The sequence below is a fragment of the Sander vitreus genome, chromosome 3, assembly GCF_031162955.1.
Source record: "Sander vitreus isolate 19-12246 chromosome 3, sanVit1, whole genome shotgun sequence".
Taxonomy (NCBI): Eukaryota; Metazoa; Chordata; class Actinopteri; order Perciformes; family Percidae; genus Sander; species Sander vitreus.
Window position 1 is genome coordinate 22456253 of NC_135857.1, and position 140579 is coordinate 22596831.

The 140579-nt window shown below is 40.7% G+C and overlaps 11 protein-coding genes and 1 long non-coding RNA gene across 17 annotated transcripts in view; 4 read left to right on the forward strand and 8 right to left on the reverse strand.

Annotated features, from left to right (window-relative positions):
• Nucleotides 1-469: 469 nt before the first annotated feature.
• cfap45 (cilia and flagella associated protein 45) lies at nucleotides 470-4780 on the forward strand. The gene is made up of 12 exons (XM_078246550.1): nucleotides 470-765; nucleotides 959-1069; nucleotides 1630-1748; nucleotides 2068-2212; nucleotides 2315-2485; nucleotides 2623-2801; nucleotides 2990-3119; nucleotides 3268-3414; nucleotides 3547-3660; nucleotides 3814-4007; nucleotides 4252-4476; nucleotides 4573-4780. Exons 1-12 carry the CDS (start codon nucleotides 763-765, stop codon nucleotides 4637-4639), a joined length of 1605 nt encoding a protein of 534 aa, XP_078102676.1. The 5' UTR covers nucleotides 470-762; the 3' UTR covers nucleotides 4640-4780.
• A 116-nt stretch (nucleotides 4781-4896) lies between these two features.
• On the reverse strand, nucleotides 4897-34762 carry LOC144515568 (clathrin heavy chain 1-like). 2 transcript variants are annotated; one of them, XM_078246548.1, is made up of 33 exons: nucleotides 34395-34762; nucleotides 32063-32270; nucleotides 26484-26752; nucleotides 25664-25825; nucleotides 25390-25503; nucleotides 24057-24230; nucleotides 22909-23106; nucleotides 22324-22524; nucleotides 21444-21596; nucleotides 21114-21236; nucleotides 20818-20955; nucleotides 20285-20449; nucleotides 19980-20160; nucleotides 19698-19861; nucleotides 19441-19566; nucleotides 18993-19135; nucleotides 18624-18858; nucleotides 18053-18175; nucleotides 17626-17771; nucleotides 17124-17307; nucleotides 16718-16910; nucleotides 16370-16527; nucleotides 16075-16239; nucleotides 15757-15864; nucleotides 14695-14862; nucleotides 13629-13778; nucleotides 13335-13466; nucleotides 12966-13076; nucleotides 12663-12833; nucleotides 12261-12482; nucleotides 10923-10943; nucleotides 6771-6846; nucleotides 4897-6650 (listed from the first exon to the last, which is right to left on the reverse strand). In XM_078246548.1, exons 1-33 carry the CDS (start codon nucleotides 34434-34436, stop codon nucleotides 6520-6522), a joined length of 5055 nt encoding a protein of 1684 aa, XP_078102674.1. In that variant the 5' UTR covers nucleotides 34437-34762; the 3' UTR covers nucleotides 4897-6519. The 2 variants fall into 2 exon arrangements, with proteins under 2 accessions (XP_078102674.1, XP_078102675.1); XM_078246549.1 differs by lacking the exon at nucleotides 10923-10943.
• Nucleotides 34763-35335: 573 nt separating this feature from the next.
• On the reverse strand, nucleotides 35336-68940 carry vaspb (vasodilator stimulated phosphoprotein b). Of its 2 annotated transcripts, XM_078246551.1 has the most exons (14): nucleotides 68482-68939; nucleotides 49327-49498; nucleotides 44554-44734; nucleotides 43692-43758; nucleotides 42179-42291; nucleotides 40620-40918; nucleotides 40203-40342; nucleotides 39956-40007; nucleotides 39752-39779; nucleotides 39596-39635; nucleotides 39312-39368; nucleotides 37336-37408; nucleotides 36887-36944; nucleotides 35336-36806 (listed from the first exon to the last, which is right to left on the reverse strand). In XM_078246551.1, the coding sequence occupies exons 1-14, from the start codon at nucleotides 68484-68486 to the stop codon at nucleotides 36772-36774; spliced, it is 1320 nt and encodes a 439-aa protein (XP_078102677.1). In that variant the 5' UTR covers nucleotides 68487-68939; the 3' UTR covers nucleotides 35336-36771. The 2 variants fall into 2 exon arrangements, with proteins under 2 accessions (XP_078102677.1, XP_078102678.1); XM_078246552.1 differs by lacking the exon at nucleotides 39312-39368 and having other exon boundaries at nucleotides 68482-68940.
• Nucleotides 68941-70861: 1921 nt separating this feature from the next.
• LOC144513115 (uncharacterized) lies at nucleotides 70862-75713 on the forward strand. Its single transcript, XR_013501085.1, has 3 exons — nucleotides 70862-71005; nucleotides 71455-71521; nucleotides 74503-75713. It is a non-coding gene; the product is annotated as an uncharacterized LOC144513115 (long non-coding RNA).
• Nucleotides 75714-77606: 1893 nt separating this feature from the next.
• Nucleotides 77607-80041, reverse strand: snrpd2 (small nuclear ribonucleoprotein D2 polypeptide). The gene is made up of 3 exons (XM_078246553.1): nucleotides 79924-80041; nucleotides 78989-79168; nucleotides 77607-78042 (listed from the first exon to the last, which is right to left on the reverse strand). Coding segments are annotated over exons 1-3 (357 nt in total). The 5' UTR covers nucleotides 79926-80041; the 3' UTR covers nucleotides 77607-77867.
• Nucleotides 80042-83128: 3087 nt separating this feature from the next.
• Nucleotides 83129-85454, reverse strand: foxg1c (forkhead box G1c). Its single transcript, XM_078246554.1, has one exon. The coding sequence runs from the start codon at nucleotides 85279-85281 to the stop codon at nucleotides 84073-84075; it is 1209 nt and encodes a 402-aa protein (XP_078102680.1). The 5' UTR covers nucleotides 85282-85454; the 3' UTR covers nucleotides 83129-84072.
• A 2631-nt stretch (nucleotides 85455-88085) lies between these two features.
• Nucleotides 88086-90025, reverse strand: pglyrp5 (peptidoglycan recognition protein 5). Its single transcript, XM_078246555.1, has 4 exons — nucleotides 89832-90025; nucleotides 89495-89690; nucleotides 89133-89251; nucleotides 88086-88973 (listed from the first exon to the last, which is right to left on the reverse strand). The coding sequence occupies exons 1-4, from the start codon at nucleotides 89842-89844 to the stop codon at nucleotides 88798-88800; spliced, it is 504 nt and encodes a 167-aa protein (XP_078102681.1). The 5' UTR covers nucleotides 89845-90025; the 3' UTR covers nucleotides 88086-88797.
• Nucleotides 90026-90400: 375 nt separating this feature from the next.
• On the reverse strand, nucleotides 90401-97421 carry polr2i (RNA polymerase II subunit I). Its single transcript, XM_078246556.1, has 6 exons — nucleotides 97242-97421; nucleotides 96994-97048; nucleotides 96549-96622; nucleotides 91664-91738; nucleotides 90941-90992; nucleotides 90401-90743 (listed from the first exon to the last, which is right to left on the reverse strand). The coding sequence occupies exons 1-6, from the start codon at nucleotides 97301-97303 to the stop codon at nucleotides 90681-90683; spliced, it is 381 nt and encodes a 126-aa protein (XP_078102682.1). The 5' UTR covers nucleotides 97304-97421; the 3' UTR covers nucleotides 90401-90680.
• Nucleotides 97422-101771: 4350 nt separating this feature from the next.
• On the forward strand, nucleotides 101772-108729 carry lbhl (LBH regulator of WNT signaling pathway, like). Its single transcript, XM_078246557.1, has 4 exons — nucleotides 101772-102145; nucleotides 105127-105199; nucleotides 105702-105999; nucleotides 107773-108729. The coding sequence occupies exons 2-4, from the start codon at nucleotides 105131-105133 to the stop codon at nucleotides 107841-107843; spliced, it is 438 nt and encodes a 145-aa protein (XP_078102683.1). The 5' UTR covers nucleotides 101772-102145; nucleotides 105127-105130; the 3' UTR covers nucleotides 107844-108729.
• Nucleotides 108730-109384: 655 nt separating this feature from the next.
• On the forward strand, nucleotides 109385-111343 carry c5ar1 (complement C5a receptor 1). Its single transcript, XM_078246560.1, has 2 exons — nucleotides 109385-109494; nucleotides 109809-111343. The coding sequence occupies exon 2, from the start codon at nucleotides 109821-109823 to the stop codon at nucleotides 110883-110885; it is 1065 nt and encodes a 354-aa protein (XP_078102686.1). The 5' UTR covers nucleotides 109385-109494; nucleotides 109809-109820; the 3' UTR covers nucleotides 110886-111343.
• A 359-nt stretch (nucleotides 111344-111702) lies between these two features.
• Nucleotides 111703-121138, reverse strand: dact3b (dishevelled-binding antagonist of beta-catenin 3b). The gene is made up of 4 exons (XM_078246559.1): nucleotides 120725-121138; nucleotides 115270-115402; nucleotides 114791-114901; nucleotides 111703-114614 (listed from the first exon to the last, which is right to left on the reverse strand). The coding sequence occupies exons 1-4, from the start codon at nucleotides 120953-120955 to the stop codon at nucleotides 113080-113082; spliced, it is 2010 nt and encodes a 669-aa protein (XP_078102685.1). The 5' UTR covers nucleotides 120956-121138; the 3' UTR covers nucleotides 111703-113079.
• Nucleotides 121139-122584: 1446 nt separating this feature from the next.
• The window catches only part of gramd1bb (GRAM domain containing 1Bb), a 91800-nt gene continuing 73805 nt past the window's right edge, over nucleotides 122585-140579 (reverse strand). The window contains exons 9-24 of one of the 4 annotated variants that reach the window (XM_078246562.1): nucleotides 137052-137136; nucleotides 136303-136406; nucleotides 135518-135613; nucleotides 135182-135262; nucleotides 134943-135058; nucleotides 133688-133850; nucleotides 133364-133553; nucleotides 132648-132791; nucleotides 132412-132530; nucleotides 132171-132313; nucleotides 131854-131957; nucleotides 131321-131612; nucleotides 131032-131043; nucleotides 130061-130168; nucleotides 129520-129640; nucleotides 122585-127311 (exon numbers count right to left, since the gene is read on the reverse strand). In XM_078246562.1, coding sequence (XP_078102688.1) covers nucleotides 127222-127311; nucleotides 129520-129640; nucleotides 130061-130168; nucleotides 131032-131043; nucleotides 131321-131612; nucleotides 131854-131957; nucleotides 132171-132313; nucleotides 132412-132530; nucleotides 132648-132791; nucleotides 133364-133553; nucleotides 133688-133850; nucleotides 134943-135058; nucleotides 135182-135262; nucleotides 135518-135613; nucleotides 136303-136406; nucleotides 137052-137136 — 1968 coding nt within the window. In that variant the 3' untranslated portion in view covers nucleotides 122585-127221. Of the gene's footprint in view, nucleotides 127312-129519; nucleotides 129645-129995; nucleotides 130169-131031; nucleotides 131044-131320; nucleotides 131613-131853; nucleotides 131958-132170; nucleotides 132314-132411; nucleotides 132531-132647; nucleotides 132792-133363; nucleotides 133554-133687; nucleotides 133851-134942; nucleotides 135059-135181; nucleotides 135263-135517; nucleotides 135614-136302; nucleotides 136407-137051; nucleotides 137137-138564; nucleotides 138969-140579 lie in introns of those variants that run through there. The other 3 variants (XM_078246563.1, XM_078246561.1, XM_078246564.1) reach the window with 3 other exon arrangements.

The window sequence follows — 140579 nt, forward strand, 5'->3', positions numbered from 1 at the left end:
TGTGCCTGGTAAGAGGCACAAAGGCACTCTGAAACTTGCCCCGACTACTGCCGTTTTAGCTCAGGGGACGCTTGTAGTACATAGCTACAGCTTCTCTGTGTTACCTGCACTGATTCGGGTCGGGGTTTTTTCTATCGAAAGTACTCGCGTAGCTATAGCGATCAAGATTAACGTAAAAATTGGCCGGAATTCTCCTTTAACTAGCATTTTAGTTAGCAATAATTAGCCTGTGCCTATGTTATCTCCTTACATATACCTACGCTCTCCGTCTCTGCAAGATTCGGAATGATTGAGATTTCTCTTGGCACAGCTACCAGAAGACTTACAACTTTCAGGCACGTTGCTCACGGCACATTTACGTCGTTTCTCTCAGTTGGAGGCTGCGCAGTTACGCTCAGCCATCACCGGAAAAGTGCTTCTCATGGCCTTCACTGGTCTCCGTCCAGAGCAACGGGATCTGTTGGTCCATTGGGAGAAGCTTACCCCCTTGAGGTCGTTACGCTACTTGTGCGTGTAACGTAAAAAAACGTTATCATGCCCCGCCTCCCTTTAGCCCTAACATCTGTTACCGTGGCAACAGACAACAAACATTTCCACATTTTGAACGGATGTCGCGAAGCTGTCAAGTTTATTAGTAAGCTAGAGACATTTAGATATTATTAGTCTTTGGAGCTTGTTAACAATAGACTAGAAACGCTAGCGTTTAGATAGCTAAAACGTTAATTCATTCTCATTTGCTTTGGACACCAATAACCGAGGACCATGGTAAGAAGCTAACGTTAACGTTATTAGGGTTAAAATAAGTAGCAATGCCACTCTTCATAATTTGTATGCTATAATGTTAGTTGCTAAATCCTAGTTTTCAAAGGACTCTCAATTTAGGAGACCTCTGTAATTCAATGGGAACGGAGCTATGTATTCACACATAATATGGTAACGTTAATGTTACTCCCTGTAGAGACTGGGATCCAGCTCCACGAGTTCAAGGAGCAGCTCGGACACCCGCCGGTACCGCATGCGAGCCCCAACCTCTCAGGTAGATGAAACCCTGTTTGGGAGCCAAAAACCGGTGAGTGAGGCGCGTTACATGTTGTAACCGACCTTAGACAATGAAACTGCTAGCTAGCTACGTATTTCACATTTCTAATGACATCACTAGCTAATTTTCCTGGCCTCATAGCATCAGTTTATGGCTATGGTGTAACTGTTAGCTATGTATTGCACGGGTGGTACAGGAGAATCATATAACTCATCTTCCTCTACTGTTGTACATGCTAACGTTACTTCACCATGATCCCTGTCACCAACAGGAACAAACTCCTCAAAATCACACACAGCGCCTCTAAAATCATTGGTCTCCCAACTAGCAACCTCCCACCCCTTTACTGACACTGCCATCACACGCAAGGCACTCAACATAGCACACGACCCCATCCGCCCCCTGAACTCATACTTCACTCTACCCCCATCCGGCTGCAAATACAGACTTCTGATCCGTCAAAAAGAACGCTACAGCAAGAATTTCATGCCCTGTGCTGTTACTGTCCTCAGCAAACTGAAACAATAATACTCAATGTTCTATCTATCTATCTATCTATATTTGAGTTGTTGCTAACAAACTCTGTCCAGATATCATCACAGTTAGACAAACGTGGAAACTCAGCCTCCAAGGCCAAGAATCCGTCCCAAAAGAACCAAGGAGAGACTGTTGTTCAAATCGTCACCAAGGACCTCATTCGCAATCTCAGGTAGGCTACACTCATTGATAACCTCCAAAAATGGCCTGTCAGTTTGCCTGTGGTTATGAAAAGCACAATGCACATTTTAGATGGAAATTTAAGTAGCTAAATTGAATTTCCAAATAATTTAAAAGCGGGTGCTATGCTAAGCAAGTAATGAATACTAACTTTATAATCAAACCCTATAATTCAGAGCTATTGTATATCATATGTACAGATTCAAATAAATAAATGTCACAATATTGTAAAGGTGCTTACATTTCAGTGATTATGCAGTACTGAAACACACAAAGCACATATAACAAACCACCACTTGTCATTATGCCAGGATTCCATTTAAGGATCCTTCAGGAGAGTCCATTATTCTACCATCAGCTGAGTTTGAGCGGATCGCCTCAACGTCCCGGGTTGTCACCAAGGAGGAGAGGGAGGCCCTGAGGGAGGCTTATCACAGAAAGAAAGAAGAGGAAATTGTAGGAAACGTGAAAAACTTCAACCAAAATGATCCATTAACTTGGAGATTTACAATAAGACAATACTCCCTTAACTCTTTTTCAAATATACCTCTCATCCAGAAAGCTGCAGAGGAAAGGAAGCGTCAAATCTATGAGGCAGACTTGTCCCGTAAGGAGAACCAGGCACTGACGGAGCTGGAGCGTGAGGCCCGGGACCGTGCTCAGCGCTTAGTGGAGCGGGCCAACGCCTTAAGGATGGAGCAAGAGGATGAGATCAAAAAGCTCAACAACGTAGGAAGCAGCTGTAGACATGTTGACCACGGAAGTTTAAAAATGTGCCTGAAAGTGAACCCGTCAAAGACGGGCAGTACTGCTGATTTTTTGTATTTCTGTGTGTGTGTGTGTGTGTGTGTGTGTTATCCCCTCAGCTGATTATGGGTGCTCAGTGTCAAGCCACTCGTGACACCCAGATCCAGGAGAAGAAACAGATCCAGGCAGAGTTGTCAGAGGAGGAGAGGCGTCTGGATGCCATGATGGAAGTGGAGCGCCGCAAGGCCTTGGAGACTGTGGAGCAGATTGATGAGCTGCGCAAACAGCAGAGGATCGGGTAACACACAAAATCATTTATCAATTGATTTGCACATAAATAAAGTTGTAAAAAGAATAAATTCTTATACTACACTGTAGAGATTTAAAAAAAACACATCCTTCTAAAGAGATCCATTTTCTAACCAGTCAAGGCAAAGGGCTTTAGTGTAGTTATCACGTGTGCGATGTGCCCTTGTTATATTCCAGGGGAATGCAAAAAATCTACGACCAGATCCGGCAACATTTGGAGGAGAAGCAAGTGCAAGAAGTGATGAAAGAGCTGGAGAGACAGCAGATACGAGAGAACCAAGAGAAAATGAACCTGGAAGACCTGAAGGTGCAGACACAGACCATGCAGAGAAAACAGTGAACACAAGCACTAGAAATGAACATTTACAGAGTCACATACAGGGGGCTAGGCAACCACATGTACAGTACACTTGCATTGGAGTTTGTTTCTTCTCTGATTGGTTGTCTTCTTCCAGGCCCTAGAGAAGAAGAGGGATGAGCAGCAGCGTCTGCTGGAAGAGATCAAGTGTATCAACAGGGAGACTTTGCGGGCCAAGGAGCAGCGGAGAGAGGAGGAGAAGCTGGCTGACATGAGAGATTTGGAATACATACGAAAGAAAATGGTCAGAAAATACAATTAGACAAACAGCAACGAGAGACAGTTTATACCCATAAAGTTCAGTTACATAACTGACTCAACATATCTTTGATTTATTCTATCATTAAGATATTATTTTTCTTCATGACCTCCGCAGGAGCGAGAGGCAGAATATGAAGCAGAGCAGAGACGAATCAAGAAAGAGAAGGAGTTGGAGATTGCCAGGCTGAGGGCCCGTCAAGAAAAAGAAAAAGACTACAAGGCAGAGCAGGTCAGGAATAAAACTACCAGCTGACCACCACCATGAAGGTGGTACCTGCTGAATTTAATATAACTTTAATAACTGTTAATATCACTTTTTAAAGGCACTACAGTACCTTCCGTAGAAATTCATGGAAGTTTTGTGTGTCTGTGCATTTGAAAGGATGAGCTCCGTGCCCGGAGGAACCAAGAAATCGCAGACAGAGAATGGAGGAGAAAACAGAAAGAGCTTGGTGAAAAGAAAGCGAAGGAGGAAGTGATGCTGAGGGCGGCTCGCTTGGAGCAGGTTCACGGCAAAGAGCACTTCCTGTCGATTGAGGCAGGCCGGGAGAAGGCGGAGTTTGAGAGACTGCTGAAGTAAGAAAGTTGATTCTAATTATTTTTTTTTTTACATCAAATCGCGTTACCTTAAGATTCTGAGTAAAAGTAGAATACAACTTACAACCTAGTGTAGGTACTACAAATGCAAGTTCAAGTACACATGCACCTAGAATTAAGGCTTTAATATTTGTTTCCATTTCTTCATACTCATTTTACACATTCAGCTGTACCATTTTATTAAAATTAGTTTTCACCGCCACTTTTACCTTTCTCCACACAGGGTGCAACAGGAAGCAATCATCAAACAGAAGGAGGAGGAGGAGAGGCAGCGTCAGAAAGCACACCGTCACGCAGAGGTAATCCGAAATCAGGTGAAGGAGCGTGAACTCTCAGCCGTAGCTAAGCGCAGAGAGATCTTCAAGGAGGCCGATCGGTTGATCGAGGATGCCCGGCAGAGGCGTGTGCGCCTCGATGAGATCAAAGAGAAGAAGCTGAAGGAGCTCAAGTAAGTACAGGCGGGTTAATGGGCCTCTCTTGTGGCTGATATTTTTGACAGGACTGTCTTTAACTAAATAAATCTGACGTGTTTGTCAATGTGCAGGGCTACAGGGCTCTCTGAACAGTACTGCAATGAAGTGGAAAGGAAGGCCCGGGCCTGTGCACTCTAATTCACTCACAACTGGATTCAAATGGTGCGAAGGCATCACATATTCTGTCGTCTCATTTAAGCAGAAAGAACACGTTTCAAGTACTAATGTAATTTGAACATATATAAGAATGTACCAATAAAGGTTTCTACTGCACTTTAATTGCTTTTGACCATTGGTATGTACTGTACACATTTTAGTAGTTGGTGTTTTAGGATGGCTTCTTTTTGAGGCATTACTACTTCCTCTCACACAGACTGACTCCACAGGAGACTGGGTACAATTTTTAGTTTTTATTTAGGCTAGTATTTCCCTTTCAGTTGAGTCATATTCTTCCACTTATCAATGACAGATCACCTTTATTATTAATATGCATGACAACAGAAAGGAATTCAACTTATGTTAGGGTTAGGATGACACTTTACACACAGCTTAAAGCATGTAGGGAAGTTAAGTACATCAAGGTAAATACAGGCTCTTATTTCAGACAATTCTTGACAAAGAATTGGATGTACTGAGACCTAATTTCTTCATCATACCCATCTAAACACACAACCTACAGGAGTGTTCATGGATCTAACCAAGCTGTCAGAACACCAAAGTTTCCACCAGCCTGTCTTCTTCTGCCTCCTTGTTTGTTCTTGCTGCTAAGCATTAAAAGGAGGAGGAAACAGGACAGGAGTGGGTGGAGGACAGATGGGTGGGGTATCCATCTAAAAGTTTTCAATTCTTCATGTTCACATCCGTACACGCAAAAAAAGTAATGGTGACCGAGGGAAACACTACAACACCTGGCATACTCGGACCTCAGCACAAGGAGGGTTTCGAGTAAATACACACACACACACACACACACACACACACACACACACACACACACACACACACACACAGTACTGTTAAGGGGTAAGGGCCCTGGGGTTTGGTAGCAGTGGTCCCGTCCTTGCACATACACAGATACAGTCTCACACAAGCACTGTACACGGCACAAGAGGTCACCTAAATACATGGAGCCAATGAAGGAGAGCTAACATCTAAGAGGGTGGATTGGATAGCCCAGTACAGGCTGAGAGGGGGTTAAAATTCTTATTAAGACCATCAGGTCACTCACACACACACACACACACACACACACACACACACACACACACACACACACACACACACACACACACACACACACACACACACACACACACACACACACACACACACACACACACACACACCCTCATCCACACAGTGACATACGTCTGTATGCATTTAAAACTCCATAAAGCTACACGCCTGTGCAGAATATACTATCATTACTTAGTGTTGCTAGCTATAGCCATTTAAATGGCAATATATGTTCAAATATTATATGTAACCTTTTTTCCTCAGAATATACAACGATGAAATGCATTATACAGACAAACGAGACAATGTAAGCTGTTCACATGTTCAGTACATCAAAAGTAAGAGCTTCTCTACGTTAATTTCTTCACGAGTGCAAAATCCAATGCTCCTCCACCTACTTCAAAGGTTCGTTGCTGAGCTTTAGCAAGTCCACTTCTGCAAAAACCATAAACCAATAAAAAAAACAAAAAAACAACAACCTGACAATAACAAACACAAAAAAAATATTCTAAATAAGTAGTCATAAATATGGAATGTGAAAAAAACAAACGTGGTCCAATTTCTTTCCAAACAATACAAATAAAAGTCCTTCAATGCAGTTAAATGTTTTTTCTTGTAACGGGACAACATAATAAAAAAGTAGTACTCAAAACGAGAGTGGGCTGTTGCTTGCTTGTGGCCCCTGTTGTGAGTAGAAGACCATGGGAAGCTGGTGAGGAACACAAAGAGAGAAGGACAGATGAAGGGAAGGTTTTGGGTCAAGTGGTGGTGGTGGTGGTTGTTCACATGCTATAACCGAAGCTGGGCTGTGGGGGCTGGCCGTAGCCTGGTGCTGCTGTGTAACCGTAGCCATAGGGCTGCTGAGGAGGCACGGCCACGTTGGGCCCTGCTGTGAGCATGAGCTGGGGTGTGCCTGCAACAGAAACAGTAGTGAAGACCATGGCTGTAGTCATATTGTTCAAAAAATGTTTCCTTAACAGCAACACAATTATCATCTATGAGTGATCCTTTTTAAAAAAAAAATTTTTTTTACCGTAAACAATGGGTTGAGACTCCGTAGCTTGCTCCTCCTGTTTCCTCAGGGACTCTGAGGCTTCGAGTTTGTCCACCTGTGGAAAACACAACAGTGGCGGTGTCAGACTTCAGTTGCACTGTGGCCGACGGGGCTCTTGAAGAGCAAGGGCTGTGTGGCCGAGTTTGTAAAAACTGACCTCTGGGTTATTTCACTGGCTGACGGATGGGACCATTCCTGACTGGCGAAGACGAATATAGTCCAGATTTAAATAAAAACAGGCTGCTAATGGGTTGGGAGGCCCTCTATAAGAGCAAAAGGAGTAACTACAACTAGAGAGCTACTGGCAACTATCAGGCTTGGCTACAGCACTATCGGATAGAAATCCACTTTTGTGGAAAGTATTAGGGGGGGAAGACAAAGACAAACAGCTACTGGGCAATAATGGTCCCACCATCCAGCCACCCAAATCATCTACTCTAACATGTTGGAGTATGTAGAGAACCGACCCCTCACCAGTACAAATAGACTTACTAAGACCAACATTTCTGTTTTTCACCTGTTAGCTCGTGTCCATCTCTCTCTGCACATTTTTTTGTGTTAGGCTGCATTCACGTACAGTCAGGCGGTCGTAAGGTGTTCTGGCGAAAACGCAACTCTTCCCAATCATTTTGAATGGGGCTAGTGCGTTTAGGCTGCGGCGGCCGCAGGAGGGAGCTGGAAAAAACGCAGTGGCCTGCGGTGAAAAGTTGAGACAGATTCAACTTTTGGAGAAACGCAGCCCGTCATCCTGGAGGGGCCAATCATGTAACCGGCGGCCAGACTTGGCAGTCCGTTTTGAGGCGGTGTGAGAGTCCCGTACAGTAAACATCACTGTCTCTACCGTCCGTTTTCTTTTTCGCATTGAAATAAAGCTGCCTTCAAGTGCATTTGGAAATGTCGAGATCTATAAACGATCTGACGGACAACAATAAGTGTGAAATATAAAGTCTACTTGTGCTACACTGGATGGGACAAATAACACAATATGACATCACACAAATGGGCCATTTAAGTGACACTCCCACTGCCGCACAACCCTGTGGCGAAACCCTGTGGTTTGAACGCATCCTTAAAGTTGGTGGACAGAGGACACAACTTGATTAGCCTTTGGTAGCCATCAGGATTTGGCATTTCTGTCAGTAATACTTATAATACATTTTAAAGCTATGAGCCTAATAGAGGTTACGACTTGATTCTGAAAGACTTAGCTCTGAAGATGCCTTGGTACTAATAAAATAGTTAAGGAAAACTTGAGGCTGAAACATGCTTCATGTGCCTGTGTGTATGCTACCTTGTCTGTAGACTTGTGTGTGCCATCCACAAACATTAATGAGCACTCAAAGAAATGCTTTGAACTCTTTTATAACCTTTTATAGTCTATGTTTGGGTTATAGGAATAAACACAAACTGATATCAAGTGTATTTATTTGAAAATGCACTGAATTACACACATTTACCAAGTATCTACAGTATAGTGTTAATGATTAATGTTAAATATAGGGCTGCATCTAACAATTATGTTATTAATGAATGGATAATTCCTATGGTCTAAAGAATGTCATAAAATAGTGAGAAAAAATAAATAAATCACAATTTCCTATAGTTCGAGGTGATGTCATCAAAAGACTTGTTTTGTCCGACCAACAGTCCAAAACCTAAATATATTCAATTTATTATCACATAAGAAAAATAACATGATCAATTATTTAACAAAACAGCATTTGATTTATGTATTTATATAATTAGTTGACTAATTGTTTTGCAGTGGAAACTATCAAAAACTTAAATACTTGCAGAATAAACATTTGTTGTCCCATTTGCCCATTCTATGATTACCAATTGCCACTATTTGGAAAGAAATAATCACCAACAATTTATGGAGTACTCTCGGTGTGTTAGCAAGTTTAAAAATGTTAAGCGGCATGCTCCCGGGCCATACACATGGCCCAATTAAGTCATTGCCTGCGTACAAACGGCTACAAGAAGCATGTAGCAGCATTGACAATCAACTTGCTAAAACTGCCTGGTTTCTCTTTGGTGCTTTAGTATTTGCTAAGCAGCTCAGATGCAGACAATGATGGGGGGGGAGAAGAGCTAAAAACAATTCAAAGAGTTAAGCAGCCAGCAAAAAGCTTCAGATATTACCCTCAGTTATGACAGTGTGCAGCTTAAATACTAAAGAATTCAGTTAAGGACAATGCAACAGGATAGCTTTCCTCTTACAGTGGTTTTGGGTTCAGTTCTCTACATACTATCTGGTTTATTACGATTACAGTCAGTCAATCTAGTTAAGCAGGCTGTTTTGAGGAAAGACAGGCTCTTGTTTCGTTTCAGAAGAGAAGGGTTGACAGACATGCTGAAGCGGCAGTTGAGTTATTTTCTTCTTGAAGAGTGCATGACAGAGAAAGACAGAGAAGCAGAAAGTGGAGGGAGTGTGAAAGAGGGTGGAGGGGATGGATCTGTACAGCCAGTTCAAGGTTTCCAGAAGCAGGCACAGCCAACAACGATGTCTCCTAGCCTGGCCTGAGTGCTGCTGATGCTACCAATGAAGGGGGGTAATGCATGCTTGTCGCTCTACATGTACACATTTGTTACCCCCAAAGAACACACCCAAACAGCTTATTTGCTCTCATAAACTCAAGCTGTTTGTTGCTTAAAGAGACCACACTTTACAGTAGCAAAGAATACTCAAGAGACCTATACTGTAGAAAAATACCCCTCTCAAATACCTGTCCTAATGTTTATGGTTTTTATTGTCTGTGTTCTTTTATGGCATTGAGATGAATTCAGTACAAACATGGAGAAAAATAATAGAAAGGCTCTGTAAGAATAGTCACTTAAAATGAAAATAATGGCACTCACTGGCTCTTTTATTACTGAAATTAGGTCTGACACTTAGCTGCGCTCTATGCTACTACACCACCTTCCAAATACAGTTATAAATATGCACTCACCTCTCTCAACATAAAGATGTAATCAAGAATTATTAAAGTGATATGTCTTAAAAATCCCTTAATGTCTAGAAAAACATACTATTCCTGAAAGGGTCCTGAACCAAGTCAGTATGATGGAGAGCAGCAGACGGCAGCTGAGTGGTGTTACAAGACAGATCAAAATTAGCATTAATCTACAAGTCTGGTGAGAAAAGGACCTGACCACAGCAGGTGAGTTTGCTATCCAGAGTGGCGCTCTTCACCCATGCCTAAGGAGAGCTGATGGGCATGCAGGCTTAAGTAGATGGCTCAGTGTGTTTGAGGAGAAAGGCTGTGATGGGGCACAGACAATTATCACTGGAGCTGGCTGTTCCCCCTCGGCTCTGCGGGGCTTTATAGCATCTTTCAGCTCATTGTTTCGGTGTTCTGGCCCGTAACTTATCGTTTTTGTTTACACTCATTGCTCTCATATTGTCGTTGGCAGCTGTTTTCAGCGAACAAGCTCTAGTTCGCCATGCCGACTTAAAATGTCTGGGTTGTGTTTACTGTGTCTTTCCTGCTGACAAAAAAACTGTTGCAGGTTTGAGGTGAGGCTTGGAACAAGAACAATTAGCAATGGTCTCATCAGCAAAACGTCAGTGTTTAACTGCTGTTAGCAAAGTACAAGTATATTGTGTTTGTAACTAATCCTGCAAATTAGAAGTATATAAATATAGATCCTGCTTTAGTTAGGATCAAAGCTAATGGTTACTGTATTGACATGCCTGACCAAGTCTGGCGACCTGACAGCAAAATGTCACCACTTTAACAAAAACAAATGTTTACAGTGATCTCTGTTACATTTCTCAATAGGTGAATATTATCAGCACTTATTAATAATTAGATGTAATGTCAAGTAAGGAATAGAATTGTCACATCTTAAACCGGTCTAATTAAATAATGGTTTGATCCAGAGCCATCACTGACGACAGCAAACCTAGCAAAGGGACCCTGAGGGATGGGTGTGAAGAGCCCCGCTCTGGAGTCTCGTGGGTTGGTAGGTGGTCTAGTGGAGATCTGTTTACAATCAGAAGCAGCGGAGTGACATGGGGGGAGAGGGGTCATGCGGTTTCTGCTAATTTCACTCCTCCAAACTACAGACTACAGGGTACGGGAGAGGGGTCAAAAAGAATGATTAGAAAATGGATTCGACTTTCACCTTTTCCTTTATCGCATCAACCTGGAAAGGAAATTCAGAGAGGCAACTTAAAGAGGAAAAAAAACAAATGGAAGTCTCCCAAAATAGAAATTGAGAGAGAGAGAGAGAGAAGAGCAAACACAGGGCTGGTCACTTAAAGAAAACACAAAAATCCTAAGACACAGATGCGGATAATAACACCACTTTTGATACAAATGCAGACTTGAGATCTCGCCGATACTGTGAATTTCCCCTCGTTGCTTACAACATTGTAACAAACAATAAAATACATGTGGGCCTACAGTAAGTTTGAACACAAATAGTACTATGTAGAGAGTGTTTAACATATAATGCAAATACTTAGGAAAATTATTTATTGTCACTATACAAATGTTTCCTTGTTTTTATCCATTTCAAGTAACCAACTGGTGGGGTTTTCCACAACAAGCACCAAAAATAAGTCAGCCACGAGAAAACTCACTAAAATATGTTTGTGTAGTTAACAGCTTATATGACAAACTGAAGTATTTTTGATTCAGTAAAATCCACCAAGTTGGCATTTCAAGTTAGGCAAATAAATGCAATAGTATTTTTATTTATTTATTTATTTATTTTTACAAATGATTCACTCGGGTCCGCTGTCTGTTATGAAAGCAATAGGTGGGTCATTTTGTATGCCATGTAACAGAGACAAATGGCAGGACGAGCAACACAGCAGTTATGAATCGCCTCTGGAACACATTTGTATGGAAAAGTAGCTTGAATGGATGGAAGCCAAAATGAAAAGGAGAACAACAGTGATGACACATAACTGATAGAAGCATAGAAAGATGAGCATGAATGGAGTAAAGAATAGGCAGTACTGGGGGAGGTTTATCTTCGATACGGTCTGGGGAAAACTGTGCGACACTGCCTATAGTTGAATAGTATTTGCAAACATTTTATTTTTTAGAAGCTGCTGGTGCTTTTTGAGGTGTCAGTTGGGTTGAAACCGATCCGGGAAAAAGTATTTAAAGATTCAATTGAATATTTTGTTTCTTTTCGTGGTACACCCATCTGAACAGGTCTGACATTTCCTCAAGACATGTGGGTCTCACAGATAGGCACAGGTTTGCAAATACTAGTTCACAAATACTAGTTCACAAGTATTAGCAACACCTGACAGCAGGAGAAAAAACCCATAGTCAATATCCTGCCCATCTACCTTGCTATTACCTTCGTTCACTGTAGTTACCTTAGAATTGCAAAAGGTATCTATAGATTGATGCAATATACTTTTCTCTCTTAAGAAACCTTCTCACAAAGCCATCTAACTTGTCCTGATACACCACACACACTGGTTACCTCTGGCCAACCCACCTTAGAGAGATACTCCCTCATGACCTGGATGAAGTATGGCATGGAGAAGTCCATGATGTTGTGTCGCCAGGCGGTCTCCAGCACCACGTCGGGCCGCAGCAGGTCGTAGCAGGTGAATAGGCAGGCTGCAAAACATTCCTTCTTGTCCTCATTCAGGAACCAAGCCAGGAGCTCCTCTGCAAGCTCGATGTCTTTGGACTCTGATGCGTACTGCATGGCATCCTGCAGAGCAGAAAACACAATTACAGTTCAATAAATTGACTTGGGGCAAGTGACCACATCTGCCATTTTACATTTCAGCAGTTGGTTTCAAGGTTGAAATGTAATGCTGTGATTTAGACTACTTGGAAGAACTGCAGTATATAGGGAGAGTTATTGTTATTTGTTTTAGTAGCCATCCACCTTGTAGAGCTTGTCCTTCTTGCAGAGCTCCACACTCTGTTTCCAGCGGTTGTTGCCCTTGAAAAGGTAGGCTGCGATCCTCCTAAACTCAATCAACTCATGCTTCTCCAGGCCCTGGGCCAGTGTGATGTTGTCAAAGTTGTCATAGGCATCGATGGAAGCACGCAACGCCTAGATAAATGAGAGAGGAGATAATAAGATACAACTGAAAATCCATTTTGTTCTCACTTCAACCAACATAAAACATCTAAAACACAGATTATCATACTAGTCCTTATGATACACAGTATCAAAATATCATACCGCATAGTCTTCCTCAATGATGAAGAGGTTGTTGAGTGCCTCATTTACTGACTTGTTGTTATGATTCTGGACAGACCTTAGGTAAGGTTTAACCAGAGGCAGCTGTTTCACCTAAACAAAGAATCAGAAAAATAAATCATCAATGTCCATTTTCATGTGATCTCTTATTTAAAAATTATTTTTGTAGGTCACCATCACATATCATTCTCTACCAAAAACCTACCTAAACTACTTCAATCGGGAACAGTCACTCATAACTTTGTTTTGATCCACAACAGCATTATTTTTTTTTTTATATATATATTTTGTGAATGCATACAACCTAACACTTTTGAGAATTGTTTACAGAAAGCAACAACGGCTCAGGACCTTGCTGAAGAAGTTGACAGCGCGCGAGTGGTCCAGTCTTGGAGAGAGGACGATGAGCAGGTCGTTCAGCAACAATGGTTTGAACTCCAGATAAAACTGGACGGCCTTGTAGTACAACTCCACATTGGCCACCTAAGATGAAAAAAACACACATATACTCAAATTGAAAATACACAAATAATTTCTACCACAGTACCAAGCTCAGTATTGTGCTTTGGCACTGTTGTTAATAGTATAACTTGTTACCAGAATGAATACTAGCATCACTAATCAAGTACATGTTTTTTTTTTTACCTTGGTGACAATGTCCTTGAACTGGCCCTCCTTCCAGGCATTAGATGGGTGGTTCATCATAGTGATGATGGCGTTGTCGTACTCCTCGTACTTGTCGTAGAGGAACACCAGCTCCCCCCAGAGGTGGGCCTGCTCTGCTGCCCTGAGAACCTGATATAAACACCCAGGTTACTTCATGAACTTATATTTAAATTGGTAAACAGATCAGGAACTAGAGAGAGGCTAGTAAAACTGGATCATATCAGTTACCATAAAGTCTAACTAAAACTGTTAATAGGGATGGAACAAATCCAAACCGTTTGGGCCACTAGTCACGATTCGGGGCATGTATGTATTGTTTGGTTCATGTTAGCCTCACAGATTTCAATCAAAAGGCTTGTGAAATCCCGTTCTATAGCTGGATTTAAGTAACTTTACTTGAGAAATTACATCCCCATTAAATCCCGTTCTATAATATCCGCCAACATTTCATCAAGTGTTCTTTTGAAAACAGTGTGCAGTGTGTATTTGGGTTATGTTGCTTTTAATGCGTTTTTAATAACAAGTCTGCACTTTCATTCAAAGTGGAAAAATTTATATTTCCATTAAGAACTGACGTGTCATAGGCCACTGTTTAAAAAAGTGCTAGTGCTGGTTGAGTTTATGCTTCTCTTTATGTTGATGGGCTTAGTCTATAATCTGGCCATTTCTATATAAAATAACAAAGCGGAAGGAGGAAAACCTATTCTTTTAATAAAGATTGGACAATGAATAAGTTTATGTTCCTTATGTTCTTAGCCAGTACTTTGTTAAGGTAAACAGTTAACTTTGTTTTGCCAAATACATAAATGAAAAGCCTGTTGAAAATTGTCAATGTACCAAAGACGTACCGAACTGAACCGAAAACTGTGACCCCAAAAACAGTGATATGAACCGAACCGGGAATTTTGTAAACCGTTCCACACCTAGTTGTTAATCAAGCTGTGCTTCTACAAAAGAGTATGAGGGGAAGTTACATCTTTATGCTGTAAAGATTATTATAAGTAAATTTTTGTTTAAAGATGTTACCGTTGTTCCCCTAGCCTACCTTTGGAATGTTGACACGGGACCAGAAGAGCTCCAGGTGCTCCCTCATCTTCTGGGGCTTGAATTTGGAGTAGAGGATGGCCAGCTCAGTGAACATACCCATGTGAGCACGCTCCAGTCCAAGGGCAGCCTCCAGCATGGTGATCAACTCCTCAAAGTAACCGCGGTCCTGAAGGTACAGACGGACTTAATGACACTAACCATTAAACCAGTAATACAAACAAAATAAACAGTGCAAAACCTTACATTTTAAGACTTAAGTTCAGGGGAGAAAGAATATTTAATTGGAGACTTTGAGAAGTTGGCTTAAATCCTGGGTAAAGCAAAATCAGTGATTTCCACTAACGTACCTTTCAGTCTTCAGCCCGAATTGGCTACCTGGCCCGCCAGCAGTTACTGCTCACTGCTGTGGGTGTCTGCTTTGTGCTAACGTTAGCTGCTGTTAGCTGCTAACGAGTCTGTCACCGTAAGGCAGCACTCTTCTTCGGCTCGGGGGTTGTGTGCTGTGCTACCGTGTGTGTGGTACTTTTTTTTAGTAAATGTGCTAGCAAACTAACAAAGCTGCAAACGAGACTCTCGATGCCAGCGGCTCGTTCTTCGGCTCAGTGCCTTCAGTAGACACTCCCTCATCTTCTCAGAGCAGAGAATACTGCTTATTTTTCCCCTGATTTTGAAACCTAATTTAATATATGTTCCGGATCAGATTTGGCTGGGCAGTTAAAAACCCATTTTCCTTTGGTGTGCCAGATTTAGAACACATTTATTTTGGCTTTACCAGGACTTTAAATATATCACTTGAGCCAAGGAATGGTGGTTGTGCTGAACCAGCACCAACAAAACTTTTTTTTCTTTCAGATTTACTGCCATAAAAGGTGCAACATAAAGAAATTTCATCTGTAAGCTTTGACAATTGATATTTAAGTGTAAGACAAAGGCAACAGAAAACACTACTGTCCTGTGCACTGTATGTCTGATACCAGATATGTGGTATATGAGTAGTTACTCAGCATTTATAATAAGTGTAACAGGTGAGTTTTACACTGGCCCCAGTTACCCCCGTTACCTGGTAGTAGTTGATGAGTTCCTCCAGTTCATCGGCGTGGACGACAATATGCAGGCCACACATTTGGGCAAGACGGAACTCTTTCCCATCTACACACGCAAAACACACCTGGAAGAGAAGATAATCAAATCAAACAATGTGTTAAATAAAGGCTAGTGGACAGTAACTGGCTTTTCTTTACGGACACTATAAAAGGAAGGCTTAGTGTTTAGCTTCAACTCAGTACAAGCTCTGAAGTGCTACATCTGACTCTTTACTATTCAAAAGGACTTTTTCTCCATAAAGAGTTAAAGATGAAACTGTATCGTAATTCCTCACCTCCTTCCAGGTGCGGGTGCTGTTGGCCTTGCGAGCTCCGTCCACAGCTGCCTGGTACTCTCCCAGGTGCACCAGAGTGGAGGCCAGACGGCCAAAGTTGGACACATTGTTGTAGAGCAGTTTGGCTGCCTCATACATCTTGTCGTCATAACAACGGTCACCCACCTGAAGGAAAATTGACAAAAAAGGAGCGCATTAGCAAAGTAGCAACTGTTAAAAAGGTGAAAGAGAATTAAGTGGTAACAACTTTGTATGCGAGTGTGTGCTGTAAGTCTGTATGCTTCCCAGGACCTACTTGCTGAATGTGAGCATTATTGGGTCCATTAATGAACTCTTCCAGCTCAGCCAGGCGGTTGGTCTTGGCCAGGGCAAAGATCAACTCTGTTTCAACGTACGACTCGCGGGCCTTCTTACGGGCCATCTGCAGAAACTTGACCAGGTCCTCCCAGTTCCCTGCACACATCAATCAACTCGGATCAATTTCATGAGCACATCAATCTACAGTATATTTACCAAAACACTATTAAAGTGTCTTCATTAAAGAAAACAATAAATGACAAATCACACTAAATTTTGCATTTATCCAAAATTCTTCAGATCTAGGCACCAAATGAGCCGATACGATGGACATTTTTCATCTTACCGCTTTGGGCTGCAGCTTGTCCCACCTCCATGTAAGCAGAAGGGTCATCCGCCTTAATGTAAGAGTCAATGGCTTCTTTGACCAGGCCCTTCTGAAGCTGGGCCTTTGCCAGCTGACTCCACACTGGTGGCTCATTGCAGCGCTCAGCAAACTCATAAGCTCTGTCCAGGTTACCAATGTGCTCAATCAGAACCTGGTCAAAATGAGACAACATTCAGATCATGTTACATCAAGCTCATAACACAATTCTGGTGGCCATTATAATCAGGGTTTAGGTCAAGTATGTGATTCCTGAATAACACGCCTGGCTTAAAACTGTACATACAGTACAAAAGCTTTTTTGGGTTCATGTCTCTAGATTTTAGACCCCTTACAGTCGAGCAGTAATGAGCACTAATCCACTGACCTGCACAGCAGAGGTGTTGACATCAAATTTTCTAAAAATAGCAAAGGCCTCCTCAAACAGCTCATTACTGATGGCGATGTTCGCAATGTCTGGGGCATCGTAGTTGTCCAGACGGTTAATGTACTCCATAACACGTGTCCGGTCAGCTTTAATAGCTGTCAGGATGAGCAGATTCTGGAGGTTTCTGAAAAACAAAAGCCAGAATTAGTGAGGGTCTAATTTTGTATGTGGCTAAAAAACCAAAATACATTTTTCAGTGTTTTTCAATATGATCACAATTCAAGGCGCTTCTACAAAACTGAAAGCAGTTCATCAGTGAAAAAATAAGTCTTGACGGACTTGTGTCCAAAACTTTAAAAATTAGGCTTAAAGAGACTTGCTTCTTACGTTCTTACAAATACCTTTATTGTTGGAGATTGCTGCATCTTTCAGAAACACAATCACAAACATGCAGCCAGCCATAAACACTTGGGATATACAGGTAACATCAAGCCTCGCTCACCTGTGCTCGCTAAAGACAGAGTTATCCAGGACAATCTTCTCCAGAAGCTCGATGAGCTCATTGGGAAGGTCGGCGGTCATAAAGGCCTTGACTGTGACGGACACCTCCTCTGGATCCTGGGTCTCAGACAAGGCTGTCTGGACCACCTTCAGCAGAGAGGGACAATAGATTTGATACACTTCAGCTTCAGATGTTTTAAGTCAATATAAAAAAAATATCCTAGATTACAATTTGATAAGCCTATAAAAAAATAAAACAGATAAAAAAGACACAAATTGTTAAATGGATCCAATATGAATGCTTATTTTGTTTCACAGACCAAATGCGAAAGCCATGTCTGTAATGCCATCAGCTTTTTGCATTTACAATTTAAGTAAATTAGTTAATGTGACATAATTTAGTATCAGAGACGCCAAGGGGGACGGACCTGGTCGATGAGTGGTCTTCTGTAATTGTTGGTCTCCAGCAGCACGCTCGCCCACAGCTCAGGGTTCTTGCGCTTCACAAGGTAGCGGGACAGACTCTTGAACAGCGAGTTCTCATTGCACACCTGAAGCATAATATACAAAAACAGTTAACACGAAAGGAAACAACTGTTCAAAATGTCACGAAAGTAACGTAGCACAGTAGAACAACTAAAACAGGTAACATTAATAAACAAAAAGAGCAACAGGACATGCAACATATTGCATTTGTCACAAAGCATGGCTAACAAGGCTTCCCATGTAAACATGTTATGTAAACATGTTATTTTAATTTGTCATATTGTATTTTAGGATGCCTATTGTCAGCTGGCCGGGGACTACAGCTGGAAATTAGCCATGGAGGCTAAAGCTGCACCTTTTACTGTGCAGTTAATTAAAGGGGACTGTCCACAACATTATAAACTAATAAAGTAATCTAAACTAAACAACAGAGAATAGGAATTAGCACATCACTCATAAAATTACCCATATTTTTTTGCCTTTCACGAAAGAAGGATTTCAGTTTAAACTCACATGAATCAGTTCCTGGTCACACTGTCCTCTTTCATAGGCCACACAGGCCAGGTGGGGGTCTCTTTTCTCACAGTACTTGCCGACCACGCGGCTGTCGTAGTAGGGGTTCTCCCTCAGGAAGCGCTCAGGGTTGTTGTTGCTGTCAATGTAGATCTTGGCCAGGGCGTTGTGGGTAGCAGGCTCCTCACAACCTTCATGAATACGAGCCTCTAACCAAGGCAGCAGCAGCTTCAGCCTGGTGAAAAGTACACAGTACAGATTTTACAGCACTCTAGCAAGGTTTGAGCAGAAAAGCAACTCATGACTCTATAAGGCCAAGTGTTGACTCAGTGATTCCGCTCTTGCTATGCAGTTCAATTAGTTCCTTACCGATTTCTTTTCTCCACTTCAGCCACCAGTTCGTCTGTGGAGAACTGCCCTCTAACCACCAAAATCAGGTTCTTAATCACATCCTCAGCACAATCTACATCCAGTAACCCTCCAATGACCACCGGCAGACGGCTTGGGTTCACCTGGAATAAATTATCTCAAAGTTACAACATATTCAAGGGCAAATGCACAACAATAGCTTATTTCAAGTGGAGTGAGGCCATCTGATGTCTAAAGCATTCCTTGCATCAATGACAAAGTATAAAACGTATATAAAGCATAGAGGGATAGGGAGAGAGTGAACAAGATACAGGATGCAGTTTTCAGTCAGACTGAGCGAAACCCTTTTAATGTAGGTTGAGTTAAATGTTACTTTATTTACTGTTCTGGATTAAAAAAAATATATATATATGTACCATTTCCACCAGGCTAAGAAGTGTAAGTGTACCTTCTGCACGTAGATCTCAATGTATTTCTGCAGGCTGTTGCGGTACAGGTACAGGACCAGATCGTGGACAAAATCAAAGCGGTCACACACAATGATCAAAGGCAGCTGGTCAGTCAGCTTGGCTTCCTGTAGACATAAATATTTAAAAAATGTATTGGCCATTAAAAGCTAGCTTTGCTGAATGATAGTTTGCATAAATTAATGGCAGACAGGTTAGACTATTTTAAAGTTTTATTTTGCACTGGTCCGTTCCTGACCTTGAGGAAGTTCTTCACACGTTCAGGGTCGTAGCAGTTACTCTCTCGGCAGATTCTCTCCACCTCTTTGATCTGGCCTGTCTTGCAGGCAGCCTGGATATATTTGAAGTGGACCTCTGGATCCTGGCTGAAGTTCACAATGGAACCCAAGAAGTAGAACAAACCTGAAAGACAAAAAAAGTCAAAATCAAGAGGAGAACCAACGACAGCTTCTTTTAAAACGTGCCGTTTTCTCAAAGGGCAAAGTGCTCGACACTTGGTGTCCGTGTATTCCCAGCATACCTTCAAAGCTCTTGAACGACTCAAACAGTTCAGTGAGGGACTGAGTAGTGAGCTGCTCATGGTACTTGGAGGCGACCTGGACACAGATCTGCAGGTTCTGGCGGATGTTTGCAGAAAGCATGGCCCTCAGACACTCCAGAGAGTCCTCCACTGACAAGGAGCCAAAGAAATTCACCAACCACTGCAGAGACAAACAGAAAACAATCAGCAATCTAAAAGCAAATCTAGAAAACAGGATTACAGTCATGTTTTATCCATTTCTGTTAGTGTTAGTATTTTCTTGTGTTGCATGGTCTGTGTTGTACCTCTGGGTTGAGAAGGTGTGTGTGCACCACAGCGCGCTTAATATCATACAGGTCAGTATAATGCTCCAGTGCCCTCTGCAGGAGGCCGGCCTTCTCACACAGCTGTGCCACGTGAGCACGGTCATAGTGGGTGAACATCTGATTGCCCAGGATTGCGTCTGCAACCTGCAAGACATGACACATGGACAAAGACATTTCAACATTGTTTGAAGCTTTGTTTGAAGCTGTGTTAACAGGAAACTTTGCAAACAGGCAACAGGAAATTAGATTGTTGGTAAAAGGGAACATAGTGAGACACTGTCTAAAGCAGAAAACAACCTTAATCGTCAGTTTCTAATGCATGATAAAACAATAAGTCTAACTGATCTGGATGAAGGCTGAACGCAAAGTTTAAAGTTATATAAATTAAAGTTACATAAAACTTACAATCATGAATTTGTAACTTAACAAGATAATAATTCATTTTGGCATTTGGACTTCTGTCGGCCAAATAAACCATGGTGTTTCAATTCTAGATCAGGTAATCTATGTACCTGTGGTGCATGCACCAAATTCATTTCCAGCAAGCGTGTCTGCAGTGGCCCCTCCGTGGGTCGGTTATTCTTCAGGGCATCTAGTAGGAAGGATGTGCACTGCTGGATCAGGTTGTACTCCATGAACACATCAACAATCTGGAGACACAAAAGAAAAATAATCATAGATGTCAAACTCCTCTCAAAAAGACTATGTTTGGATTTCTCTTTAATCAAATAACAGCTTCCAGATATGACATGTAGGTGCTTATGGTACTTATACATGGTAAAGATGTGTTGTGTTTTTTTCTTTTTACCTGTGTAATGTCAGCAAGTGGCTCTTCGTCCTGTACCAGCATCTGGGAGAACTGAAGTCCCTGCTCTGGACTGATCCGCATTACGTTCCTTAGCAGGAAGATCCAGTCTGGAGTGTAGCCCACCTACAGGGACAACAGATCTTTAAGCATAATAGCCCTACATCTAAGGTGCGACATAGCCAAGATGGAACCATATAAAAACACAGAAATGTAAAGACAACAGAGGAACACAGATTACAACATAGCAAAATAGTCCCCTTCTCTGTACAACAATTGTCTAATGTTATATATGATAAACTTGGAATAACAAAGTCAGGCATTGTCACAAACCTTCTTGGCATAGAGGACAATCTTCTGGAACTGTCCAGTCTCTGCAAAGCACTGAATGACCTTATTGGGGACGTTGGCTCTGAGGTAGACACTGAGGGCAAGAGTAGGATCTACAGACTTCACCAAGTCTCCAAGCTCCTCAGAGCACTCCAGCTGTGCACGCACACACACACACACACACACACACACACACACACTTTAAGGTTTAGAATAGATACAAGTACTCTAAATCCTTTTTTTAAAGCAAACAAAATGACCAAACTGGAATTTATTTGTAATCCTCAAGCCACAGCACTGATGTGTTTGAAAGAATAGGAATATAGGAATTGGTCAGATTGAATGAAAGCACCATACTGGCTTTAACATTTTGATTCCAATCACACTATTTCACAAAATTGCTCAGTTCTTCCAAAAAAAACCCAGATGATTCAAAAACACACACATAACTGAAACCAGCAGTACAGTGGTATTTGTAGAAGTGGAGGAGCCAACTAACTTAAATGTGCTTTACCTTCGTGGCACTAAAAGTGTAGACTAGATAATCTGTTTTTCTTCCCAACAAATAATGGATGTCTTGCTTTGGAATACATTGTTAAAGCAACACTATGTAACTTTTCCCGCTTCGGTCCCCCTACAGCTCGTGTTACGTGCCACTTCGGTCCCCCTACAGGTTGTCTCATTGGAACTACAGCTGCAGCTAAAAGTTACATAGTGTTGCTTTAATGTTGTGCGTACTTATAGTCAGTCAGTCCAGCACTCAAGCTCTATGGTGAATATTTCCCAAAGAGCAGATGTGTTATTGAATAATTATTTTTCATGGCATGATTGGAGAAAATAAAAATCTGAAGATACACTATAAAATCAACTACTGGAGACATACCTTGTCCTCTTTCAACCATTTCTCTAACAGTTGCTTGCGGCCCTGCTGGAGGACAGGCCTGCACAGCTCCAGAGACTCAAACTTATTAAGTTGGCCTTGGTCCAGCAAGATGCCAAAGTATTGGAGCAAGGGAGACGTCTGGCCTGGTTGGGCTGGAACACTCTGGAACCGACGGATGGTGTCTGGGGTCCGCAGGATACCCTGGAAAAGAAAAATGAATGGATACACAAAGTAATTAAGTAACAGTGTGAAGATTCAGTTTGAGAAAAGTCACCTTTGAGCATTGCATAGAGAATGATGGTGTACAGTTATGTTAGGTGAACATTAGTAACCATAAGATTCAAAAGATTACTTTTAGAAACTTTAGAAAACACTGAAAAACTGCATTCCCAGTTGATCTGTCTAATTGTCTAACTATTTTGGGATGCAAATCTAAACTTGTTTTACATAAAGCTGGTGTTTATTGTCATACTAAGCTACAGAAATCTGCTTAGTCTTAACAGTCGGAGCTTGTATTAGTTGAACTGAGAATAACGTCACGTTGTTTGACCCCTCTCTGAGTGCACGGTGGCACACTGGCAGTACCTTGGGTGCATTGGCCGCCACCTTGGCAGCTTCTGAGTAATTCCCTGCTGCAAAGAGGGTGTTGAATTTGCGGGCAAACAGCTCCTCGGCACCGGCAAGGTTGTTGCGGACAGCCATGCGGAGTGCCAGGTCTGGGTTCTGGAGCACATTGGTGATATAGGGAATGATGTTTTCCTCCTCCACGCATACCGACAACACCTGGAAAAGCACATTTGCATGCTTTATTATCCGTACATTCAATTTTTATGTATTTTATTCCTCAGTCCATTAAAAAAAACATTTACCACTGCAGCAGAAGAAAAAAAACAAACATATGTAGTAATATAACTTCACATAAGGAATAATTTTTTACCCAGAGTACCTACAGTAATCTTGGGTTGAGCACCACACATTCTACTCCATGCAAAGTGAACAAAAATACTAAGATTATTTGCAACACTTTGACACCTGTCTGTATTAACTTTAACAGTGCACTCTTAAATGACAGTGAAATGTTGGCATGTTCTTTGTGCACACCCCCATATGCAAAAATAGATTTAAGGGAATTAAATCCTAAAATGTGTACTTGTCACATTCCTAAATTACACAGAGGGATTGTCGCGTATAGTGTCACATTTTGTGTGTGTGTGTGTGCAGTACACTGAGCTGCACATGGTAGACCTGCAGGTAAGAACCAAGAGCAATAACAAGATTAGATTGTGTAGTCTGCTCGGCCAAGCTTAGCCCTCCTGCTGTGACTGTCACATGCTGCCTGACACCAAAGATGCTGCTACAGTCTGTTATTATCAGAGATTTCATCGGTCAAGGTCACCCGACAACACCCAGGGACCTACGCTGATAAGACAAAAGCGCTGACATACCACAAGGAGAGTGAATTATCATCAATTATTAACATCAACAAATGTCAGCAATAACAGACCAATTTAGGTAAGAATCTATTATGAGGCCATCAGTCAATTCAAAAAAGAAGCAATCTGCAAGATGTCATTTCTTTTGACTGTCAGATCTTGAAGGGCCTTTGCTAGCGTCTGTCAAACGCTGCTTATTTTTAACATTTATTAATTAGAATTTCACACTATTAGATAAATGAAAAGGCCAGAGTAAGTGACATGATTGAAAATAATTAGAGAACCACTGCATTATAGTACCTGTCCTTTCCTGTTGACTCCAATGATACCCGCAGTAGGCTCATGGGGGGCAGTGACAAAAATGGTCTCCCCACTGATCCTGTTCATGTAGATACAAGTTCCAGTCTCCAGGTCATAGAGGTGGATGTAACCATATTTGGTGATGAGAAAGACTACATCTTGCTTGGAACTGATCTAGGTGTACAGAAAGAGAAATCTGGTTACAATGTGTAAATGATAAACAAAAAGATCATTATCAAAATGCCCTTCAGCAAGACACTGAACCCAAAGCTAATGAAGTATTGCCAAGTCCCAGTCTGATGTCACACACTGAGGGGCAGTTCAGAAGGGCCTTTTTAAAAAAAAGATTTTTTTTAAATAAATGGTGCAATTTCAACACATCGACAATAAAGTCAAACAGTGAGTCGAACAGCTTCCTGTTTTAACAGCTCTTAAATCAGGGTTTCTGCAGGTTTCACCACATCAAATTTAAGACTTTTTAAAAGACCTTTTTTAAACCATTATGAATGAAATTTAAGACCTATATCACGACATATATAAATATTTGCGGAGCTGTTGTGTGGGTCTCGCCTAGGCAGTGTGGAGGTAGTGCTGGGGCCGGGGCTGGAGACCCTCACAGCAGTTAGATGTTTCTCACTGTTTAATCGCTTTCTTGCATAAGAAGCCCTAAATTCAGTTTGTTTCAAGCCAAGTATTGCTAAACTTGCACTTCCCCATAGCTGAAGAATAAAATCGTTTTTACACCTGTGGTACAATCCGTAAGAGACTTGTGCCAATAACACGAAAGCTGATTGGCTGCAATATGAGTTGCATAGTGGTCTTATTTGTAGTTGTAATACAGCCAATTATATTTGGACTAGCAAAAGAGAGAACTACAACACCATGGAATATAAAAAAAATTAAAAAAAAAAAAAAATCATATTCTAAGGTGCAGCAGGAGCATTTCAATGAGCATTAGAGGTAGTGCTACATGGACGTAGGAAAATTAAGACCTGTTTAAAATTACTTAAGACCTAAAACACAATACTTCAGCGAATTTAAGACTTTTAAGGTCTTACATTTTGATTTTGAAATTTAAGTTTTTTATTTTTTATTTTAAGACCCCTGCGGAATCCCTGTTAATACCTCAATAACTAAATCCACCCCAAGTCTAGACAATTCTTGTTTCTGATAACACCCCTTATATACCTCAAAACACCCCTCATCTCAATCTTAAAGGCAGTGATGAACCAGTGGGGAGTACGGTTTCCAATCAGGAGGAAAGGTTGTTTACACAACAAAAACAGGCATCAAGTACAGGCTCTAAATGTCTTCTCTTAAGTAGTTTGTGTACCTGCATGGCAACAGGGAAGTCATTCTGAGCTTCTGGAGGGAAAAAAACGTCCACAGCTTTCTTTGGAAATGGCTGGTTCCCAGTCGGCGGAGTTCCTACTTCAATGATATGCAGCTAGAAGCAAAAAGACATTGAGATAAAATCAGCTTGCAAGGGTCCGTGGAAAATAATTTTAAAATGTAGTAAATTTGATTCTGAATGCTCCTGAATGCTTATTGATTTTCACTTTTCAAATGAGTGTATCCTGAGACTTTGCAGTGCTAGTAAATCTTACCTTTCCTCCTGCCTGTCCTCGCACTGCAAAGCAGAACAGGGTTGACTCTTCAGTGTTTCCCTCCATCTTGAACTGTGCAAAGCCGGCGGCATGCCCCTCAATGGGCTGAGACACTTTCCTGTCCACTGAGTACAGCTGCATGGCTCCGACAACACGGTTTTGCTAAAGAGGAGAGAAAGCCCACAAGTTAGGCCAAAAGCATCTGTGATTTATAGTCGCATTAGGATTTCTTGGGGTTTTATTGGTCATTTAACACCTCTGCTTACAGCATCACTAAGACCATTGAAGTCTCTGATGAAATCTGCTGTTTTATAACACAAACTTAACCAGCAATATTTAATACAAATATATCTTTACATTATACACATCCCTGACATTGAAAAAAATGTTGTATTACACTTTATGGTAGGTGAAACTATATATACAGTACACTACCGTTACGTTTAGAATTGCCTGTCACAAAAGCTTGATTCGGTACAGTCAATGGCTGAGAGGACTACTCTATATATAGTCTTTAATGCTTTATGATTTTAGAAAGTCCTCTTTACAAGTAGATGCTATTTTGTATAAAGGGTTTGCAAAAAAGGAATGTTTTGTTTTGTACTAGAACTACACAGTGTTGGAAATAAAATATATAGATTTACTTTTTATTTAATGTAGCACAATAAACGGTAAACAGTCAGTTTCACCAGAACTCGTTAGTAGTCCTATATCTCTTTTTAATGGACACCCTGCAGCCAATCAGAATCGAGTATTCACCCAGCCCATGGTTCGATAGTATTTAGTGAATGTGTTAACAATATTTTGTCAAAATGATTACCTGTGCTGAAATGCCAATAAGCAGCAACCACTTCTGTTTGGCATCAGTGCGGTAGTTGATGATCTGGCAGCCTGCCAGGCTGGAGTGACGGTCAAAGACTTTGATTGGCTGAGAATCACCCTCCATGCTCCAATGGTAGACTGCATTGTCGGTGACAAGGGCAACGGTGTTGAGGGAGATCCACTTCCAGAAGGTCACGTCATCGGTCATCGTGTGAGCCTTCATCTTGCTCTTCATCTCAATGTTAAAGATCTGCAGGGTTTTTGCCGCTGAAAATATTCAGAGCTAAGGTTAACGTACAGTGATGAACGCTGTGACCCCCCCCCTACCCAAAACATTCCAATAATGATAGTAAAAGAAGAAAGAAGAAGCAAAATCAGTTAGTGACTAAAGCTACCACGCACAAACCACAGCAAACTTTGGGAGTAAACATACGATTTGAGCATACCAACTTCCAATTGCTGGAGAGATGTTGGTAGTCAGGGTTTGGTTTAAGTAATGCCAAAGGACCATACAAAAAGCCAGTATCAGTGACAAAACAAGAGACAAGACCAACAATAGGGCAACCACTGTTTGATCTGCATTCAGTTAGGTCTGATGCAACAAACGTCAGTGAGAAATGAAATCTATTTAGTTGAGGCTGAATATGGAAACCTCTTGGGATAATGTGAAAACTCCTCTATAAAAAGAGATTGTTTTTAAATTTGAGAAACTCAAACAAACGGTCTAGACTGTGTTTAGACTGACATTAGCAATGCATCAAAAAATGCAGTCCTTTCATTCATTTCAATGAGGGCAGTGTGTTGACACACCGAGGAAGGGCGACAAAAAAGTTGAATGTGGCTCAACTTTTTCCACAACGCTATGCAACAGCATAAGGCAAAGCACTACTTTGGCTAAATCTGTGCAGATGCAGAGTCCAGGTAAATTAATTTGCAATGTGAACGGGATATCGCTACAGTTGCCCTTGTATCATTGCAATGGATGCTAAAATGATTGTCACTGTAATAATTTTCCAAAATTATAAAATCCTGTCTTGTAGGATATACAATATGCAGCATTTGGTGTCCGATTAGCCTTTAAACTCATGGATCTATTACTTAAACTGGATATCCTGGATCCAATTTCATAATCCCACTTGTAAAAAGACACCTGCATCAATAACACCGTGCTATTTTCGGTCTGGATGCACGCTTTAAGATATTACAACTACTACTACGCTTTCTGTGCTTCTCAACTGGATCAACAATGGCTTTCCATGTTGTTTTGGTATAATGGTCCAATTCTCTACTGATCTTCAACCAGATCAATTAGGAACCAACGTCTGCAAGAAAACATGGTGCCGAATGCAAGTCAAAATGAGGCTTTATGGCCCGTGTCCAGCCCTCCACCACCTTCACCTACTAGAGAAATAAAACTACAGGCATGTTGTTATAGCTCTTAAGGGATTCACTTCAAAATGTAATCCTAAAATGGGGGATGTGGGAATTTGGGTTGGGTCTGAATGCAGATTAGCGAAAGACGACCACAAAGCACACAAACAGATGTGATGATGAGAAGGATGCTGGACGGATGCACTCACACGCCTAGGGCTGGGCTATATATCGATATCGTGATATGAGACTAGATATCGTCTTAGATTTTGGATATCGTAATAATGACATAAGTGTTGCCTTTTACTGGTTTTAAAGGCTGCATTACAGTAAAGTGATGTACTTTTCTGAACTTACCAGACTGTTGTAGCTGTTCTATTATTTGCCTTTTCCCCACTTAGACATAATGTCCACATTACTGATGATTATTTATCTAAAATCTAAAAAGTGTGAAGATATTTTGTTAAAGCACAAATTGTCAACCCTAGAATATCGCCGCAATATCTACATTGAGGTATTTGGTCACAAATATTGTGATATCTGATTTTCTCCCTATCGCCCAGCCCTACGACACGCCCATTCTATTTTTTTTCTCTAGTCTCACTGGAAGAAACGCAAGCCAATTCTTTGGACCCAAGACACATTTTAGATTAATCAGGCAAGCCTCAACCACACTAAACCCCACAAATAACTGTTAATACAGCATATGAGTGACAATGCATACAGTGACATTTCTGAACAAATGCTTTGGTAATACTGCATGTATAGTACATTGAAAAAAAGACTGTCTACATAAAATGCAGTGACAAGAAGCTAAGTGAAAATCAGCAGTATGTCTAGAGCACATATACTGCACTTGAAACAGAGGTTATTCAACAGCAACATTCAACATCCAAGCAGTTCTATAAGCCACCTAAGAAGACTCCTTTGACATAATGTAAACGGTAGTAGGTCCAGATAGCAGTATCTTGCAAAAACAGGCCAAAAGGAGGAAAGTAACCAAAAGAAAGCACCACATTTGGCTTTGATCTCTGCAGTATCCTGGGTCTGGCCAGTCAAGATTGTCCCTGCACATTCATTTGATCTCTGAGACTGGTGTCACAGGTTAATCCATGACCATCATCATTCTCAAAACCTTGCACATCTAGTTGAATATATGACAATGATAAACTACCACCAAATAAAGTTAAGTTTCAGCTCAGTTTCACTCTCTTGCATGCTTGCTCGTTTTCTTTCTCATACTGGAAGCTGGAATAGATAGACCCAAGCAAGACAAACTATTGATATGCATTTCAGCTTGCTCTGTAATTGATACATTATGTATAATTAACATTCATTACATGCATCTTCCTATGTCATTATTCTGTGCTTTGCTATATGTGACAGTCTCATCATAACTCTACATATAGTAACTTAATGGAAAATTGGGCATATATAATATAAATTATATCACAACAAAGCCAAGGCTAGATTAGCACTTGAACGAAGTAGAGAAACAAACAAAAAACAAACCAATGTACCAGCCAATACCCTGCTAACAGGTAGGAATAAACTGTCCTCTGCTGACCGATAGATAGATAGATAGATATTTGAAACTGGTAAACTACAGCCTCGTGGTGCATTTGAAGTTATTGTAAATGTCCTTTTCCTATCTGGTTGTTGTTTTTGTCGTTCAACAGCAATTTACTAGTGAAATAAGTTATTGTTATTGTTATACATTATTATTAAATCATTTAATTTTGACCATATGGCCTTAGCAATAAACAAGCCGTTCTTTAATGTCACCAACTGCTGTTTAGTACCCTTTTTTTCTTCTTTTCTTTTATTACTTTCTTAAAAAGTATCGGTTCAGGCACCGTTAATTATGTATGCGATTAATTTCGATTAATTAATCAGAGTATGTAATTAATTAGATTTTAATCGATTGACAGCCCTATATTAGGGCTGTCAATCGATTAAAAATGATTTCATTAGTAAATTGCTGTTGAACGACAAAAACAACAACAACCAGATAGGAAAAGGACATTTACAATAACTTCAAATGCACCACGAAGCTGTAGTTTACCAGTTTCATTGAACGCACCGGCTGTGTTTCTCCGATGGCAGCTGCAGATTGTTACATACCGGTGTTGAATCCTCTACAGTAAAACACAGTCAAACTTTACACCGTTTAGCTGTCAGCATTTTAACCGTGTTTAATCCAGCTACTAGCTAGCGGTAGGCTAACGTTAGCTGCTGTTGAGTATAGTGTTAACTAGCGTCACGTGCAGCGGTGTTTGTGTTTCCTGTAACGTCTGTTTCAGAGCAGCAGAGAGAAGCGCAGAAATATCAGTGGAACCAGATTTTTCGTCTGTATGCAAAGCGTCAATATGGAATGGATTAATCTGCGTTATTTTTTTTAGCAGCGTTATTTTTTCTCAGATTAATTATCAAATTAGCGGCGTTAAAAAAACGCAAATTATCCATTATCCCCATAAGCGTTATTTTTTTAGCAGATTATTCTCAGATTAATCATCGAAAATAGCAGCGTTATTTTGACAGCCCATATATATATATATATATATATATATATATATATATATTTATATATATATGACTATGACATCACAGGCCAGTGGAACACAATTCTAATGAGAACTAGTATTACCGTTGTGCTTTGTACATCAGGAACACTAAATAACGCCAACTTCATAGGAACATGTCCACAAGACAGCAATATAGAATGACTTACAATTTATTCAAGACTAGCCTAAATGTCACTGCTTGCTTGGTTTTCCCATTGTTTAAATGACCTTTTTCTGCATGTTTTAGCCCTTTTACTACATACACTACCGGTCAAAAGTTTGGGGTCACTTAGAAATGTCCATTCCACTCCATTATAGACAGAATACCAGCTGAGATCAGTTGCATTGTTTTTTTAACCAGGGCAGCAGTTTTCAGATTACATTATGTGCTTACATAATTGCAAAAGGGTTCTCCAATGTTTTCTCAGTTAGCCTTTTAAAATGATATCAGATTAGTAAACCTTTGGAACATTGGATGAATGGTTGCTGATAATGGTCAATGTAGATATTGCATTAAAGATCAGCTTCTTTCTACAACAGTCGACAACCCTTTTGCAATTATGTAAGCACGTGACCCCAAACTTTTGACCGGTAATGTACATACATATACATTACTACCAACTATTTTCCAAGGCACATATTTTGTAACATTTCTAAATATTCAACTGATTCTACATTAATGCCGGGGTTTGTTTAAATTCAATTAATATAAGATTTTTTTCTTCAAAGACCATTTTCTGGCAGAGCTGTGTATTATGTTACGTGGGTGCCTTGAAATTTTGACTGACAACTTAAAAGTAAAAGAGAAACTCATTTTTTTTTTTTTTTTATGAAGAGGCAGCCAGATTTACATGATTATCACACTGCCTATGTTAGCCCTGAGGTTTGCTACTTGTGAGTCAACCTCTGGGAGGTTTTCGCCTCCAAGTCAGTGCATTCATTAAACTATGTTTAATGGATTCTGATGTTTCAAAAAACGGTCAGTTGTAATATAAAATATATGTAGCGCAAATGGGACAAACACACACACACACGAAAAAAGATACAGTCCTTTAAGCTGCCCTCTTACTTTTGCTATGCTTGTTTGTGTTGTTATTGTAAATCCAAGCATTCATTAAAATGACCAAGTGTGCAAACATTTCAAGACAGTGCAAACAGGATTACACTTTGACGACTCATGATATGTAAAATTCAACTCACCGTCTGCAAACATAAGAAAGCAGTAGGAAATGAAAAAAGAGCAAAAACAAGCAAAATAGACAAAGCATTCATGACAGCATGACATTTTACTACCACTAGTACTACGGCTACCTTTCCTAAAATATCAATGCCTTGTACATTTAAATTTGTTACACTATACCTTAGCTACTGAAACCTTTTTGACAAACAGAAATGGGGTGGTCTACATATGAACATCAAAATGAAAAGCAGACTGTGACAGCTACAGAACTGACTGACAACACAATTTTTTTTTACACAAATGACCCAATGTATTAGAAAAGCACCATACCAAGGTATGTGACCGGGCAAAACTGTTTACTTTTTAGTCTATGTGCTTCCAGAAACCTAGCACACTCCTATCTTGGTGGCACACAAAGCTATGTGCTAACAGCGCTAGATATGCATTTCAGCTAGAGCTTACCTTTAAGGGCAATAACCTTGCTGGCAGGGTTCATGATGGCGCTGTCTGCAGAGATGGGCCTGCGGATGGGATTATTGGGGTCGGCCATATCGATGATGACAACCTGGGCCTGCTCTCCCACTTTCTCTCTTATACAGATGAACTTGTCGGACTCCATAGTAAGAGTGCTGAATCCAATGTTGGCTGGGTTGATTCCCAGGTTCTGGAGCTGAGATATGAACACATGACCTGTTTTAGTAGCAGCCCATGGCCAACATAGTTTACTTTAAAAAATGTCTCAAGGATGATACAAATTAAGTACAATACTTATTTACATTATGGTCCTTTATGTAAAGATAACAGATATGTAGGAGTCCAAGTAAGGAGGGAACACCATATCAACACCTAAGGCATCATTATCCATAAAATCATTTCAAGTCACACTTTATAATAAATTATAACTAGGATGATGAGCTTACACATTTAAGTCATAATTTTACCTTCTTTTTTTGTTTTAATAAATTGTAGTGGTTACTTTGTTTATTTTAGGCTAAATGGCAACTTCTGCTGCAAATTCCTGGCACAACAGAATCTAAAGGAACAAGTAGCTCTGATGGTATTAAACCCTGTCAAGCACATGTCAAAAAGACTACCTCAAGTCTTGTTTTCTGTAAATGTGTCCTTGGGTTACATGAAAGATGCTTAAAATTGAATTTATTATTAGCCTGGTTTGAGGATGTCATTACCGACAGAATGGGTGGACTACCTGGTTCACCTCCGACAGCTGGATGAGGAGGTAACATTTCACGTATAGAAACTTCTACAGAATAACATTCTCTCCTCAGCTGTATAAATGGCCTGCTGTCACACAACCTTAAGCTTGATTTATGGTTCTGTGTTTAATCTACGCTAAAGGTAAATACGTACCCTACTCCGGAGCCTAATGACTGAGATTGGCCTGCTTGGCCATGTCTTGGTAGCATCGCATTTTCCTCTACTTATTTCTGGGTTCTCCTTCTCCGTAAGCAACATGAAATCAAGGCGAGGGATAACTTTTCCTGCTACAGCTTTCCGATTATGGTCAGAAAGCACAGGGGAGAAAGTGTTTCTCTCCTGCCGGAGTCGGTACTTGCTCCGAACCTAACCCCTGTGACACTCACTTGCTCTACCACACACTCACTACGCACACACACATACAGGCTCTGCTATTCTCTTAAATAAATACGCTAGAACGACGTGGACGTGCCAGGGCACAAGTATAAATCCTCACAACGGCGTAAGCCACTTACGTAGGCTCGGCATAGTCTCTACGTAAAGCCTACGTACAACCAGAAATAAGCCTTTACTGTAGGGCATAGGCTCCAGTCAGTCTGTCGCTAACCACAGTTTTACAGCTACTAGCTAGGTTAAGTACATCACTTGTAGGGCTGGGTACCAAACTTTGATCATTTTAAGCACCACGAAATTGCCTCCATAGTATGGAGTATTGAAAAATGCCTTGTCATTCAATGCCAAAATCCAATACCTAATGAGTATGTCTCAGTGAGCCAATAAGTATGCAGCATGCTTGTACCAAGATCTAATAATGCTTGTGATTGGCTGTCTAATATTACACAGCATGCAGGAAAAACACTACATTATGCACAGAGATGGGGTTCATGTGTTGTTGTATTTTGAGAGGCTTGACTACCGCGTACATCACATAGGCGTAAAGGAGCTGGAAAAAAAAATGTGCCTTATAAAATTGGTATCGAAAAAAAGTATTGTTCATGATCTGGTATCGAATTCGCAGTATCGGTACCTAACATTTTTTAACGATACCCAGCCTTAATCACTTGACACATCACCATCAAAGGGTCCGTGTAATAATAACATTATAGGTGTATCAAAGCAGCCATCCTAGCGATATGCTTTGATGTTGGTCAGGTCGAGGACTGAACACATAACGTTAGCTACGATTAACGTAAGATGACGTGACTCCAACAACCCTCACGACACAATAACGTTAACTGTAACGATTAGCTAACATATAATAGCTATTTGTTAATCTAGTGTAGCCATGCATAGGTCAATAAGAAAGAACTGGTCACTGAAGGTCAGGGGAAAGTGTTGAATGTTAACTAGTTTCTCCCCCGGGTCGTCGTTGACAGCTAACGTCGGCTAGCGTTGAGTCGACTAGGCAACAGCATCAGTGCAATGAATGAGAGTTGCTAACCTGAAAAGCTAATTGTTAGCTTAGCAGCTGACTAAACGGGGGAGGGGAGGTCATTCATTTGCTGCGGGTATTGACGTTTAAAGTTAGCTTGTTAAGCGGGGAAATCCACAAATAATGAGAATGTTGGTGTTCCTATACCTGTAGGTGCTCCTGGAAGCGGATAGGTAGGATTTGAGCCATGGTGGTTTCCTTGAGCTCCTCCAGAGTTCTGAAATCCTAGCCGTACAGCTGGCTAGCTAGGCAGTAGCACCGCGCTAGCTACGACCTCCTCACTGTGCGTGTAGGTCGGAGCCAGTCAGTGAAAACAAGAAAAACACGATAAAAAATAATATACGGTGTTGTTAATCGTGTTCCCTAAATCTGGTATCAGTGAAAATGTCAAAAATGTCCCCCTTCTGCGTTTGCGTCTTGCACTGCATCGATGGATAGCAGTGGCTACGGCTGATCTTCTGTCCAAAATCCGCAATGGCGGCGGAAACGGCTCAGAGCCTTCTCAATCCGGAAGCATCCAGGGAGCTCTGGAAGGACACTGGCTCTGGCCCTGTGTAAAGGATGGGTATCATCAATTTTGTCTTTATTTTTTTTGGAAATTAAGCAAAATACAATGTCTGTGTGTTTCTACTCTTAACAGTTTCACAGATTGTAGTCAATTTCTCCATAAAACCCACTCATAAATAGCTATGGAAGGCCATTTCCGCTGATTTGATGAAAAAAAAGATCATGTAAGTCATTATGAGGAACTTTCTCAAAATAATGACTTAGTATCTCAAAATAAAAAAAATAATATAATTATTTTTTCTCATTATGAGACGTTTTTCAATTTAAGCAAAATACAATGTGTGTTTCTACTCAACAGTTTCACAGATCGTAGTTCATCTTTCTCTCCATAAAACCAACTTATAAATAGCCCATGTACGTCAACTCCATAAAAATTAATACAGTACATTTTTTAATCCATGACAGCATATTGAGTTTGGATAAGGGTGTTGGTGCAATTAAGCCCATAGTTTCAAATTCAGTTAGTCTGAATTTAAAGAAGTCTTACAACAGGATGCAAAAGATGACTCAAGACAAAGTAATGCATTTCAAGAAGCAGCTGTATTCGACTATAAAGGCATTTCTAATCCAGTGTCTCTAAGCTGTTTTCTTAATATTTCAGTGTAAAAAGCCTAGACTCTATTAGAAAAAAGAAACAGTAAACCCAAAATAACATTTCATAAGAAAACAAATCATTGAAAAAAAGAAATCCCCATTCACCAGTCATTTCAATTAAAATAGAAACACCATTTCATTTTTGCTAACATTTTCCCTCAAAACAAATATATATATATATATATATATATATATATATATATATATATATTCTCAAGGCAGTTGGTCATGGCCAAATTAACTGACCTCATCATGGCCATTTGTTTATGTTTGAAAGTTAGAAAACATAGCTAGAATGGAAGAAAATTACTAGCAGAAGCACAGTGTAGGACCACTGCACTGGCCAACAAATATCTCATTTTGAGTGAGAGGGAATAGTCTGTGAAGGCAGCGTGGCACACAGACACACTTCCTCTGGAACAAGTGCAATGCAAAGAGAATACATTTCTCACACATCATAGAACTACAACACACTCCTCTTTCACAGCACTCAAGTTGTCCATCAGATTCCCTTTACTTGTCTCCTCCTCTTCTTCTTCTTCTAACTTCTCCATCTTGCAGCAGTGATGGCTTGTGTTGTGCTGTTTAAGTTCTTAGCCATTGCTGGGAGCTGAAAGTCCACTTGACGGAGAGACACTGCAGTAGTCAGGGAGTTGGGGACTCTGATCCATCCTCGATTATTGTTGTTTTTCCACCTCCAACTACCATTAGAGACAATAACCTACTAGCAGATGTCTAAACCAAACTATCTGTAGCAGTGTTTGAGGTTGAACAATTGTTTGCCGACTGAGAAAGAGAAAAAAAAAGCATCCCAGCATCTTGCTATTACAGTAAAAATGTGACGAATACATTGTACCTGAATACTGAATCTGCTCTATCAGTAAATGGTGCGTCTGAAAGCAGAAGGGAGAAGACAAGTAGCAGGATTTCTGCAGAAAAGAGGGTTATGATGAGTGTACATGATGATGAATTGGAAGAGCAACTGTGGCTGTAGCTATGTACTCTGAATTGGTTCAGTTGAAAATGAACACCGAGGATACAAGGGGACGGGATGAATGAACAGGGGAGAGATGGGATAGATGGAATCACAGCCGCAATATTAGTGAGTGATCATCAAAAGTGCCGGATGGCGACGTGAGGAGCTTCCCTGGGTTACCATTTACATGAAGTGAATATGCATGATTTACACATAAGCAAGTATGCTCACATGTGTTTGTGTAGGAGAGAGAGAAAAGAGAAAATGTGTAGGAGAAAAGGAGAAATCCCTGGGCTACATGGAAGGGTGCAGTGGAGGAGAGGTCCCAATGGTCCTCAACCACCTCCATCTATCACATTCCTCCGTTACACCTGACACTCAGCAGAACTATGTGCTTCTCTTTTGCAGCTCCTGAATAAAGGCTGTGGAAAGGGAAGAGGAGAAACAAGCATGAAGTACCTGAAATAATGCATATTCAAGCAAAATGACAAAGTAATCTAACCTCCAATAATTTCCTCCTTGACTTTTTGTAGTTCTTTCCGCACCTCTTCCAGGATCTCCTGCAGAATAACAATTGCCAGACAGTAGTTAAACACCCGTACCACTAGTAACCAGGTTACTCAAAGAAACCATGTTATGCAAGTAACGCATTTACACGCACTTTAGTAACCTGGTTACTGTAAATCCATGTATACATACAGTAGGTCTGTAATCTGATTTCTCCCCTACCCCCCAACCTTATTTTAGAAGCATGTCGTTCTTATTTTAACTGTATTGTGATAGAAGACACTGCATTTTTTAACGAGTGTCCGTGTTAGAGCAGAGTGACTGCGCAGTTAGGAGGTTTACAAAATCAGCTTACTGGAGAAAGCGGACTGTAAGTGCATGTAATCTCACGCATTCAGGTTCAGCTCTTTTGGTTAAGAAGTGCTGGGCTGACGAGAAATTCACCTGTTTCATTTTCTCTAAATCTGAGTCGTCCATTCCACCTGCATCATTGCTGTTGTTGCCTGCAAGCTTTGGCCTGTGAGAAGACAAGTAACGGACAAATACAGACAGAAATATTTATGTGTGCTTCAGCACAATAAAAAAAAGGGTCCATGGCACTGCGTCGACAGGCCAACTGTCAATCGAGCACATAACCAGTAGTAGTACCAGAGGGATGAAGCAATAGTGAATAGAAAGTTACAGAAACGTCCACACACCCAAAGACGCAATGAGGGTTAACCTATCTAATGGCGCTTACCCACTGTTAGTACCAGCTCTGCTCAACCGTGGTGCCCCGTCCTCCATTTTCCATTGTAGATTTAGGACCGCCTCATGCGTGAGGCGAGCATGGCTGGTCGTCATAGCAAACTGCCGTGACCTAACGCGACACACACAGAACGTCGAAGGTGTGTTGTTTTTGATTCTCGGCATGTGGCTGTTGCCATAGCCAGAAGACAAATTTTGTTGCTAAAGGTGCGCATATACTTGGACGTTTATGCCTCGACGCAGAGGTCCAGGGTTCAAATCCAACCTGTGACGAGTTCCTGCATGTCTTCCCCCTCTCTCTCCCCTTTCTCACCTAGCTGTTCTGTCAAAATAAAGACGGAAAAGCCCAAATAATAATCTTAAAAAAAAAAATTTAAAAAAAAAGAAGCTGGAGGTAGTAACAACAACAAAGTACAGCTGGCCAAACTATTTAAAAATGGCGGGTTTGTTCACTACACCCCCGTCCGTCGCTAGCAATGATGACGCAGTGATTAGTGACGATTCTCTCTGACCAATCAGTAGTCTGCAGGTTTTCACGTCACCTTTTGGTATCGCCTCAGCTCGCTTGGAACCTCGACGGAGGCGTTACTAAAAAAAGTACCCGTTGGCAGGTACCAGGTACTTTTTTCGTAATGGAAAACCCAAAAAGACGAGTAGAGTCGAGGTGAGTCGAGCAGGTACCATGTAATAGAAACACGCCAAAAGATCATAACCTTTCTGAACTGATATCAACCTTGAGAAGGCCAATAATTCAGAAATGAATGCCACCAATATAAAGCAGATGAAGTACAAATCCGGCGCAAAATGAACCTAGGGGTTAATAACACGTGTCCGAGTACGACCGTTGTGACCAGTTTCATCGCAAACCACTAATTACGCTAGTCGTCGGGGCAAGGCTAAAGTAAAAAGAAATCGCTATTTCTATACCACTAACAAGGCTCAAAATAGCACCACACTTCCACGGTAGCATAATGAGGGTCCCTACATGTAAACCAAAGCACTGAGAACTTTGTAAGTTTACAGACAGTTTATTAAAAAGATAGTTTAGAAAGACAGTACTGTTCACGTATACAGGCGGGCGCCATCTTGGGAAAACAATCCGACCAGTCGAACACCGTGCAGCGTGAGCTGAACTGTCACTTGAAATCTCCCATGGTCCGTGGTTTCCCAATGGCTCGATAGTAATTACGTTTGTGAAATGTAATTACATGGAAATGCATGAATTATATCGGTTTATTAAAATATTTAGCCTTGCCCCGACGACTAGCGTTATAAGGTAATCAGCGGTTTGCGATGAAACTGGTCGCATTCAATTAGCATGAAAACAAATCCCAGACAACGGTCAAACTCAGACACGTGTTATTAACTGCTTGCGCCGGATTTATCCTTTAAGTTAACCTAAAGAGGACAGCATCGACCCCAACGGTCAGAAGTGACATGTAAAAAATAAGCTTTAATCACACTGTCACACTTCCATCTCATTATTCAGTTTTCAGAGGTAACACACTTGGCTTGTACACACGTCCCTTGGGTGCATGCCATTCTCTGATCCATTAGATGGTGCTATCAATATACTACCCCAATACGTAGTTTGCACTGGTGCTGCGCTAACCTGAAGAGAAAAGAAAAGCAAGGGGAACTAAGGTTGTGAGTGAACAGGGCAGCATGTATACCTGGGACCTTGGGACAATGAGGGGGTGGAGTCCATGCTCTTGGTGATGGAGTTATTCCTGTTAGTGAGACACACACACCCTCCTCTTAGAATGGAAATGGAAGACATTCACACACAAAATCACTCTTGTCCACAGGCAAACCAAGACGCACACATGTTCACACCACCACACAGACTGATGGAGAACTACTCTTCGGGTGAGTTTCAAACATGAGACACCAAACACCTGGGGGAGGGGGGGGCAGCTGACTATGGCAGCATGGACATAACTGAATCCTGGATTACCTGGTCATAGACGATTTCTCCCAAGGTCTTCTCAGGGTGTCTGAGAAGGAAAATATATATTTAAAACACGAGTTGATGACATTCACTTGGTATAGTCTGTCAAATTAATCTCCGAATGTAGTTGGCATGCAACAGATAAAAGGGTTCAGTTCTCACCGCTTTGACCTTGAGGCTCTGAATCATCCTGTATAGAAAAGACCAAAACCTTGTGTTAAGTGTGAGTCATCATCAACCTGCTTCTATTTTAGAACTATCCCTCACCTACAGTGTTGAGCCAAATAAAACAAATAAAAACACATTTGTTTTATATTCTTTGCAGCATAAAAAAAAAAAATGTTGTGACAAAAAGCAAACTCTTACATTATCTGGTGGTTTCACAGGTGGCTTCTCTCCTGTGTTTGCAGCTTTTCTCCTGATGCAAAAAGGAATCACTTTAAGTTGTACCATGCACACCTTAATAGACTAGGGATTTTCAAAGAGTTACACACTATATATGGCACTTTAAATATGATATGTCAAAGGAGAAATGGCATACATGAAAATAAAAATGACTTAATATAAAACCATTGAATATTTTATCTGACTTCAAACTTGTGATATCACACACCTTCGCGCCAAGATGGCACTCATTTCACCCATCAAACCACCTCCCCCGCCTCCTCCTCCTGCTGCTGCTGCTCCTCCTCCTCCGCTGTTGCGGGTGGAGTCAGCTCTGCCTATTGGAGGTGCAGGGGCTCCGTCCTCCTGCTGAGGGCAGCAAACAGCAAAAAGATACAGAAGAGTTCAGCAGACATTGTGTAGGCATGATGACTCAAAAACCACTGATGGATGCAGGTATCAAAGCTATGCAAGTAGGAACAACTCTAAGATTGGATCAATACAGCAGCAGAATTCCATTTGCATTATCAGAGAGGCACATAATGGATTCAACTATAGTCAAGGTTACCTTGCCTTCAATAACTGCTACAAAACGTCCACTGTCAAATGTCCACTAGTCAATAAAACTGTTTTGTTATGGACTAACCTTGGATACTCTGCGGAGTTTAGCTCCTGCTATGGCAGCAGCCAAGCCACCTCCCCCACCACCTCCTCCTCCTCCTCCACCACCATTGCTACTTCCTCCTCCTCCTCCACCACCACTGCCACCTCCTCCTCCTCCTCCTCCTCCTGGAGGGGGCAGGGGCGGGGCCGGCGGGGGTCCTGAGGAAGGTGGTGCCGGCGGGTGAGGGATACCAACACCCGGAGGAGGGCCAGGGGGTGGAGGAGGGCCCGGTGGAGGAGGGGGGCCTCCAGGGGCCAACGCTGGAGCTGGAGGAATAGAAACTAAAAAACAGAGAGGGACCATCAGTAATCATTCCCAAAACTATTTAGCAATAACAATTTGCCAATGACACTGTGATACATGTGCCCTGTCATGTAAGTAAAGGTCCCAGACAGTTCTTGTGACAATCTTGTGAGAAACGTTGCGATATCGTTGGCTCTACCAAAACAGTGATACTAAATCATAATGTAAGCTGGCCGACTGAGAGCTTTGGAGCCCAAAAGACGGCCTGTGTCAAAATTGTGATAACTGGATAACTTTCTTCTCGGACAACAATGCTAAAGCCAGTATGTTCTCCTTTGAAATTTCCATTACGATCCAACACGTCCGTTTTTGTTTTGGTCTGTGGTGTTGTCCACTTCCCATTTTAACACCCTGGCTGGGTTGCCAGATATGAAACCCAAACACAGCGTGCTGCAGCCATGGAAGCAGCAACCAAACAAACTGGATCAACAGAGGTAGATTCTTCCAGACCTAAAAAAATGCTGAGATGGCTAATTTCCTACTGAACAGGTAAGCATTGAGCTTTACTAATTTATCACGGCTACTAGTAGAGATGGGCATTTTCAGACATTTTAACATTTCGATACTCGCATTAAATTATTATAGAGTACTTGAGATAGTTACTCGCCAAAAAAAAACGAGACACACAGCCGTGTTGGACAATAAGATGATACCCACTTTGTTACAAACTGGCATGCAACCATAATATGTAATGTACAGTTCAAAGACAAGATGCTTTTAGTAAATGATTTAGTAGATACCAATGCAACACCAAATTCATAAACTAAGACAAACTTATAATCTTTATGGAAGGAAGGGTATATGTTTATTTAATTTTTAATGAGGTTTGGAAAGTAGTAAGGCCGGCAGTCAGTGAACCCCAACTGCAAAGTGTGTATTTTAAGAGCCGTGGGCTTTTGTTTTCGGGATGACTAAGGTTTGGCAACAATCAATCTAGGATCGTCAACAAAGCCAGCATCTAGCTAACATTGGCATTGTGTGACGCTGGGTTCAATGTTCTCAACCTGGCAACCCGCGTACGCTTCGAGTCTGGGGAAGAGGGGCCGAGGGGAGACGACTCTCTCCAGTAGTTTGAATTTGGACTGCAGTAGCCATTTTAAACTCTAGCTGTCAGTATTACATTTTTCTCCTTTAAGATAAAAAGACAAAGAAAAAGACTACGTAAAATATGAGGAACCAAGACTGGACAGTATTGTAGTTAAGTGCAGTTATGTTGACCAGCCCAGGTGTTTCCTGACCTGCAGCAGTTTGTCTTTCTCTCTCCTGTCTCTCTCTTTCTTGCCGCTCCAGCTCTTGTCTCTCTCTCTCCTGTCGCTCCCGTTCCTGCTGTTCCAGCTTCTGCTGCTCCAACCTATGTACAAACAAACACATCTGTCAGATACATGAAGCATGAGATAAAGCAGAGATTAGGAGAGCAAATGAGGCATGATGGGCAGTGCCAGCTTTCAGCCATTCCCAGTTAATGTGTAAATGTCCTGCAGATTATTTGATTATTTATGCAACACACATGGTTTTCGAACAACTATGTCTAATTATAGTATTTGGTATGGAGAGCTATAGTCAGGATTTGTATTCAATATACCATCTTTGGTAAAAGAATGAGAAGTGGATTTCATAGCTTCTCATTAGCCTACCACTGAGTAGTCCACAGCTGGACACAGTGGCCTAATTCAAGCTGCCACAGTTAACTACTGCCCCCTTTCCCTCACTACATCTGCCACTCACAACAGCTGTATACAGAACAGCACACATACAATGTACATGTACACCCACTCAAAAATGCACAGGTCCACACACAAGCACACAATCATGCACACAAAGTGAGAGTCGCTGTACAGCACAGCTGATCCACTTTGGCAAAGTGTCCAGGAAAGGGGGAAGGGAGATGACGTCCATATATATACGTTTTTCAGATTATTGTTATTTTTCACGACCATTTGATTTCAGTTTAATACTGTGAATATATGTTCATCAGACCTAAAAGCATTAATGCAACTTGTATCCATCAGCACCTGCATCCATGCTGGATTTCAAAAGGTTTTAAAGGATCCTTAAGCTACAGTATGCCATCAGCCACTGGGACAGCTAGAAACTTGACAGACAGTCCGTCTAGCCAATAACAAAGCCTCCCCTACTGTGCGACATATTTCTTTTAAGTCTAAATGAGATTAGAAGGTTAATACCTAGGCGTGCATGGTGTCACCACAAGTCTAGCGGGAGAAACAGATAGATGGATAGAGAGAGGTGTCCACTTTGCTGTCTTTTTAACCTTTAACCTACAGGGGCTAACGGAGGGTTTAGCACTGTCAGGCTAATGCCATCAAATCCTTTACATATGCGTGTGTGCAAACCCATGCCAATAAGACTACCGCAAAGCCAAGGCAGCTTGACTTGCTACTGATTGTTATGCAACTAAACCCAGAGGATATTTTGCTTTCGTTAGAAACATAAACTTCACATGGCCCCACAGAACAGCCAACTTGTCTACATAGTAATACAATTTGCTTCCAAAGCAAATCTACTTTTTAAAGAAATACTGACATTGCTGCAGAGCTCTTTTGCTGAATCCAGCCTGCAGACCCTGAAGAAACCTGGCAATGGTGTCAGGGTTATCAGCTGGATAAATGTCCTTATATTTTATTTTTTGCTGAATCACAACCAGAGGACATCCAACAGGATTCCCAATTATTATTCCCAATAATTAGCACAGTGAAATAAATGTGGGTTCCATTTATAGTAGCCTCAAGGTACCTTCGTTGTTGTTCAAGCTCTTCCGGAGTAGGTCCATTTGACACTGGGCGGGGGAGGGTTGCATAGCCTGCCAAAATACAACACAGAAAACATTCTTAATATAAATGAAAAAGATTATAGAACATCGGATAAGACATTGTTGTGAATGGTTTTGAACGCTCTTGAACAACTTATTTGTATTTTATGACACTCTTTGAATTGTATCCAACTGTTTGTTTTTATGTGCTTTTATTTGTGTACACACCTTTTCTACCCATGCAGTTGAGTGTGCAAAGTCTGAGGACCGTGTAGACAGCCATGATGTGACAGAGGGACCAAAAAGGGTGGTGTACCTTTAAGGCATTTTATGGTCTTTAATTGCACTAGGTTTGCTACACTGTACCAGAGGTCTTACAAAGCAGCATTTCTTCTATTTTGTTGGTTCAACAGCACCCGATATGCAAAGGTTCAAATTGAATCTTAATAGTCAGCTGGGGTAAACAGAAACAAAGACTTAGAATAAAACAGAAACTATGGGGGGAAAACCATACCAGTTATAATCACATTTTTGCACAAAGAAAACGAGTATAAATTCTGCTAAAAACATTGGAATATGTTTTCAATAGCTGAGCCGTGGATTATGGCAGAATATCAACAGGTTTAGGCATAAGATGTTTTGACAAAATAACAACACAAAACACAAACAGGGACTCACATCTGTTTGTCAGTAATCCCAACAACATGAAAATGTTGTTCTTCTTGCCTAATATTTGAAAATCTGAGAATATCAATTTATCCCAAAAGTTCTTAGGAGAGGATATGGTTGAATATCAAGTAGCTACGGATGTTGATGGAACTGGGAATCTAGTGACAACTCATTTACCTGCGTCTGCCATGGAGGTGATCACCTCCAGAGCGTGAGCCATGCCATTGGCAAATAGAGTAGCATCCTCCTTGCTGCCAAAGTTGAGCCCCCACACCTGCCGGGCATCCCGCCACTGGTGGAAATTGGGTGTGGCCTGGTTATACTTGAGACCTCTAACAATTGGACAGTTTATAACCACCTGTGGAGGGAAGAGGACAGATGATCAATACAAGGATCCTTTTGGTAGCAAATGGTGAGCTAAATTATTACTTTTGTGGCTTTCTGTCCATATTCAAACAAATGGTGTCAAAAAATAAAAGGTTAGTTTATGGGAGCTGTAAACTAAACTGTTGAACTGTTTAAAAAAAAACCTTCTTATGCTTAAAATGATAGTATACGCTTTAGTTTTGTGGTATTATGCTGGTTTATATTCCACCCAGCAGGTGGCGTGAAGCCTATATGCCAGGAGGGGGGGAAAATTGTTCTGGGTTTGAGAGTTGCCTGAAAGTGCTGACGCACCATTTCACTATTTGTTTAACAGCCTTTGGAATCCACAGAGCAGAGAGGAGGAGAGGAGACCCTGTCAGGGTGAATATCATAGCGAGCAACATGCACTGAAAACAGAGGGTAGCAAGTTCAGCTGCTACTGCAGACCAGTGGCATTCCTACACTCTCCACCATCCTGTCAAAAGGTAAGAAAGACAGGAGGGACAGACTGAGGATATGACCAGGAACACATTAAAAATGAGGATGAAAGGGCGAGCTTTTATATCTTTTTTTAAGTGAAAGAAAGTAGAATGTTCAAAAGGCCTGAATGCCTGTAGAAAAACCTTAATACAACGGTTCAACTTTCAATGCCACTTAATTATACAATCAGACTGGGACACAAAAAGAAATTGAAAGGACAAGCGTAAAAACAACTAAAAGTTACTCTGCATAAAGACAGTCAGAGAAAGAACAGAAGGAAACATGAATGTAGAGAGGAAATACAGCCACTCCATATTCTCTCTCATTAGCTCTTATGTGCTCTCATCCAGCACCATCCTAAACCAAGTTGCATGTCCCCATCAGACACAAATATAGAGTCCTTATTGGGTGTCAGGCTTCTTCCTAAATTGTCACAGGAAATGGTTGAACGAGCTAACTATCTCAGGAAACACCATCTACTTTAAGACCCGTCTCTGGGGAACACTTTGGAGTCCTAAATGTTTAAAGAAGGAGAGAGACACGGAGGAAGCAGGAAGAGCATAGCAGGGGCGTAGTCAAGAATAGACCCACCCAAACGCAGTTTACCCAGCTTATTAACTTGAAATCTGCCAACCTTTATCTGGTGAGTCAGAAACTGGTGATAACGACAGAAAAACCTTTTTGTTCTTCTTTTTCAAAATGCATGTTGATTGTCAGGTTTGAAGGGCAGTCTCTCTTCTCACTATGCCAACCCAAAATTAACAATACTTGTTCCACAAAAAATCTGCTTTCGGTCCGAGTGTATTAATGTGTATTCCCTGCCAGGTTAAGCAATAATTATAAAAAATAAAGGACAAAACCCAACATGTGCTGTGTTGTGTGGCTGGGCAATATAACTAATATGATCTTGATATTTTCAAGCTCCTGACAATATAGGATATATGTCTTGATAGCTTATTCATTACATGCTAACCATCCCTAATAAATGCCATTAGTTGTACTCAGACCAGTACCATATTATAATTAAAACACAAGCTTAGTAAAGCGAGTTGTACACAATCAAAACATGAAGCTCATCTGTAAGCATGCTATCGTTTTCCAGCTTCCTCTCAAGCAATTGCAGGATTGTTCTATGTTCTCTCATTCCCAAAGCACAAAAACACAGACGTAACTACGGCTACTGACACGACAAAATGAACAAAAGTGTCCTGTCAAGTTAAGAGATTTCAGCAATAAATCCAGGGCGCCTCAGGATTTCTCACTGTCCTTACATTAAAGGGATGGTTCAGAATTTTGGACATAGGACCTCATTTCCAAGTTAGCCAGTGTGTTATTTATCAGTGGAGACCGTTCAACACTGTTCATCCAGTCCTTCCAGTTCGCTGGTGCTAGCCTAACGCAAGTCAACAGTATCTGCTAGCCTGCCATTAAAAACACTTACCCACTCCACAGTACACCCGAGGCAAAAAAATTATAACGCCAGACTATCGAATGTCTGTGTTGATAGAATTATGTTAGAAATGAAACTACCCTTACAGCTCAATGATCGCATTACATTTTGAGGGACTAGTTTCTCAGCAGCGGCAGAATTTTACTTTGCTCCGGTTAGTAGTACTGCGCCGAAAAGTAAACAGAGAAGCGCACTACAGTTGGGACACCTAGTAGTAGCCTAGTACATTGGTATTGAAGGATTGGATTGGAAACTAAGGACTAGGCAACAACATGGTGATTCAGTGTGAATTTAGAAATTGTAAAAATAAACCAAACAGATGGGCACCACAAAGTTTCCACAAATTTCCATTGGGAGATACAGAAAGGAACCAACTGTGGCTTCTTGCTGCTGGCTTGAACACCAAGGCGGAGACTCTACTCAAGTGGCGAATGTGTAGTGATCATTTTAGACCAGACGACTTTGAAAACCCCCGCAATCTAAAGGACCACAAGTTACTGACAACGAATATGGTTCCATCCGTCTTTCCAGATGCACCAACAGCTACTGATGAACAGGTAATAACTTTTGGTAGGCTACTTTAGCTAATAAAGCTAGCCCCTTTCATAACGTTAGCCTAGCTGCTACTGATAGATTGAGACTGATAACGTTAGTGGAGATAACATTACAGTTCAATGCATTGTGGAGAGTGACAACGTTAGCTAACGGTATAGCTACACTCTTGGTAGATACCTGGCTGGGCTAACCGCTAACTTTAGGTAATTGCTGACAGAAAAGTCATGTAAGCTTGGACAGTTTACATGCAAATTGCAGCGGCAGGTAAATAAACTTGCGTGATTGTCATGGAAAGCGGCTTCCTCGGAAGCCTAGGTAATATCACTCCGCCGCTGCTGTAGCCTATGCTACCAACTACAGGGAACAAAGTATAACTATTGAAATGCGATGCAAGGGAAGTTTTATTTCTAACATGATTCTATCAACACAGACATTTACATCGATAGTCTGGCGCTGAAAAGTGTTTAAAACAGTCTCCACTGATAAATAAAACACTGGCTAACTTGGAAATGAGGTCCTATGTCCAAAATTCTGAACCACCCCTTTAAAAAGGTCCAATATGTAATATATTTACTCTAATAAATCATAAAAATGACCCCAATGCGTCAGATATTAAGGAAACATGCTAAGTTGAAACACTATCTTTTCTGACAGCAATGATAATGCCAGTATTTTCTTCTTTTGAAATTTCCGTTCCATGATGTCATTTCTTTGTGTGTTATTAACTTCCCAGTTTGACAGCCAGGCCGGGTTGCCAGATATACCCGTAAAAACGTAAACCCAGCACGCTACAGCTGTAACATTAGTATAGTATAATATTACAGCCATGAAAGCAGCACACAAATGAAATTCTACCCGACCTAAAAAAAACGGCATGTTTCTAACAGTTGCGTGACCAGGGACGTAACAAACCCTGGGTAAATATCGAGATGCATTTGAAAGATAGGAGACAGTTTAGAGCCCAAAAGGACGCCGAGTTGGCTAATTTCCTCCTGAACAGGTAGCTAAGCATTAGCTTCAGGCTAATTTATCACGGCTGCAAGGGAAGGTCATTTTATGTAATTTCAACATTCGTGTACTCACACTGAATTATATAGCTAGAGTACCCGAGTTGGTTACTTGCAAAAACAATACAGACACAGCCAGTAAAGTGATCCCGACTGGTCCTGGCTAACACCGCCATGCTAACCCTGCTAACTGCTAGCTAGCTCATAGTAACTTTACTGGAGGACCAGCCAAGCGGGCCACGGCTGTTTACAACGTGTAGCCTGTTCAGCGGCTGTAGCCGACAACGGTGAGTTATTTTAAGCCAAGAGAGGGGGGCTGTAAATTGGGAAGAGAGGACCGTGGGTTTGCAGTGTGTTTAGCGATTGTTGCCGTAATTCTAAGCTAATAAAGTGTGTTCAGTTGGGTGGAGAGGACGGCAAGGTAGTGTTTTTTTAAAGATTATTTTTGGGGCATTTTTAGGCTTTTATTGACAGGACAGCTTAAGAAATGAAAGGAGAGAGAGAGGGGGAATGACATGCAGCAAAGGGCCGAAGGTTGGAGTCAAACCCGGGCCCGCTGCATCGAGGAGTAAACCTCTATATATGGGCGCCAACTGAGCTATCCGGGCGCCCGGTAGTGTTATTTTTAAGCTGAAACAGTGAAGCTGTAAACTCTGGTGATACAGTTTAAAAGGTCATCAGTTTATGTGCAATAATGGAGCTGGCCGTACTTGCACTAAATGTCTTGCTGGTACACAGTTCAGGCTGTGATATATACTTAGTAAACAATTGACAAAATGAAGGCACTTAAAATAAGGAATAAAACCACGGAGTAATTGACAATGATGCCTTCTTAGGTATTGCTGATTAAATTATCATAATATATAGAGTAAATGTTTTCTATATAGTCACTTAGCTCTAGGCATCTAGTGCGTATGGCATCTAGTGTGTATGGCATCAGAAAAATTGTGATAATGTGAATGAATGGGCACATATACAAAGAGACTGTCTCACACTTGCTTACTCATACACCCTTAGGTACTTACAGGAGACTACAGGCGCCCATGAGCCACATTACACACACACACACACAAAAAAAGCTAGCAGATATACCTGCTGGTCCGTCTGCATCTTGCGTCCCACTATCCTAAAGGCATTGGTGGAAGGGTTGTGATAGATCTGGACTCTGCTGAAGGACTGAGGTCCAGCGCCGGCTGGCAGCCACTTCTTATTGCCATCGTCATAGATCATCACAGTGGCCCGAGCCTGGCAAATACTTGACTCACTGGAAGACAAAGAGCAAGGAAAGAACATTCATTTGAGTTCAGTTTTGATATCACACTTGGGACTTGTGATCACACTTGGGTACAGTTGGTAAATGTGAGATTTGATGAGTTATTCTTTCAAAAAGGTACCAGCAAGCAAGCTTTACATTTAAGCCAAAAACAGTATGAGACAAATCTCATATGTATTAAGGCTCTGAGAGGTGATATCTCCTACATGTAGCCATGAAGAAGAGAAAGATGCTTTTAAGCAAAGCGTGCACATCAGAGCAGGAAGTACTGGCAACTGCAAAAAATATAGCCACAAAGATGAATCAACAGGGGTTTGTTGTAATGATTGCACACTGAGCTGACAAAATCAAGGATCTTTGTGGTCTCTAATACAAAAATTTGGTTTATTCTTTCTTGTGACAGGCCTGAAGCTCTATAGAGATTAATACATCTTCAAGGCCATCTCTAAAAGATGCTGACAAAAACTCATATATACACATAGACAAAACTGAAAACACTCCGATGTAAGTATCATAGTGTTAATAGCAGATGCAGGTTTGCAACACCCGTCCCTAGAAGGGCTTTAATGAAACTAAGAGATTAGAACAGTGAGGTAAAAAATGAACCACAATTTGGTCGCTCTCTTAAAAGTGGTGAAGTTTGCAGAAAATTTCAAGTGGTCGGGTAGCAAGTTCTAGGTCTTTGTTCCTTTCATAGAAAAAAATTTTTTTTTGCAGAGTGGGACTTGCCACTTGAAGCTGCTCTGGTGGATCTGCTAAAGCTCTGTAATCTTGTGATGTATTTGTAATAAGGCTGAGGAGCAAGTCTATTTAAACATTTGAACACAAGCTTTACATAGTTAAAATCAATAAAGTTTGGAAAAAGGTTGTATTTACTTAAAATGTGATGCAATAATTGTACCTAATTTGTTTTATGTCCAACATTTTGTTAAGACACTCTGTGGATTTAATTACAGACTAGTTGACCTGGGACCAGGCAGCCAGACCAAAGGACATATTTGATAATGTCAGTGAATTTAGAAACAGCAAGGCACAGTCAGATGTCAAGCAATTTCTCACCATCTTAAAACAGGTTAGCCTTAAACGTTTTGCAAATCTTTTTAGCATGACTATTAAAAGTGAAATGAGAATCTAAAATTAAATTATCCCCAAATACTTCCTCTGTTACTTGTTCTGTGAGCTCACCTTTCTAACATTCAAGGATTCTGTTGCAAGTAGCTTTTTAATTGTAAAACAGATAGACCTGGAAAGTCATTGATACAAACTGAAGTTCTTTATATTTATATTATTTGACCACTTTGAAATGCGATTAAATTATGGTATGTAGTGTGGGATGCAGCTGGAAAGGAAGAAAGAAAACACAAGGAGAAGAAGAGGTAAGGAGAAACTAGAGACAGGATGTACAAACACACTAAAAACACGATTTTAGAGATGAGAGCCAGTTCTTCCAGGCTAGCCAGGCTTCAACTCAAGGTCTCACACTGTCACAATACAGTGCTTCTGAAAGTGTGGTAGGATACAAAGATACACCTGATGGATCACAGTGGAATTTGTTTACATGGTAAGTGTTGCTGATGGTGGAGTTCCTTAGCCTGGGAAAACCCTGACGAACTTCCATCAAATTTGAGATTTGCTCTGCAAGTCAGTCTGGCAAAGAGCCCATTCAAGCCCATTTCCAATTTTTCCAAATCGAGGCACCAATCACAACCGTTGAGGCGGGCTTTACACGATGACGATAGCGCTGCGACGGCAAGCAGCTTTTTGTTTACATTCAACATGATGGCCACCAAAGCGCAGCAACCCGTTGATGCCACCCGGATCGTTGGTCTGATTGGTTGAAAGACTATCCAATTGCACCCAGAGGCATTTGAGCGGCGTCCGTTGGTGATGCCCCTTTGGAAATGGGCTGTGAATGAACGTTCCCCAGACCCACTCTCAGTTATAACTGAGAACGGTCTGGTGTCAACCAGGCTAGGAGTTCCTGAAATTCATACAATGTCTGGAAAGTTGTCCGACCTTATCACAGAGAACACCACCACACTCTGGATTGTTAGATTAGGACCTCCTGTACCCTTATCCTACCTCTTGTATATGCAACAAAGTGTTGATTTGAAAGGAGAAAGAGAGATTAGTTTGATGCCAAACAAGATGGGAGGCAAGACAACAATAGAGGCTGACAAAGACGGGAAGTTGTGCCGAGCTCCTCCAAAGAGACAAGGCTCTAGGGTCTTCCACCTGCTCTACATCAACCTCCACACACTTCTCAAGAAAGCATGTGCTATGAGATCAGTGACCAAACATTTATTTATAGTTCAGTATATATACACAAGTTACAACGCATTCAGGAATGCAAGTTTAGATAGCCATGTTAGAGGCTACAGAGTGTCTGCATAAAGATAATCAAATCGTTCATTGTAGAAAATAATACCACAACAAATATAACCCATTCAAAACCTCATACACAGGTATTTTGACGTATAAAGAAATTGGAACAAGTTCAGAAGGTAGAGAGGAACACAGCCACAGAGGAACAAAGGTGGCTGACTGACAATTGCTTTTTTTCCATTCCTCCCCCTCCTCTCCTTATTTGTGCCCCTATGCTCTCCCCATAGTCCCAGAATCCATGTCTTCCACCTCTCCCTCCATCTGTCCCGCCCGTGATACAATCTGTTACTTCCTGTGACACAGCACCAAAGCCACAACCCACTTCCTGCTGCCAACACTGCCTAATAAGGACTGCCTCAGCCTGAACAATCAATATGCACACACATATACATAGGTCCTATATTTTCCTAAAAGTAGTTAACATTTCACAACACATCAGGGGGGTTGTTGTCAATCATAGAAAAGTGTATTCTATAAACTTCAAAGCGCCTTCCTGCAATTGTGTTACTTGGCACACGTATTATAATAATTGTGCCACAGTGAATGTTGGTCGAATGTTTCATAGTAACTTCCTCTACTGTATGCTTTCTGGCAATCTGTAGCTAGAGAGATTTTTGCAGATGTCCTGCACTTCACTTATGTTTCCTATATTTTGGCAACAAACAAGTTATGTTTGTTTGTATTTCAAATGGTCAAACAGACAAATACTTTATTAAACTATCAGTTGTAACTTGTAATGAAGCGGGATCTATTCTCGGACAATGTTTGGACAGTTGAGAAGTGCTGAGCGAGAAAGGACTTCTAATATAAAAAAAAAAGTGTAATAAATACAGATAGAGTTGCAATGTGGAATGAAAGCCAAGCATTTTAGAGAGGTTATTTAAGTCTATGCTAAGTAGGTCAGGCCTATACAGTATAATGGCCGATTTTAGCTTATAGCAGCTCTATCTAAACTGATAAATAACAAGAAATTGTATGTCAGAAATGTCAGAGATAGGTTTGAGATAACTATGTGCCAATCACATACTTTGTCCGCCAAATAGCAATGTACAATGTCCAAGCACATATCTTGGTCAAAATTATTTTAAAAAAAACTTTGTGAAAAACTAAATGTTTTGTATGTTAAGCGTTTATGCCGATATATCATTATAGTATGTTTGTAACTCAAATGTCAATATGGTTTGGGCTCTTATGCTGAGGGTGTTCAATAATTGAAAAAAAACAACACTCAATTGTATTTTGAAATCAATTACTTTCGAGAATTATGATTTTTAATTCTCAGTTTGAGTTTGAGGTCAAAGTGGATGTACACATCCCTACGGGTTGTTTGCAATATCTTGGATATATTATTTTAATATTTGAACTTAAATGAAGGGAACAAAAGCTACACATACCCAGAAAACTAAGTCACAAATATTTTGATAGACAGGATTTTTACAAGGGCCAGAAAGCACTGTGGAAATGGGCTTAACATTGACAGTGGCCTTAAATGCACACTCAATGCCCATCGGTCACTGTGAGCAGGTTAAAGCTACCTCGGGTTGGATGGATAAATACTGCCGCGTTCTCTGATCTCATCTGCACCAAGCATACTGTTGATGTCTGTCCCGCAGAGAGGGCTTAAGGGAACTTGGAGGGGGCAGAGATTTCGGACTGGGAAATGGATGCATATTTAATAGCAGAGAAAGCGAGGGCTCAGGAGTGAGACGAAGCAGCTGCATTATTGATAGAACTATGGACGCTGAGACGCTAAAAGCTAAAGACGAGGACCTGCGCACACTCTCGCACCTGTCATTCTGCCAACACGTGTGTCCATGTGTTGACCCGGTACACTGGGTGTAACAGGCTGCAGAAGACCCACAGCTGGATTTGACTGGACTGACTTTTAGTACTGGAATGAACCACGACAGGCGCAGTCATAAACTATCTATTTCTGTCATTCCTCGGAATAGGACCACCAGTTTACTAGTGAGGACACAGACGCTGACTGTGGAGCCAAGTCAAATGGTCACTTAGCTTAATAGGTTTTCTCTTAAGCACAAATAGGTCACTAGCTGATGTTCTGGTAGGGATTTGAGCCACCAAATACCTCACACTAAGGACTTCTCAACGGAGGACTCAAGCACAGTAAAGATCACCAGAGTGATATTTCAAATTGCAGGTATACTTTGAAAAAAAAAAACTGAACCCAGTCTGTCTTCACTTGTCGTTATTACAGCCACATTGAGTTCCTCATCCCTCTGTGGTTTCTCGGTCTGCAAGGGGTTAACAGGAAACCGCAGTGCACGGCCGGGGCACATGCTCTCTTGGAAATGTCTGTATAAGGCTGTGCTCTCAGAGCTTTTCCCCAAAATGTGCTGGCAAGTACAGTCAGGCCCAGTGGCTCTGTCTCTTCCCTCCTCCATTTACCTGACCCTCCCACCACGCTCCTCTGCCACTCTCTAATTCCCTCACCATTCTCTCAGACTCAAATGATTTAACCAAGATCTGTCAAGAGATGTCTCTTCGGTGGCATTCTTGCAGAGATATAGATTACATAATGCTGCAGTTCATATTTATATTTGGTGCAGGGATAAGAAGGCCCCTAACATATAATGAAATGGATAGGAGTACATTCATCCTGTGTATCATAAGACAGTTTTACTTAGCCAAATAGCACACATAACATCAGCCTTAAAGGCTAACTACCGTTTTTATGTCTAAGTGACTGATGAGAACAACAATCTTTGAAATTTGTCCAGTATTAAGCAAGAAACGAAACAAGCTACAATGTAAGTTATGGGGCAATTGTCCAGCTTGTCTTTACCTTCACGAAAGTGCTCATTTTGCCACTGACAGGCTCAGATTAATATTCTAAGTGTCTGACAACATTATGGAAAGGATTTCTAAGGAGGTCGACCTTTCTGTGTAAGAGTAAGATCCTTTTTTTATACATAAAAACATCGGCGAAATCGCGTTCGCTAAACCCACCAGACTTCATGTAAATAAACATTTTAGCATCGTAAAATACACTTCATTCAAAGTCGAAACAAAGACAAAGAAACAAAATAAAACTGCCGTTTTGGGTCGTCTTTCCACTTTTCCAACCATCACAACTCTAGTTTTGGTTGAAATAAACACATAGTTTACCAATTTACATGTGACAATATGTTGGCTCTATACACGCTAAAAGTTTTGCTGTTTTAAATGGAGTCTGGTGGGTTTAGCGCTAGCGACATCAGAGCTGTTTCTGGTTAAACAAAAAATGTCTCAAAGAGGTTTTAAAGGTCTATCTCTGAGGGGATCCTTTCCATAATGTTGTCAGACACTTAGAATATTAATCTGAGCCTGTCAGTGGCAAAATGTGCACGTTTGTGACGGTAAATACAAGCTGGACAATTGCCCTATTAACTTACTGCTGACTGCAGCGATCTTGCTTAATACTGGACCAATTTCAAAGATTGTTGTTTCCATCAGTAACTTAGACACAAAAACATAGGAAAATAGGGTCCAGGTTGGAAAAAAAAAAAAAAAGGTAGTTACCCATTAAGGCTGAGACAAAACACACTGAAGTTACACAGTGTTGTCTAAACACCAAGTACTACCATTTGTCTCTGCGTCCATTCCTGGCTCACTGTCCCTGCTAATTCATCAGGCTTCTTTCTCCTCCAGTGGTTCAGAATACCGCTATATGAAAAACCTTTTCTTTTTTTTGCCCTCACAACAGCCAACTATCATTTTTTAGTGATGTTCAGGCTTTTCAAGTTAGTCTTGCCTCCAGAAAAAAGTGTCTCTCTGTGGTAAAAAAAAATAAATAAAAATAAATACAGCAGGGAAGACTGAAACCTGCAGGAGTAACACACACACACACACCTACCTAGGTGGCCATGCTGCACCTTAGATGAACAAACAATGATTCATTACATATTTTCTTTCTTCCCCTACAGTTAAATGTCACATTAAAACCAGACAGGGACTGAGAAACAGTCACTTAATAATGTCTGTTGGTATTAAACCACTTCCTCCTCCTCTTCACGGCCTGATAAAAATAGAGACAGCATTCCACAGATGATAGTCACGCATGATAAATATTGATATTGTAAAAAGGCCTCTATATAATGTGTACATGAAAAATGCTTTATATGTTTTTTCCAGCAATCAAATGATCACTGGAAAAAACTGGTGAATTCCTGTTTTTTTTTTTTTTTTTATAATCTTATGGTAAACAGAAAACAATTTACTGCAAATCAACAAAAAAAAAAATCATTCCATCCTATCTGCAGATGTGTATCTCTTTATTTGAGAAAAAATTAAACCTGGGGCTCATAAGATTGTTGTTATTGTTGATTTATAGGGTGAAACTTGCCCTTTCTACCACAGCACCTGGATAGGTGACACCAGACACATGTGGGAAAGTCACGTTGGACTGCAAACAGAAGTGAGAAAAGAAAGTGTTTGTTGCAAAGAGGCAACATGGGAAAACACAGCATGTGCCAGCAAAGGAATGCATACACTGCATACAATATTATGAAACCCAAGCTGCACGGTTAACCAAGTGTGGCATCAGAACATTTGCTTGTTAGCTATTACCATAATGCAAGAGAGACTGAATTGTCCTTTGAAATAAGTCTTTTGTAGCACACCGGACACACCGGACTGAGGTCGTGATGGTGGTAAAGTACTTGACCTCTGATGCTGACTCGGACATGGAAAGTCCAAACAATAGCTTGTTAACGCTGGCCTGGTCATCTGACAGTACACTGTCCTCAAACCACCCTCGGGCCACGTAAATGGCTGTCAGGGATGTTCAGCTGGGCCCACATGACTCCAAAAATCAACCTTTCTGAACAACATACATTTCATGAAACCGGTTTGTTTCTCATGTCAATGTTAAAGCACCCATATTATGCTCATTTTCAGGTTCATACTTGCATTTTAAGGTTGTACCAGAATAGGTTTACATGGTTTAATGTTCAAAAAACACCATATTTTTGTTGTACTGCACAGCTCTCTCTCACTGCTGCAGATCCTCTTTTCAGCTGGTCTCTGTTTTAGCTACAGAGTGAGACCTCTTTTCTTCTTCTGTACTATCGTTGATTGCACTCGCACATGTGCAGTAACTCAGATGTAGATCATGTCAGCTAGCTAGCTCCATAGACCGTAAAAGAAAGGCTGTTTCTCCAACTTCTGTCAGTTACAAGGCAGGATTAGCTGGGAGACTTCTAAATGAGGGCGCACATGGAAGTAGTTCTTTTGTAGATTATGGTGAACTTGTATGTGTTGTAGCAGTGCTTTGCTATTGAGAACGAGGTAGCATGCTAGCGTTAGCATGCTAACACTAACGCTACGAGCTAACGGTTGCGGTTAGCCAGCTCGTTTCGGCTTGTGACGTCACAATTTTTGCCGATTTTGAACAGCTCACCCGGAGACTGAAGGCAGGACACATTCAGAAACCGTATCTCACTCAGCATGGATGGATTTTTTTCAAAGTTTGTATGCATGTGGAAGCACCAGAGACACAAAAGAACACCCCAAATCCCAGAAAAAAAGTGTTTTTTTCATAATATGGGCACTTTAAGCGACTATCACAGACTGTAAAAGTAGGTGCAAGATAAGCTTTCAAACTGCAAAGTGCAGTTCCAGCTGTCCTATAGTGTTAATATGTGACCCAACACCTAATAACACAAAAAATAAAACTCCGCATTGATGCAGCTTCTTTTTTCAAATATAAAACACAAACGGGAATCTAAAACGCATGCAAATTATTCTGAGGATTCTGCTGTTTTCATATAAAAAAGAAACAAAAGGTTTTCTTCCTCTTTGCTGAAATATCTGACAGTTTAAAATATATAACCTATAACAAGGAAATTAAAGAACAAATTCAGAGGGCAAACAGGACTTTCGGAGGTTGAATGAAATACATTTTAGACTTTTGGAAAGTGAGTTGTTTTTTGGACTATATTGTCCTACCCACAACAGTAAGGGCTGAATAAAAAATGTAAAGCTTTTAGACTAAGGTTATGCTAGAAAAGGAGATCTCTATTAGACCTCATTTGCCTTATTCCTCTGCTAACTTCTTTGCGGTTCTCAGCCGGTTTCTTCTCACATAGGTCTGAGCATGCTGCTAAAACACATAAATAGACACACACACACACACACACACACACACACACACACACACACACGCATTTGCTGCAGGCTACTGCTTTCTGCCTCCACGAGTCAGCAACACAGAAACAGGTATCGCTATTTCAGCTATTCTTAAGCATTCCTTCTCAATATCTTTGTCTGAATGGAGTCACACATCTTCAGCTAAAACTCCTCTACTAAGAAACCCCCCCCCCGCATTCTTCGAGCACTGACTCATCCTTTGCCTGGCATCGTTTACCCAGCATTTTGGAAAAGTTGAACAGACGTTTGGCCAAGAACTTAAATTTTGTTGTGTGACCACTTCAAGAGTGGAGATGAATTCCTTCCTGCTTGTGAGGCAGTGTGCGGAAGTTGAGTGTGTGTGTGTGTGTGTGTGTGTGTGTGTGTGTGTGTGGGGGGGGTGGGGGGGGGACTGACACACTCAGTGCCCATATTTGGAACCATCTCACCTCTGTCCTCCTCACTGAGCTCAATTCCTTTTACAGGTTGGAGCACATCCTCCTCGACGCATCCAAGGATGAGGCAGGTCTACTTTTCTGCCTGGCTTGTACACAAATTCCTTTACACTAGAGAATGTCTTCCCTCAACTCTGAGCCCAAAGATGACAAAACATAAGAAGACAACACTGGATCATAATTTCTGCTTCTCACTCATTGAGTGGCGTGAGTGAGTAGACTTTGATCTTACATTAGTCTACTTTGCAGATAGTGGCTACTTAGATAATAGTTGTACAATGCATTACACAAACGAAGCCCAATTCCATCAGCAGAACACCAAGTTCATGATGGCAAACAAACTGTAATAAAGACTTTGAGCGCTCTTGCAGACCTTTGCAAGTTCTTCTTTTTTCTCACATGTGAAAGCTTTGCTGCCAACAACAAATAAGGCCCGTTACCTGGTAACTAGTCTGGAGCAACAGAAGTACATTTCCAGGATAATTGCCCGACATCCGCACATGGCTCACGCGCCGGATGTCCCTCACCTTCTGCTCTCTGTGTGCTGACGTTCTCAAACTCCGTTCGCTTCGGGAAACAACAACAAACTTCGAGTTTGCAAGTTACACGCTAAAAATGGAAGGTTTTGAAGAAAATACGGATTGGAATACTGAAGTTACTATGTAACTGGGACGTTTTGGGACCGAATGGAGAGGATTGGACGAAGTACACACGGCAAATTCCGTTTAACCAAGTATCCAGCTAATTTAAATAGCTCGCGTTACTGTATTGTGTGTGTTAACGGTTAACTTCATTTAATATTGTATGTGGCGTTGTCTTTTGCGGGGTGCAAATGTTCCACCAAAACAAGTTCCTTCCCGAGACCATTTTGCAGAGCAGAGTCCGGAGCTTAGCGACCCCACCCCCCAAGACGATTGTGATTGATTTAAAGAAATGCAAACAAAGGACTTGATCATTCATGTTCGGTCACGATTTGATTCAATAAAAAAAAAGGTCAACAGGAATTCCACAATAAGAGCCACTACATATCTCCTCCTCTTTTGATCACTCAATTGACCTCAACATCAAGACCCCCCAATGATACCATTCAAATAGACCAGACTGCCGCTTAGACAGAATGATCAGAGTGGGAGGAGCAACAACTGTTTCTATAAACATAATTATGTGCATCGCTAATCATGCAAAAAAAAAAAAGTGTCAAGTGTCTTTAACTGAAGAAGTCAAAACAGGTTCTCCTTTCAAGCCTGGCCTTTTCTGTTTAGTTATAAACAACCCAGAGTGTAAGTGGTGCCTAATGATAATATAAGGAAACTGCTGCCCAGCAAATAATCTGCTGGGTTTCCTTCAATACTGTTTTATCTAATGGAGCCTTTGTGTATCAGCAATCAACATCATACCAGATAAGTGAAGTTAAGATCTGAGGACCTGAAAGACAGGAATGCTTAAGATGGCTGATAGCATAAAGCAATTTTTATACCAACTGGCATCCATTACGCTCCATTAAGCAGTGGACCCCTGATGAACCCAATGTATCTTTGTGCCCATTAGCAGCGCTGACCATACAATATGTCACTACAGCACTTCTGCCCACAACAAGCTTTGGTTTCACTACGTTGTTAGACCCAGGCTCTCCTTTAGCTGGGATGATGTCACTCTCAGTTTGGCTAATGCAAAAAGACCACAGGGTTTTGGTCTTTCACTTCATTCGGCCACTGTAGAGCTGTTTGTCCTGCTCTATTTAACGTTTGTGATGGCTAGAAGATAAGTCATGTTCCCCCTATATATGTACAGTCCTGGTGGACCGCCAGACCAATAGAAACCTCAGTCAGAAATCTTTTCTGAATGCCAAATATCCATTGTGTTTTCCCTGTATTCATTCTGCAGCGGAACGCCGCCGTGAGTCCATGAATGAGGCAACTTTCTGTGGTTAGTTCAGATCTGTAACGGCAGGACAGTCAAGTGTGTTATCTAAACTGCTCAAGGTTACAAACAGGCTTGGTAGTGAACATGCTAATGTTCTGATGAATTCTGTGTTTGAAGCGGAGCTGGACCAGAGAATATTCAGTTAAAAAAAGATCGGTGCAGGTTGTACGCTTCTGAAGAATGGTACTGAACATTATTGGTCGTATTATTGGCAAGGTGATGCCTACTGATCCTAAGTTATGTATCCTAAATATTTAATTTTGTGATAACTAATGATGAAAAATCTTTAATTGGTATGTGCCTTTTGAAGGCTAAAAGGTGCATTGCTAGGTCATGGAAAAAAACCATCCGTCTGTGGTATTTCTGAATGGTTAAACGGAGTGACTTCCTATCTGGCACTGGAAAAGATAAGATATAAAAAACAGGATCGATAGGTTTTGGAGTATTTTGAGAGTTTTTTTTATAATTTCCTCGAAAATGAAAGTACATAAAGTGATGAGGGAGTGATGAACTGACTTGATTGTTACTGTGGCCCTTTTTTTTAATAAAATTTATTTATTCATATTTTATGTTTATTCATTATTGTGTAAAACCGTGCTCATGTACACATATATAATTTTAGTATTCTAGTGCATCATACGTGTATATTAGAGATGGTCCGATACCATTTTTAGCTTCCCGATACCGATTCCGATACTTGAACTTGCGTATCGGCCGATACCGAGTACCGATCTGATACCAGTGTGTCATATATTTTATTATGTTTTAACAACTGTATACTACTATCCCTGTATGGATGTGATATTATTTCTATCTTTGTTGTCGGTCTGGCTCAGGTTAAACGCTTTGTGAAACATGAATGCCCCAGAACTTTCTTTTATTCTGCAGTTTGCCAGTCAGTTATAACGGAAAAAGAACAAACTACTTTAACGTATTTTTTCTTTAGGGCTTTATTACGTGGTATCGGATCAGTGCATAAACTCCAGTACTTCCCAATACCAGCGTTTTAGGCAGTATCGGAGGCAATACCGATACTGGTATCGGTATCGGAACATCTCTAGTGTATATGGATGCAGAATTTGTCATACATTTACATACTTATATACTACTTTCATCTCGATTTTGTATTAATTTAACGTAACTGTTGTGATCCCTTTGTTGTCGGGAGGGGGGGTGGGGGATGGATGCGCTATGTGCGATTGCTCCGTTTGGTGCGCTGTTTGTGCATGCTGTCTGTTCTGTTTTTCATTGCTGTGCTCGTCTATCTTGTAAAGAAAACAAAAACCCAATAAATACATGTTTGAAAAAAAAATAAACAGATCGGTGATGCTGTTTTGCCCTCATTGTTGTCTGGGAAGTTTGCTGGAAGTGGCGTAATGTAGCATTTGATGTGGAGTAGGCCTGCACAATATTGTAAAAAAATGGCACAGCGATATATATTGCGATGTGAAAAAAAGATATTTTTACAAGATGACAAATAGCTCTAATTGGAAATAATAAATCATTCTCGCCTACTGCTGTGATTTTGTAGGGGAGTGCATCAACATAGAAAATTAAAAAAGGAACTTTTCTAATGTGAACCATTCTTTGTTGAACTTTAAATTAAAGTTCAACAAAGAATGGTTTGAAGAGGTTTCGAAGAAAAGGTTTGTAAAGCATTAAAGTCTTTAATGCTTTACAAACACCAAAACAAGTAAGCACTGTGACTACTCTTCTAAAGTGATTTTGGAGAAGGAAATCAGGTAGAAATACACTGGATGACTGACCTATCAATCCAGGCTACAGTGAATGATATTACTAATGCATGCATGTTGCTTCCTCTAAATTTCAGGTTGTGAAAGACTAGCGGGGCCTGCTTTGGTTGTTTGATAAATTGACCAACAATGATTGTGATTGGTGGTTCACTGTGCATGCACACCTGCATGTCACGCACTAGCAACAAACGCTGTGTATCCAATAACACTTAAAATCAGTGTAAATTACGTTAAGACACAGACTTCTGTTGTAGATTAGTGTTACGTTTCCAGCGTCGCGGCTCCAACCCGTAACGTTAGTTGGGACAGACCCCTTGTTTCTTTAAGGCGCTGACACACCAACCCGATTATCGGATGTCAGACAGTCTGGTGAGGTCGGTGAACAGAGTCTGTTTCGTGTGTCAGTCGGAGGAGCCGTCATCGTTCATTTGGGCCGATTTGTCTTGTTGAATCAGCCAGTGGGCAGTCACACTCAATGACCAATTACCGGAAAGGACGAGCGGGATAAGCGTGACGAACACCTCTCAAAATCTGAGAAAAATCTTTTAAACTGACCTTTGTCGATCTAAAATGAAGACAGATTCAGCGACTGCATGGCCTATTTCTCGCTTTAAATGTTTTCAGAAACACGTTTCGGTGAACTATTTTCGTAAAATATGAGATTGTATTCCCAACGAGCTGCCATTATAGAGAATTATTTAGAGAACGTACGCTCAAGTCGGCGTCGCTTCGGTGTGTTCCGAGGCACTTTTTTGACCAACTCAGGGACACTGATCAGTCCAACTGCCTTTTCTGCCGACGGTCGGTCGTCGGGTTGGTGTGTCAGAGCCTTAAGGCTAACTATATTAGCTTTAGCTAAGCCTCGACGCAGAGGTCCAGCGTTCGAATCCGACCTGTGACGATTTCCTGCATGTCTTCCCACTCTCTCTCTCTCCCCCCTTTCTCACCTAGCTGTCCTATCGAATAAAGGCGGAAACGCCCCCCCCCAAAAAAAAGACTGTATGGAAATGAATGGAAGGTGAAAACACCCAACTCAGTTTTGAGATTAGACTAATACAGGCAGTTCCCTATGCTTCAGGCCCTGCTAATGTTTATCTGGACAATGGTCAGTCTTCAAAGAAATATTTGCTTCAAGTTTTCCATCTTTACCAGCAACAACCTTACCATTAGAATCTGAATTAGCCTACTTATTAGGGTGAAATGACAATATACACCCCGAGACGATGTGTCAGCTGCGGTGGGCGATATGGCAAAAATATCCTATCACGATTTTTTTAGGCAGAATCACAATCCACGATCTTATCACAATTATTTCTCATTTTGTTTTTTAAGACTATTTTGTAACTTACTGAACAGTACAACCAAACTAATTTAAAAAAATATAGCCCTACAAGGTAACAAAGCCCTCCACCAAATTCAGTTCTAAAATGTTTGCTCACTCAACGTACCAGGGTTACATTATAACTTCCAGCAAACTCCCCAGCCATAATTGGATTTACATAACATTCACACACATTTTATGAATTAACCAATATTTGTCAGATATTAATGCACAATACATAAGCAGACTCAGTCCAATCTGGTTATTTTACCCATTAAAAAAGGTTTCTTATTTGAGTTTCAGGAAAATGTTTATCATAATAGGGGTGCGCTAAGAAATATTTTTTAATTTTTGAACAATTTATCAATTATTTATTTAAATTCCTGAGACAAAAGATTCAACGGTTTCAAAACACCAAGCTTAGTAAACAACTTGCATGACCAAAAAGCTAGTTAGGGTAAAAGTCAAGTTTAAAATAAGTGATCACAAAAGAAACAATACCATACAGAGAGAGCATAACCGCTAGGCCTGTAACAATTACATAATTGTCTAACCACATCATTTTCAAAGACGTTTCCAATACCCGCGTGCACCCTGTAGTGTCACAGAACGGTAGCTACCCCATAATCCTATGGATTCCTACAAGAGGACGCCCCACCTGCAGTTGCAAGTCAAGTCGGCTTTCTAACTTTAGAAATCCACCAAAGCACCTTTATATGTGTTTTAGTAATGTAGTTAGACTGTCTATTGGATTTAATATATTATTGTGCTTTGTTAAATTAATAATGTTACTGTAAATGATGGCACTGTAGCGGAAATGGTCATTCATTATGCTAGCACAGTTCTACGGGGATTTGTGCTCTTATTTTTCTAATCTGTAAATAACAAGTTGTTTGCTAACATTAGCTAAGGTCCTAAGGGGTATAACTATTGATGATAAGTGATCATTTTGTTTAGATGTGCCAAATTGTAATTATATAAGTGATTATTGGTTGGACTGTTGAGCTAAAGCTATGCTAGTGGCAGCTGTCACTTGTTGCCATAGCAACTCCAAACATCCTGGGCTGTAGCGGCCTCAAGCCAGAGAAACTGAACACGCTCTGTTTTTATTGATGAGGATTATCGGTCTATTGTCAATTTTATGTGATATATATATGATATTGTAAATCGCAATTATTTCTGAGACAATTAATTGTACAGCAAAATTTGGATTTGTTACTGCTCTAATAACTGCCTAATGTAACATAACAGCACAATTAAAGAAGAAAAACGTCGGCCACCACAAGGAAACTGGATTTGTCTCCAAGTAGACAATAGTAGGTTTTGTATGTTAAGCAACTCATGTAGCAAAGCGTCTAATCCAAGAGGCAGGCTGGCATAATGGCCTATTTATGAGTATGAGAGGTGGGAGGACCCAGAGGGGTAAATTGGTTCAGGGGAGGGGGTTGCCGTGATTGGGTGTTTTGGGAGACAAACTCACAGGGCAAGACCACTTCAATAATGGAGATTGGGGAGTGATGAAGCATACAGGCTTTTGTGATCATTTAGACACACTGTCACACCAACTGTACAGCAAGTCTTTTGACGAGCATATCAACATGCAACTCTTTATGATGCATGAAATAAAGTACTTATTCTTAATCCTTTGTAGAGATTCTAAGAATTCCCACAAGCACACCCCAATTACCTCAAATTGTTATTGCTTTTGGGGTGGGGGGGGTAAGTGTGGATATTAGGAGACATTTGGTTAAAAAACTAATTTAAAAACTCTGTTTATGTTCACACTAAAGGTGCTTTAATTTCAGGTATACAGTTTGCAAAAGACAATAAAAAGAAGTGTGTCCATCTGCTAAGACAAATGCAGTTTTACATAGCTTTAGCTATGCATTTAAGTGAAATTTTTTGCTTAAAAAAACAAAAAAAAACAGGCTGAAAATCAGTTTATACTCCGATACACTGATATCAGACTTCAAAAGAAAACAAAAATGCTGTGCAACTGTGCAAAGGAATTAGGAGAACAAGTAGAGACCCATCTCAACACACACTGTTGTGAAAATTACACAACACCTTGCCATAAACGCAATGCTATCACAACACCAATGAGTTTCAACTTGTTGTCCTTACAAGGACATATATGCAATAATATTGCTAAATGCCTTAAATAACAGTTACTGTCCTGTTGGGACATGAGGTCAAGATGTTTAACATCTGATAGAGGAAGAGGATATGACTGACAGCCAAACTGCAAAGATCACTGTTAGAGCTGCATTCCTTTCCAGTTACTGCCTAGGCAGAAAAAAGCTGGAGCCGACACACAAAAGGAGACTGAGGGGGAGGCCATTTCCCTGCTTTTAAGGCTGATCAATAAAAAGTGCATGCAAGAGTGTAAGGAAGGAGAAAAAAAGAGGAGCCCAGTTTTGCATCGCTTCCAGGCATGTCGAGCTTCTAAGCTGAGCACAGGGAACTTGTTAGATTGCAAACCGTCTAGTAAGCAGATGCATTACACCTGTCTGCTTACGTCATATGCTTTAATTCTTGAGCCTGAGGCAGCCATACTGCTGGTGTCTGATAGGACATAAGTCTTTTAGTCAGAGACCCAGTCAGTGAGTCATGGTGTGAAACAGGAGTCACCTCTGACAATAACAGTGAGTCATTATGCAGATGGGTGCACTTCCTGTGCCACCTAACCAAAGGATGAGATAGTCTAAAATGCTGATACAGTGATCTTAGCATTGATTTGTATTTAGGAGCATCTGCTTTGAACCAACAGATGTGCACTAAAGGTGCTCATTGGAGATAACGCTGTACGAGTGGAATAGCAGGACGTTTCTATTGACTTCAAATGTAAAAGGTAGCTTAAAGTTAGGACGCATTACTGAAACCTTTTCTCAACTGGGTCAAATTGTTGAACTTTTGACCAACTGACTGCACTTCTGTGTCAACATTCACATACCACAGGCACAAATGACAGTGAGCATGAGTGGAGCTGCATTCCAGTCTTTACCTATTATACAAGATGGCATCAACTGTTGAGGCCACAATGGAGGGCCAACAAAAGCAGCATCCAGATAAAGTAACCTACTATTATCAAGACAGATTTCACCTATCAACAGCTAGGAAAGACCACTTTGAAGGTCATGATGAAACCTTAATATAGACAAAAATGTAATAGACTTTAATATTTACATAGTGTGTTTGGTGCAGTCTAGTTGCTGCACTGGTTTATGGTTGGGGAAGTATTTTTTGAGTGTAGCTGAGCAACACGACAATAAAAGCAGTTTGCTTATCTTATTGTATGACGTGTAATAATTCAATTTAGTACAATAGCGGGGTACCATAGTGTTTTATTATTTACCATAGTGCCTGTGAGAGTGTTGTCAAGGTGATGTGAACAATACTGTAAATACAACAGTTTACAATTTTTTCTCTTTACTTATTGTGTGTTTATCTTAAGAGCGTCTTGTACTTTCTTTGCTATCCCTTGCTGCTGCAACATTGTGAATTTCCTTATTGTGGGATTAATAAAGGATTTGGAATTTTGAATCTTTGTGTTTGACAATAACTCCCACACCACAGGTATATCAAAAGGAGAAAAATAGAGTGAATTCTTCTAATTGTATCATTTCTTATGCTTTGCTAGATAACATTCATATTAAACTGCATATGTATTCTGTATTGTATGTTACCATAGTAATCTTTTCTGGTCATTGCATTAACTTAATTAATTGCCTCATCAGGGTTTTTTTTTTTTTTTATGCATTACTGTGATTGTTGCAGGATTTTAGGCAGCTAAAGTGCCTCCTGTTCCTGCTGTAATCAAAGTAACTATGCAGAAATATGTGCAAAACAAATACAAACCCTGGACCAACCCATGTGCTGAGCTAAGATATATTGTTACAGTAAGGGCAGTGCAATAGATCGGAGATAAAGAACTAATCACACAGGTTATCCGCCCTGTACCACTGTACTCTGCTGTACCTTATGGTCCTGAATTAAACTCGCATCTGTCAAGCTTTCAAAAGACAAAAGTTGTTCCTAGACATAAGTGGAGTGCTGCTCTGTTTAAATGTTAAGGACTGAGGAAAAGAAGAAAAGAAAAAAGGCCCAGGCAGGAGCCGTGGCTTCAAAGAATGTAATTGCCAACTGCACAGGCTGTGACAGGATGTGGAATTTGTATACATGGGCTGTCCACTGAGAAATTTGGTTCGCGGCGCAAACCTCTGTTTTCCCAGAGGGCGAAAATAGTAGAAGAGGGATAGGTTTAATGTGTGGCTGTGAAATGCATGACATGATATAAACAGCAAGTGTATTCTGGGCAGCAGGGTGGCCTGAGCGGTCATTGTGTCACTGAAGGAGGCCCCTGTATAGAGGAGAATCCACCAAGCTGAAGTGCCTTTGAGCAGGACACTGAGTCTCATTCACATGTTCTATAAACTACCCTGACCTTAGTTATGAATATACTGTTGTTCACTTGTGTTTTTATATCGTCGTTATTTTTGCATGATAGCGGTTTAGTTTAGGTACGTGCACAATAATACTAAACTGCAGCAGCCAAAGGAGCAAAACAATAGCCAACATGGAGTGTTTGAAACAAATCTATTTTTGTAATCTGACCGGCTCAAAAACCCCAACCTGGGAATATTTTCCCAAAGGCAGCCACACTTGAAATAGTGGTAGTACCGGTACAAGCTTTCAGTGCGACCATGCTAACGCGAATACTTTCTGGTACACAAACCATCAAGTTAGCAAAGGTCACAAAACCTAAACAGCGTGTGCCCCTGTAAGTTAGTTAAAACAACACCCAACAGTAGCTCGAGTTATTTTGTGAATGAGAAATGCGATTTAATGTGTTGGAAACAACTGCTGTGGCTAAACTACTAGGCAGACTCCAAAGAGATATTATAGGGTCAGAACTGAACAGTCGCCTTTGTGAAACCAGTGGCCGAAACACAAAATGTAGGCTGAAAAACACAATGCAGATGAAGGGATTTGAGCCGCTTTACCCACCTCATTGTTCGGCCAGAGTGGAGATCCTCTCCTCGTAGGGAAGTTTGGATGACTTCAGAGCTGAAGCCCGGCTTTAAAAGTCAAACTAGTAAAATAAAAAAAACTAGAAAAATCGGCGAAAAGGGCGCATCTACACCCGCAAACGGGGTAGCCACTAGCGGTATAAAGAAAGCACACCTCGACAATTTCCTGGTTGTGTGGAGCGGGAGAGGAGGGGGGGGTACAGTAGTGAAGCAGGTTTGTCAACTCCAATCACTATCCTCACATTGGTTTGTACGATCTTAAAAGGTGAAGCCGAGAAGAAGCGAGCTACACCAAAACCAGAACTTCTCTTTTCACACTTGCGTTGGTTTAACGCTCTGTTTCTGGAGATTAGAGCCGTGTGTCTGCGCCGGACTTTTCTCCGCTCCCTCGGTCGGTAGGTCTCTGTAATTCATTGGAGTCTGGCCCAACCCGCCAGCTTCAAAGTAGGCTACAATCGCATGGTGCATTCACGTATGCCTCGTATAACTCGAATTTAGAAGTTTGAGTGGTGTTTCCTCGACAGTTACAGGGACTGAAATTAAAAATATGATAAGCAGTGGTGGAGAGTAACACAAGAATTTACTCACGCTCTACCGATAAGCACAATTTTGATGTGTTCTTTGGGCTACTATTTCCATTTTCTGCTACTACATTTCAGAGAGCTATTGCACTGTTTACTCCATTAGAACTTGAAGATAAACAGTTCACATATAAAACATCTTATAACCTATGGTGCATTGTTAAACTGCCCAACAGACTATTAAAGTAGGCCTTGTTCAAATGAGCTTTACCTTGACCATCTACATCAATATAATGCTGCTTACACATTGATGTATCTACCACGATTCAACAATACTTTAAGTAGCCTATATTTAGCTGCCAATTCTGTCACTTAAGTAAGTGTGAATCTAGCACATTTACTTGTAATCGAGGTTACTATTGAGGTATTGCCCATTTTAAGTAACCACTGACAATAATAATAATAATAATAATACAAAATAATTTAACATTAAATACTTTAACATCAACTGTTAAAATAAGGTAAGGGTAGCCTGGTTGACAGGACCAGATTACCCATTTACTCATTAGTAGTACTCTTTTTCTTGTATTTTAGGCAATGTAGCCTATTGCATGTGTAGTCTATTATTGTAAATAAGGAAGTATATACAGCATGCTTTTAGGGCAGATGTCATAGTGCTGTATAATAATCAATAAAATGCAACAGACATAAAATAGATAACCAGTGTATAAACATAAGTAAAGTAGGACCAAATGTATTCAAGTCCAATGTTCAGAAGCTATGGCCTCAAAGGTGTGATGTCTATTGGTTTTAATCCTGAAGCAAGATACGACCAATACGCCTTGACCAGAAGACCAGTGATTTGGGACTGTAGTAACTCAGTAATGTAGGTGAGTGGGTTTATTATTTGACACAAACCAGCACCCCACTTTACTTAAGATTCTAAAAACAGTTAAACATTGCAAAAGAGATGTAGTGGTTTTTATATAGCCTACTGTTAATGCTCTTTTCTGTTGGTAGTTGGTATATTTAATTTCTAATAGCACTTGAAGGCAGCATCTCATCCAAGCCAAGCCCTCCACCTCGCCCTACTGGCTGTCTGGGTAACTTCAACTGTCTATTGTGGCTTTAGTAGTTATTCTATATAGACTTGTATTGAGCAATGTTTCTGGAATAAAAAGCTAAACTAAACTAACTAAAAAAAAACTAAACTTTGATCCAAAAGGTAGAGAATAGGACAAAAAGCAACAACACCAAACTATAGAAATCTTTTAAGTAACCTGTGTTAAATGCTGAAGTAATACTTTCTAATTCTTATAACAATGAAAGGAGAGTTTGATGACTCACATGGCCAAGTTTTCAAAACCGAGACAGTGCACACTAAAATAACTCCTTCCTAATGGGGACAGAAGTGGAAGAGAGAAAGGAATGCATTACGCCTGCATGGCATGTGTAAACATCCAGAAAGCCAATATGCCTTTAGTCTCACCACATACACACACTTAGACATACAAGATGACAGCTCTGAGCAAGTATTAGTCTGGTATTTTTTTAGCCACGTATCCCCTGTTAACTCTGCTGTCTACTGAAGCCCAAACTGTCAAGTATACAACCCCTTTTTTGGCCTCATCGCTGAGTGTGCAGTTTTGCAGATATTAACACCAGATCATGTGTGAGCTTGTGCCTAAACTTGTGTGGAGGTGTTTGTATGATTTGCATTGGCTCTGTCTCAAAAGTTTGGTCCCATTCCCAGAAAGTAGCTCATAAAGAATTACAAACAGTCTTGCAGTAATTGTAGGTTCTTCCTGTGCTCCTCCCCTGTACCACAGCTTTATTTCCAAAGCATGACGTCAGTCGGTCAACGCCGTCCGCAGCTGGCAGAAGATTTGTTGGACTGCAGCGAGGGGGCCTCCATGACATTTGGAGCAAAGTGGCTCCAATAGATGTTCGAGATGGGTTTTATCTACATGAGAGATGTGTGTGAGTGTGAGATGGAGAAACTGAAAAATGGAAAACATGGATGTGCTTGGTCAACCAGGCTGAAATACACCTCTACTTATCTCTCTATCCCTGTGAATTTGTAGAGGGGCTGTTATGTAAACCGAGTACACTTCTACCACATCTTAGAACAGAGAGTCCAGGACTTGTTAAAGCATATAGTCCTGAGGCAGCAGCGTCTGAAAGCTTCAGCCTCCACTGCTGGTTGAATGGCAGACGAACAAAGAGAATTATACAACTGAACTTAAATCGGGGAAACAAAGTGTCAGTCTGGATGAGGTTGGCAGCAGTTAGCCAGACAGGGATTAGTAGTAACAGTATAAGCTATTCCAGACGAGCCAATGTTTTGTATTTTCAAGGAAACCCAATGGACATAGAGAATGAGTGTTACTGTTACTCAAGTTATTTCTCTTTCCATCTCTTTTTGACAGGAAAGGAATGTGACTGGAGGAGGATAAAGTCTGTAAAGAGGAGGGAGACACAACTGTTCACTAAGAGGTATGGGCTGGAGGCCAGCAGAGCAAATAGCAGCAGGATTTTAGAGAGAGTCCAACTTACATGTCCTAAAATGTAGGCCCTGAACTCCTCATAGGGCAAATACAAGTATGTATTGTTTCAGCTGTACATGTATATACTTTAATTAATATAAAAACATGACATTTAAAAGTATGTTTTTGTATGTAAAAATCTTAATTTGTTAAAAGAAGTAGTAACTAAAGCTATCAAACAATTTCAGTGAAGTAAAGAGTACAATTTCTCTCTCTGAAACGTAATGCAATAGAAGTTATAAAGTTGCATAAAATGAAGATAAAGTAAAGTATAGTACTTTATTTTTTGTATATTTGTATATATATATTATTTGTATAGCACATTTCAGTAACAGGGCAATTCAAAGTGCTTTACATAATACATTAAAGAGCAGTTAAAAACGATTAAAAAAATTTAAAACAGATAAAAGACGAGAATAAAATGTACACTGCAGTATAAGAACAAGTTAACCAAGTCCAACTCAGGCCTCCCAGAGGACTTATGTTTTCTGTTGCAACACAGATTCCAAACCTGGCCTCCCAGAGGACTTTACCAGTTCCAAACTGGGCCTTCCATAGGACTTAACAAGTTAACTGAGTCCAACTCAGGCCTCCCAGAGGACTTATACTAACCAGTTCCAAACTGGGCCTTCCAAAGGACTTATCCCAGACAGTCAAGACATTCTGGCCCATTGTCATCATATCCACTATTGGTCCCTCTGGGACGTGTGGTTTACTCTGCTCGCCACCCATCTTGGCGTGGAAAAAAAGTACTTTTATTTTTAAATATAGTCGTCACTATAAGTCTTAGTTTCTTTCTTGGAAAAACCTTCGGAAAAACCCTTTTTGTTGAAATTCACACTTTTTGTAATTAGTGGTCTTATTTCAACCGTAAATCCCTTTTCTATTCATAAAAGGTTGTTTCTTATTAAACCCACACAATGCAATCAGTTACAGTGCAGTATAAGAAATTAAGAAATAAACAATTATTTAAAGAAAGGCAACATCAAAAAGTACTAGAATGTACTAGAATATAGAATGAAAAAAAGCATGCATTCAGAACTTAAACTTCTGTTTTAAATTTAATATACAAGCATTGTGCTACTTACATGAAAGGCAAATCTGCATGTGACAGACAGCTTTCTGTGATAAATACTAAAATAAAAAAGGCCCCAAAATTCACTTGCATGTCACATCAGATATCATTATCTGTATAAGATGATGATGCTTTCAAGTTGCAGTAAATGTGTTGTATGATAAAATTAAAATGGCTCATCAGTCAAGCTAAAGCATGGTTTCTGTTGGAAAACTGATACATTACTTTTATAATCCACTAGATGGCAACATGGCCTTAATAGCCTCTAGTAAACACAAATGTCTGCTAGACGTTTCACACAGCAGTGTACTGGAAAAGTTCCTGCTGTGTTCCTGTATTTTCTCATGTTGTGTAATCATCGTGAAACTATTCTTTTTTTATTTGTGCTGATGTCTATCTTGGCCAAGTCTTCCTGGAAAAAAGTCACATCAGGTATAAGAATTGAAGATAAAATGAAATAAACGTTTAATTGAATGAATGTACAAATACAAATATATTTTTTTTAATCCTAAATACATTTCAGACATAATCACAACAAATATTGCAGCAACTATCAGTCAGTTGTGATATGATATGAACATAAAAAATCTATATAATATAATATATTATGCCTCAGTCGTGTAGTTTGAAGACACCAAGGTCTTGTGGTCTAGGGGATTTACATGACATTAAAGAAGTTTACATTCTTTCGTGAAATATTTTCACCTGATTCTGAAAACACTGAAGAAAATGATATAATTAAAGGGATTCAGTATTCTCCACCACCCACAGTCAACATGGAGGTAAAAATCCTTAAAGTGCTCAGGATAATGGAAAGTTTGAACATCTAACTACAGTATTATGGCCACTACAAAACTTTGAGTAAGTGGACTTTGAGTTGAGATTGTTCATCAAGAAGGAACTGCCAAGGTCAACATTTTGATCTATGTTAGGGAAATAAAATGTAGTCTACAATCTCATTGAACGTTTCATGAAAAAATAAAATGTGGAATTTGTGATTTAAACATCTTTTTTTTTTTTAAATAAAACATATATTTAAATAAGCTACAAATCTGCTGGGGAAATCTGGACTCATGGCCTATGTATAAAATCCTGACTGAGGGCTGGGCTGGGACTAAGGCCCCGCTAGTAGGCGTGTAAATCAAACGTTTTATCATGATACAATATAATAGTGATTCTTTGGACAACGATACAATATTTACTGATATCACAAACTCTGCCACAATATGATTTCGATTCGATTCAATTCAGGAACCTGCGATCGATACGAGACGATATATTTAACACAGTCAGTTCCATTTCTAAATATTTACAAAAAGCAACTCAAATATGATTAGTCAATTTCATTACTGAGCTCTTTCAGACATTTACATTAAAAACAAACTACTCTTTTTAATAAAAAGAATAAATATAAAGTGGGAATTTCAAAAAAAAGGTGCATCTTAAAGATGACGATATGTATAGATATTTTCACTTTGTATCGATAATATTGGATCGTTGAGGATTGAATTGATCGTTTTGTTACACCCCTACCCTAGTCCTGCAATTTCACCAAAGATGTAATGAAAAGCCACTGAATGGATTATGTAGCCTACTAATATCATCTATCACCAAGTATAATGATTAAGCCTGTATAAATATAAAAAATTAGATTAAATTTGTAAAAGGTCCTGGTGCTAGTTGAGCCCACTTTATTTGCCACTCCAGCAGTAGTGTTTGTAAATAGGTCTGGGTCTACTGCAGCAGCTCGATACACCTGATCCCTCTTGTTTTGGCTGTCACTGACCGTGTCCTTGCAGTTACTGTCATTCACACTTAAAGAGAGATGAGTGAAGGCAGTGTTTGTGTGTTTACAGAGCTGATACCCTTCCTCCTCCACCACCCCTTCATCTTCTCTCTCCACCTGGCCTCACGGCTCTGACACCCGGACTGTGGCTCTGCTTGAAAACAAATTGCGGCGGCGGCTCCGGTTACCGGGCCCCGATCGATGCGCTGCGCGGTGTCACATTGCCCGGAGGCTCGAGTATCGATGCATGGCCGATCGCTATCATAATCACACTTCCCCCCTCTTATCGCTTACCTACTGAATAAAACATCTGCCTTCCTGCTCATGGATCGCTCACCCCCTCCCAAAATCTGGAGGGAAAGAGACTTCTTTAAGTGTCTTTGAGATGAGTGAAGTAACATGAGAAAAGTGCACGATGATACCCAACAAATGAGGTCCCTAAAGTTGTTTTTTATCTCAGGCATCTCCAAATAGACCCACCAGCTAGTATTTGACAGTTCTTTGTCCCAGGATGCTGCAACTGTGAGGGGAACTGTTTTTCCAAACCAATGTTGCAGAACTAGGTCAAGTTTATTGAGGACCTATCATAGCCTACACATATTCTGTGGGATTCCACTGGTGGCCACCATGCAGCCCGACAAGCAGCTGCTCATTTAGCTTGATATGCCTAACTTCGTCTTCTGAAGCAAATGCTTCTGAAAAGCTTTCTGAAAAGGCCTGTATATAGCTGTTTTCATTGTTGCATTGTCTATAGCCTAATGGAACTATAGCCTAATGGATCACTTTTCCTAAATAGACTGAATTTGGCATCAGCACAAGAGACATGCAACAGTGCAACAGAGACATGCACCTTGCTCTCTCCACCTCATTTGTTGTAATATTTATACGCATTTGTATTTTCATAGTGGTTTTCATTGGTGCATCCTTAATTTGGGGGTTGACAGTATATGTATCCAGTTGGGATTTATTGAGTCCTCACAATTTGCTGTTTTTTGTAGATATCAGACATCAAGCAAATATGAATATCCTGTGAGATCAGGCTGTTGCTGGGATGAATAATCACATCAACTGTTGCAGTGCAAAACCTTATTTTTTTGAGAGATAATTAGAACACATTTAAATCCCAATATGAATGGAACCCCTACTGTAACCCTCACATAAATATTTTCTTATTGTATATTATTAAAAGTGTATCTGCCTGCCAGAGTCCCCAGGCCTCCAGCTCTCTACATGTCTGGATGACTATGAGAACTATAAATTGTGACACATTGACTAATTCATTTGCACTAAAATTCATGTTTTTGTTCAGCTCCTAAAATCAATATGCAGAACCAAACTGGGTTAAATGTACATTGAACACTTGCACCAACTATAAAGACATAAGAGAAGTAGGTTCATCAAATTACAAAATCTTACCATATTTCTCTGCTGTCTCTTCTTTTCATGTCTGAACATTTGCTGTCACATCACAGCTGGAACACAAGTCTAACAGTGAGGATAAACATTTTGTTGTGTTAGTCACAGTAACAGCAGATCAAGCTCACATATAAGGTAGTCAAATGTTACTCTTAGCAACCAGCCACTGTGGGCCCGGTGATGCTACAGATTCCATGCCCCTAGACATTTAGATGGGAAAGGTACATTAGCAATGTGGTGTCCATAAAAATAACAAACAGTAACAAAGCATTCAAACTAAGGGTAACCACTTTCATGTTTTTCCCCACAAAACAGCAGGGTGAAATTGACTTGGCGATGTCAAAATACTCAGAGCACCTAAAAAATGAAATCACTTTTTAAATCATACATTTCAATTAGTGCTGCCCGTTTTCTTTAAAATGCATCCTTTATTAGCACATTTTCTCACTGAGATTAGATGACCCAGCTAACATGGTCTGTTAAGTAGTTTTCCTTTTATAGAAAGTGCAAAAGAAGCAAGCAGTTGACTCATTTGGGTGCCTCCTGGTGGCTGCAGGCCCCTAAGCATCCGCTGTGTTTCCTTACGCCTTGGGCTGGCAGCACAAAACCTTTTACGTTTTCCGGCCCTTGCAACACGATCTCCTTAAACCTTTGGTATAAGTCAAGCTTTGCCTGGAGCAGGAGTGCAATAGAAACCATTACATTAGTCATAAAAATGTCATAACTGGTTCACTGTGTTTGAAATTCATTGCTCAGGTGGATTATCCTGGTGGCTAAGTCCTCCTTATGAGCCAGCAGGCTTCACCTGAGAGCTGTAAATCAGTACGGCCTTCACAGGTGCTGGTCTTAGGCACGCTATGTTCAACAGTGAGAGTGCAGAACGCATTGTGTAATGTAAAGTATGATACATTAAACGTAAAGATAATAGGAACAGAATACGTTAACAGGAAGTTACATTTAGGCATAGTCAAATAGATTTTAAAAGGGGATTTAAGATGCTTTGACACAAACATATTTTCTAATTGTAAGGCTTACAGCTAAACCAAATGGAATATCTACTTTGATTTAGAAATCATTGCCATTCAGCTCACCCAAAATTGTAAAATGCACAGACAAGCTTATTTACTCACACAATCAAAATCCCATACACTTGACCACTAAATTTGAGAGCATCAAAGAGCGAGAGGTTAGGTGCCAACTGTTAGGGAAGTAAGGCGACACTCTGTTAAGCTATTAAGACAATTAACAAAGTGGTCAGGAGGGGCTGAGCGGCAGAGGGGAACAGCCTGAAATGGGAGTGAGAAGAGGGTGTGAAGTGACAGTCAGCACATCTGGTCTCATCAATAATGCAGCGGGCCTTTAAACGGCAGTTTGTCGCATATTGAGCGCTGCCGACTGAAATCAAGCCCGACACCGAAGATGCTGTCAGGGGAGAGTGAAAGGGTGACAGCGGGAGGAGGGGGAAAGTAGTAGGCTGGCAAGGATACCCGAGGAAAAATGGAGTAAAAACATTTCGCCGAAGCTTTCTCTGATACATCTGATGTGGTGTGCAATAGATGAGAGAGATAAAAAATATATATATATAACAATATTTAGGTTAGAAGAATGGAAACACTATAATACAATCTCCAAATATTCAGTAATAAAAAAATGTATAAGATTAAATGTATTTACATAGCAACAGTTAATCAAATTAGCCTTAAATGTTTTCAAAGTAGGGAAGTTTGAAGCAAAGAAAGGACCTCCACAATGCTTGAATCTATTCATCACTTTTATTATTAAAATGAAAAATACAGAGGACTTCTGTTAACGCAAAACTCTCCAAAAAGTACAGACATCCTTTTGACACTATGTATGTTACTCAATAGTGACTGCAGTGATCCAACGACAAAACAGCAACAAAACAAAGAGGTGTAGATTAATGACCTTCAAATCATTCAACAAAAAGGAGAGAGAAAAAAAAAAAGAGGATAAGAAAAGGGGCTCTCCGACCTATTCAGCTAGACGCCTATAAAGAGTTCATTTTCCTGTGATCAGAGGATTTCTCAGCACGATGATGACAGAGTCTCCCCTCAGAAACATTTTAGAAATGTAGCGGTCCTTATTCACTGGCTTAGACTTCTTCTTTCCCTTCCCGCTCTTGGGAACTTCCGTCCACATCTCCTTCACATTCTCCAACACCATGTTGCAGTGCCTAAAATGATAGCAAGGGAGTAAGACATTTAGACATAGTATCACTAAGGGGGAAAAAGACAATGGGCTCATCCAACAAAAAAAAAAAACTCGTACAGATTTGTTCTTAAAATGAGGACGTGATTTAAGAGAATTTCGACTCTTAGGTACAAACAAAATTCAGACCTGTCGTACGAGCCATGAACAGATAATCTACCTTTCTCCATAGAGGACAAATACTTGTTTAATTTAAGAATTATAATCCCTTAATCTAATATGAAACTGAAATAAAATCTATAACTCAAACGTAATGCTAAATGAGTATTGTTGCTTACTATATTATCACCATGAAGGCATGACAATTTACCAAGAGTTTTTTTTTTTTTTAGACAGTTGCCTACTGATTTCCGACAGCAGGACCTGAAACTTTGAAAGCTTTCTTTTTACTCTTTAGTAACATTTTTGTGAATGAAACTCATCCACACAGAGAGCGGAACATGTAGCCTCCTGTGGTCATTTTAGGGGGCATCGATAATGCGAATGAACAAATCTCGTGCACTACTCCTCATAAACAAGTAGGATTCATTAGACTTAAGTTAGCAATGTATGACAAGTATGGCCAGTGAAGAGTTTGGATTGGATATGGTTTTCGAGATGACTGAAAGCATCCAATATCCCTGTTGAGGGAACTGTGTAAGTCTGCATCATACACAGAATTGTTTGAGGATGAAGTTGCTGTAGGAAGAAAATGCATCATCCATGTTGAAACATGCTGTGCAAAAATTCATTTCACACTAATTTCAGACCATTTAAAATCTGATTTTAAATAGTCCGGGCTCATACCATTTTGAATTACATGGAATAACAAAATTGTGGAATATTACAAACCTATTTGATTTAATCAAGTATTATTCTCATATTATACTCTCAAACCTGTAAAGTAACACGTCAGTGACCGGGCTCAGTACCTGTCAAAAGCCTTGACTCTTCCGAGCAGCTTCTTGTTGTTGCGACAGTTAATGAGAACCTGAGTGTTGTTCTTGACGGACTGTGTGAGCACCGACAGAGGGCCGGTGTTGAACTCCTCTTCCTCTCGTTTCTGGAGCTCTTCAGGGGTCATCTCTGACTTAGGCTTTGTTAAGAGACTCCTGAAAACGACACAACAATACCAATACAGAATGTTAATCATAAATAAATTTGATATTGATTATTAATATTTATTTATTTTACCGTGCAATTTTCTTAAGATATATTCCACATGTATAGACTTGGACCATATACAGTAAGTTACCATACTGTATGACAAAAGTAAATTGGTATGTAGGCTAACGTTACCTGGAACACCTGTAATTACATCAGAGTTTTCAGCCTTCTGTCCGAAAACACACACAGACTGAGGAAACTAACACATGATACGGATATGGCTCTAGCATAAAAAAAAACTATACGATAAACGTCACACTTATGATATATTTTATTACAAACTGTAACAACGTATCGCATGCAAGGCAACGCATGCTCAAACACTAACGTTAGTGCTTGGTATTACCATTTGGCTAACTAACGTTAGCTTATATCAATGCTATTGTGTGACTCCGGACTCGCAACTTTTCCATTTGAACCACGTCAGTTAAAAAATAAATCAGTTGGTCATTTTTTATTAGAATTGTAACAGTAACGTAGATGTAACATAGCTGGGCTGGATAGTATATAGCAACGAAAAGACATAAAAGGATATATCAACTGCAGCTAACCGGCCTCGGGTCCTATCGCTGACTACCTAAGAAGCTAACCATGTTAGCATTGTAAATGTTAGCTTCTCGCTGCTGCGATTCAGAGTTCAGGCTCTGAGACCGAAAATAAATACTTTCCCAACGACTGTCTGGCAATTAGAGATACTTACATGGTTGCTGATTTATGAAAACAGTCTCCTTATATCGTGTTCCGCTCGTTTCACCAGGTGCCTTCGTATCCGCAACGATCTGCAATCAATTCTCGTGTGGATCGAGCTACTTCCGGGTCAACTAGTACGCGCTTCAAAATGTTGTAATAACTACCGGGTTACTACGGTCCCGTTCAAATGTACATCATTACTTTGTAACTGTCCAACGTTGAATTACTTGTAATCTAGTATTTACATGTATTCTACGTTATACTTTTTCTCCACTACATTTCAAAGAGAAGTAGTTCAGATATGTTCTCCACTAAATTATTTGACATTTGCGTTATAGGCCTAGCTATATTTTGCTGATAAAGCAAACATTTAGAGTGGGCTACAGTCAAAACATTTTTTATAATTAGCTCCACCCTGACCGACTACAACATTAAAATACTGATCTTAATGCATCAGTTATAATAACCCTATTAATAAGATAAGAAGATTTACTTCATTGATTCCCAGCGAGGAAATTTGGATTGTTGCAGCAGAACAACAGAAACACCATGCATAAATACAGCTAGTATTTACTTAAAAGAAAGTAACATAACTAAATAATAAGAGGTACATAAACCAAAATAGAATAGAAAAAATTTGAAACAAAGCATTTTGATACACATGACATGATGGGGCTGATAGAGTGACCGAGGTGTAATTAATAGCCGCACAGCCTAATTAAATAGAATATACTGCAAGGATGCATCACATTAACATAGCATATGGTGCATGATGAAATATTGAGAAATATGAGACATAGTAAAAGGTGCAGTGTTGTAATAGCCTATATCATAACATAATAATATATAGTATAGTACAACAATATGGTTAAGTATATTGCAGCAATATAACATAGAATATTAATAATGTGATATATAATATAATATGGAATAGTATAATAAATAGTAGTAGTAATAATAGTAATAAGAGCCTATATACTAATACTTTGTGCAATAACACTGTATGCTATATTTCTCTGATAATACTTACTGTATGTTCTCAATTATAAATGCAATAATCTTAATTATGCAATGGAGTAGTTTTACAGAGTACAGTTAACAGGTAGGGCTTGCTGCTAGTTTTTTCTGAATACCTATTTGGATTATTACAGGCTGGTGATAAGCATGTGGGGGTGCTGTTTTAGGGTACGGTATTTATACATTAACCACAAAGGCCCTTTCTGTTAAAAAAAATTGTCACAGGAAAAGAGATGGCAGAGGGAGCAGCCAAATGATACCACAGACCCAAACAGATAAGTCTTTGTTTTTCTCTTTAACACAACAAGAATGAGGGGAAAGTGTGTGTGTGAGAGAGAGACTGGGATGTAGGCTACATTATCTACACAGCAGCAATGAGACATTGAGAGATTGGCTTTCTGGCAAGAGACAGACAGACGCCTGGGGGTGTACAACCCACCCACCTTATTTCAAAGGGTGGCAGCTCTACCTGTGGAAACCACTTGATGCGGATAAAGGCAGCCTGTGTGCTGTTGAGACAGGCAAGTGTGTGGGATTGATTTCCAGAGCTGTAGGGTACTATATCTATATGAACAACACCTAGCTCAGCCAAAAGACTTAAAACTGTGGAGAGTGGGCCTGTAAAATGAGCTCAGTGTGGCATTAGCCTACATGTGTTTGGACTGCAGTGATCTGAAAACACTTTTGCAGTTGTCCAATTAGGAGAGCATTGATTTACCTACAACTGAAACAACTGAATAATGTCTAATATGTCTAATTTATATGCAGTTTATTCATACGATTATGGCCAAATGCATTGCTTTCTTTAGGGGCTCCATATTCAGATTTACAAACGGACATATTGGTCTTACAATCTGATTTTGATGGAGGAGTGTCCCCTGCACACATCTCACAGGAAAGGCATCATTTTTTTTTAAGTATGTGAACCTTTTTTTTTTATTCTTTTTTTTACAATGAATCTCTTAAGCGAATAATTAAATTACATATAAATCTGTGATTGTAAAAATAAAAAAACTCTCCCATGCTCTACAAAAAAATGTACACTATCCTTTTATATAAAAATAAAAAAGTCCACCACTCTCCCCCTTTTGTGACTCCTCCTCCTTACCCTTTAATTTTTTGTATGGTCCCTTAAATATTTCCCCCTTAATATTGATTCTGGTGCCAAAATATCACAAAGTGGGCTTGGTGAAAACAATCGTGAACAGAAAGCATGTCTGCAACTTTCAGCACATGATTAGCAACAGCAACAGATATCAACACCAACATGTTCCAATCCAACTGTCTGTGTTAAGTGACATGTCCATTTATCTGTAGCAGGGGGGATTTATAGATCTGTGGTTACTGTAGAGCTGTCAAAAAATTTGGTTATTTATTACACTAACAGCGAACAGTATCTTCTTACGCCTGCCCCCCAAATTCTACTTCGCACCACCTGTTGATTCACAGCTCTGTCCTCTGCTCTCTATGCTGCGACCACAATTACTCATGCAAGTAATAAAACATTATTATCTTCGCATTTATCTAGACTGTGAGTTTGCCAACAGTGAAGTTACCTGATCCAGCCCAGTCTGCTTTAACCACAGGCGACTGTGAATGTGGCTGGGCTTGGGAGGGTGACGGGCTGGGGTCTTTTGCTATAAAGAGTCTTTTGTCCCACGGAGGCAGCCGTCCAGAAAGCTGCTCTAATCTGTAGCCGCATACATCTGTTTCCTTATGAATTTATATCTCTGGGAGAGGTGAGGGAAAGTTGAACAGGTAATGATGTCAGCGCCGGGTGAAACACAAGACAGATCAATAAGATGAGCGGGACTGGAATGTCTACCTGTTGAAGGTTACAGTTACATCACACTGTGTCTGCGCACTGTTTCAACATGACGCCTCCTCAAGAAAGCTTCAGGTGCACATTTGAACTGGTGATCAACAAAGGTAGAGGATCACAGCATGTGAAGAGGCATCCTCTCCGCGATTTCACAAATTGTACTCAAAAAGAATCCGTCTATTTATCGTCCGTGTTGTGTGGGCTCAAATGTCCAGAGTGAAACATTCAATAACACAGCACAAATGAGACCAATCAACAACAGTATAGCTCCTTAATGAGGTGAAAAGAAAACACACTTAAAATGCATTATTTATCGTTTAATTACATGCAGGCTAATTCAAATAGTAATGCCATTTGTTTAGTTGCAACATTAACAAATCGATGACAATAAATGCAGCAAATTTAACGTTGTATATTTTTTTTTCATTCACAATATACTTATTTCATATTTTAAAACGATTTCCCCTCCTTGGACTACAATAATTGCATTACATTTTTTGTTTAATTAAGTCAGCTGGAACTATACTCACCCATTCAGAACTTCCTACGCATTTTAATAGCTTTTAAATGTCTCGGTCAACATGTTGGAAAATGAATAACTTCAGACAGAATGATAATTTCGTTAACATTTTATTTCATTTTTTAAATGACATTTTTCGGTATTTTGCAGACAATTTCAGATGATGGCATTAGGCCTCAAACAGTGACATGCATGCGCGCAAACCACTTCAATTTCTACTACTGGCAAGTGCATATGTATATGTGGAAAATAATTCATGAGAAAAGTTACTTAAGTAGAAAGCATTATTTCTAAAACAAGAATATAGTTTCAATTTACATTATATTCTTTTTAAATGACAATTTGTCCCGGTTCCTGGTTACACTGATGTGTTAAAAAACAAAAACAAATGCGCAATCAAGACTAGCCTATATATATTTTTGCACATTTTCGAAATGGCGTGTGTCAGAATTAGCCCGGTTTAAATTTCAATGTACGTGAGACCCTGACTCATGTTGTTTATGTATCAGCTATCTTTTGTTAATCTGACACATTTTACAACACGCGTTCTTATGAAACAATACAAGACCAGTGCAAAAAACATTTCCTATTTCAATTTAGGTATCTTTCACTGCAACGCAAAGACATTATTGGGGAAATATTGCGGAATATTTTTCATTTACCAGGCTTTTCATGAACTCAAAAAAATCCAATCTGCAGGTACTCTTTAGGATGCTCTGACCTTTTATTTACCAACTTTGTTCATCTAAATTCTACAGCAATGTTTTAAATCTTAGATAGTGGGTACAATGACTGTCACTCTATTTTTCTATATTCCAAGACGAAGGGCTTGAACTGACTTGAGGGCAGTAATTTCGAAAGTCATTATAGAACCCCCCGAGGTCTGAGTGGCCGTTCTTGGATACAAATTGTCCCGGAGATGTCTTGGCGCACTCCTCTTGGCACGGACTAAACGTTGCGGCACAAGGTATTTGGTGAGAGTAAAAGTAGCTGGCTTGTCCGGAGATCATGTTAAAAGAGTACGGATCCGACAGCGGCAGGGGGCATGCAGGGATGGATGTGGAGAAAGCGGTGCAGGCGGTGCCAATCTGATGGCGTCGGGATTGCGCGCAACTGAGTCCAATGTAAGACATCTCCTGGTGCGTCTGCACGAACCGGTCAGCGTCTACAGCACTTGTTGCACTCAACCGGGACCGCTGTGAAACCATCGATGTGGCGTGGTTTGGGAAGCGGGGGTGAGCTCTCAGATAAGTCCCTGCGCCAAGGTGACTGCGCACTGGTGTTTGGAGAGGCAGAAACGGCGGCACCGGCCAGTAAAATGAACCTGCTGCGGCCAAGGTCACGCTGGTTGCAGTGCTGGAAGACATCAGTCGACCTCCTCCCCTTTTTAGTGCAAGCTTGGTCCTGGAGCCAGCTGCGGCCCTGCGCCGGAGTTTTCCTGATGTGCCACCTATGAAGACGTCCTCACTGCAGGGGTCCAGCATCCAGTAGTTGCCTTTACCCGGGTCATCATAGTGGCGTGGCACTTTAACGAAACACTTATTCAGACTTAAGTTGTGCCTGATTGAATTTTGCCATCCTTGTCTGTTCTGTCGGTAGTATGGAAAATTGTCCATGATAAACTCATAGATACCATTGAGCGTGAGCCGTCGTTCCGGGCTCTGGCGGATAGCCATCATGATGAGCGCGTTATAACTGAAAGGAGGTTTCTCAGGCTTAACGCTTTCTTCTGCTCCAACGCCTTTCTTTGATTCTCCCTTATTTCCTTCTCGTTTTCCATTTGCACTCACCGTTTTAGTTTCCGCTGTAGTGCACAGTTTGGGGGTTTCGCAGTTCTTTCCACTGTCAAACTTTTCCTCTTGACTGGATTTCTCTGGTTGTGCGGAGCGCAGTTTCTGGGACTGAGAAGGATACTCCTGGTCACCCATCATGCCCTCTCGTCTCAACAACAGGCTGCTGATGCTGAAGGACTTGTGAAAAAATCGGTCCGAAGTTTTCAAGTCCTCCATCTTAAAGATTAAAGTCACAACTAAAATCCTCAGCGGCGTCCGGTGATCAGAGCAGAGCGCGTCACTGAACCCACAGAGCAAAGATGCGCTGCTTCAAAGAGACGAAGAGCCAAAGACGCACCGGCCAGACAGCGTGACAACAAATGCGCATGATCACAGCAGCTCAGGACTCGTTACCATAAGAAGTAGTGCATTACTTTGTTGCTGGATCTGAAAGTGAAACATTTGGGGCTATAATGTGTGCATGTGCCCTACTCTTAGATGACCGGTTCCTCATTTTAGAAAACATAACTAATTTAACCCAATAAAGATGTGTGATCACGTTTCTCGATCAAATCAAAGAACATAATGTGACTCAATGTTTTATTGGCATTGGCATTTCCAGGCCATTTAAAAAAAGAAATCCAAGGTAAACTCAATAATAATTGAGCCCAAACCGTGCAAAGAGACGTTTGAACCAGGGATAAAATGCTGTCAATCTGTGTGACTGATCGGTGAACTCTGGGGTTTAATTATAATAGGCTACTTCCGTGACTCATGAAATGTAACCCGCGCCTTGCCCTCTGGGCTAGCCTCATTGCTCTCTCTTTTTATTCGGTTTCTCTCTGCGCCCCTTTGTTGACACCACGATTTGGCAAAATGCCTATAAAAGGAAGAAGTAGATGTAGCCTGAATGATCTTGTCACTAATAGGCCTACATATACGACATTTTAGAAAACAGGGCAAGGTGATTCCACTTCTTTCTAAACCTGTTATTGCAAGATTCAAAACAACTCTCAATATCATGAGAAAAATGCACCTGTTAGCAGATTTTATTTTGAAATCACTTGATTAACTACTCCAAATGTTAATGCATTACTCACCAGGCAGATGACAGGTCTGGGCCCAACTTTCTCTGTAGGGAGCCAAACTGTATATTAAGCTCTGCAGGTTGTCTTATCCACGTTGATTTGTGGTAATCTGATCAAAATTGTATTTGTTTGGATGTATCATAATTTAAGCACAGCTGCTGCTGACATGTTCACATTCTTAAAATGAAGAGAGAGAGGGAGATGGATAATATATGTTGTTTGTATACCTGGAGTGGTAACAAAAATAATTTCCCCCTGGGATTATTAAAGTATTTCTGATTCTGAGAGAGAGAGAGAGAGAGAGAGAGAGAGAGAGAGAGAGAGAGAGAGAGAGAGAGAGACAAGTTCTTTTTCTCACCTATGAAGACAGTGATTCATTTCATCAAATATGAATGAGGCATGTTAAGACAGCAAAGCTAGATAATGTTTTGTCTACCGGAAGGTGCAGTAAATAAAAATGAAACGACTTTAACAGTTCTTGGCACACTTGATAACACAGTAAGGTACACACTTTACACTCTATGGTGTTGCGGAGTGTCAAGTGTACAACACTCCAATCTCATAAAGGATCCAGAAGAGAGTGAAACATGGCCTGGGGTGGATTTGAGTCAGGGTCTTTTGTTAATTTTCTGTGACAGCACTGGTTTAAAGGTCACTACACACACACACACACACACACACACACACACACACACACACACACAGACTTATTTTGTATATTATGTAGTATATTCTGATGTTCATTAAGACCTACTGTGCCCCGGCCTATTACAGCTCTGTCTCACAATTATCTTCACCTGAAGCTTTTGAACACACTAAATTTGCTCCCTTATGATGCTAAAGCTAAATGTCTTTACTTCTGTCAACAGTGAGACAGTTGAGAACCATAAAGAAACAACTTGGAAATCAAGTATTGCACTAGACTTAGTAAATAGCTCATCAAACCATGTAAACCCTTTTGTGCATTTCCATTTAGAACTTTTCCAGGTATCCTGCTTCATAGACAGCACAGTGGAGGCAGAGAACAGTGCAGTTCTATTCTTTCCAAACTCCAAAGACAAAAAGGAAAGTCAGTGCAGTGATATCAGTTTGACAAGAGAATAGTTCAAAACTGGCTTTTTGCTTTAATTTGACTGAATAAATGATTGGCTATACCAATAAAGAACAGCACAGGCTCTGAAAAGAGGCAGAGCTTTCTGAATCTTTCTTTTTAAATTAAAAAAGGCAGGCCTCTTGATTAATATATTTTGAAAGGTTCCCTTTTTTGGGAAAAAATACAACATAGATTTATTGCGTTTCTGAACTCTCATAGAAGAAAGTCGTCCATTTAATCTAATATATAAAAGACAGGAACATTTTTTAAATTAAAAATGCAATAAACCTTGACATTTAAAAAAAGTTTACCCCACTATCGCAACCTGACCACTATTTTTTGTTTGGTAATATTACAACAAATGATTGGCCCCTACAGCATAGTGACATGTGCCTACAGATTGACACATACCTCTACTACATTAAACGTGACGACCAGAACTACACATATAATCTGTTACCATTATACCTTCTCTTAGTCAATTTGATAAGGGCCTTCCTGCATAATCCTTGCGCTGCACAAGTGAGCACTTGTTGGGAATGTTTCAGGCACTGCAGAAAGCACACATTGTTGTCTCAACACTTGTAATCTTCTTGGTTCTTTTTCTCTGTTAAATATTTCATATTGTGTTGTTTACAGTGGCACCCTGAAGTCATTTTCATGAAAATACAGCCCTTCCAAAGAAAATTGGTAGGCCTATTATACAGTAGGCTATAGTATATTTTATCATTATTTGAATTAATTCTGTTTGGAGGATTCCCATGACTCCGATTGTGAAACGCAAGCAGCAAGCTCTACTCTGTTGCTATCCCTGTCCTCTGTGGGAGAGGGCGAGCAAAAAATGAATCAAACAATCACAATATTGCTAATAACATGGTATTTATTTCAAAAAGACCTGTAGCTTAACATCAGAACAGGTTAAATCCATGTGAATGTTCATCTTAAACAACCGCATCTTAAGGCAAATGCCTTTTACTTGAATACTTTCATAAGTAAAAAGGCTTCCATATTAATATTGCATTTAGGTAACTACTGTAAAAAGTAGCATAACAGACTGAAAGAATGTAATCAAACTAAGAAGTAAGAGCTACCGTGACAATTTTTCTACATGTGAATTAAAGTGCATTGACTTTCAGGCATTTTGCACTCTAAAGCCTATTGGTCTCATCCCATTTGATGGCTCCCTCTGCTGTAAGAGAAAGTCACAGACCTTCCCTTAGTTCAGAGGACAGCCATGAATAAAAAGAATTTGATAAGAAATAATGAGTCAGTATTTATTCTAAATTCTTCTTCATCCTGTTACCCTGTTTATTCCACATCTGGTATTAACGAAGAGCTGGTGAAGGTTTGTTTATGATATGAAGCTAGGGATTTTTTTGCAATCAAAACAATCAGAATCTGGGCGGCCGGATAGCTCAGTTGGTAGAGCGGGCGCCCATATATAGAGGTTTACTCCGAACTGTGGCCCTTTGCTGCATGTCATTCCCCCCTCTCTCTCCCCTTTCATGTCTTCAGCTTTCCTATCAATAAAGGCCTAAAAATGCCCAAAACAATCAGAATCTGCAGTGAGCTTTATGTGGTAGCCCTTAGTTGTGGTAGTGCAGCATACAGTTTTCCTCCTGGACATTCTGTGTCTCCCAGATCTCTGTGCCCAAACAGGGCAAACTTTGGGTTTAGAAAGCCCTGAGAAACTCCGGATTGCAGCAACTTCTTGACTGACGACATTGCCTCTGTGCTTGGTGTGTCATCTGAAAGCAAAATAAGTAGCATTATCGTTATATCTGACTTCTTAACACCATCCTGAAAGTGTATGGAAACTTCAGTTTTTCACCCCTCTTTTGTTAACCCTACCTAGACATGTGCTGTCCTCTAATTGCACAATGCACAAAGTTAATAGGTGGGCTTACTTTTGAAATTTCCCATGAAGGCAATCCCCAGTGAGTCATGATTGTTGCCTTTGGCATGTGCCCCAACCACACCCCAGCCACGGCCCTCATACACGGCACCGTCTCCTCCGACAAGAAAACTGAAACACACAGAAAGTATGGTTGAGGATCTTATAGCATTAAAAACAAGCAGAAACTCATTAGAAAAATGACATATTAATTACATTGTAATTTCCCTTGCAGGATTAATAAAGTATAAATTATTATTATTAATTAAATGTCCTCCAAAATGTCCACATTGTATATACAACACTATATAAACATCACTCATAAATGACATTCGCCTAGACAGTTTGAGCAGTGAAGGCAACAGAGCTACTCACTTATATCCGATGTCATCGAAGCCTCTGTCTTTCATATGCCCTCTCTGAATGCTGACAAGGTGGTCCATACACTCTTTCTGGCCTTTGCATCTTGCGAGGGCAGTGTGGTGTATGACAACTCTCTGGGCAGAGCCTTTCAGAGTCTCCCTTTTTTTAGGGGCAGCTGCTCCCCAGTGCTGCCTTGAAACAATGATCACTGAAAAGCGGTTTGAACGATCAAAAGCATATTCAAAACAAAGAAGTTGGCTTATGCCATATGTGAAAATGTAATTGGCAGTGGTAATTACAAAGATTTCCAAATGTAATATCTGTAGTGTAAAGCGGTTTGTTGCCATACCTTTTTGTGCCATACCTCCTTACACAGTTGCCTTTGACTGCAGCATGCAGCTGCCTTATCAAGGAGCCTGTTTCTGGAGGTGTGGTCACGGGAAGTACACCTTCCTTGTTTCTATATTGTTACACGTGGATGCATATGTGCACACAAATTATATTCCAACTGGTTATGTTGGTTGAGTAATAGTCTATCACTAGAAGATGAAGTCTACAGTTGCCCAAGTTTTTTTGTTGGAATATACGCATTTGAAAAAGAAGGAAGTAGAACTGGCACGGTCAACATTCCAGACAGTGACGAAAAAAACTGTGGCAGTTTCTTTACCACAGATGTGGCGTGACAGCTTCAAAATTATGTTTAGAGTCATGTGAGTTTTAAGAAAAAAAATCAGCAGTATCTGTTTTGCAATATCATATAAGGCGTGTGCTTTTGCAGTGGGAGGAAACAAGAAGTGATATAACACGGATATGATTATGAAAACTGAAACAGAAGAGGCCTAATGATGCTAATGTAAACAATTATAATAATGTAAGTAAAAGTATTTGCTACAAGTTTTCATTAAATACTCTGAGACATTTGAAACAACTGATTCTTTTAATCTAACAAAACCCATTAAAAAATGTCAACTGCTATAAAAAACAACAACAACCTATTAATACAATATATTCACAAGATGGTGTCTGACAAACTGCAAGTCATCAAACAAAGATAATTTCAGGGTCTACAAACATCAGCAGTGCTGCAGTTTGACAACAAACTGCCCAGTCAGCGTAAAAAACAACTATTTGAGCCGCATCATTTTGTGAACAGCAATACTGTAGATGAACATGTTAGACCTCTTCATTATCACCAGCTTCACTCTGTCCATCTGTGTCCGCAGTGAGGGGCTGTGCAGACGTAGTACAGTCTCATAGCATCCTGTCAGGAGAAACAGAACATCATCTCAAAATATTAGCTCTTCTATTCAATTCTTAAAATCCAAACAAAAAAATATGTGGATAACAGGACAAGGCGTTTTCCTCACTGACCACAAAAAAAACTAGTAAACATATTCCTGGACAAACATTAAAGACAACAGGTCACGCATTATGTGTTTTATTAACAATGATCAATACCTCAGCCTTCATACTGTGAGACTGGAAGAACACTGCCTCCTTGTGACCGCATCTGGGAAGAGACATGGTCAGGCACAATGTTAGTCGCTCAGTGTTACGTCTCATTTCACAATCAATCAAAGTCCAAAAGGATGGTAGTGTGCCTCAAGGACACATATGCTGGTGCACTTGCAGGAAAACCAAAACTGGAAAATCTCACAATGTTCCAGCCCACCTTGCCCATATAAATCTTTGGACAGCCAGAAACTAGTTGTCTACTACCTGCCCAGTTCAAGATGGAAAAGTGGTGAAGTAAATGTGCAGCTGGTGAAGAGAGTCAATCATCCAGCAAGGTAAAGATACAGTATTATTCTCAGAAAAAGGCAGATTAAAAAGGGCTAAATTCCCAGTAGCTATTTGGCCTAAATTTGTCAGGTGGTGAGAATGAGGACTTCAATGAGACACCAAGTTGGCTCTGTTTCTGATATGAGGGTAACTTGATTTGTCAGTACATCAGACATAAAGAATGATAGAAAAGCTTGTCGCAGTGAATTAGGTATCAATTTAAAGTCACTCAATGCAGATTGTAAGTCTGCCAAAGATGTTTTTCTCTGCTGAAATTCAACTATACTGAATGTTGCACCAAACTAACAACACAATAATTATTACCCTTAAAAACACAGATAAACAATTAGGAAACTCCAGAGAGAACGAGTGAGGTTGACTTATTATGGTAAAACTTACTTGGGACAGGGGTGGTCCTCTGTCCTCGGGAGTGTTGGATCCTGAGATACATCAGCGATGATTTGTGTCAACTCACTGGAAAAAAACAACAAAACAGAAGCAAGTTACTAGATGACTTTCCAACAATTAGCCCTCAGTGACTGACATTACACATGTAAAATGTGCAATGTAATGTTGTGTATTGTGGGCATTACAGAGGTGCCCTGTTACAAATGTTTAGCACAATTAAAATCAATGTGATTCTCTTTTACTGACTTTCGTATTATCCCATTAAATGCTGTACCTGAAAGTGTCTGGATAATGCATTTAACTTGATTTGTCAGTGACCAGAAAACAACCAGAATGAAAAGTGTTTAGCCTGTTTCTGAAAGACAGACAGGGCCCTGACTCCTGTGTACACTTAACACTACAGCTGGAGGTCAGCGACAAGATTTTCAGGGGGTGTCAAGTCTTTAAAGCAGGGATGAAACTGCATTGAGAACAGCAGTGTGACATATTGGTAAATTTCAAGCAAATCAAGACGTTGGTACTTTATGTGGCACTATGGTTTCTAGCAGGCCCTGATCGACAGCAGGAGTCAACAACGTCTCCCGCTGGGAAGTTCCGTCTCCTGGGTCTGGACACCGATATCGCCAGCACCTCACGCGGGAAGGGGCTCCGCTCAACAACAGGAGCTCCTGGATGTAGCAGTAACATTGCCACGATCACAACTACAGTCCTCATAGTGGAGCGTTCAGACGCATAACTATCGGTAAGCAGGGTAAGCGGAGCTTACGGGCCCGGACCAATCAGGGGCCCGCGTGACTGGAAGATATTGATTGACAGCCGGGGCCCCCTATCGCATTTGGCCACTGACCAAGCGAGAGTGATAACGGGTCAAATTCACTTCCTCGTTTCAGAGACCGTTCTCTTCACGTGTGTGACTCGAACATCTCACATTTACCAACAAAACGTACAACGAAAGACCGTGCAGAACATTTCAGACCGTCCTGCCAACCTGTAAACATTTTAACATCAATGTACGCGGTAACGTTTTTTCACTCTAAAGTCACTGAAAGCTGCTGCTGTTTACATCCTGTCTGATCTCTGCAGCGGGCGGGGCTGCTGAGTTCCTCCCGCGCGACACACACACACACACACACACACACACACACACACACACACACACACACACACACACACACGAGATGTACAGGATGACCTAAATTGAGGACAGCTACACTCTTTTTTTATTTTTATTTGATTCATTCAATAAATTATTACTTTTTGTCTTAAATCCACCAGCCATTTTCATATTATATCAACATTTGCAGCATCCTGAGCCTTTTTGGTAAAGTTCCTAGGTAATCTCAGCCCAGAGTAATTAATTAATAGTAATAATTATTATTCTCCACAACAACAAGTTTCCTTTTTTTTTTTAAAGAACTATACAAAAAACTTTTGTAACTTTGCAACTTTCACTGTCTTCTGCAACTTCATTGCAACAAACATATAAGACATCGCAACTTTTATTGCAAAATCAGGCATTTTGGGCCGCGTCAATCTAAAAAAAAGGCCACGAAATCCTGGAGGGACTGCCCTTGTGTGTTTTTTCATGTGTTATGGTGTGCATTCACCAGTGTTTTTTGTTGTTGTGGTGCGCGTAGGCTACTCCTGATTTTGTCAGTCATCTCATCTCTTATATGCTGTGTCTCTATGATCCTATCCTGTCCTATTGATGGTAGCCCACTCGTGGACATTGCGCCGTCATTACGTGCTGTAGTAGGGGGGCCCGCCTGATAATCCTGCTTAGGGGCCCGGTGTTGGCTTGTTACGCCACTGGGAGCGTTGTTGTGAAAGAAGGTCGCAAAAAGTCGGGGTCCCTTAAAGAGGAATGTGGGAATAATTGGAACCAGTACTGGTGAATGTGTTTGCCACTAGGTTTTCTCCAACTCTGGATGCAGACACGCTACGTGGCTATTTATCTAAGAAGTTGGAGAATGGAACAGTGACATGTCGAAAGATCGAGTCGGCCCGCAGCAGGTATGGCTCATTTCACATCACCGCTGAATGTAACAATGTTGCTGATATGTACGATCCAAAACTCTGGCCCGACAGGACTTATGTTCGCTGCTACTATAAGGCCCGTGGCTCCAAGGTCTTTGGTAATGGGGGAGTGCATTATTATTATTATTATTATAATAATGTACATGGGCTACGTGTTGGCCACAGTGAAACGGATACATCACGCCGTGTTGTTGTGGACAAATTGATGTAGAGATGTGACATTTTGTGTGTCCAGGAGACGTTCCTGGCTAAACAAGACCTGGAAGGACTAAATTCTATACAAAGGGACTTTCATGGGGCGGGTGAATCAACAACTGATCTAAGTGCTAAAGTTGTCTGGGGGAGAATTCCAGGGGGGGTTAGCCACGATGTGGAATAAAAAATATGACCAGTTGGTTAATGTTATAAGATTGGGAGTTGACTGGGGTATTGGGCTTGAGCTGTGTTGTAATGATAAGATAATAATTTTGAATGTCCATACGCCATATGAGTGCCTACAAAATGAGGATGAGTACCTCAGTAGATTGACATTTATCATGTCTTTTATTCAGGACAATTCTTCTACCTGCATCTACGTCGTTGGTGACATGAATGCTGATGTAACTGATGCCAACTCTTTATTTGGTAATCATTTAATGCACTTTTGTTCAGACAGTGGATTGATTTGATCTAGTAAGGTACTATTGCCAAATGATAGTTATACTTATATCAGCGAGGCCTGGCACTCTACTTCCTGACTAGACCACCGTGTTTGTACAGTGGATGCCCATGACTCCATCGATATGATAAAGATTGATTATGATCTCGCTACTACGGACCATATACCCTTTCTCATGGTGTTGAACACACGCAATTTACCGGTGTTGTTGCCTGTGAATAATGGCATTGATGTAGGGAAAATAAATTGGTCAAAATTGTCTAAGAAAGACCTTAATAAATATGTCAATCATTCTGATGCTTTGCTGGGTAATATTAAAGTGATGGTTCGGAGTAATTTCACCCTAGGCTGCTTTGCACCTTGACCTCGAGCCAAACCCCCCATAAGCTTTTTTCCCTCGTTATAACGTTGGTCGAGTTAGCGTTATCAGCTGGTTAGCTTAGTGCAGGCACTAATGGATCCACGTTTGTATCTCGTAAATTACCCCACTAATAATGACTGGAATGATACCAAACTTCTACAGTAGTACAAATAGTTTCTGTACTTATAAAACGAGGCATTATAAAGTTTGTAACTTCACCAGAAGTATATTTAAATAACACTTGCCTGACGGAAACTCCTCTCGGCTGCTATCGTGCGAGATCACGCACAGAGCACAACATCTATTGCTTTTAAACTGCAGCCGGGATATATACAACTGTGTGGCATCTTGTCCTATCGCCTCACACTGCAGTAGCTGCTTCTGCTGTTCACTCGCTTCTTGATTCTTCTTTACCAGTAGTCTCTTCCGGCAATAGATGCTGGTTTTTTAATTAGAATCTTGGTTTATTGGTACTCGCATCAAACAATGAGAGTGAGATGGGGGAATCTATTCCCTTCCAAGTGACCAATGGTGTTCGCCAGAACGGAATTCTGTCTCCTTTTGTTTTTAATATGCATATGAATGATTTGTCTTTGATTTTAAATGCATGTGATACAGGTTGTAGGGTTGGTGACTCACTAATTAATCACCTTATGCACGCAAATGATTTGGTCATTTTTAGCCCATATAGTGCTGGTCTTCAACAGCTGCTGAGAATATGCACACAGTATAGTGCTGACTTTGATATAAAATACAATGCTAAAAAGAGTAAGATCATGATTATCAGAAGTAGAGAAGACAGACAGTCAACCTTTCCTGACTTCTATCTGTCTGGCACTGCACTTAGGGTGTGCAGTAAGATTACATATTTGGGCCATATTATTGCAAATGACCTGTTTGATGACAAGGATATCTATAGGCAGCGTCGGAAGCTGTATGCTCAAGCGAACATGCTGTGTCGTAAGTTTAGCATGTGCTCTGTACCTGTGAAGATCTCACTCTTTAGAGCATATTGTACACCTTTGTATACTGCCTACCTGTGGTGTCGTTATAAGGAAGGCAGCATTAGAAAACTCATAGTGGCTTATAATGACAGCATGAGGCTGCTGCTGAGAGCTCCAAGAAGCTCCAGTGCAAGCCATATGTTTGTCAGTGTCGGGGTACCTACCTGCTCTGCTGTTTTACGTATAGATTTATGTGTAGGGTATCTGAGTCAGAAAATGACTTAATCGCTGTTTTGGCTAACCCTGTACGCAGTTCTGTCAGATTTTCTTCCGGCCTGTGGAACCATTGGAGAACATGTACATGAACTGTATGTTAGACACTGAACTAGGGCTGGGCGATATGGAGAAAATCAAATATCACGATATTTTTTACCAAATACCTCGACATCGATACTGCAGCGATATTGTAGTGTTGACTATTGGTGCTTTCATAAAATATTTACACAATGAGATTTTTGATAAATAATCATCAGTAATGTGAATATAATGACTAAGTGGGTAAAGGCAAATAATAGAACAGTTACAACAGTCAGGTAAGTTCAGAAAATGACATCACTTTACTGCAATGCAGCCTTTAAAACCAGGAAAAGACAACACTTATGCCATATCACGACATTACGATATCCAAAATCTAAGACGATATCTAGTCTCATATCACGATATTGATATAATATCGATATATTGCCCAGCTCTACACTGAACATTGTGGAAGGCTTTGTATTTTTTTTTCTTCTTCTATTTATGTTTTACTCTGTGTGTTTTTTATTGCGATATGGATCCCCTGGGTCTGAAATAAAGAATTATTATTTTACTTACTCAACCTCGTGGGTGATCTTGTTGACATAGATGCAGCTGTTGTCTGCCTCTTGTTGGTAGTCACAATTCCTGCACTGTGGGTTGAGTTCAATAAAAGGTCATTCAGCAACTTATTACAGGCATACAACGGACATTTAAGGTCACTGTTTTACTATATTACAACAAGCCATCCTTCTAAACTTTTAATGTTTAGCTCTGTAAGAGTTAATACCAACTACAACCTATCACAGGACAGGACTATGTTATGTCAATATAACCATCAGCATGATTGGAGTGATCCCTGTTTTCATCACTAATGCATTGCACTCCACAGACACAGATTTGACTGACTCAAATTGGTGCATGAGCCAACTTCGATAGCTAGGAAAACTAAAAATGGGAAAATCATTTAAAAGTTACTGATTGGGGCTTTTCTACAGGACCAGATAACGTTAATATTACTTACCGCATAAAGCAGGATACGGTTCTCCTTGTCTTCTTTGGGGTATAACATGTTGTTACTGAAAAACAAGGTCAGCTTTTATAGTGGGATACCGATATTTTCAATTCGTTTTGAAAATAAGACGTTACGTTAGCTATTGATTAAGACAGCGTTAGGTTAACATGCGTTTAGCTTTAACACGTAACGTTAGCTAACGTTAGATAGCTAGCTAACGTTAGCGTAGATTAACCTCTATTCGGCCACAAACTCACCATTCTTGACAAAACCGTATCCCAACAAATCCTGGTTCGTACGTTCCAGTTTCTAAATCCATTAGAAAAACTATATGTTAAAGCAAACCTAATAAATAATAAGTGCGATTCACGTATTCTACCGCCTCTATGGCTTCCTTACGCTCGTTTGAAAACAGACCGTCTTCTTCTTCTTCTGGCTTTCCGGCAGACTAGAAGCCTTGCGGCAAATTGCTGCCTCTCACAGGACAGTTTAAGTAACATTCTAAAGTATTGTCAAATTCAGTGGAGTAGTCCTGTTGCGGCTTCCACTATCTCAAATTGATATTCAGGGGGGATTTAGTAACTGTTCTGAATTCCCATGTGACAGCGCTGTGAACAACTGTTCTCTTTCATTTTTGTATTGAAGACAGTCCAAAAGTACATGTTGAACAGTTTGTTTCTGTTTGCAGGGTCCACAAAGTCCATCCTCATGCTTTTTTATTTATTTATTTATTAGGGACCATGTACCAATGTACAATTGTAAACATACATGTTACCATTTGATGCATTGTACCAGAGTTAGTCACAGGCTAATTTACATCTGCAGTCCCCTGGCAGGACACAATAAAACACACACACACACACACACACACACACACACACACACACACACACACACACACACACACACACACACACACACACACACACACACAAATATACATACAAGTATGCTTGCCCATCTTTGCTAGATCCCATGCAAGTCCACAATGCCCTCAGTGATGATGAGTCTCAGCCATGTCATTATTACGGAGTGTCTTCTTTCTTTGCCCAAATAGCACTGCTATCCCCAGTTGCTTCCTATCAGAGTTTTTAATACTGAGGCCGAATCGGAACATATGACCGCTCTCCTTGGCAGCACTTCCTCCACCCACTGTAGTGCCCAAATTATAGCTATTAGCTCTGTTGTATAAACCGATACCCCCTCAGACAGTCGTTTAAGCTGTACAATTTCAAGTTGAGGAATATAAAAAGCAAAGCCAGACTTCCCAGTTTGTGGATCTTGAGATCCATCTGTGTAAATGTCTCCCAATGCTTACCCAGCCTTCGTTTAACCAACCCCAGGATATAAGCTACTTTCAAGATGTTTTATATTTTCCAATATACTGAATCTATTTCTGGGGTGGGCAGCATCCATGGAGGTATAACTGCCCAGTACACTTGCAGGGCCACACCTGCCTCTCCTAGTCCCAGTTTCTCCACCTTTTTGCTGATGTTAAACAAAAAACATGGAGCTAGGAAGAGTTCCCTCTTGCCATATGTAATTTATCAAAGACAGAATTTCCTCCAACATCAGATCACTCAAATTATGAACAAACTCATAGCTAATACCATCCTTTCCTGGAGCTGTTGGTCTCCCTTTTCTTATTGCTCTGTGCAATTCTTCTAGTGAGAAAAATACATTACAAATATCAGAATTATCTTCATTTACCTCCAGTTTAAATCTGTTCAGCTCTAATGTCTCATTTCCTTTCCTTATACCTTCCTCACCAATGTTAGCTCCACTGTGAACAGCTTTAAATTTATTTTCACACAGTTTAGCTTTATCCAAATCACTTGTAGCAAACACGCCCTCCTCCTCTAACATTGGCATTTTCTTTTTCCTAATAATTCCTGACATATGATGCACTGCCCACCATATTTCCGTTACTGACGTCTCTACCCCTAGTTTCCCACAGTATTTCCTCCAGCACTATTTTTTGCAATCTTGATCACTCTTCTTGCCTTAGCCCTGAACATTTTGCATTCTATTGCATTATTCTCTGTTGGGCACCTTCTTATTCTCTGTAAGCACATTCTTATCACTCACTATCACATGCCCGATTCCACCATGGGACACTCACTTTCGCTTTATGGTTTTTCTTTAAAGGGATGCATTCATATGCTCTACCTAATATCACTGAACATAAACTGTTGTTCCACTCATCTATTGGTCCCTCCCCATTTACACTATCAAGGCCACTATCACATCTGCTAGAGAATTTCCCCAGTCTGCCTTGTTATAATTAAAATATTCTGGTATTTTAATAATAATTAGAAATAATCAAAATAATATTAGTAATATCCTTCTGTTGTAACTGAAAAATCATTATACTGTTCTAACTGAGTTTATCTGGCCTATTGGTGTGATAGAGCGAGACTACTTTCTTTCCATTCTTGAATATAGCGCACTGTCCAGATCCATATACTGTGATGTGCACCATAGAGTGCTAGAGGCCATCCAGGGGCAGGTGAAGATGCCTGTGTCAGGACTGTAGCCTCCTCCCTCGTTGACCAGGACAGTGGAAAACTTCCGGACTCCAGGTTGTTTTGGGTAGCAATAGTCCAAAACATATTTCCAGAGCTTTTTCACAAGATTTGATTGCAAATTCTGATGCAAATATAACACATTTGTACATACAACAAAGAGACCCTTGCCTGTTGCTGCTTAGCAGAAGAGTGTTTTCAGCTGAGTACCAGGTAAACACAAGTAAGGTGGTTTTGCGGTGTTACCTGCGGATGCAACAAAGGTTATGCAAAGATTCAGATTCCTTAAATAAGCTGTGATAATAAAACATTTTTAGAGCCTGACAAACATTTGTCATAGTGTTTTCCTGGCAGTTTAGTGCATTCATAAAGTAACAGTTAACAACACAATATTTATGTTGTTGGTATGACATTGAGGAAGGAAGTGACACTGGTAGAACAAACATGTTACAACAACATCAGAATCTCACATGCAGTTCAAAGTCTGTGCAGCAGAAATGACAACAGAAGATACATATAAATACTGTCCAGTGATGAAGGTTTTCGTACAGCATTGAGTAACTGGTTAATAGTGAAGAAGACACTTTGCACTGACAGATAGGTTATCAAGCTTCTTTATCTGTCAAATTCTTTAAATTATTGTTAACTAAGTAATAACAAGAGTTGCTTGTCTGCACTATTATAGACTTCCTGTTTGCAAAGGTGGAGTTTAGTGATGGTATTCAGAATATTACATTTCAAATAGCTGGATTTTGTATGTGAGCAAATTCATAGTATTGACCATGATTTATGTTAAATATCTAAACTGGATTTTAAAATTTATTTAAATTGATTTGAATCTTCAATCTACACTGCTAAAACAAATGGCAGGATAGAATTAGTAGTTAGCAGAGATAATTAGTGAGTAAACCGAAGCCAGAGGGGAGATTAAGAGCAGCATTGAGAAACAAACTGATAATCAGTTGTAGTGCCTCTGCCTCTCTACTGTTGTCCCAGCTCCATATTAAAAACAAATGTTTCAAAATGTTCTTGTCAAGTAAGCTGGTGTTCAAAAACAGGTATTGTTGGTTTTCAGTCATAACAAGCATAAAGTTGTGAGATTACTGATTTGCATTCTGCAGTATTGTGGTGGAGGATACGTGTACACATAACACTTAAACCAACTCTTGGAGTTATAATCTACTGAAATCAGAGCTCAAACTTGGTGGAAAATACAACAAGTGATGAGTGGTGTTTGACAGATTACATATTGTGCATATATTGTATTGTATACATGATAAGAAAAAAATGGTCTTACCTTTGATCTGTGCATGCCTGAGGCAAAGGAGGCTCCCATGAATAATAATCTATACTGTTTTTTTTAAACTGTTTTAACATTGAAATTAACAAATAATGATTATATACTATACTATACTATACTCTCCAAAACTTTGAATGTTGTGCATTGTTCTGTTTTTTTGTCTATAATAAGTTATTGATAATGTGATTCTTAATGAAAGCTGCATTTGACTAAATTGATGTATTTTTACATTTAAATATGTGGGCATTTGTGGGCATATTATTTGGAAGATGCTTTCAGAATTTTCTTCACTTCTGCAGGAGCAGGACACCCTTCATGTTGTTCCTTGTCCATTATATTGTATAGCCTACTGACTTAGCCTACACAGGGGATTACACACTGCTGCTAGCAATGCTCTGTCTGTTTAGCAACAGTTGGAGCCTGTATATATATATATATCCCCTCCCCACCCCCGAGCCCTTGATCCCTGGGCTAATTCCATGAATCCCCCAAATCTAAATCCACTGATGGAGCAACGGCACACAAAGTTGGAAACACACAGAGAGAGAGAAAGAGAGAGAGAGAGAGAGAGAGAGAGAGAGAGAGAGAGAGAGAGAGAGAGAGAGAGAGAGAGAGAGAGAGAGAGAGAGAGGCATGGTGGACAAACAGACAGGATGGGGAAGATAGACTGGAGCTCATATCAAAACGTGCAAAACTTCTCCTTGTCCATATTAGGAGCAGTTATGCTCCTCCTCAGTCAATTTATCTTCCATCAATAGTGGGGCCATATGCCATCTGTGTGCCTTTTATGTTTCTTTACAGATGCACTAGCGACCCAGTGTGCCAACTCATCAGAGGGGACTGTCAAGCTTGGCTGACGTCACCCATCCCGCCTCTGTAATCGAAAGAGACGTTAATCCTGTTCTTCTCCAAAGCCTGCAGCCTGGCAGTGGGGTGGGACAGGGAGGGACATTGAGAGAGACATGAGGAAGGAAGTTGGATACGGGGGACAAGGGAACGCATGTAGGCTTTGGGCTAACAGACAGACTCAGCACAGACCTGGACAAGTGAGACAGGTTCTGTCCTAACTGACAAAGGAATCCAGGCACACATCCACCTCCTGATCCTCTGCTTAACACCTGGGACACCTAAAGGTTTGGGAACCCCCCCATCCAGGCTTCGCCCTGGAGGCCAAAAGCCTCGCTGAGGGCTCTGCGGAGGGGGAATGCTGTGAGAGCTGCTCACCTCCTCCTGCACCCCTTCTTGTGTCCCCTGTGCTCATTGTGGAGGAGCCGGGCTTCACCACTGTGAGGCTGTGCCAAGATGAAGAAGACATCTGTCTGACAGCAAGTGAGGGGTAAGAGGCTGCTAAAGTTTATGTGTGTGTGTGTGTGTGTGTGTGTGTGTGTGTGTGTATTTAATGCACAAATATAATTTATACTAGCAAGAACTATAGGTGTTTCCCAGGCTGAGTTCCCCTTCATGTACTCAACATGCCCCTAAACAGGTGTATGGTATGGTATGGTCTGGTATGAATCTTCTCTGGTGTGTGGAACTCAGTAGATTCAAGAGAAGATCAGGCAAAGTCAAACAGAAAGTTGGGATGAGTTTAAATCAGCCAACGTATGAGACTCCCCATCAATGTTTTTCACATGTTTGAATTGTAGACGTTCACTTTAGCAACTCTCACTTTATGGTTGATTAAGAAGCTGTTCTTGAGCTTTCAAGCCTAATAAATGGTGCAACAAGAGTTTTCTTTAATCCTGGGCATATTTTTAAATGATATAACAGTTCAGGCTCTGATGACGTTTAAAATAGTTAAAACAGTAAACCCTCATGGCCTGATGCACTGGGACCTCAGAATTTCTTCAGCTTATCTCATTCATTGCATAAGAACACCATTTTGCAAGATCCCTTTAAAGGAATGCCAGTTTGTGGTCCATTTATCTCACCATTTCACTCATTTGTATGAATGGACAAGAAAGTGAAGGTAGAAATACAAAACGTCCAGTAGTTTATATAATACTAAAGTAAGAAAGTGATAAGCTAATTTTATTTGTGAAAAAGAAATCCTTACAACTTCGTTTGCTAGTTTATTAGCACATTTTTCAGTTCTGCCACAGTTTCCTCTTTCTGGTCACACTAATCTTAGTGTAAACTTGGTTTGGCACTTAGAAGCATCTCAATTTAGATAAGTATTTCACTGATCATCTGGTTTGTGGTCATTACAACACAAACAGCTTAGCCTGACACAGTTGTCAGCAACTTAATATCAGAAATTTAATTGTAGGGCTACGCACATTGACAAGTGGGTCAAAAATGATAGCATCCTCCAAAAGCTGATCCTATTTAGGTAAGAACAGGGCGTCCTCGTTTTGACATTTGTGCAAATTGGCTTAGTGTTTCTTCATTTGTCCTATTATGAGAGAGATAGAGAGAGAGAGAGAGAGAGAAACTTGAAATTCTCAATTGTTGAAAGTACTTACTGTATAACTTAACCTAAAGCTTATTGTATGCTGCTCAAACTGGCTATCTCAGAGAAGACATTTACATCGGATTGTAGATGGCCTCTGTTATGGCAGACAAAATTGTGTACCTGCATGTATCCAAAATAAAGAATGAACTATAAATAGGTAGTGTACTGTACATCTAGAGTTCACGATGATAATACTAAACATGCGGATGTTTATCAGATGTAAATTCACCATGTTCATCATCTGAGTTTAGTGTGTTAGCATACCAATATTCGCTTATTAGCATTCATTTAATCTTGTGATATCATAGACTTTTCCAACCCCACGTATGTTACACATTTTGCATAATTCTCTGAAGAGCAAAATAATCTCTTCATAATATTGAGCAGCTGTGAGAATTAAAAGCAAAAACAAACTATTACTACTACTACTACTATACTAGGCCGTATACATACTTGCATGTAAGGAATCAGCTGTATATCTAGGCCTTTTTCTGTGTGATATCCTGCTGTTTGCCACCAAAATATCTCAGTACATTTCCAGGAAGAATTCACAAGCACTTTCAAAATAGTTTGATTACCTCCTTAGTATGATGTAAAATGTGACTCATGCTGCTCTTAGCAAAACCGAAAAGTACCCGACACAGGGTCTAAAAACTTGAGATTACATCTGTCTTTCAACTGAAATTTCATTAAAGAGTAAGCTTAAAGAGATTTAACAGATTTTGTCATTACACCAGGCCTCCGAAAGACAACAAACCATGATTGGTACTTATGGAGAGAGGACAGACACTGAGACACAGTGAGAAAAAGAGAGAGGGATAAAAAGAGTATTCGGACAGATCCTCAGTCCCTCTTAATCCGCCGTCGGCTTTTCTGGAGACCATAAACAGATTGACGTTGGATGTGGACACAGGCTCGTGCATGTAACTGAGGTCACAGGATCAGGGCTTGGCTAAAAGAAAACACAGGTGACTTTGGTGTTTTTCATACCAAATGGTGTGAATAGTGGCTGAGAGATGACACAGAGGACTTCAAAAGCTTTGGCTTCTAAGGTTCACTGCCCTTTATCAGAGCTGACAGAGCCAAAACATTTGGCACGTCAGGAAATTAAAATATCAGTGCCAGAGGACATAATCCATTTTGATATCAAACCCTATTTGCACTAATCTGAAGTATGTTTTATGTGTCGGGAGACTCACACACATAATTTATATAGTCAGACCAGCTTTGGCCAATGACATGTAGGACAGAAAATCTCTGACCAATCAAAATCCTGGGACCCTGGATACTGTGATACTAGTGTAATTCAGCTATGACACTGTGACACCATGTTATTTCAAAGAAAACCGGATGGAGTGATTTCATCCAGTGCCGCTGCCAGTCTATCTGTGGACCTCTGCTGTGCTGTGGGAGGCTTATAGACAAGTCGGATAGACACGTAAGAGTGAGAGTAATGAGGCCATGTAAGCATTCAGTAGGCTGAATTTCCTTTGGTAGTTTTCCATCTAGTTAGCTTTTCTGGTGTTTGTTGTATTGTTCTCTGCGTGGCAAACATCATTCATCTGACATACAAAGATATATGTATGTGCAAATACTATTTGGTGTAGAAGATGTTAGTGGTTTTGTTGGAAAGGTAAGTTTCAGACAAGGTCGATTAGACAGGCATATGATCCGTGATAGAATCAATGGAATATCCAAATCTATGGGGGAAACTATGTTTCTAAAAAAACAAAATACTTACCAAAGCAGGCTTCAGATTAAAAAAAAGAAGAGATTGCTGAAAATGGCACTTGTTCCTTTACAGTGTGTGTTTGTTTTATAGTCTCCGTTCTAGTCTCATTATAGCTTTGTTTCCTCTGCAGATACATGGAGGAGATGAGTGGAGATCCAAACTGTGAAGACATGCAAAGGAAGGACCAACGATTGCCATTCCAGGTATGGTCCATTATCATACTGTGAACAGACTTGTTTAAATAAGTGTTGCAACACAATAAATCAGATCAAAATTAACCTTAACCCTAACCAAGATCAATTTCATGTTACCTTACGTTTTATGTTATGTTTATTATATTAAAAGAGGTTTGTCAGAAAATGCTAGACAGTGGTGACACAAATGCTGATAAAAACATGGATTAAAAAACATGAGACACACAAAATCAACGGTCCAGACATTGCATAGTTCTGGGTGTGTGTGTGTGTGAGAGAGAGAGAGAGAGAGAGAGAGAGAGAGAGAGAGAGAGAGAGAGAGAAATCTGTAGGATTAGTCAACGTGAGAGCGGTCAAATCTGGACAATATACCTGATTTCAAAACTATTAAAACAATTGCAGATTTCTAGATTATATAGAACACTGACGTTTTTTGCTGTAAATTAAACAACTTACTTTCAGTATGACATTTCTGCCCCATTTTCTTGATGTGATCTTCATTTTCTCCCAGATCTTTCCTGATCCTGTTGAGGTTGTCCTGGGCCCAGAGACCACTTTGAACTGCCTGGACCACGACCATGCGAAGGAGCGTCTACCCTCCATTGTTGTGGAGCCCACAGAGCTGAGTGAGGTGGAGAGCGGAGAGCTGCGCTGGCCTCCGGAGAATATGGACATGGAGGAAGACGAGGAGGACCTGTTCCTGGAGCAGTGCATCCCCCCAGCCAATATCGCAGACTGGGGAGAAGAGGAGGAAGAAGAGAAGGAGACATTAGTTATACTGAACCAACAGCAAGGCTTGACACTCATTGGTGAGTTGGACGTGTTATCAAACTCTTTGCTTTACACTCCCTCTTATGACTAAAACATATATTTTTAAACATCCTTATGCTTTGCTTGGATGGCTTTAGTTTGGTAGAACATTTTCAAAGGCACTTGCCTTTAGAAGAAATCATGAATATAGAAAACTTCACATGTAACCAGCCCCACTAAAAATACATTTTCAATAAAAAAAACGATGAGCACAGTGGATTATCACAGAGTCAGCACTTGTATGTCACCACGCTTCTCTAATTTTGGTGTCAAATGTGTGTGTGTGTGTGTGTGTGTGTGTGTGTGTGTGTGTGTGTGTGTGTGTGTGTGTGTGTGTGTGTGTGTGTGTGTGGGAGTGAACTACTACCCAGACCAGATGCAGCTGACAAACCCATATTGCATTGCCACCACAAACCAAATAACTACTGTAGCACTGTATTACAGTATCATCACACAGAGTCAGCATTTCCAGAATGCCTTGTTTCTCTTTAAGTTTGGGTAGAAAAGTGTGTGTGTCATATTACATTATAGTATTATATTAATGTCCAATAAATATCCACTGGGAAACACCCAAGCAACAACCCTAAAAACAAACCAAAACACCTTAATAGCCATTAGTCTTATAGCCTTAGCCTTAGTCTTACTGGAGTCTTTTAGTAACCACATACGTACTCCAACTACCGCTTTCTAAATGTAAGCAACAGCCTAGAAAATTGTCATCAATAATGTTAGTAATGTTGCATAGCATGGGCGATTTTAGACCCTTTTTAGGGAGGCTCAAGCCCCCCTAAATTTCATCTCAGCCCCCCTATAAATGATAATACTATAATACTTTTTTTAATCAATTGTTGTGCTTCAAGTTAGAGTTTGCGAACTTGTCTGTTAGTGACAGAATACAAACAATTACAGGTTCAAAGGGCTTGAAACAGGTTTAATAGCCAATAGCCAATGCTATGCACCTGTAACCCAGTCAAGGAAAAGGTCAACAGAAACGTAGTGTTGGCCAATCGGAGGTGGTTGTGCCAGACTCCCGCCTTTGGCTGAATCTCTATCTAATCTGTCAGAGGGAGAGCAGGAGTGCGGTTGTGAAGTTTACTGTTGGTAGTCCCCAGAGAAGAAGTTGGTCATTTCATGGCGAAGATTAGAACTCAAATTGAAATTTAAGCAACTAAAATTGATGAATGTTAGAACATTGTGTCAAATTGTTTGTTATTACTGTTGCTTATAAAGTTACAGGTTTAGTTCCATCATAGTGATAATAGTGTCAAAAAACGTTATCTGACGTTGTTGTTCAGTAGCTAGCTCAGAGATTATCGGCTAATGAAATTACTGATTTAGCAAGGAGTGTCACATTCTTATTAGGGGCTGAGCCCCCCTAAAGGTCTGATCCTAGAATAGCCCCTGTAGCATAGCCAACAAGCACATCTAGATTTAAAGGAAAAAGTCACTATTTTGATGTATTAAATACTTGGGTTGCTTAGGAAAGAAAACCACATTCAAAGGAAGAAATTCTAAATCTGCTATTCACTAAGACTCTACGAGCTATTCTTTGTTGCCTTTATTTTGAAAAATACACTTATATTACATCTACAATAAAAGAGAAAAAACATCATGCTGACTTTTCGTTCCAGTTTACATGTTTCAGGAATACATTCGGGAATTGGGGTGACTGTGGATCTGCATGGGAGTTATTGTTAAGAATGCTAATTGTACACTATATTGTGCAATGTATATTAAATGCCAAAAGTTTGATGCTTTAATTTTTCCTACAGACCTTCAGTCAGATGCATTTAGAGATGACACCCCAACCCTTCCACCGAGCAGCGCTCCGGCCTTCAACTGACTTAACCTCAGAGAACTCTGCACCTCTGACGTCCTAGTGAGGAAGCATCCTGATATTAAGTATGTCGAAGCATAGAAACTGGGGAGTTTGTGACAGATGATGCAAACAGTGAACTGAAAGCCAATGTTGATGAAGAGGAAACACAAGTTTAAAAAAAATGTTTTAGAAGTCAAACACTGATAAAAGCTCTACATGCCAAATGTGACATTTATATTCACATTTAGATCAATGTGTACAAGAAGAGCCATATACGGACATGCATGTACGCATACAGGACAGCGACACAAATACACACATTCTCAGACGCAAAAAAAAAAAAAAACAGTCGGCTTGCTGACATTGGTGACAGAGATTTGAGCAACATGGTGTCTTTGCTGTATTTTTTAACATTTAGGGAAACTTTTGCTGACATCGTGACTTTGTGTTTCATTTCCCTTGTTTTCAAATTTGTAAGGGCTCATTGATGTCATACAGCCAAAAGAGAACATCCTGCTATGGCAACACATTTTCTTTTCTTTGTGCTTTGTTCATTTTCTATACTTAATCTCTGTCTCTGGTACAGATAACAGCCTGTATCTTATTAAACATATTTCTCATAGATCATCATTTTGACCCCACAGGTGGCTTTTGAGGACATTTAGCTGGTTTTAGCTTTTCAGTATGAACAGTATTTATTAAAGCGCTGTAAAATACGTTGGCTCTTCTCTGAAGCCACTTGCTGTTTATCTCTGTCATGAATCTGTGGAGCATTGTAAGATGTGATAAAACAACGGATTTTATTGAACACATCCAATGGTTATATTATTTATTACTAATAAAGCAGCAATACTGTATCTCAAGTTGGATGTCTCATCATGCAATGTTGTGATCTTAAAATCAGCATTTTCCACAGGGTTATACAAATCACTGGTCAGAGGCTTTTTCTCACAGGATTTGTTGTCAGGCATGTAGAAACAAAAAAAGGAAGGCAGCTCAATATAGTTGATTACAATAGTTCAGACACCATTGAGTTCTAATTGTAACTGTCTAATAAAAGTCTCATTTGTGTGTAGGCTGATCTATGAATTACTTGTATATATGGATAACACAATAAGTTGTGTTAAAATGATTATTATAAATTTGACAATAAAGTATTTTGTCCCACTAATGCAGGGGATTGTTTTTGGCTGCTGAGGGTTTATATCAGGTGTTTAACATTTAGGAAATGCTACCTAATAAATTCACTGTTCTAGAATCTAAATTACAAAACCATCTACAAGCTCTGACAGACTGAATAATGTTTGCTTTTGTTTCATGCAAATGTTTTACTAGATTTGTTCTTTCTTCTAAAGTGTCAAAAGTCTCTTTGGAGTGTTCACATACGGTATGTGCAACAAATACTGACAAATAGGTCTGAGTTCTTTTAGAGGGCTGAAATGTGTGAAAACGCTCTTTGTCTTACTTCATATCTTTAGTCTAGATAGGGATATTGTGCAAGTGTGTGTGTGTGTGTGTGTGTGTGTGTGTGTGTGTGTGTGTGTGTGTGTGTGTGTGTGTGTGTGTGTGTGTAAGGTGAGAGGAGTATGCAGTAGAGGGTATTTAAACACACTTAAAAGCAGAACAGCTCCATAACTTCCAGTGAGCAGTGTGGGAGCAACAGTCCTTTGAAACCGTAAGTTGCAAAATCTAATTTTAAGTTTTAAATGTTAGTTTTTGGAAACTAAGATATTTTACATAGGCTATTTATAAGACAACTCTGCTTTATTCAGGTTACATTCTTTTCATCTGTTATTGACAGTGTTGGCTAATTTATGGACTTAGCCTAACTATAGTTTCACACATAATTAGTATTACAGTAATTGTTGTTCAACATTAAACATTTGTTTTACACCAAATTAATCTATAATCCATCTATTTATAATGTTAATTTCAGCATGATAAATCAAGTTATAATGTTGTAATATGTAACAACTTTTCCATTTACAGCTTTAACCAGCCATGGGTGACTATGGGGACTATGAAGTGAATTTGAATACAACCAATTCAAATGACTACGATAATTATACACTGCCTGTGTTTCCTGAAATTTTGGCCCCTACAATTCAACCGATCCAGATCGCGGCTCTGGTCTTCTACGGCATTGTGGTCCTGTTGGGTGTCCCCGGAAATGCTCTGGTGGTGTGGGTAACAGGGTTCTACATGCCGCGCTCTGCCACCTCCCTCTGGTTCCTGAACCTCGCGCTGGCTGATCTTCTGTGCTGCCTCTCCCTCCCTCTGCTCATGGTCCCTATAGCCCATGATGACCACTGGCACTTTGGCTCGCTGGCCTGCACATTAGTCAAAGGCCTGTTTTACCTGGTGATGTACTGCAGTGTCCTGCAACTGGTTTTGATCAGTGTGGATCGCTGGATGCTGGTCAGTAGACCCGTCTGGTGTCAGAACAACAGGCGGCCTAAGCAGGCTGTCTGCGTGTGTGTTGCTGTCTGGTGCCTGGCCCTGATAGGCAGCATTCCCCAGTTTGTTTACACCAAGGAGATCAAAGCAGGTGAAGACAAGCGAGAGTGCCTGACAGTGTACACTCCACTCAGTGCCTGGCTCGTCACAACCTACCGCTTCCTGCTGGGATTCTTCCTCCCTTTCCTGGTGATTGTTGTGTGTCACTTGATGGTGTACAGGAGAACACAGAGCGGACTGATGCGTGCTCGGACCCGCTCCAAGCGCACACTGAGGGTCATCCTTGCTGTGGTGCTGAGCTTCTTCCTCTGCTGGCTCCCACTACACATTGTGGACTTTCTCTCATTGACGGTCCCTCGGAAATCCACTCACAGTCCCAAACTTTACCTGGCACAGGTTTTAGCACTCTGTTTGGCATATTTCAACAGTTGCCTGAACCCGCTGCTCTATGTGTGCCTGGGCCGGGGCTTCAAAGAGAGCATGAACCGCTCAGTGCGCAGCATGCTCCAGTTCATCAGCGAGGACCCTACGACCAAGATGAGCATCACTATTAACGACACAAAGAGTTCGAGCAACGGGAATGAGACAACTAAAAATGTGATGGTGTAGCCTATTGAGTTTGATACAACGTGTGTAGTACACACTGGTCAAATAAACTGAAGAAGAACAAACTTCAACATTTGAAAGTGTGAACAGCAACCTCTGCTGTTTTTATATAATTTTATATTATATTTTGAGAAGGATTTTTGCTGATGCAGCTGAAAAACATATGCAAAGATGTTATCCTGACTGCCTCAGGAATGAAAATCAGGAACTGTTTTTTTCTAAATGATTTGCCAAACTGCAATATTTCCTGTGAACATTCATGTCTAATGCTGTTGCAACTGCTCCCACTTCTGTTTTTTGCTCTTACGCAAGGATGATCATCTTAGACTGTTTATAGGCATATTGTCCTTAATAGGAATGTAGAAATGGCCTGAGTCTGTATAACTCTCAGTTGTAATTCAAGTTTATTGTCAGAAATATAATTTTATATTAATAAATAAGAATTTATTTTATACCTGTAAGACACAGCGATGTCCTCTTGTGTAACAGTACTATGCATAGACCACAGGAGGGAGCTACACTCTAAATCGCTGATGTTCAGTGGCCAAGGTGCAGATGCATGTAGCTTCTGGGCTGAAACCCATTGGTTTAGTGTGTCAGACCCTAAAGACAAAAGAGACAATTTAGGGATGTTTGTAAGTTGGTCAAATACTTTCAGTTCAAACAAATGCCCCTCTTTGCATGTCTACAGAAGTCTATGAAATGTAAATTCATTAGCATTTTTTACTATTTGCCTAATTTATGATTTATGATGCTTTAGATGGATCTTGTTGTACCAGGGCAATTTAAGATTAAATAAAACAATAACAATGTACCAAAATTAGGAGCAAAATTGCTTTTATTTACAAACTACATTCATTCCAAACAAGGCCACATTATGGTATATACAAAAGCATACATATTTACAAGAGTGTCCAAGTCTGAGTCCCTATGTTTCAATGAATCTGTGCACTTATACATACTGTATGTGCATGCATGTATGTACACTGGTACCTCACTATGGCCTCTACTAAACCCATTCCTGACTCACAGACCTGTTGATGCTCATTGGTCCCTATAGTTTACAAAGAGGCAGCGCTGAGTATAATAAATGATACAGATAAAGGGATATTCCCTGCTCAGAGATTTACAATTAGCTCATGAATCTTTAGACTGTACTAAGAAAACCAAATGTAAACATAGGTCTGTACTAGAGGCTTTTTTTATAGGATGATGGCTAACTGCAGAAAAAATCCTTGCTCTTAAGCGTCAAGTCTTACCACACTAAAGTAATGCTTTAGTAATGCTTTATTTTATTGACATGTAGTTTTAAAAATAATATCCTAATAATTTCAAAAATAATTTCCAAGAAGTTTCGTGGAAAGAACTGTGTAAGTTGGTACTGATTGGGGGGTAAATAGAGACAGTGTTCAAATGGTACACTCCAGTTAATTCCAAGTAACCAAGCAAGGCTTTTATTAAGTGCAGAGCAGGTCAGCTAACCATGCAAAATGTGAAAAACATTTTGAGCATACAATTTCAAATAATAAATACAATTTCTAGGAATATTGAATTGGGTTTAAATTGAGCTGTTCTCTCTGATTAGTAACAAATTACACAGTTCTCTCCAGGACACTTTCTAGGAAATTAGTGAAAAAGTTTGGACCCGTCAAATTTCTTAGAAAAGTCAGTGCCACAAAACACTTTCTAGATTTTTGGTGTTTAGCAAGACTTGAAGCTTTTTACTATGTACCTATTAGTCATGCAGAATTGTATTTGGCCCACTCTACACTGTAGGAATTAATTAACCAGAAAGCTATGATAATGTATGATAACTATATGGCCAACAGACATCAAGAAGAAACTGGCAGCATATTCAGTCACTTGTCCATGTCCATGTCAACACAGTGTAACTTACAATAATGGGGATGATTAAAAATCTGCTAGAGATCATCTGGTTGAATTATTTTGTAGCTGAGAACCCTCAGACACTAGACTAATGGGCATTATCCTGCTCTAATTGATTATAATTGGTGTGATGCAAAACGTCTCTCACTAAGAACATACTGTACTGTAATTAGAGGTAGGTAGAGTGTAAATACTGGATTGGTTAGATAACATTTGATAGGTGACCAAAAGTAGCAGCCACAGTGTTGCTCTGACAATTGCTGTGCAACACAGTACAGGTTATGGGATTAAAACAGGTTTGAGCATTTCCTCAAACAGTAGTCATGACTTTAAGGGACCCTGAGCGGAATCTGAGAATCTTCTTTTTGAGAGCATGGGAGGCTTTGATCTTGACAAACGCTTTTGGTTGAGAGGGGGCATTGGCAGTGGCCTGTGGTGAAGGTGAGGATGAGGAGGAGGTAGAAGCAAGACGTGGGGGCAGCTGCTGGGGCCACACAAGCCCCCCACTCCCATCTGAGTCACTGGACAGTGAGCTGGAGGCCGGGGAATACACCTCGCTCATGCTGGACTCGGACTCTGCGGGGGCGGCACCAGCATAGCCCTCTTCTCCCTGACAGAGAGGTGCTCTCTCCTGGAAGTCTGGGTGCCAACGCGGGGTGTGCTGCTGCTGCTGCTGCTGCTGCTGCTGCTGCTGCTGCTGGTAGTTCTGGGGTTGGGAATGGGAACAAAAAGGACCATGGCGAACTTTTCGAGGGCGTCTATGTGACTGCCCTGCTATGGTCTCCCCTTCGTCCTGGCTGAGCTCTAGGTTGGAGCACCAATGTCGGCTCTCTTTGTGGCTGTTGTGGCCAATCTGCGGTTCATTGACTTGGCTTTGGTTCTGAGCAAGATCCCCTCTGCCTTGGTGCCTCTCGCTGGTGCTGTACCTGCGCTCAGGCAGCACTCGCTGGCCAAGGAGGCTGTTTTCAGACTGGGATCGACTGGTTTTACTGCTTGATTTCTTGGTTCTCTGCCGCTCACTGTGGCTCTTCTTAGAAGTTCTGGACTTGGAGTTCTGGTGGTCAGGAGAGGTGACAGCTCGGGTTGGTTTAGGCTGCTCTGAGTTGTAGTGTCTGGGGGAACGCACAGGGGCATGGAAGGCCTGTCCAGGAATATACTGAGCACTTACTAAATTGTTTTTGTGATGAATAGCGAGATGTGGATGTAAGTAATGCTGGGGGGATGGGGGCTCACAACAAAGGTCAAGAGCCTCAACACCACAGTTGGGGTCTAGGGAGGGCAGAGGTGATGGTAGTCTGTCTGCCAAGGAGTGCGGCCTGGACTGGGGGTAGGGCAGGGCAAGATAACAGTCCTCCTCCAAAGATGGGGCCTCTCTTCCACAGGCCTCCCCCTCTAAGAGGTCACAACCCCAGCCCTGGCTATTAGGGTTTGCTGAAAGGTCAACATGGGGCTGGAGGTGGGGGTCTATAAAGCGTTGCTCTGTGGTAAGAGACTGGGTTCTCCTGTGGAGGGAGCTGTGTCCAGAGGCACTGCAATATGGGGGGTCGGGGTTCAGTGTGGTGCGAGGCTGACAGGGCCGTGGTGCTAGGGTATGACGCTGGATGAGACTTAGGATGTAACCCTCTACCCTCAAGGCCTGCTGGTAGTCCTCCTCTGTGACCTGATACTCTGCAGGTTGCTGCTGCCAGGGTTGGTTGGCTCCGCTGGGGTCCCACTGCCAGGAGTCCACTGCGGCACCCTCTTCAGCAATGCCCTCCAGAGGTGGGTAAGGGGCAGAGAAAGAACGGGGTAAGGTGGTGCGTGGGACTGGTGCATCCAGTTCTCCATTCAGCATGAGGGGGTCTCCTAATAACAGAAAACACATTTTAGAAAAAGGTAAAGGGGAAGTGCATCCATGCTCTGATTCGAACAGTTTATAATGCCAAAATGATATGCTATAATTTGCGTTGCTTCACTTACACATAGAACAATAATGTATGTGTGTGTACCTCAGTCTTTCCAGATCTGCTACTTTTTCTTACCCACAGACTTTGGCCTGTTGTTGGTGTAAGCCCAGGAGGAGACCGTCTCTGTGGGCTCAGTGGAACAAGATCTTCCTTTATGCGATTGACCCTCACTCGAATCATAGAAACCTAGGAAATACAATTAGAGAAAGAGAGAGGACATACCTATCTTATTTATTATAGCTCACTGTTCATTCCAGTTCTCTAAACATATGCTGCTCGATGCAGGCAGTGTCTCACTGCATTTCACAAATAGGCCACAAAACAAGATTACAAGCAACTGGAGCATGAACGAACAATAAGAGCAGAAATAACATTACAAACTCATTCCAATCATATTTCAAAATGCAAAGAGAAAACACGAGTTTCGCTGTATAGAGCATATATTTAGTGCAAAAGAATCCCCTCAGTGGCTTTATTGAAATTACAAAGTGCACATTTAGAAACATACATGTCACAACTGTGATCACAGAAAAGGTTTAAAACTATGGAAGTACCAGAGCTCGGCCGACTGTCGCCTGCGTATCCTTGAGCTCCATCATAGCAGCCATCGTCAGTGTCGATCCTCAGGTCTCCCACCTGCTGTTCCAGCGCCTGCATCAGGCCCCATGGGGAACTCTGAAGAGCACTCTGAAAATAAATACACACACATTCAGGCGGATTTATTTTTGTCTGTATTTGATTGCGCTGTTGAAAAGTAATTTTTAAATAGATGGTAAGAGGAAACAATCAGTGATTTCAAAAACAAAGCAAACAGTCGCAGAAACGCTAATGACAGAAGCACAGTTGTAAATCCTTCACTGCTTGTTTCTCCAGCTGCTTTCCAGTGCTCATATGATAAACTCTATTTTTTTTTTATATTATAGGTAGATGGGGTGCATTTAAATTAGGTTTATCATTATCAAATAGAAAAGAATCCAGTTAGTATAAGTTGGATTATGTTATCGACTACTGACCTAATTATAACCATGTATACAACACAGTCACTTCATTTTCAAAGATCGATATTTTAATCTGATGAAGGAAAGATTTTCATTGTTATTGTGGCGTATGTACAATAAAAATAAACCAAATGAGTAAAAACACAAAATGTCAAACTGATAAAGCCACAACTCAGATGTAAATTATCCTTTACTAGTTATTAAAATACAAACGCGGCCATCACAAGTCACCACTGTACATCACTGAAGACCATCCGTGTACTGCGTCACTGGGCTCGCTAACGTACGCAAGCTTACGGGAGAAGCAATGAGTCAGAACATTAATAATTCAAGGATCTGTAAAGGCTAGGGGATGTTCTTTCACGTGGGTGGGACACGCACACACGATCACGGACACACACACACACACACACACACACACACACACACACACACACACACACACACACACACACACACACACACACACACACACACACACACACACACAACACACCATGGCCCCAGTTCCACTGCTAGACTATTGAGGCATTTCATTTTGTTGGAGGTGATACTGTTGACACTCAAGGCTCATTTAGAGACTTCATTACCAGAAGAATGAGCATGTCCTCGTAACAAGGTGACACATACATTACAAACCTGCTATGATGGAGCACCTGTCAGACAACTGCTACAGTCATCGGCACTTCCTGAGCACTGATTTTGTACATTTGTATGTCTGTGTTTGTTAAAACATTCTCTTTAGAAATGTAGACAGGTCATACGGTGTGCAAAGTTGGGCATTTTAACATGGGGGTCTATGGGGATTGACTTGCTTTTAGAGCCAGCCTCAAGTAGAGGAATTTCCACGTTGGCTTTATTTTTCAGCCCTGTAGGTTGTGGGGTGTGCCTAAGTGCATCCTCAGAGCTGCTAGCATGAAGACTCTTTTTGGTGATTAAAAGGTCACATTTTTGACGTTAACATTTGCATAACTCTTCCTTCAAAGCTGAAGCTTAAAAACATAGCATGTGTTTGTGTCTCAGTGCATGTTTAACCTCCTAAAACTATAATGTGTCAAAAAATTCCAAAAATGGTAGTCCAGAAAAAGTCTGGACTACCATTTAGAGTGGTAATCTTTTGGTCAGTGGGCCAATCAGTGCTTAAGCTCTGACTCCTTTGTCCTGCAAACTTAATGCGGTCATAATGCGAACGCTGTTGAGGCACAATTGACCCAAGCTAACCTATGCTTCCCACACAACCTCTTCACCCCAAACACTGTCATTTATTTTGTCTCGAACAAGGGCGCTTATTGTCTTATTATAAACAAAGCATTAGCATCACTACATCAACATGGTTTTGTGTGGCACAAACGAAGAGTGGGGAGCTTTGTTTTAACTACTGGTGTGGGATAGAGAAATAGATGGGAGGAGGGGAGACTATTGGAAATCAATTAATCAGTGATGCAGATTCACGCAATTGATTGCCTACCTCTTTGTGGCCATGCCCACAAATGCACACACACACTGTGCATGGAGCTGGCTATTAAATTATAATGCTGCAGAAAACAAACAAACCTTTGTGGATGAACTGACCATCCAAACACAATACAACATTTAGTAGTGTGGTTTTGGAGCACGTTCATACTGTAGTAGGGACCATTTTGCAAGCTGGGCATTTGATTGTACTCCATTATTAATGGTCTCACACTGGTTCCTTGACACTGTATCATTACTGTTTTACATCATCCCCTGCTCCAGGCTGGTGGGGGGATGGGGGAGACAGAGGACGGTGCAGTCAGCCTCACCTAGCCCTTAAGATGTCACGCACTGGGTGTACAACACATCAGGACCACCTGCTCCTTCCATAAAAAGAGACGCTACATCTTTTTCTGACCTGGCCTTTAAGAAGCTGCTGAAAACCGGAGTCAAATTCCCTGAATGCAAGTGCACACTTGGACATTAAAACTGATTCTGATTGAGCTACTGGGGAGTGTAGATGAAAAATGAGAGACAGTTTGCCACAAGAATTTCAAGCCAAGAAACAGATAAGCTTTTGATCGTGTGAGAGAGGGGCGCTACAGAGACATTGCAATTCTGCCATCCGAGCTTGGCTGTTAAAAAGAGGATTTTCAACTGTAGATTACACCTCTAACCACTCACTGGTTGAAGAGGTTTGAAACGATAACGCCGGGATATAAAAATCTATGGAACAGGACACATGAGGCATGCAGCAGCACTGCTGGACCCTCTATAATTAAAGCAATGTTCTGACTGATTCCACACAGAGAGGGCTGTGGGAGGCTGGACACACACACACACACACACACACACACACACACACACACACACACACACACACACACACACACACACACACACACACACACACTACGGCACCAGTTCCACTGCTTCACTAAAACACTGATCTCTTTTTTCTTCAAATATATACACGTTTAAATGCTTTATTTTAATAAGGTAAATGAAATATTTACGATAAATACGAACTTAACAGAAGTTGACACAGAGGTGCACACAGTGTTTACGTAACCGTAGTGAATGGCCTTCATTAGTGTGCTCTGACTCCATCGTACGTGCACGGAGGCTTGTAGGCAGAGTAGCAGAGTGGCTTGGCTGTGAATGGAGTCTCTTAAGAGAGACATGCACCAGGCTGTGCTCATATGTGGGACCAGCTCACAGTCCTTCATGGTGTGTCTGTGGACATAATGCACATATAGGTATTTTCAGAAGCTCATTTGCCTGATTGCTTGTATGTACAAATAAGCCAAATAACACAGATGTTTGGATTCCTTTATTTATTTTTTTTATCTTTGTGTGCCAACACACAGCGGAGGAAATGACCCAATGATCCACACGACTACACAAGACTAATGGTGCTATAGTTTCACTAATAATGTGCTGCTGTCTTTACATAAGGACACACACAATCTGATCAATGACAAGCCACAAAACTAAAGCAAAAACATACTGCAGACACATGTATACAATCCTGCAGGTGGAAGGTTTGCAGCTTTCATGCAGACCTTTTGCCTATAAACACATATGCACAGATGATAATTAAACACTTGATTTGAGGAGGAGATAACTTCGGATCACTCAAGGTTTCTAAAAATCAAACGCTGCTCCATACAAATGGATGTAGGCCTATGTATGTCACACACTCATACACAATTTATACATTCTCTTCCACTCTTCAAAAACACACAGTGGGTAGCTGAGAGAGAGGTAAGAGCTCCGTGCGTCCCACAGCTGTCAACACCTTCAACACCACACATAACTGTATCCGGGAGAAAAGGACTCAGCCTTTACGGGGGGCACGTTCAAGGAAGCTATACGCACGCGCACACACTGGCAGTCACACCGGTGTGTTGTTTCTGTGTCACACCAGAAAACTGTGCATTTTGGAGACTTTAACCTACATGGAAGATGAGATTAGGGATTTGGCTTGGACGCAGATGTTGACCTGATATCACGAAGACTCAATCTGAGACTTCAGTTAGATTCCAGACAAAAAGTATTCTCCGAGGAATGTCTCGTGTAATTACTCACACGCTTGGATAAGCATACCAGTTAATAAACATCGATCCACAGATGCGTTGCTCAGAAAATGAAAACGGGAAAATATGCCTGCCCTGCGGGGAAACGCGTGTCACACCTGCACTGGCTTTGAAAATGGCTGTTTTTTGTCAATGTGTGGATGAGAAACCAGGCTGAAATGCGCTGACAGCCCCCCTAGCACCAGGGGATATGAATTTACTAAACTGGTGCGTGTGCACACTGGAAACCCTTGACCCTCGTGCTCTCTGGCTATTATACATCTTTCAAAATGGTTTTATAATTAGCTTAATCTTTGTTTTCTATCAGAATTATAAAACCAGTCCACAAGCTCAGATGTGAACTAATTTAGGCCAAAATAAATCACAGTGCCCATATCATGCCATACCCAACTGACGCCAGTGTGTGCAAGGCCACCTATGCGCATTCTCTCTCCTCTCACTGGGGCCTCGCTCGGAATCATTAGTATTCTGCTCCATATGCGCCTATTGTTAGGCCCCCGGCGGAGAAGAAGGAGGGAGGGAGAGAGGAGAGAAGGAGGTGTGAAGAGGAGGCGGCTGATTTAATTTCTGTTTCACCCTCTTTAATAATGGCTTCCTATTGTACCAATGTTGAGACAGCTTGCTTGGCTGCGCGAGAGCAGCGGCCAAACAGAAACAAAACTCCCAGACTCAAAAATTAAACTCAAGCAGCATATCGAGAAAAAAATAAAACATAAAATAGGCTGCAGTCCATAAAAAAACATAATTTACAGTGTCGGGCTCAGTGGTGCGTTAAACTTTCTGTGGGAGACGCTGTTGTAGTATTGCTGTCACTGAAAGTTGTATTTTTCTTGTTTAGTTTTTTTTTTGGGGGGGGAGGTTTTGTATTTTCATGTTAATTCTGGAAACATATTTGTCGCAACTTCGCTTGATCTCGACATAGGAAAATCCATCTCATAAATTATATGGAAGATAGTTACGGCATACAAACGTTTTCTGCAACAGCAACATACAAGCTGAAAGAATAATTCATTTCTTTATGATCCGCAGAGAGCACAAATACGAGCTTGTTAAGTAGTAAAACCTACAAAAGTCCATGATGAGGGAACAATGGGCCATTAAATAGTCGGTCTGCTACAAACGGCGAGTGCTCCACCCCCTGATTTCGTTACCCACAGGCATAAATCTCAGGCCAAAGCACAGAAACTCATTACATCCTTTAAACAGAGACCCTATTAATCAACTTGAGTAACTTTTTTTGCAGATAGAGGTCACCTCTACACAAAAGGCGCAGCCCAAACCAAGAGTCCATGCAACGGTCAAGCGGATTACAATGAGGATACGATGTAAAGGCTAGTATTCAAAACTATGTAGGAATGGTAGATGGGGTAAAGTGGGGTTTCAACACACGGTGGAGGTAATATGGTGTGAGTCTGCTGGAATCCAAACATGCAGTAAAATACACTCAAACTTCTTACCAGCTGACGCCTCAGTGTCAAGTTTTCCTGCCCCCAGCTGCTGAAACACGCCAGCTCTCCTCTGGAGCAGTCTCGGAACAGAGGGTCTCCGAGAGCCAGCGCCCCCAGCACCAGGCACTCCTGCCTCTGCTTGCGGAGCTCCAGTTCACACAGCCCGGCTAAACACGCCTCCAGGCGCTCCTTGGTCCGACTGCGCTCCACGGTCACCGGGAACGAGAACGCACGATGCATGGCCCCCAAAATCCCAGATTTACATGCACTATAAAAGCAAATTCCCTAATTTGGTGTTCTCCAATTGGCCCAGATTTACGAGGGCATCCGCAGGCTATAAAGAGCCATGCTGCATCCCGTTCCCTGTGATAGTATGGTTGCCTTGGAGCAGCATGGTTTCCCAGACCATCTATGCGCTATACATTTTCTATTTCGCAGCTGTCAAACGCAGGCACGAAGCCCCGCCCTCTGCGACCAGCCACGGAGAAAAAAGTGGGCGTCATCCTCCCCTCTTTGCAAATCCAATCTCAGCCTTCATTGGGCGGGAGAGGCTGGTGTGGATGCTTAGCGTAACGTTGTCCCATCCCCCTTGATTCATTACAGTGACGCGTCGACCTCACCCATCTTCCCAGCTTGGCTTGGAACTAAATGGACTCCTTCAGGGGACGGTTATTTCTGGGAGAGTAGTAAAATAGCGGTATTGTATTATCCTTAAACGACTGAAAGCCACTATGTAACAATAAAGCAAAGAGTACAACAATAACAAGACTGATATAGCCTATTGGTGAAAGAAGCTGTAACAAATGGGTAGCAAGTAGACAGGTAACAAAAACCTAATATCATGATATCAGACCAGGCTGCATAGTGTAAAAATAAAGATGCTGCAAATGTAAGACATTATGAAACATAGCGGATAGTTTAATGGTATTGTGGTACTGGTACATCACTGAGTTAATAGGATAATATACTGAAAAACAGGGAAAATAGTAAATGTAAAAGTAATGGTGCATTCAGCTGGTATACAGCTGTATCAGATATTTGTTTTGTTTTTAGAAATTACAGTATTGTTACCTCATTATCCAATCAGGAATCAAGTTTGTTTTATCCTTCCCCACCTCGCTGCATGCTGCCCCTGTGCTGCATGCCTTCATGATGCTGAGGAATGTTAAACACATTCATGTTTGGAAAAATCTGAAACTGAAAAACATCTTTGATTCAGTGACATATTTCAGATGTTACTGTGCCGTTTTTAAAGCATTGGCTACATTAGGTATTTCCTATTATTTTAGAGTTTCGTTGGGGGGGTTAGACAGTGGATAGACACGAAAGGGGGATGATACGGCATATTTTGCCCATTCACATCCCAGTTATTTCAGTCTCATTCTCTTTAGCCTCAGTGACTGGACTGGCATCCTTAACCTGCATTCACTCTCATAGTTTATGCAACATAGAGACAGTGGTAATTAAGAGGTAATTTATGCAACAGTAATTAAAATGAGACAACAGGGGGCCATAGAAATCCTGTGGGCAGACTGCTCTGAGCATACTGTAGGTAATAAGAAATGTGTGCTATATGTGCAGCTCCCAAAATAATGCTTTCAATAGCTTACATCAATATTTTAAAGTCTTTTGCTGCTTTTTTTAGAGTGCAGTAACAGATGAATATTTCATCTTGGCATCTCATAAAATCTTCCTCTGTAGTACTCCACTGTAAAGTCTCCGGAGGTCAAACTCTTTATGAAATGAGTGTGATTTGTTTAAAAAATAAAGTATAACGGTAAATCAATTCTCCAAATATAGCAACACTATTTGTATATTATACATTTTTTTTTATTCATACTTCCATCTCTACTTCACATGAACCAGAAAGCCACTTTTATCTTCAGTCTCTATGAGGCAAAGTCTTCAGCTAGTCAAAACCTACGCGCAGCGCAGGTTGGATTCTTTTGTCAGTGTGTGTGTGTACACACACACTGCAGATATACACAACATACTTACAGTATATTTATCTCATGTAGAAAGTTAACTAAAAGTCTCTCTAGAAATCAAAACATTTTCTAAAAAAAGAAAAGAAAAAACATACAGTAGAATTCAGTACATATTTTATCAAGACACACTCAAAGAAGATTGAGAAGAATTTGCTGTGAGTTTGATCAGTGGTCATTTTCAGCAGGTTGTGTGTAATTCCTATTCCTATCATAAGTTAACCAAGGCTGTTAGCTAGTACCGTGTTGTATGGGCGGCACCAAGGTCTTGCTGGCTCTGTGACAAGCAAGGCAAATGCCAATTAATACAGTCAATGAAGCCGACAATTCATTAGTTGTCAGTCAGTTGTCATCCAGAACTCAGGTCACCTTGGTTCAACAGCTGTGCAGCGATAGCAATCATACAATCGTTCGTGTAATGCAGATAAACTGTGAAGAAGAAAGATTGAAAACAAAGAGAGCAAAACATTTGTTACCTGTGTGAGGGCTTGTAGCTTAGATTAGTTTAAGTCAAATTTGTTGGATCCAATAAGAAACATCAAGTTTTGAAGGGAATGATGGTGAAAAAATATTTAATTTGCATAATTGTGGAGATTGATGAAATGAAATTCAGTTCCGCTGTGACAGTTCCTTGGAGGCTCGAGTGAAGATCTAATTTGGACTGAAGAGAATGTGCGTTTCACAGCAGTTCAATATTAAAATGTGTCTTCTCTATAAATGACTTCCCTCAGCCTTGACAGTGAAATAAAAGTGTCCCAAGATTAAAATCAGGTCAATAAAACCAACGTTGGGGAGTACAACCAACTTAATCAAGCATTTACCATGTTTCGTTCAAAACAGTATGAGAATGTTGTCATTTTTAAAACAAAAAATGAAATATAAGCTTCTGAAAAAAAAAAAAAAATTTCATCTTTCACTTTGAAAAACATACACTTTAAATCATTTCAATCACACTTTCATATATATATATATATATATATGACATTTCTGTACCATCATATCCATGAAGTGTAACTTCACTATAATCTTTCAGTGTCATCAGGATTGCAAAAGTGATTTCTATAAAACAGAAAACATTTCCAACCACTAACATTCAGGTCTTAAGGTTCCCATGTGTTATCATACTCAGTGCCTTCTTAAAATGTAATACTCGCACACACACAGCAGGGGTCCAATCCTGAAGCTTTTCTGCTGTTCTCAATAAGTTAGTCAGTAACACGCCATGCAGGCGCACAGTAAAGATACAATTCCCTCATACAAATCACTCATTCTTGCCTTGCCCTGAAATAGACAAGTGTTTCAGTCTTAGATTGGGCTTTGGGATGTGACATTGAAAGAAATTCACATGTTGAATAGAATAATGCACAAATATTCCATTCCAGCAGAAGTAATTTGTTGCACAACAATCCAGCAGGATTAAAATCCAGCTATTTCTAATGAGTTTGGAAGTTGTAAATCACCGGTGTGATTGTCAAATGAACTAAAACACCACAAAAACAATTTCCCCAGCCCTGCAATCACCTTCAAACTAAATTGCTGCCATTTCTTTCTTTCATGCTTTATCTGAAAAGGCCTTTTTTTAACACAAGGAAGTTGTTCTTTATTTTTAGAAGTGCTTTCATCACTAGTCTGTCAGCTGTCAGGGATCTCTGTTGACAAACTCTTAAGAGATGCTCTTTACCGCACCTAACCCAGTATATATATATAATACATGACATACATGATAAATACTTCATTTAAAACATGATAATTTGTGAAGGTACATTTTGACTTTTCTTTTGGTTCAATTTAGTTACGTAAAGTTCATTTTCATGCTTTCATTGCATCCAAGACTGACACTTGAAATCGGGGAGAGTATAATATGGGTTGAAGTAGGTGTTTTTAAAGGAATAGTTTGACAATTTGGGAAATATGCTAATTTGCTTTATTGCTAAGAGTTATGTCAGAAGATTGATACCACTCACATATATGCATGCTAAGTAAGAAGCTAGAGTCAGGAGATGGTTACTCTAGCATTAAGACTGGAAAAAAGGGGAAACAGCTCGCCTGGCTAGCCTGTATGCTAGCCAGACGAGCGGTTTCCCCTGTTAGCTAAGCTAGCTGGCGGTTAGCCAGTAGAGCCCAGGCAGCAACATCCGGGCCTGAAAAGTGAAGCCAAAGCCGAAGTGCCTTCAACCTGCATTCTTTCTAATGGCCAGCATGGGGCGACTCCATTGGTTGCAAGAAGAAGTTGGCTTTTATAGAACTCTATGAGAAAATGACCCTACTTTACAGTTTTACTTACAGCGTTTGGTCGTACTATAAGACAATAAGAAGTTGACGGTTCATTTTCCCGGTAAGTACACAGTTTTAACACCAGCTAACTAGCACTAGCTAGTAATTTAGCATATCATTTAGCGCTCCTCCCCAGCACCACCCTCTCATATAAATATGATGACTTCTGGCTCCAAAAAAAATGTCAAACTTGAGGCTTCAAAACGGTAGTCCACAAACCAATGGGTGACGTCATGGTGGCTATGTCCACTTCTTGAATACAGCCTATGGTAAGGCCAGGAGTTGGGTTAGCATAAAGACTGGAAACAGGAGGAAACTGCTTACTAAACTAAGCTAACCGCCTGCTGGCTGTAGCTTCATATTTAACATACAGACACAAGAGTGGTATCAATCTTCACCTAACTTTCGGCAAGAAAGTGAGTAAGTGAATTTGAAAACTATTCCTTTTAGAGACGTCAAGCCACTAATATGGTGACATGGACAAAGAGTTGCTCATAGAGGGCAAATGAAGGGTTCATCTCCAAAATGTTTTATATCCATTTATCAGAGAAAAATAATCAAGTTCATCTTCAAATTTAGATGATCAATTCTGTCTTCTTCCTTTTGTCAACCATGGATTTTAGCTACATAGTATGTGTCAAACACTGACATGAATTGATATTTTAAGCAATCAATCATTTTGTGAAAGTAGGTGTAACTTTGTTTTCAAATGTTGGATATGTCATTTTGGAACAAAACTCTTTGATTGTAAACTGTACCCTGGTGGGGCAAATGCAAGGCGACATCCAAATGCATTAGCATTAAAAAGGCAGTCTGGCCGCTGAAGCCAGAAAAGAAAATTAAGAAACATACAAGTGTGGAATGGTAAAAATGTCACACTTTACAGCACACACTTGTGCGCACACGCACGCATGCACGCACTCACACACACACACACACACACACACACACATGCGCGAATATAATCGCGCAAATGCAGAATCATACTTGCACACTGGACATGTCACAGACATATCTGGCATGCATTTTTAGAAGAAAACACTTTTCATTAGAAATTCCTTAACTGGTCTAGAGCTCTGATAATTTCTTTATGTACATTAATTAACAATAAATATAGGTAATGTTTATATATTTTGAAATATATATATTAAATAATGAAATATTCTTATATATTTCAAATATATTCATAGAATTCTTTCTAATTTGAAACATTTTTAAAGAGATATAGTCACAGTTTAGTAATAAAACATGTAAGAACACAGGTCTCCCTATTGGTCTGGCTGCAGCACCCCTTTTTCAAAAATGAATAGGCTAAGTTCTGGCCTTTTTGTCCAAGCTAATACATTCTACTTCATTAAAAGGATGAGGAATAATGCAACGTAAGGTAGCTAACACTGTGGCAGGGACGACTGATTATGTAAATTGTGTATGAGGTTAAAAGTACTGGCTTAGGTCGCATCAGTCTTTAGATTCTACTTATAAATATTTCAACACAACAGTCTGACAGGGAACCAGCCCTGAGAAAGACAACACAGGCCAGCTTCAAACAAGGCAATAGGGACTGACTGGTGAAGCTGAGCTCCCAGCTACAACACTCCTTTTTGGTTGTGGAACGAAACTGTACTCTGATCACATGGAGGTTACTAAAAGGACGCTGCAGCCAGGACCTCTCGGAGGACGATAGGTTTGGAACAGTCTAGAGAGTGTAGACAGCCATTAAGACTCAAAGGGACCCCCCTTTCTTCGACTCAGTCTCTTCTCGTCTTCTGTTCTTCTTTTTTTTGACACACATAGACTGGAACTGGACCACATTAACACTGACTGAGGGGAGCTAGGTTGTCTAAATGCATGCAGTAGTTTTCCTTCTTTCTCTCCGCGACTCTCTGGTCGAAATGGCTTACAGTAGGATGCACTTGGAAATAAGAGAGTAGAAGGAAACGGTTCATCCCACAGGTGTAGCGAAGGAGCACCTTCCCACAATGCTTCAGTGATGTTGGGGACACCTCAGTTCCTGTGTGTGATAGGGAAACTTTCTGTCCGTCAATTTCCTCCTCCTGGGGGTTCTAAGCTCTGTGCACTGTAGACGACTGTTCCACTCTTTGTGTCTATTGGACCAGCTCACTGTTGGTCCCGCCTCCCCCTCTGTCCTCTCTCTTTGTCTTGCTGCTGCCTGCATACTGGTTCACAAACAAAACAGGTCCTACAGTATATTGCACAGCATGCCCTCATGGCCTTGTTGGTGATGTGTCAGTGATAGCGACTTCTCTTCTCCTCAGCCTCGGAGCTGTAATCACTTAAACCAATGCCTTGCTGGAGGTTCAATAAGGAGTCTTTCATCTAAAGAAGAGAAACAAGAGTTAGCTTGTTTATTAAAAAAATTGAAATTACACTGGCCTACATTAATGCATGGAACAAATAGGAATTCCCTCACTTCCTTTAGGATAAGACAATTCATGACCGTAGCTAGCTATGAGGTCAGTAATTATTTTCGAAAAAACCCACTCTCTGCATCTGAGAGACGTTAATCCGTTTTGAAACATACAGCTATCAAAGACAGCTATCTGTGTGGGAAAGACGGGCCACAACGTCTACCTGAGCAGTGCGTGTGCGTCGCGGAACCTCTTGCTTTTCATTTCGGCACCCATGTTAACAGGTTAGAGCAGCCACACAGCCCATGTAAGCAGTGTGGCTCAGGCGCGGTGCACAAACATTTGGGGTGGTACAGTTCACAAAACCCACGGTTCAGTTCGTATCACGGTTTTAGGGTCACGGTTTTCGGTTCTGTACGGTTGTTGTTGTTATTTTTTCTTTTAATCTTTAACACTCCAGAAATATACTTCAGCATATGATATATAAAAATGTTCCCACACACCAGACTTATATGACGCTGGCGCATCCTCCAACTCTGGGCAGCCTTCCTTATCTCTCCCACTTACAATTTCTACACATGACGTGACCTGCAGCACTCCACCGTTCTCTTAATACATCCATGCACTGCACTTGAGGAGTGGTCGGCTCGGCGCCTCTCAAAAACTGACGAAAATCTTTTAAACTGACCTTTGTCGATCAAAAAAGCAGACAGATTCAGCAACTGCATGGATTATTTCTCGCTTAAAATGTTTTCAGAAACAATTTTCGGTGAACTATTTTCGTAAAATACGAGATCGTATTCAGAACGAGCCGTCATTAGAGTCTGTTTTGAAATTCGGGAGCAGCAAGAACCACGTGACGCGTTCGTCCAATCAGCTGCCATGTGTTGCGTTCGTCACGCTCATCCCGCTTGTCATTTCCGGTAAGTGTTTTAAAAAGTCGAAAGTGGGCACTACGGCAGTAAGTGGTTAGTGCACATTAACAGTGTACTGACGAACCGTGTGACACACACACGCTCCGAACCGAGACAAGCGAACCGAACAGTTCGGATGTTTTTTCATGAACCGTACCACCCCTAACAAACATTACACACGCACAGAAGAAGAGTGAGAGTAAATTATGACCAGTGGTGGAAGAAGTACTCTGTTCCTTAGCCTACTTAAGTAAAAGTAGCCTAGTAATACATTAATGTAAAAACGCCATCACAAGAAAAAGTCCTGAATTGAAAATGTTACTGAAGTAAAAGTACAGAAGTAGGCTATTGTCAACAAAATGTACAGACATAACAGGCAAAAATATTGTTTTTTCAATACACTGGTCAAACTTTAGGTGTTGGGCTTTTCTGCTTCCATAACATGTCTTCATGGAGCTGAGCAACAGACACAAAAATTCTCAAACTCTCATTTATGGCGCTGTTGTTTTGTTTGGCATGAATGGTTTATGATTCTTGAGGATAACGGGACAAATGTAAACGATGTTTCATCATAGTGACATATTTCAATGGACTTAGATGGTAGAAAACAAAATTCAGCAATCTTAAACATGAACAGTAAATGTCTGTTTTTGCTGTCTCAGAATCAAAAGGCATTAGTTTCTTTCTAGAGTCACTCTTTTGCAAGGTAAATGAAAAATATTATGAGAAAGTCACTGTGCAACATGCAAATACACCAGTTTTGTCCACTGACTGTAGTGGCAATTATCTAAAAGGTTAATATAATAACCACAACACACTGCACTTAGCAGAAGAAGTGTGATTATCTTTTCAACCTCTGCTGTTACTATGTGCAACACAATTTGTATGTTGTGTGATTCCACTTGCCATATGCATGCATCCAGTAGTTCAGGGTTAGTGGCTCACAGGCGCCCTCTCTCAGTAGTGGATGTAATGCCTTTTGCAGTGCTCAATTGGTCATATATCATGAAATAGTTCACTTGGCAAAAAGGTGCTAAAATAACCTGTTGAACATTTATATAGTGTGCTGCGTCTGAGCTGACTGTGGCAAGCCAATTCTATGACTGACCAGTACATACAGTATGTTCTGTTCCTAGTTACATATGCAGTGTCTACCCATAACGTAATACAAAAGCAAGCACATTCCCAGGGAGTTGTTAACATTTTCACATCACATCATAGTTCTGACGTGATATTGAAAATGTCTCTTTGCGTCCGAGTACCTGGTCTAGCAGCACTACTGACGACTTGATAATCTCCCTCCACTTCTGCAGCTCGACGTCATGGTAACGCTGCTGTGCCTCCAGGAGCTGGGCCCACTCCATCTGTGTCTGAGGCAGTTTACTGGCAAACACACATACACACACACATTAGCCAACATCAGGGTGCAGCCCCTAAATAATGACTTCCATTTTGAGGGACTGCCAACAAACAGTTTGGTAAATTGTTTCAGTAAGCCCAGAGCTATTTAGAGGTAATTTTAGAAGCTCCATGTTTTCCTGTCACACACGTCAATGGCCATATGGATATAGTTTAGTGTGTATGTTTTACAGTGTGTGTGTGTGTGTGTGTGTGTGTGTGTGTGTGTGTGTGTTTAGGTCTGTAACGGTATGTGTATATTTGTGTGTGATCACCTATTGAGCCAAATAGAACTTTGTATTCTAAAATGCCCAAAATATCAATTAACCAAATAAAATAAGTTCTGTATAAATAATGGATGCTAATACTGTAGGTGTGTGTGCACTTGTTTGTGTGCGAGTGTACCTTTCATGAAGCCGCAGACCTTGCCAGGTTGTTAAAGACTGTGCAGAGTACTCCAGCATCCACAGCTTGTAGAAGAGCATCATGTTGAGGAACACCAGCAGGACCAGGCTGAAGGAGGGCAAGAAGGAAAGAAGGAGATTCAACAAATAAGTCCTCCCCTTTGCATTGTTATTCATTCATGAGGCCCTTAATGGGACAGTTCACCCCAAAATCAAAAATACATATTTTTCCTCTTACCTGTAGTGCTATTCATCAGTCTAGATCGTTTTGGTGCGAGATGCACAGTGTTGGAGAGATGTCTGCCTGATTTTCAAATGGAACTAGATGGCACTCCGCTTGTAATGCTCAAAACGCCCAAAAAATTAATTTTTCATGATTATCACCCGGTTACTCAAGATAATCTACAGATCTGGTTGTGAGCAGTTTCATGTAGGAACTATTATCTTTCTACTGAACTACACCTGCCAACCGTATCACCAGTAGAAGAAAGCGTACTCATGGACGAGAGACTAGTGCTCGTAACAGGGCGAGATGTAAACATCAATTGCCTTTTCTCCACAGCTGAGCTGTAGCGAATTTAGCCCAGGTGAGCTAGCAGTATCGGTTAGCAATAAACTCATTTCCACAAACTAGCAATTAAACTCACAACCAGGTTTGTGGATTATCTTGAGTAACCGGGTCATTTCTGGAAAGAGACATTGGTGCGATTTGAGCACCCCAATATAATGGTTCCATTATATTCAAGAGAAGGCAGACATCTCTGCGGCCAATATCGCCAACACTGGGCAAATCGCACCAAAACACCAGATTGATAGATAGCACTACAGATCAGAGGAACAATATGCATTTTTGATTTTGGGGGTGAACTGTCACTTTAAGTAACTAATGTATACATGGCAATGACAAACTATGCTGGGAATACTTTTTTTTAACAAATTCCTCAGGCTTTGCTGGCTAACAAAATGTTGTACCTTAGACAGATCCTATGGATGGCAATGAGAGGAGAGGAGAGAAAGGTTACACTCAAGACACCAACAATGAGATATTTATAAGAAAATTAAATTTGACAAAAACTCCACAGAGCCTACTGGAACAAAAAGATGAAGTAACGAAACAAGTGACTTTCTGTTTTAATACATGAGATGAGCATGTGTCAAATGTACTTGGATCCTCATGTCTAGATACACAAGCATCCCTATTTGAGTGATTGTGTGTGTGTGTGTGTGTGTGTGTGTGTGTGTCTTGTGATGAGTTGCATACACAAAGCTGATGATGAGCAGCAGTTTGGAGACGCTGTACAGAGCGAGGCCTGCGGGCAGGTGATGGTGCTCTGGACTCTGGTGTCTGGTTTGTGTGGAGCCTGCCACTTGTTTGATCCTCTGAATCACTTCCTCATCTGTCGGCGTGGTAACGGGGCTGAGCGCCTCGTCCATATGCTGGCTGCGCATGTGGGGGAGTGGCCTCTTCTTCCGCCTCACCGTGGAGTTTTTTATCACCTTCGGAGAGAGCTGGTGGGACTCCAGTATCTCCTCCAGCTTGGCCAGCTCCAACTCTGAGAGGGAAGAAGACAACTGTTACACATTCATAGACTCACTTAAAGAGTGCTAGATATGTTGGAAAGAAACATTTGCATACTACAGTTTGTGGAGTATCTGTTTAATTGTTTTCATTCCCATCTCCTCTTTCTTTAAAAGCAGCCAAAATACCATAATTCTGTGATTCAAATTTCTACAAAACATATCACAACATATTCTAACTGTCAAAACAGACAAACAAACAACACTCAAGTTTACCTAGATGGCGGAAGTTCTCTGCTAGCCCGCTCCAGAAGTTTTTCTCTATGAAGCCTTTCACCAGCCCCCACGGCTGTTTCCTGTAGCGCAGCTCTGTCGATACCCTGAGAGGCAGACAGATATGCATTTATACTTATGGATAGACTCTTACAATAAGATGTAAAACTGGAAATATAAATAGGTAAAATACAAAATTGAGAGCAAACTGAAAAGATGCTGAAAACAAAAACAAAAGATTAACATAGATTAGCCTTAACATAAATCAATGTCTCATTTGGCAGGTGTGAGCTGTTGGTGTCTGACCACGTCTTACTCACCGTAACCGACACTTGTTCTTGGCGACCCTGGTGAGCATGTAGCGGTTGAGAGTGTAGAAGTAATCGTGGTAGGGCACATCATGTGTAATGACCTCAGCATCGATGATGTAACACTCACTCTCCTGGCTGGCTTTGTACAGAGTCTGATTAAAGAAGGGAAATGTGGTGACTATTACTTTGAAAGCCATCTCAAACTCAGAAGGTATAAATAATAAGAAATGTTTATGAGAGTTGACTGTACCTGTGTCTCAGTGACTGTGGCTGTTTTGGGGGCCAGGGGGTTGGACAGCGAGATGGTGTACAAGATCTCTCTTGTCTGGTTCCCAGCCTCCTCTGTCTTCCACGGGTGGTACACCACCTCTAAACAGCAACACGGTGAGAGAGAGAATTAATGACGCGTGCAGGGGACCACATTTTTGGTCTGCCTTCACTCCAGAGAGGTCAGAGTTCAGATGTAGAAGCAGCAGAACTACTGACCTGAGAATCGTCTCTGCTCCATGAAGTCACTCATGAACTGCGACTCTGTGAAAAGGATGGCGTAGAGCTTGTCCACACTTAACTTGTAGATCTCATTGATGTACTGCCTGCCATTCAGATCCTCATGAAAGGCCTGTACTTCACCTACATACCAAGACAAGATGACAAATAAATTTAAGCGGTGTCTTCGCAAGTTAGTTTTGAAATCTGGTTAGTAGCATCATCTACTGTACATCATCCTGTTATGAGTGGTGTAGTCTCGCAATGCCAGACCTTCCTCCACAGCGCTGCGCAGGAGGGTCTGGCTAGTCCACACAGCATTCCGGTTTGGGAGAAAAACTTGCTCTGGTTTATTGGCATTTCTTTAAACCAATCACAATCATCTCCTCACGGAGCAACGGTGCCTCTGCAAAATAGCCTCGGGAAGGAACTTGTTTTGGTGGAACGTGTACGTTCAAAGGTTGTTTTAGTCGTGCAACAGAAAACTCAGATTGGACAGATAGTCTAGCTAGCTGTCTGGATTTACCCTGCAGAGATCTGAGGAGCAGTTAACCATAGTCCTCATATATCGACCAGAGTTTAAAATGGTAAGTAACAGACATCCGGCTGAAATGAAAGACATCCGGCGGAATTTCCGGCGGCACCTGAACAATCCCGGAAGTGGAACGTCGTGGATATAGACTATGAGTGGTGAAATCAATAAAAGAGTTTGTTACCCTCGTCGTGTGTTTCGGAGGAGTCGCTGAGTTCAGTGGGGATGTCTTCGTTGTCATTGAAGTCCAGAGAGGGTGAGGGGACAAGACCACCAGGCCCGCTGGTATCATTGTTCTCTTCCAGCAAAAGGGGCAGAGCAAGCAGCTCACCATCTGGTAGGCAGTCTGCATACTCTTCTGCTGGGAGGTCAAACTGGGGATAAGAAGAACATGAGCATCAATCCCATCAACACTGTTGTCAAGGAAATGTATTCATTTTTCTGACCCATAGAGGTGTTGCACTTGATTCGACTCGTATAAATGTGTGTATGTATGCCTCTAACTTACTGTGATGGGTGTGTCATGGTTGCCTGGACTAGGGATGGTGATGTTTGGGACGACCTTCTTATGTAGCGAAGGAGGGCTCCCCTCAGGCTTGGCCTCAGCGCTGCTCTTAGACAAGTTGTCATTGTTGATCTCGTTCTCTTCATTGGGAATCTCTTCACTGAACCTGAAGGCACCAGAGAACAGCGACAACAACTTCAGTTCTGCTCATCTCACATCGTGAATGACATTCTTGTAAAACCTGTGTCAAGCAATGTTTGCAGACTTTTTTCTTTAAGATTATTATTAATATTTTGTTTGGCCTTTGTTTGATAGAATAGCTGGAGAGGAAAGGGGGGGCATGGTGCAAAGGGCCACGGATCGGACTCGAACCCGGGCCACTGCGGTAAGGACTGAGCCTTAGTATATGGGGCGCACACTCAACCAGGTGAGCTACCAGGGTGCCCTGTTTGCAGAAAGTGAAGGTGTGATTTGGATTACTTAGGTGGCTAGATAGGCAGTATTTGACATGTCTGATATCACAATTGATATCAGAATGTTTGGACAATCACAGGAGTTTTTGATTTCATTAACAGTTTTGAAACAAGTCTATATGTGTGTGAAACAAGTGAAAATTATCTCCACTTCACTTGACTAATAGGAATGTAGACTATTATCTCTCATTAACAAAGTCACATTCACTTCAGGCCCATCTAATTTGACCTCGGTTCAGCCTTTGGAGTAAATCTTTTCTCTCACATTGCCAGTTTGAGTTCACTTAGAGAAGTGTACAGACAGCTGGATAGAAGTAAAAGAGTTTCAGTGTTTCCTCAAAGTCGAGTTGACAGAAAACTTCAGACATTGTGATTGCACTGTAGACCAAACAGATTCAAACCATGGCTCTGTATTGATTTCACCTAGTGAATCCACTTCAGACATGAAGGGAAAATATGAATAAAGGAAGAGACAGAGCAGAGAAGGGTGTTTTAAGCCTTGTTGTGTTTCACCTTTACAGCTTAAAGTTGAAAACAAATACTATACATTGCAGTGTATATGATGAGAAGAGAAGCAGAGAAGGATATTAATTGTGTAAACGGATTAATTCAGAGAGCTGGAGAAGAGTGTGAAGCTTGTATGTGACTGGGACATGTGAGTGTTGCTTGTTGCAGCTCACATTGGGCTCTCTAATTATTTTTGCAATTTGGGCAATTAGGTAATCAACTGAAAGATGTTTAAAGCAGTAACCATAGTAACGATAATGCAGCATAAAGAGACTCACCCCATGGTGTTGAAGTCATCATCAGGTGGAACATAGTCCTCATCGTCACTAGTTAGGCCTAGCTCGTTGCCATAGCACTGATGAACAAAGTGCCAAAGTTCTTTGGGGCACAGGGGCTGCAGTCAACCAATCACAGTAAGAAATGAGAGCACTCAAAAATACTGCAGAGTAAAATTATGAACATTATCTCTCAGACAAATATTAGCAGAATCACAAACTAGCAGATCAGATTTGCTTACCTTGTCCAGCAGCGCATTTTGCCACAGTCTGAACATCATCATGTAAGTCCTATCCCTGGCTCCAAATGAGGTGAAAAAGTGCTGTGAAAAATAAATGGTAATTATGTATGAGTCTGGTGAGCACTGGAATGAAATAACACTAACTGTGGAAATGAAAGGGCCAATTTTGTGGAGCATGGTTTAAAGTCTAGTCTAGGATTACTTTAAGTAACTCAAGGCTTCCCTAACGTCTCTTTAGACGAAAATGATTAGATTTAAAACATATTCACTGTTCAGTCTCACATTACTTTTTTAATATAAATGCCTATATTTAGTGTTGCATTCTGTATCATTTACCTTCTCAGTGTCAGTGCAGACCTGGATGGCATTGGGAATGAGGCGGGCAGTCTTTTCTTTTGTCATTGAGCAGATGTCCTTTAGCCGCACTGTCAGCTACACACACACACACACACACACACACACACACACACACACACACACAAATGTAAACAATTATACACACACATTATAGTTCCAAGTATGACCCAATACTGCCGATATAACTAGAATTATCTAGTCTAGACTCATAATATATGTAGTGAAGACTTTGAAGCATTCACACATCTTCAACCCGGCAGCACAGAAGATCTATACAATTACCACAATTTCAAGGTGGGCACCTAAGATTAGTGTCACTAATTCAGTATCCGAGCAAATGTGAAATATGGTCACAATCTCCCCCTTCTGTTCCTGAGTTATGGCGTTGACGAGAAAAGTGTTTCTGCAGAACATTATGATGTCACAGAAGTTGACCTTTAGGATATAAAATGTCACTTTCTTGTTTTATCCAATTAGACATTTGTGTGAAATGTTCTCAAAATTAGCATATCAATTATTGAGTTATGGCCAGAAATGCATTTTGTGAGGTTACAATTACAGTTACAGTACCTTAACCTTTGACCACCAAAATCTAACCAGTTTATCCTTGAGTCCAAGTGAACGTTAGTGCCAAATTTGAAGGAATTCCCTCCAGGGGGTCCTGAGATATCGTATTCACAAGAATGGGATGGACGGACAACCCGAAAACATGAGCATTAAAAATCATGGGAATGCACAGAGATCCTGGGGATTAAAAAGCATACCAGTGTTTCCCAGCGGAAGATGTTGCTATAGAAACAGATCCAGTTCTCAGAGAGGTAGAGTCGTCCCTGCAGGAGGATGTCGCGTTGAAGAGCACAAGAGTAGTCTGGAGAATAAAGACATTACATTGTTAGATAAAAATACCACCACATATGTTAAGTATGATGCAAAATTACAAATTACATCACCGAGTACAACATCACTAAGACAGAAAAGCGTTAAATAATTCAGACGGTCATCGAAAAGTATGTCCATCAAGAGATCAGACATAAGAACATGCTGGTATCTAATCACATTCATTTAAATTAACAGTTAATTTGATAGAGCTCACTTCACTGTTACAAAGAAACCTCACTGTAGTGCATTTCAGTACTCCCATTGTGTGTATATCCTGTTTATTAGCTGGGGACTCGTCATTAACAAACCATAAACTCATAAACCATGAGGTCAGTTTTAACCTAGAGTTTTATTTTTTAATTATGGGTTCATGGCATAGTGCAGTATGTAGCTTAGACTGCTGGAAAAGTTCATTACCGGGTTAGAATTGCTCTAAAATTAGTAGAGGATTGTATTATTTTTACATGGTCAGTGATCTAGACATATTTAAATCATGCCAGGATGTTCAACACCTGGCATGTCCAATATTTGTTTGTGTCTCCTCTCTGTTCTGACAAAATTAATAATTTTCTAATGAATGATAACTTAGCTGCACCCTGCCGGTGTGCCCTGTGTGTCTGTGGCTTCCACTCACCAACAATGAGTCTCTCTGTGTCAGGGAGCTGCTTGAAGAGTTTCCTAAAGTCCTCATTGCGCTGCTTGTATGTCGGGCTCAGCACCTGCAGTGACAGGCAGAGTCAGAAACACCAACATGCACACACGCTTCCAACACACACACACACACACACACACACACACACACACACACACACACACACACTTCCAAAATCAAAATTTAAACATGCTCTCTGACTCGCTCACTCACAAGTGCCGTCTCTGTCACGCAGACGCAGACCTGTGTTATTTGTTTCCTTGAGCATGTGAAATACCCTTGTTAAAACTACCCACAGGTTTGATAGGGATTCTGGTGTACTCTAACCATACCATGGAATTCACTCTGTGGGTGGTTTTGACAGGCACTACAAATGGATGTATAGTGAATTGCAAGCATAGGTATGTGGCCTGAATTATTTACTTTAAGGCTGCATCAGTTATGATACTCAATAACAAAGTGCATTTTCGAAACATCATCCTGCTGCAGATCATTCAACAACACATGCTGCCGTGACTGTGAGCATTTACAAGATGAGTCACATTCTCAGATTTGCAATACAAAGCAACAATGTGTCTGACAATGATGCTTTTGTCTAGTGACAAGGGGAAGGACAACTGATGAAACCTCAAACAAAACTGTGCATAGTGGTTTTGATTAACCTGGTCAAACAAATGCTTTTCAGCACAGGGAAAGATATGCTATTCAACGTGATTATACTTTTTTTTGCTGGGCTTCAGCGGACTTAATTATTTACAGGGGAGTGATGTTTTAAATATCTCCAAATGTGTGCCAAACTGACGGTCCTCACTGTCTGTGCCAGATGCTTCCCTTCCACAGGAAAGCTTCAGGAAACAATAGCTGCCAACACGATAACAAGATCGGCACGGGTGGGAAAAGAACATCTTGTTCATATTAAAAATGACTAAATGTGCTTCCCTTCTTAAACAAAGCAGTTGAAATACTGAAATACTGTTTGGGAGTGTTTGTTTATGCTTCTACTTGCCTTTGAGAAAAATGTGGTGATGACAAACACTGCCCTGAGTGACATCTCTGAAAGCCCCAACTAATTGCCTGGAACTGAAATTTGACTGCCTTAACTACACACCATCTTGTTGCTTCTTTTTTTACAATCTTCGACCAAAAATAACCGAAACACACCTACACACTTCTCATACATCAAGTTACTCACACAGTAACCCGATGAACACTCCAAATAACAGGCCTCTATGAACTCTGGAAGAATTCAAATAGCTATGACTCATACCCAAACTAGTGTTTTCTTTAGAAGAGGGGAATTACCATAGAATGCTTACAGCAACATATAATAAAAAGTGCTAGAAAGCCTTTTCTCTGATCCGTCTCTTGTGACTTTACTTTGCCTAAAAAGAGCTCAGAAATCTGTCTAAACCCCAAAAGTTTTGAACTTCTCCACATCACTTTCTTAACTCATCTCCATGTGGTTTTCAACTTCAACAAGTGGAGATCAACTTACAGCAGGGATCTCCTCAGTGTCCCACACAGGATCCTGAAGGTCCGAGGCAGCCCAGCCACACTCCCAACCCCACTCCCCTCTAGCTGGACCCTGCAGGAGCCACCCTGCCAACGCCTCATCCAGCTCCAGCACGGCCTCCCAGTCCGAAATCGTACAGTCCTCATCCAATTCCATATTCACCACACCAGATCCTTTTTGGCGCCTGTATGGCAGCTAATTTTCCAAAACGGGGGCCCAGCGGGCTTTTCTGACGTTGGAGGACTTGTCAGTTACAGGAGGTTTGGAAAATAAGAGTAGACAGAGCTTGTGAGTCCAGTGGTTTGGAAGCTTAAGTATCCGCCCCGTTTAGGGTGCTGCTCCCTTTCAGCGTTGAGCAGTGGTCACGGCACACTCCAGCCACATGATCCTTGTCTCGCTGTGTTGTGCTCTGGCTCTCTCTCTCTCTCTTCCTTTCACACACACAGGGAGAGGAGTTATGGCTGTTGCCCTCTAGTAACCCCGGTCAACAAGTCCTTTATTATCATGCCGGTAGCTTTTTCTTTTTTTCCTGCTTTCTCCTCCTGGTAAGTATATGAGCTGAGTGTGTGTAAGTGGGGTGCTGTCCAGGTTTGACTGCCTTGTAATTACCCAGTTTATGACCAGAAAAGAATGAAGCGAGTTTACTTTATGGAGACTGGAGAGGAGAGCTTATACAAACAAACTGGCTGGGAAGAAAGAGGCTATGAGGAAAGAAAACAGGACTGAATAAAAAAGAGGAATCAATGTTTTCAGCCCACTGAAGTACGTGTTGAGACTGTCTTGCTGTCTGTCCAAGTGATTGAGTTACAGAGAACAGATGTGAGCATAACCTCCAGTTACCTCCGCCTGCAAAACAACACCATCAATCTTGACAGGCTCTGCACTGGTTTGCAGTCCAGAGCTTCGGTCGCAGGGTGAAGTTGCCAGATAAACATACAGTAAATATTTCTGTTTGTCGGTTTCCTTTGACCAATCATTTTATGTATGAAAAGCTGCTGGAATCCAAACTAAAAGGTGCTAAAAGTACCCATTTGAAAGTTATTTAAGGTATATGTAGCACCCCCTCCTTTCTTCATGCCTTGGTATTGGGGTCATCCATGTACTCATGATACTTGATCACCCCCTGTTACTCTAAGCAGGCAAGAAAAATGCAGAGCTTGCAGCTCCTATTTTAGCAGCGCTTAAAAAAACAATTGGTATTCTTAACTAAACATATTTCAAGAGTCAAGAAGGTGGGCATAGTGATGGAAGTCCCAGCAGCAATGAAAATGCTTTATTCCCAATCCTCACTTCAACAGGCCATTGAGGAGATGCAGTAAAAACAGATATGAAAAGAATCTTCAGCAGCAGGCCTCTTGAAAAACAGGGCTGATTATTTATGCACAGCTCTAAAAAGGCATTTATCCTGTTGGAAATGGCTTTACATCATGTTAATGAAATTTACGCGGAATGAGGGTTAGTCTTCTTAAAAATTGACGGCAGAACAAATCATTCCTCGAAATTACTTGTGGCGTCCGTGCAGAGAGTCCTTTACTTCCTGCTCATTCAATTAATTTCCTCCAATGAATCAAGCAAAGAAAGAGGGCATTGTGACTGATGCAGCAACCAGTGCTCAGGTGACAGTGTCATACTTGGGATGAGGTGGGACTGTGGATACAGCGTTTAGGGATTTGGTTAACTATTAACACTAGACAAACAGTAGGGGATGGAAGAGACTGGTACTGTAAACCAGGGTGGGGTTTTAGTATTTTAAGGGGGGTGAGGGCTCAAGGTGTGCGAGTCCATGCTGTTAACAACAATACCATCCTTTTACTGTGGTTGTTAGTCATTTGAAAGGCAAAGTATGTTGGCGCATATCGATCTGAGTGAAGCAATGTGAAAGGCCTGATGTACACTCTCTGCTGCATCGATCTATGTAGATCTAAACAAATTGTATTAATTCGCTGTCTAAAGTTTGTCCGTGTTTTCCCTCTTGTTGCTAACTTCCTGTAGCCTGT

Coding starts and splice junctions, on each gene's coding strand:
- cfap45 (XM_078246550.1), top strand. Junction 1,070..1,629: donor TGTTTGGGAGCCAAAAACCG/GTGAGTGAGGCG, acceptor AACTCTGTCCAG/ATATCATCACAGTTAGACAA. Junction 1,749..2,067: donor GACCTCATTCGCAATCTCAG/GTAGGCTACACT, acceptor TCATTATGCCAG/GATTCCATTTAAGGATCCTT.
- LOC144515568 (XM_078246548.1), bottom strand. CDS start 34,436: ATGGCTCAAATCCTACCTATCCGCTTCCAGGAGCACCTACAG. Junction 32,271..34,394: donor GCTTCCAGGAGCACCTACAG/GTATAGGAACAC, acceptor TTCATATCTCAG/CTCCAGAACCTGGGAATCAA. Junction 15,865..16,074: donor GCACCCGCACCTGGAAGGAG/GTGAGGAATTAC, acceptor CTTCTCTTCCAG/GTGTGTTTTGCGTGTGTAGA.
- vaspb (XM_078246551.1), bottom strand. Junction 40,343..40,619: donor AACTCCGCAGAGTATCCAAG/GTTAGTCCATAA, acceptor TGCTGCCCTCAG/CAGGAGGACGGAGCCCCTGC. Junction 40,008..40,202: donor AGTGCCATCTTGGCGCGAAG/GTGTGTGATATC, acceptor TTTTTGCATCAG/GAGAAAAGCTGCAAACACAG.
- snrpd2 (XM_078246553.1), bottom strand. Junction 78,043..78,988: donor AGAGTCAAGGCTTTTGACAG/GTACTGAGCCCG, acceptor CTATCATTTTAG/GCACTGCAACATGGTGTTGG.
- foxg1c (XM_078246554.1), bottom strand. CDS start 85,281: ATGGAGGACTTGAAAACTTCGGACCGATTTTTTCACAAGTCCTTCAGC.
- pglyrp5 (XM_078246555.1), bottom strand. Junction 89,252..89,494: donor TTCGATGACATCGGATATAA/GTGAGTAGCTCT, acceptor TGTGTGTTTCAG/TTTTCTTGTCGGAGGAGACG. Junction 88,974..89,132: donor CTTCATGGGAAATTTCAAAA/GTAAGCCCACCT, acceptor TTTTGCTTTCAG/ATGACACACCAAGCACAGAG.
- polr2i (XM_078246556.1), bottom strand. CDS start 97,303: ATGGATTTAGAAACTGGAACGTACGAACCAGGATTTGTTGGGATACGG. Junction 90,993..91,663: donor GAGGACCACCCCTGTCCCAA/GTAAGTTTTACC, acceptor GTCTCTTCCCAG/ATGCGGTCACAAGGAGGCAG. Junction 90,744..90,940: donor CTCACAGTATGAAGGCTGAG/GTATTGATCATT, acceptor TTCTCCTGACAG/GATGCTATGAGACTGTACTA.
- lbhl (XM_078246557.1), top strand. CDS start 105,131: ATGGAGGAGATGAGTGGAGATCCAAACTGTGAAGACATGCAAAGGAAG. Junction 105,200..105,701: donor ACCAACGATTGCCATTCCAG/GTATGGTCCATT, acceptor ATTTTCTCCCAG/ATCTTTCCTGATCCTGTTGA. Junction 106,000..107,772: donor GCAAGGCTTGACACTCATTG/GTGAGTTGGACG, acceptor TTTTTCCTACAG/ACCTTCAGTCAGATGCATTT.
- c5ar1 (XM_078246560.1), top strand. CDS start 109,821: ATGGGTGACTATGGGGACTATGAAGTGAATTTGAATACAACCAATTCA.
- dact3b (XM_078246559.1), bottom strand. CDS start 120,955: ATGCATCGTGCGTTCTCGTTCCCGGTGACCGTGGAGCGCAGTCGGACC. Junction 114,902..115,269: donor CGACAGTCGGCCGAGCTCTG/GTACTTCCATAG, acceptor TGTATTTCCTAG/GTTTCTATGATTCGAGTGAG. Junction 114,615..114,790: donor CAACAGGCCAAAGTCTGTGG/GTAAGAAAAAGT, acceptor TTCTGTTATTAG/GAGACCCCCTCATGCTGAAT.